Source organism: Phalangium opilio, unplaced genomic scaffold (genome assembly GCF_054372755.1).
Source record: "Phalangium opilio isolate 3A_F unplaced genomic scaffold, DU_Popi_V2 ptg000055l_1, whole genome shotgun sequence".
Lineage (NCBI taxonomy): Eukaryota > Metazoa > Arthropoda > Arachnida > Opiliones > Phalangiidae > Phalangium > Phalangium opilio.
Window position 1 is genome coordinate 1,977,653 of NW_028324174.1, and position 144,179 is coordinate 2,121,831.

The window sequence follows — 144,179 nt, forward strand, 5'->3', positions numbered from 1 at the left end:
CACACACAAGCACCCACAAGTACCTACAAACACCCACAAATACCTACAAACACCCACAAATACCTACAAACACCCAAAAGTACCTACAAGCACCCACAAATACCTACAAACACCCAGAAGTACCTACAATCACCCACAAGTACCTACAATCACCCACAAGTACCTATAAGTACCCACATATACCTACAAGCACCCACAAGTACCTACAAGCACCCACAAGTACCTACAAGTACCCACAAATACCCACAAGCACCCACAAGTACCTACAAGCACTCACAAGCACCCACAAGTACCCACAAGTACCCACAAGTACCTACAAGCATCCACAAGTACCCACAAGCACCCACAAGTAACCACCAGCACCCACAAGAACCTACAAGCACCCACAAGTACCTACAAGCACCCACAAATACCTACAAACACCCAGAAGTACCTACAAGCACCCAGAAGTACCTACAAGCACCCACAAGTACCTACAAGCACCCACAAGTACCCACAAGCACCCACAAGAACCTACAAGCACCCACAAGTACCTACAAGCACCCACAAATACCTACAAACACCCAGAAGTACCTACAAGCACCCACAAGTACCTACAAGCACCCACAAGTACCTACAAACACCCACAAGAACCTACAAACACTCACAAGTACCTACAAGCACCCACAAGTACCTACAAACACCCACAAATACCTACAAGCACCCACAAGTACCTACAAGTACCCACAAATACCCACAAGCACCCACAAGTACCTACAAGCACTCACAAGCACCCACAAGTACCCACAAGTACCTACAAGCATCCACAAGTACCCACAAGCACCCACAAGTACCCACCAGCACCCACAAGAACCTACAAGCACCCACAAGTACCTACAAGCACCCACAAATACCTACAAACACCCAGAAGTACCTACAAGCACCCAGAAGTACCTACAAGCACCCACAAGTACCTACAAGCACCCACAAGTACCCACAAGCACCCACAAGAACCTACAAGCACCCACAAGTACCTACAAGCATCCACAAATACCTACAAACACCCAGAAGTACCTACAAGCACCCACAAGTACCTACATCTGAAACGCGCCTGCAATGATCCTGCAAGAATCTGAAATGCACCTGCAATTATCCTACAAAGTATCTGAAATGCACCTGCAATGATCCTGCGAAGTATCTGAAATGCACCTGCAATGATCCTGCGAAGTATCTGAAACGCATCTGATATTATTCCACAAAGTATCTAAATCGCACCTGCAATGATCCTACAAAGAATCTGAAACGCGGCTGCAATGACCCTGCAAAGTATCTGAAACGCGCCTGCAATGATCCTACAAAGTATCTGAAACGCGCCTGCAATTATCCTACAAAGTATCTGAAACGCATCTGCAATTATCCTGCGAAGTATCTGAAACGCGGCTGCAATGATCCTACAAAGTTTCTGAAACGCACCTGCAATTATCCTACAAAGTATCCGAAATACGCCTGCAATGATCCTAAAAAGTATCTGAAACGCGCCTGCAATGATCCTGAAAAGTATATGAAAAGCGCCTGCAATTTTCCTACAAAGTATATGAAAAGCGCCTGCAATTATCCTACAAAGTATATGAAATGCTCCTGCAATTATCCTAAAAATATCTGAAAAGTACCTGCAATTATCCTACAAAGTATCTGAAACGCGCCTGTAATTATCCTACAAAGTATCTGAAATTCGGCTGCAATGATCCTACAAAGCATCTGAAACGCGCCAATAATGATCCTGAAAAGTATCTGAAATGCGACTGCAATTTGCCTACAAAGTATATGAAAAGCGCCTGCAATTATCCTAAAAAGTACCTGAAACGCGCCTGCAATGATCCTGAAAAGTACCTGAAACACGCCTGCAATTATCCTAAAAAGTATCTGAAACGCGCCTCCAATGATCCTGAAAAGTACCAGAAACACACCTGCAATTTGCCTACAAAGTATATGAAAAGCGCCTGCAATTATCCTACAAAGTATATGAAAAGCTCCTGCAATTATCCTAAAAATATCTGAAAAGTACCTGCAATTATCCTACAAAGTATCTGAAACGCGCCTGTAATTATCCTACAAAGTATCCGAAATTCGGCTGCAATGATCCTACAAAGCATCTGAAACGCGCCAATAATGATCCTGAAAAGTATCTGAAACGCGACTGCAATTTGCCTACAAAGTATATGAAAAGCGCCTGCAATTATCCTAAAAAGTACCTGAAACGCGCCTGCAATGATCCTGAAAATTACCTGAAACACGCCTGCAATTATCCTAAAAAGTATCTGAAACGCGCCTCCAATGATCCTGAAAAGTACCAGAAACACACCTGCAATTTGCCTACAAAGTATATGAAAAGCGCCTGCAATTATCCTACAAAGTATATGAAAAGCTCCTGCAATTATCCTAAAAATATCTGAAAAGTACCTGCAATTATCCTACAAAGTATCTGAAACGCGCCTGTAATTATCCTACAAAGTATCTGAAATTCGGCTGCAATGATCCTACAAAGCATCTGAAACGCGTTAATAATGATCCTGAAAAGTAACTGAAACGCGACTGCAATTTGCCTACAAAGTATATGAAAAGCGCCTGCAATTATCCTAAAAAGTACCTGAAACGCGCCTGCAATGATCATGAAAAGTACCTGAAACACGCCTGCAATTATCCTAAAAAGTATCTGAAACGCGCCTCCAATGATCCTGAAAAGTACCAGAAACACACCTGCAATTTGCCTACAAAGTATATGAAAAGCGCCTGCAATTATCCTAAAAAGTATCTGAAACGCGCCTGCAATGATCCTGAAAAGTACCAGAAACACACCTGCAATTTTCCTACAAAGTATATGAAGCACGCCTGCAATTTTCCTACAAAGTATATGAAACGCTCCTGAAAAGTATCTGAAATGCGCCTGCAATTATCCTAAAAATTATCTGAAAATCACCTGCAATTATCCTACAAAGTATCTGAAACGCGCCTGTAATTATCCTACAAAGTATCTGAAACGCGCCTGCAATTATCCTACAAAGTATCTGAAACGCGCCTGTAATTATCCTACAAAGTATCTGAAACGCGCCTGCAATTATCCTACAAAGTATCTGAAACGCGCCTGCAATTATCCTACAAAGTATCTGAAACGCGCCTGCAATTATCCTAAAAAGTATCTGAAAAGCACCTGCAATTATCGTACAAATTAAAGTATCTGTAACGCGCCTGTAATGGTCCTTAAAAGTGTCTGAAACGCGGCTGCAATGATCCCGCAAAGTATTTGAAACGCGGCTGCAATTACCCTACAAAGTATCTGAAACGCAGCTGCAATGACCCTGCAAAGTATCTGAAACGCGCCTGCAATTATCCTACAAAGTATCTGAAACGCATCTGCAATTATCCTACAAAGAATATGAAACGCACCTACAATGATCCTGCGAAGTATCTGAAACACACCTGCAATTATCCGACAAAGAATCGGAAATGCACCTGCTATTATCCTACAAAGTATCTGAAACGCGCCTGCAATGATCCAAAAAAGTATCTGAAACGCGCCTGCAATTTTCCTACAAAGTATATGAAACGCGCCTGCAATTATCCTAAAAAGTATCCGAAACCCGCCTGCCATTATCCTACAAACTTAGCAATTTCTGACTGTAACATGCATACAATATATCTGGAAGGTACAGTACCTGTAATGAGCCTACAAACATCCTGATTTCTTACGGTAGTTACTATTTCCCTTCTGTTTTCTAGCTGTAAGGTAGCTATTTTATGACTCTTGAGTAGCTAAATTTTGTATACTGCTGTACTGAGTTTTCCAACGGAAGATATTTTTCTGCAAAACGTCTAAAATGTTCTGCATTGCTCTCTGAAATGCATCTTAATTTTGTCTGAAGTTGAACCTTTTTCAGGTTTATTCCAGTATTTTTCCAGAATATTCCAGTTTATTTGCAATATATTGCAGATTCTAAAAAATCTAAATAACAGCAAAATGCAGCCGTAAATTTTTGTACGGGATGTCTCACAATGATTACGACCGTGTTAAAAATTTCCTAGCAGCGTGTATAGTTCCTTCGAGCATTTTCGAAGATTTTTGTAACTTGGTTCGTGACAAAAACTTCACGCGTAAACTACAATTATATAATTTATTCTACATTTGCTTAAATAACGACGCGTACATTCGCGAATTAATTGGAATTGATTGTGTTCATTAAAAGTTTTAGACTAAAATTCGATTCTTAATAATAATAAGCCTAGAATAACCTAGCATAAGCCTATGTTTTTCAGGATCTACCATAGCATAAGCCTAGCATAAGCCTATCCCTACAGGTACCAGCCACTTGACGTCATCAAAAATTAGCTGTGACGTCATACCACTACACTAAAAATAAATTCAAATTTCCCGCCAACACCATCACGTGACGTCATCAATTCCCCCCCCCAATCTCATCCCCCCTCCAACACTTTCACGTGACGTGTTGGGGGGAAGGAAGGGGGGTAAAACCTGTTCTATACCGTCATCCTTACTCTCTAATCCAGATGGATAAAACCGGACTGGATACCAGCGTGCCAACCCTGGTATTTGTTTTTATGCTAGGAGGCCCTACTTTGGATTTCTTGCTTTTCGATTTCCCGAATTTCAGATGTGCAACCCTAGATTTAGCTGTGACCAGTGCAGTCTCTATTTTATTTTCCTCAGTTATAAACCTAACATATATTGCGGTGGCGTAAGCCTTTGGGGAAGCGTCACAAAAGCAATGCAATTCTATATTTTTAACTTTGCCAGTTGCTTGACAAAAGTAATAGCGGTTTATTTTTATTTCATGCAGAGAGAGTAATTCTAGAACCCAGGCCTTAAGATTTTCATCCCACCCTACGTTGGACTCCCAAACTTTTTGCAAGAGCATCTTAGCGCGTATAGTGAACGCAGCCAAAAGGCCGATAGGATCAAAAATTTGCGAAACCAAGCTCAAGGCGTGGCGTTTTGTTTGCTTTAGGTCACCTGCCGCTTTTATTAAGTTTGTCAAGTCGTAAGAAAAAGTGTCAGACTTTGGATCCCATTTCTTACCGAGCACTTTTGACTCGCTATCACTTGATTGGGTTTCAAATTTTTCCGCTTCGTTGTGTTTTGAGTAATCCTCCCATAACTTTCTTAAATTCTCAGAGTTTGTATTCTATTTACGGAACTCCATGCCTGCTATTTTGAATGTGTTTGCCGCGCCCAGCGAGAGGTCAAAAGCCCCTTTTACGGTACCCTCCCCAGTTGTGAGATCATCGACGTACAAGTCGTTGTTCAATTTTTCTGCTACTAACTGGTTAACCTGACTATTAGTTTGCAAGTGGTGCTTTATTGTGCACGCTAAAAGGAAGGGGGAGCTTGTCACCCTAAAGGGTACTCTAGTCATTCTAAGTGTAACGTGTTCGCTTGGCTCTATAACCCCGTTCTTCTCTTTCACCCACATGAATCTTACAGCGTCTTTGTCATTTTTGTTTAAGGAAACTTGCAAATATGCTTGCTTAATATCCGCGACAATCGCAATTTCATTTTTTCGAAATCTCAGTAGTAAGAGAAGAAGATCGGGATTGAGGTTTGGCCCGGGTGCTAGACAATCGTTTAACGAAGGGCAGTTTGTAGCATGGGAGGATCCATCTAGTACCACTCTTAGTTTGGTGGTAGAGACGTTTTCTCTGGGGCATGTGAAAGGTTCCAGGTTTCTTTAACTCTTTTTCTTTTTCTGGGACAATTTCTACAATATTGTTTTCTAATTGGTCGTTTATGACGTTTTTGTATTCCCTATAGTACACGGGATCTTTCTGAAATTTTCTTATCAGCCCCATTAATCTTTTTCGGGCAACGTTTTTGTTGTCATGGAGCCGTTCTTTATCCACCTTCCATTTTTGAACTCTATATCTTTCAGAAAAGTTTCTACAGTGGCGTCATCCAAATTTTCTGTGACTTCCTTACTTTTTATGCCTATTCCTTCTAGTTCCCAGAAATGTTGTACTGTCGCGTTTAATTCTTTTATCCCAGCGAACATTACTACCCCCGAAGTCACTTCGTTTTTTCCTAATTTCGTGGGTCCCTGCAATGCCCATCCAAACGTGGTTTCCATAGCGACCAAAGAGGGACTTAATCTTTCTAGGTTGGTGGTACAAATTGTCCAATACAAATCCCCTATATCAAAATGTCTATTTCTGAATTTTCATTTTTCCATCCCGTAGAATCATATGGAGACCTTTGCTTTTCATGGCTCTAATCAGCTCTTCGCTGTTAATTGTTGTAACCGAATTACATAAAGGGGATCTCGGTTAATATCACCTCTGATTTCTTGGTGTTGCATTTTTGATTTTCTAAAATAACCTTGACCCTACGGCATTTTTTCTCTACGAGCTTTTGATTTCCAAAACTCATCCACCACGGGTAACTCCAATTTTCTGGACAAGCTTTCATTTATGAAACTTTGTTGACTACCCCCATCAAGGAGGATTCTAGCTAAACCTTCATTTTTGTTGGACGGATTTTTTGTTATGGCCAATGCAGTTTGCAATAATACTACATTTCTCCCGTCATTAATTTGAGCAACATTAGTTAGGGTTTCCACTCCAATTTCCAATTTAAATGGAAACGAAAAAAATCGGTGGGTTCAAGAACACTCATAATTCAAACACCAGAGTTGCGAGGCACAGAGATAGGAGGGTGCTTTCGATAACCCGTGAAATGATTTATTGGTTATTGAACAGGCCCAAGAATATTTTTTTTAAATTTATTTTGAAGCTGTAATATTACTCCATGGTCGAAAATTTGGTATATTCACGTTTTGTGTTCACTTCCTGGCAAATGATGAAAATCGCGTGACGTGTCTTGACGTCATTGTAGGAAAACAAGCGAGCACTGTACTTTTGATTGATTTGTCAATATAAAAACAATTTTAAGAATTTTTTTAAATTTATGATTAAAGTGTTGGTGACATAATTTTTGTCACCCACAAACTAAAAATGCGATACAGATCCATGAAAAATCTAGTTTATTATGATATGTTTACTTTTTTAATTGGTTTCGTAGCAATTTATAAAATTGCAATCAAAGTATACTGTTTGGAAAACACCTAGTTAAAATTTTGTTTCGTTTGATGACGTAGTAAAGAGAAATTTTCTCTCTAGATATCGCTCACGTGACGCCTGTTACACTCTAAGAAATAACGGAGTAGTGATGGAGTAAAGGCTTCGTTTTATTCCCGAAATGGTGTAAAATTCAAGTTCGAATGGTGTATATTTACTTTTCACACCTTTCAGATTCCCTAGATGGTGTTACAGAGGAGTAAATGTAATTTTATTCCTTTTTAGGATCTTTTAAAAGGGAATACGAATGAAGTAAATGCTCCATTTTATTCCAGAAATGGTGTAAAATGAAAGTCAGAATGGTGTATAATTTTGTTTCACACCATTTAGATTCCCTTAATGGTGTTACATAGGAGTAAATGCAATTTTATTCCTTTTTTTGGATCTTTAAAAAGGGAATGCGAATGGAGTAAATGCTTCATTTTATTCCCGAAATGGTGTAAAATGAAAGTCAGAATGGTGTATAATTTTGTTTCACACCATTTAGATTCCCTTAATGGTGTTACATAGGAGTAAATGAAATTTTATTCATTTTTAGTATGTAAGGTTAGGCAGGCTAGTTGGTGGTATCGATGTCTTTCCATTGTTCTTAGATCAACCTCAGACTCTGATAGTTTTTTGCCAATGTCTTCACTGTCAATCATGCAAAAACGGCAAATTCTACCAGAGTTAAAACAAGTATTGAAGCCAGCTAGTTTGTGCAAACCTAAATTATCGCCAGAAAAAATACTCGCGAATCCCCGGATATAGCTTTCTTGTCTTTTGGCATAAATTCCTTCTGTAGCTAATTTATCTAAATCAAAAATAAAGGGCGAAATACTTCGTGCCATCCGTATCGATCCACATCGACTGATTTAGCAAGAAATACCAGATGAATATCGCTTAATTTTGTCCGATATTGATTTTTGCGATTTAGAAGGGAAAAATAGCAACCAATCACCTTTTGCTTCCCCCTTTTGGACCCCAGGGGATTAACAGCTTCAAACTCATCTTCGTATAGTTGAAGTTGAACTGTTTCAGAATCTAAGTCATTATTCAAAATGATCTCAGTTGACATTTCACCTTGTTTTAAATGGGCAATTAATTCATTAGGGATACTGTTGGTGTTAATATGTCGTCGTATTTCATCACTTTGTTCATAGATGTTCTCCAATACTTTCAAAATAGGAATATAATGAAAATGACTAGGTTTAGCATTTTCTAGGCTCTCCGTGAATGTATACTGCAATGGTTGGACCATTTTTAATTCAGACGTGCAATACGATGATATTTTGTAGCTTGAATTAACGCTTAAAAAGGTGTCTCGAACATCTTTGTTTGATTTTAATAAATCATTTTCCGAGAGCTCAATATTGTTCGCACGCAGCACACTTTTATTTTTGAACTTTGCATCTCTAACAAATTATTATATAAATCGAAGAGATCATTAGTCAAATTCTCAATTACACTTCTCGGGAGCAAATGTTTTTCCCTGTACTTCAGTAGAAGTTTCACTATCCTTTCTCTTAACTCTAGGGGCTTCAAATTAAATTCAGGTTCATCATTCCTATCTTCTACTGATTGTTCTTGAATGTCCGTCTCCTCATAAAGCCAGTCATTTTGATCAGTAACAGATAAATCTGATTCGGCCGTTTCATCAATAACATTTCTATGGTGTCGATAAACGTGTTTTCGGTAACTTTCGGCGTTTTTGAAGCATTTACCACAATTATTTACACCACAAGTCACAGAAAAATTTGGTTCATGTTCATGTTTGCTTTTAAGATGAGAAATAACGAGGGTAAATTTTTTGGCAAAGAACACGCATTTCGCGCACTTATACAGCCTAACACAATTCATAATTAATCCAAAAATATTAAAGTTAGTTCATAATTTTAACCAAAAACTTGAGTCCGTCTCTAATAAAAAATAGCTCTGGGAAGTTTAGAGGACCGATTCATGTCTAAAGAATGCAAAAGTGCTCTTGTCCTTAACCATCTTCGGCGCTGCGTTTTCTAACATTAAAATATAGGATACTTCGCGTTCACTGACCACTGTAGAAGGGAAGGATATTAAGATATGTGTCTAATCTTTCAGAAATATTGAAATTAAAATTAGTGGTATTGGTCTAAAGTGCAAACGCAAATGATTTTCTGTAAATTTTCGGTTAATGATTTTTCAACTTGGTATGCCTGTCCGACTCCTCGAAAAATATCTTAGGAGTTTTCGCTACCAAGCCTAGCACGTTGTTGGGAAGGCGTACCTTCTACCTGTCAATGTCACTGTTGAGCGGTACGCACAACTAAAAGAGAAAGTCTTCGCGCCAAAATGTTACGCTCGTTATTGCAACACTATACAGACCGGCTCTTATGGGGGGGGGGCTTAACCCCAAAATTCCTAGAACCCCTGGCCTTCGACGAACCCAGTCTTTCTTTTCTTTGCTAGAACTATTTTACTTTCTCAGTGACAGTGAAACGGTGTCGTACGGTAAATACTGTTTTCAAAGCGTATTAGGGAAAAATCGTCGGAATACGGTTTTCGCGTTTACAACGGTACATGTTTTGTGCGAATATGAGCTCAAATATTACATGTTCAATATGCTGTGGCGAGAGTAAAAGAAAGCTGAAAATAACGGGCAATAACCCAACGTTATTAAATTTAAAAGAGGCTTTGCTATTGGACTCTTCCTTCTCGCATATTAGAGATGAACATTTTATATTTCAGGTAAGGTTTCAAAAATATCGATTATTTCACATATTAACTCAAAATTTAACATCATCATTTTACATTTTTAATTGCATGCTTATTTACTGATATGTTACATAAGTTTGTCAGTGGTTACTGAGAGCTTGTCATGAAGTGACGTAAGTGAAACGCCGTAGATTCTCTTAAAGCGACCCTTGGTGAGGCGCTGTCAAAGGCTTAGTACAGACTAAATAGTAAGATGGGGTGCAACGTTAGCCGAATGTAGTCAATTCTCGCGTCGTTCTCAAACTATCTCTCAGTAAGTTTCAAGCATTACGAAGTATAGGTAGCGTCATACTAATGGAAATTATCTGATGTACTTATGATGTATATATATTTGGGGACCTGGTATAAACCGGAATAGAGAGCTGCATTTCAATTTCAAATGTTTCCATTTCTATAGCACTTGTTTATATTTTTTTACCTATTCTCCCCATATATTTCATCATTTCCCCATCCGTTACCGATCAGTGGTTTCCAAATACCAATCATTCCCTTTTCTTAATTAAGAAACGTTGTTCCATTTTCAACGATTACTGAAATCAACAATAGAATTAAACCACTATCAAAATTAAATATTATAAATGAAATGTGTAATTATTTCTATCCAGAAAGGGGTAAAAATTAAAAATTACCAGATTCTGGACATTTCTGGAAACTGGGGAAAGCCGATGCGTTAAGCCTCGTTTTCAATCAAGCAAAAAGTTTACGCTTTTTGCTTACGATTGAGGTGGCAAAAAAGGGTTATTTTCAATCAGCGCGCTACCGCATGAGAAAAAAACAAACTGCAAAACTACTAACCGTTTTCAAACTGGTCGCGCAAAGCTTTTAAAGCGTGCGGTTACCGATATCACGTGATAGCGGGCGGGTACCAAAGCATTTTCACCCCTAAAACTATAAACAAATATGGCGGTCACCTCGAAAAGACGGCGTATGCTAAGCCTCGGTCTTTATCTCTAACCAATTTTTAACAGCGCCACCTTTTTTAGCCGCCTATCTTTCTATCCGTAGCATTTCTTTATTATTTATTTTTTTTGCCATTTTCAATAATAGCATAATTGTTAAAAGTTATTCAATGTAAAATATAAAACTAAAAATCTCAGAGTCGAACGGTCAAAACAAACTCAGAGGCATGAAAAATGGAGAATTTCTATCGGACACTAAACTGTGACGTCATCCTCCATCGCGCTTGAAAGCAAAAAGTTAACGCAAATATCTACGGAGGATAGATATCTGCTTGAACAAACATTCAAGCAAAAGCGGCGCCTATCAAGCTTAAAGCTTCAGCCCAAGCGCGATTGAAAACGGCTAAATATTTTGCTTTTGCGTTTCGCTGTGATTTTTCAAGCAAAAGCTTGCGTTTTTGATCAAAAAAGCTTGATTGAAAACGGGCCTTTATGTTAGAAAAATATAACCCTTGAGCGTCTTGGTTTGGCCCAAAATTACCACTGCAATACTTGTTTTTGAACGGGAATAGTAGTAAAAACAAGGACGCTCAACAACTTTAGAAAACCGGCCTGCAGCCTGGACTGAAGGACCCCTAGTAGCTCTCTGTCCCCAAGTAGCATGACCATGAGTCACTACCCAAAATATATTTTCTGAGAATTTGGCACGAAAACTTACAGTAGACTGATTGACAGCTATAATAGCCGTGAATCTCGTGTGCTAAAGTAAGAGGTATGGGCTATAGAACTGCTAGCTACCTAGGCAAGAACGAAATATGTGAGATGAATAGTATTGGCACCGATGTTATCTTGCCATATAGAGTCAAGTACATTCAAAGGCAGAGAGCTGCCATTACTCTATGGTAAAGCCCATCAAAAATCTTTTTGGAATTTTAGGATCTTCCATAGAAAATAGGTTATATCCGTTTACTAACCATTTCTAAACTAATGTGTATATCAATTTAACCACTTCCATTCCATATTAGTTTTTACTCCGTGTGGTTACGTAACAACCAACGGAGTAATGCGCTCTTACCCAGTTGGATAGTTTGTTAGTATAATGCATGCGAAAAGGCAGTGCACGAGACTCCGTGGATATTGAAATCGTTTGAAATCGTAAAGCGGACCGGTAAAAGTAACAGCTTTGATTGATAGTTCATAAATCGTGGCACGAGGACGGTTTTGAAGTTCAGTATAAAGCTCGGGTTCTAAATGGAATTATGAAACATGACTTATAAGAGTTTGTAGAAGTAAAGGATCATTTTTAAGCTCGTTATAGAAAAAAATAATTTCGCATTTTTTATAGATCCGTATGAGTATATATTGTCCCTGTCTTCCATCGGTCGTACTACAGTGGCAGTTCGCGTTTACAGACATATATAGACAGCCTTCCCTCTGGAAGACCATTCGTGACGGCGGGGTTACTATACAAATTACATAGACATCGGGAACATCTTCAATAGACCAGAAAGTTCATGGATTTGGTTTTTGTGCAAACGAAATTCTGAAATTAGTTACTGTAAGGGTTTATTTCTGGTTGTGTTGATTTTCTACGATTTACGGAAAGAGGAAAAATGTATGCTAAACTATAAATGGCACCTTATAGTGTCGTGGTCACTGTATTTCGCGTGTATTGAATTGGGCAGAGAATTCTCAAGTTTATGTGGCACTCTTTGTAAATTTATAGTGTATACGATCCACTTTATAGACTAAGCCTTAGATCGTTGTTGGGTGATGTACAACCTTAGCACATTGGAAACCACAAGGAGTAGTGCAAAACTATTTTGCCCTTGTTTCCATCCATTCCCGATCCGAATATATTAGTAGGGAAACCATCCATTCTCGTTCTGGATGGTTACCACGGTAAATGATATTTACCGGTTCCATGCAGCTCTCTAGCCCGGAGGCATATAATGCTGTTAAGACGAGTATGCAGAAGCAGTTAACATCCTGAACTATAGAATCAGATTGGTTTATATCACAACTGAATTCTACAGGGCCGGTAGGCCCTTGTAGATATGACTTGATACTCTTTTGTAACGTTAAAGCAAAATTCACATGCTTTTACCAATTTTCCTATGGAGATTAACATGGGGTTTTTCGTGATATTTAACCACCTCTAACTGAAAAACTAGAGCGAAGTTACTTTTCGGAATACTCTTAATTTAACAATTAAGTATTCAGGGTGTGCGATCGGCTAGTCTAATCAGAAACAATTAAGTCTAAGTATGTTAATTTTAGTTAATTACAGAAGTACTTGTTTCGACCATCGTGATTGGACATAATAATAATGCTAGAGCTCTTCGAAAACTCAAAATATCCAAGTATCTATGGTGTAGTGGTTATCACGTCCGCTTTACACTCGGAAGGTCCCAGGTTCGAGCCCTGGTAGGTACATGACTTGACTATCGTTATTGGACACAATAATAAGCTAGATCTCTTCGAAAACTCAGAATAACCAAGTATTCATAGTGTAGTGGTTATCACGTCCGCTTTACATGCGGAAGGTCCCGGGTTCGAGCCCTGGTAGATACATGTTTTGACCATCGTGATTGGACATAATAATAAGCTAGATCTCTTAGGAATCTCAGTATTACCAGGTATGTGTAGTGTAGTGGTTATCTCGTCCGCCAAACACGCGGAAGGTGCAGCGTTCGGGCCCTGCTAGATGCATGTTTTGACCATCGTAATTGGACATAATAATAAGCGGTAAAGAAAACATAATTACTCAAAATTTAATTACATTAAGACTGAAGCGACAGATATTATATAAAAACGTCTTGGTTTGGACCAAGGCCGAAAAAACAAACGATATGTGTGAGGTTTATCAATTGACTGAAGTTCAGATATTGAAATTTTTTCTAGTTATTTTTATACACTCAATCCTTAATCAATATTTAATTCAATCAACTGATTTTACTGTTAATCGACCTAGTCCCTCTAAATTAATTGAAAAAAATACATATCTACGCTTTTTCAAGAACAATTACATTTTCCGAAAACGTTTTATCATGAAATTAATTATTTTGAAGGGTTTCGTGTCGATGCTCACTAACTTGTGAGCATCTTGACCGACATAGTTTTAATTGTTGCTGGCTTGACAAATTTTCAAGTTTGCACCAAAAGAAGTTTAAATCTGTTTTAAGTTGTTGATAAGACTGTCGTTTAGAGTGAATGTCGTCTACTTAAAACAAAGCAACAAAGTTTATCCTGTGTGGTAAAGGGTAAAGATCACATAAACAGAAATACTTCTCAGACTTGTTATATTCATTTCCCGCGGAAATAATATGGTTAAACACATCATTCATTACTAGTTATGCCAAGAAGGTCACATTTAACTCCGACACCCCCTCCCTTCCTCTATTTTCAAAATATATGGCATTTTATAATCACCAGTGGTTTCAGTGTATGGGTCATCTGAGCCGTCGCAACACACTCAGCCAATATTACCATAGACTGAGTTATGACCAAGAAATTCTTAAGTACGGAAAAGGAAGTTCCAGTGCAACTTTACCATCAAAGAGGCGACAATAGAAATGTAGCATTTCGATATACGAAATTAAATGTATAAATTCGCGCAACACCCTTGTTTGGCATCCACGATCAAATATTTACATTTTCCATTCGAGTTATGCCAAAGTTCGCTTGCTTTTTTTAGACATCCAGTAGAACATTTCAAATATTCAATACTGTATCCTCAACATGATAAATTAATTTCACGATAAAATGTTTTCGGAAAATGTAATTGTTCTTGAAAAAGCGTAGATATGTAATTTTTTCAATTAATTTAGAGGGACTAGGTCGATTAACAGTAAAATCAGTTGATTGAATTTAATATTGATTTAGGATTGAGTGTATAAAAATAACTAGAAAAAATTTCAATATCTGATACTTCAGTCAATTGATAAACCTCACACATATCGTTTGTTTTTTCGGCCTTGGTCCAAACCAAGACGTTTTTATATATTTATTTAAGGCTTACGACGCTGAATTCGATCAAGATGTGGACTTGACTAATCTGTCAAAAATCGAAGATAAAATGATTGTTAAAGTCATTCCAAAAATAAACACGGTTTGAATTTTTGAGAAGATTAATCCCAGAGTCGAGTTTAAGAGCTAACTATTTTATAGACGCCATCAGAAGACAGCCCTTCAGCTGCTAAAAAATATAGATCTGAAAATGATATTGATATTATGGTAAGAAGCCACTCTTCTTTTCAAAAGATATGCTCTCAGAAACTGGGAACTGATGGGCTTTTCCATTCAGTGATTCACTTTGGACATTTAGGAACAATATATCATATTTTATTATCGCGGTTTAAAAATTTAATACCTTTAGGAAATTACACGTTATGTTGAGGATATCCACTCAGCTATCCGTGAGGACTGCGCAGATTAGTTATGGGATATTCACGAAAACGAATTATACTATATATGTAATAGAACAACACTCGACTATTATACTTTAACATTGAGAATACTCGAGGGGCTACCCATTAGTGAAATCATGCAGCTTTACTAATTAATGAAAATGAAACTAATTCTTAAGTACAAACTACAAAGGGAGTCACTCCTTGGAAAATACGAACCTTTAGAGCCCTATCTCTACTTCTATAAGGTTTTTAAAAGGGGTACAGCCTTAAATTGTATGGTCCATCAAATTCCCTGAAGTTCCGACAGCGTCATAAAATGGATTATTAAAGGTCATGGATTTCTTATAGGATGAAACAGAAATGTCAGAAGTTACGGCTCTTCCTTTTACCGAAAAACAGGAGACAGGGTAAATCTTATCTCTAAATAATTTTGATTAATTAAACAGCTTTCGCAAGGCTTTTAAACTTCGATGTGGTGAAGAGCAATTATATTAATTACATAATGATGGTTTCACGAAAATTTAAAGAGAATGAAAAGATTGTTTTACTTGACAGTGTTGTGATGCATACTGAAATGTTCAACCTAGAGAACATTAATACTGTAAGCAGAACAAAATTTACGTTAGAATACAAGCTCCCCGCCATCCCTATGGTCTTAGTTCAGAAAGAGAAATATGTTTCCGCGACGGAAAAGGAGAAGCGACGTACTAATAGGGAAATTGTGTATATCCTTTACCATGATTTCATTAACAAGTATAACTCAGTGTAAGTACAAGACAGATAATATGGTTACAACGAAGTTGAAACGAGTATGTTTTATGTCTAGCTATCCACCATCTCACACTCACGTGGCAGCGAAGCTTGTTGATGAATTTTCATACTTAGGAAACGTGGTAAGGAGCTGACATAAAATTTAAAGTTTGAAACTTGGGTAATATGTTGTAAACTATTGAGTTGCACCAGAAATGTTTGAAACAATTCGAATGGAGGCATAATTGTAGTATTCTTTTAAAAATAAATCTTGGGTTAATCAATCTTCCAAGTAGTGGGGATGAACAATGAAAGACGGCACAAAATCTATTATGCCCATGTGGGCTTCAATTGCAATGGATATAGTGTAGTAGAAACTTAACTTTACCTTGTACATAGGTTCCGTAGCACTTGAACCCCCATTGGCCATCAAATGTATTTTTTTATTGCTCAAAAACAAACTGGTGCATGTAATGTAAACTAGAATCCTTACAATGTATTTAAAGGGAAAATGAAATGGTTAGACAACCATTTTTAATCGATTTATAGTGATAAATTACCTCAAATATTGTTGACAAAGTTACCTAATAATTTCTTTATTATGCTTAAACACTTTTGTAGACCTGATCGACTCTGGCTTTTAAATTACAATATTTAATTAATTAGTATTATAATTATTTCATCGTAAGGGTACCTAGACTGCATTAATAAGAAAGAAATTCAAAAATAGTAGAAAAATTATGCATGGAAATAAGAGTGTTCAAAAAGCCAAGGCACTTTACGGAAGAACGAGGGAGCAAATAGAATTGCAAAAATCTCAGCTTGAGAAAGATAAGAAAGCCAGAGAACAAGATGCAAAGAAGGGAGACACTAGCGAATCTGGTGATAAAACTCCTGATCCGTTTCTTCAAGATGAGCATGAAGATACTACTAATAACGAAGTGGAACTGGAAAATATCACCCAGAAGAGTCCGTCAAAGGAGATTGATGTAATCGAAGAGGAAATATCTGCTAGTACTTCAACTAGTGATAAGTTCCAGATAGTAAACAAGATATGCCCCAAGGCATATTAACGCTGTTTGCAGTGTGATATTGTCTTTAACAAAACCCCAAATTAGGGATACCAATAAGCAAGGCGTGGAAAAGTATAGGAAAAATATCGATAGCTTAACATCAATCGTAGTGGCTCAGACGTTGAGTCTCCGCATCCCACACCGTAGACCTCAGTTCGAAACCCGATACCTCCGAGAGACCGCATTTTCTCGTCGAAAATATGATCGAGTTTAGTTAGATGTCGCTAGTGCGGTAGATAATGAAATTCCGGCAAGATCTGCCGCGTAATTTAAATCTCACCAAAAACATCTCTGTAAAAATATGCCAAGTTGTTTGGCCGTAAAAAGAAGTGAGATCTAAAATTCGGCCAAGTTATTATCTCCAGGTGAACCAAAATTTTATTCGACTTAAAACTTCTCAAGAATGTTTTTCTGACTTGGCCATTTGCATATCAAGGATTCGTTTAATTCCAGATATGGATCGAAATTAAAATATTTAATCAAATTGGTTAAATATTCTTGATAAGCCTTTGTGGTTAAACTTGTAATTTCCGTTATTAACCTTCACGGGTGCAAAGAAGAAGGATGCAAGTTTGGAATGCTAATGGCCAAGTCAGAAAAACATTCTTGAGAAGTTTTAAGTCGAATAAAATTTTGGTTCACCTGGAGATAATAACTTGGCCGAATTTTAGATCTCAATTTTTTTTACGGCCAAACAACTTGGCATATTTTTACAGATATTAAAAGGGTGTGACCCAAAATCCCCCCAGACTAAATCCCCCCGGACAAAATGTTTTTGGTGAGATTTCACTCCTTTTTGTACGTGCATGTTCTTGTAGATTTATAGAAGTAGGATTATGAAGTGAAATAAACATTTGTACTTTTAGATTTTTATTTGTTCTATCCAAGAGTTTTACTTGGCTTTGCCTTTTTCAACTTTTTGCATTCAACTTTCTTTTTTTTTCTCAGGCTGTGATAATTGTTAACCGTATTTCTATTCGAAGAACACAATATTGTGGCAAGTAACACTTTTAATCAACAGAATAGATTTAAGAAAAACTAAATGAATCAAAACACGCTTAGAACCATTTCAGACGAAATGAAAAGGAAATGAGTAAAAACTTTAATTACTAAAACATTATGTAAAAAACATAAATTTTGCAATAATACGAAAGAATCATATTAGTAAAAAATATTAATATTAAAAGACGAAAAAATTAAATTATAATGTCCTATTACGAGGGGATATACATTATAAAACCCCCATTTCAGGGGCTAATAGGGGAAAATTCCCGCTTTTGGGACTTTTTCCTTTCTTTGTATGCTAAGTCCTACTTGTATGCCAAATTTTATCATTCCCGCAACACCGGAAGTGCCCTAGAGGTTAAGATGATGACTCTAATTTTAAACCCCCATTTCAGGGGCTAACAGGGGGAAACTCCCGCTTTTGGGACTTTTCCCTTTGCTTGTATGCTTAGTGGTACAAGTATGCCAAATTTCATCATTCTAGCACCACCGGAAATGCCCTAGAGGTTTAGATGATGACTCTAATTTTAAACCCCCATTTCAGGGGCTAAAAGGGGGAAACTCCCGCTTTTGGGACTTTTCCCTTTGCTTGTATGCTTAGTGGTACAAGTATGCCAAATTTCATCATTCTAGCACCACCGGAAATGCCCTAGAGGTTTTGATGATGTGTCAGTCAGTCAGTCAGTCAGTCAGTCTCATAATGTGTCATTTTCACATAGGATTATCACAGAAACCAAATGAGTTAGAAAGCTGGAAGTTGGAGGACTTCCTAGGATTAACACTGTGCCCTTGAGGTGCAAATATGAGTGGTGTACTATTCCCCAGTACCGAGTTAAGAGGGGGTCAAAATGAGGCTGAAATGTTTCGGGTAAAGGATTGCTGGTAGTGCACGACAACTTGGCGGGTGTACTGCCGTGCACCCAGATTTACGAAAATGAACGCGAACGCGAAACAGCCAGCCTGCCTGCCTGCCAGCAAGCCAGCCTGCTTCCAGGGGTCGCCGTATAAAGCTGTTGCTATGGGCAAACAGCTTAAAAAAACCAGAGGCCAGACGTGTAACCCGTTTTAAGGTATTGTTCAGCAATGTTATTACTGGGGGCTCAAGGAAAATGTTGAAAATTAAATCGGCATTTCAAAAACTCGTTTAATGCCAACAATTGAACCATGGCGTAATTAGATCATCCGTCCGTTTAACGCGTATTTAAGGAAAAAACAATAACGACCCATTATGATGTAATGGTACTTTTTGTGAACACCTTTTTTGCTCTTTCTTTGATTAGAATTTTCTTCATACCAATGATAAGTTTTCATTAATTCATAAAAGAAAGAATAGTAAGGGTAATGCGAAGTCACTCATCTCCCATTCTTGCCATCATTTGACTGTCGATTCTTCTAAGTCAAAGAATGTAGCAAAAATCAGAATTAGTTATGATTTATTATGTCACGATGAGTAAAAACATTCTCCTTTATATTTTATCATTACGTAATTGAAGTGAAAAGTAATTGAAAATCACTGTAATTAAAGTATTTTTTGAATGCAGGTAAATACATCATTTGAGGATGAAAAGAGCCTAGAGCAGCATAAAAAGCACATGAAAGAAAAACTTTACAAAAGAATTATTGACTCCAACTAATTAATTCAAAAATGGCAAGAACATTCGAAGATCGTGCCTCAAAACTGCAACGGGGTATTCCGGTCATGGACATTATAGAAGAGTATCGTGCCTTATGCGACGTTAAACAAGTAATCGCACGTCATCATTAGGAATTAATTTATATCCCAAAGTTTAGACCCCTACCCTGAGAAATTTATTTTTGTGCTCATACTGGTTTAGATTTCAAAAATACAATTTGCGAATTTTCAGTTTTTTTCTGGAACTTCAACGAATTAAAAACATTGATGTTCGCAAAGAACTCCTTGAGTAGCACCAAAAGTATGGAGAGATGATTTGGAGGCTGGCACCAACTTCAACGAAAGAGTTTAAAAACACTATCAAAAACCAAATTAGCGAAGAAAGTGACTTAAGCGAGAAAAAACGTAAGCAACATTAAAATATTTTCAAAGATGAAAAAATTAACTCATGTTCAATTTATTTAGAAAAAAGAATAAGTGGATCACTTTTACTGATTCCAAGCTTGTATAATGAAAAGTACAACCGCACGTTTTTGAAGGCGGAAAATTCCGACGAAATTGACGTCGACCCAGTATTGGTATACGAAAACTCAATTTTAGGTAGTGAGACGTACGAGTTGCACGTTGATAGAGTAAAAGTACTGGTGGCAAACGAGTTGTCATCAGCAATTTTAGCGTGGTTTTCCTCTTTCTGTATATTTAATTTGAAGTATTTGGACGGTCTTTTGAAAACCTCAACTGTGTATGAATACTTGATGCTTAATGTTACCAAGCCAAGAACAAACGCAGTTAAGACAATTTTGTCAAAATTTACCATGAAGTAAAATTTCAATAAAGAAAACGATTTATTAAGCGGATGCTAGAAGTTTCACGAGAAACATTATTTACAGTAACTTATCACATAGTCTCAAAAATGATAGTAGTCTTGGGCCCTGTATATGCTACAGTCTAATTTTTATCCCCCTGTTTTTCATGCCTTTTGAATTCAAATTTTAGCGGGAAACTGGAAGAAAACTATACCTGCTCCAATGAAACCACAATCTAGTACAGGTATGATTCATAACCAAGGGTATTAGTTCACCTATATCGTGAAATGCGTCTCATCGATCTGTGGATAGCATTACACCGTATGGGGAGTAAATTAACTCAAGATGGGAAATAAATTAACTCCGCATGGGGAGCACAGCGACTCCGCTCGGGGAATAATGCGACTCCGCTCGGGGAATAATGCGACTCCGCTCGGGGAATAATGCGACTCCGCTCGGGGAATACTGCGACTCCGATTGGGGAATACTACGACTCCGATTGGGGAATACTACGACTCCGATTGGGGAATACAACGACTCCGATTCAGGAATACTGCGACTCCGCTTGGGGAATAGTGCGACTCCGTTTGGGGAATACTGCGAATCCGATTGGGGAATACTGCGACTCCGATTGGGGAATACTACGACTCCGATTCAGGAATACTGCGACTCCGCTTGAGGAATAGTGCGATTCCGATTGGGGAATACTACGACTCCGATTAGGGAATACTACGACTCCGATTCAGGAATACTGCGACTCCGCTTGGGGAATAGTGCGACTCCGCTTGGGGAATAGTGCGACTCCGTTTGGGGAATACTGCGATTCCGATTGGGGAATACTACGACTCCGATTGGGGAATACTACGACTCCGATTGGGGAATACTACGACTCCGCTTCGGGAATACTGCGACTCCGCTTGGGGAATAGTGCGACTCCGATTGGGGAATACAGAGACTCCGATTGGGCAATACAGAGACTCCGATTGGGCAATACAGATACTCCGATTGGTGAATACAGAGACTCCGCTTGGGGAATACAGAGACTCCGGTTGTTTGGGGAATACTGAGACTCCGCTTGGGGAATACAGAGACTCCGGTTGGGGAATACAGAGACTCCGCTTGTTGAATACAGAGACTCCGATTGGAGAATACAGAGACTCTGCTTGGGGAATACAGAGACTCCGATTGGAGAATACAGAGACTCCGCTTGGGGAATACAGTAACTATACTTAAGGGAGTACTGCTATACCAGAAATGGAGTAAAATAATACCGTAAGGAGAATAGTACAACACCGCATCTGGAGTAATATAACTTCGCATGGAGAGTAATAACATGCCCTAAAACGAATAATCGGTTTAGAACATTTATGTGATATATATTTGTTCCTTAAATGATTTAAAATGGGGTGTTTTTACTTATTTAAAGTGTTATTCCAACCACTTAAATGGAGTAAATGGAGAACGCCTAGCTAGGACATGAGAAAATTCAATATGGCCATGACTCCATTTTGGGAATAATTTTATTTCTCATGGGGAGTAAATACACTACGCTCGTTGTGTTAAATCTGGGACAAACTGAAACTCCATGAATGGAGTACTTCCATTCCCCTATAGTTTTAAGAGTGTAGTGTCTCCGCGCGCGCCGCGTTAAGCTTATTTTATTCAGATTCGCGCGGCCTTAGTACCGTGACCGTCAGTGGCTGAGCGATATAGTCTTATTAAATTTTGAACTAAAATGTCAGCATGGAAGAAGAAGCAAGGAATAGAATTGAGAATCGAAGTTCTACCCACAGTTTGATGCCAACTCGTGAATGGGGCGGGTAAAAATATGGGGGTCGCAGCGAGGTAAAATTGACACGTGACTACAAACTAGCTTCATAGCACCATGATGCGGCCATCTAGATAACTAAAATATTTGTGTTAAGCCTTTTCGGTTGCGCGCTTGCCACACAACCATGCCAGAACCAAGGCTTTAACTGTTTTTACTCTAATTAAGCTATAAAGTTTATAAAATGGGAAGGTATTGTGTTTATAAATCCTGCAAAAGCTATGATAACTCAAATAAATCGCTAGGTGACGGAATAAAATACTATCCTGTACCAAAACCTTTCAAAAACCTCGAACAGTGTTTGCTTTGGATTACAGCTATAAATAGAGTAGATATAACAACACACTATGATGTTAAAGCACATCACTATGTGTGCTCGAAACATTTTGTTGGCGGGAAAGGGCCAACGGCAGAACATCCAAATCCCATGAAGGAAACTGAGCACGTAATATTTTATCCTAGCCCATATTTCAATTATTTATCAGAGATTTAATACACACTATATTACATAATAGATTGAACAACCCCAGGTATTTGGCTCACCACCGAACCCAAATGAAGTTACAACAGAACTACAAGCTTGCATATCACCATTCATTGTCAAGGAACATATTGTAAGACCGCAAAATACAGCCTCATCTAATGAAGTTTCTATCCAACTACAGTCTTCCGTATCACCACCCATCTATAATGGAATTATTGAAAAATCATCATTCAACATAAATGAAGATACTGAACCGGCTACAGCTACACCATTCATCGTTAATGAAAATATTAAAAGTACCGAGGCTAAAACTGATGTAGTTAACTACAGAACAACAGGCTCCAGTGCCACCAACCTTTAATGGAATTAGTAACACGCTCCGGGTTATAGCTTCAACTTCTGTCGTGACTGAAGAACTTCAAGATTTCAAATCACCATTCATCATAAACGAAAGTTCTGAAACTTTTAATACATCCCAAGCTTGTGCTGCAGTAGCCGTTACAAATGAGCATACCACAACCCATGCCACAACGTTATTACACCCTCTAAAAAAGTTGGTCAAAGAATTTTTAGAATATTGGCTCAATCATTTAGATCCATTCGAGTGGGTTGTCGAAATAATGAAACAATCTAAATCCCATGGGCTGGTTTTAAAATGTTTAAGATTTAAAAAAAGTGGAGATAATAATTTATATATCGAAATATCCCAGAGTCTACAACCAAGAATTTTTTTTTGTAATACAATAATTTCTCTGGATCATGAAATATTTTCTTCAAGTTCTGTGGATTTCAACAACCCCATTTTGTCTCTTAATAGTTTGATAAACATTTTCTTTGAGATTGAAAAATGGAAAACGTGCAATGGCATTCTTGGAGAATTATATTTACATTTTAAAGACAAATATTTAAAGTCTTCATACGTATGTTTCACCAGTCAATCGATTCGGTCGGTACAATGCCTAAAATTATTTGTTCGAAAATACACAAGGCTCTGCCATTTTTGCCAAACAAAGAAGAAAATCTTACAAAACAGAAAACGACGAGAGAAAATAGGTGTGCAAAAACAAATGAACATACTATACATGACTGAAGAACAGGCCAAAGAAAAAATTGTAGTCGTAAATAAAAAAATAAAGCCCTAATGAAAACGATTGAAATATTAAAATTAAAAATTAAACAGAGCTTCAAAAATAACGGAATTTTCATGACAGAAGAAGAAAGTACTGTGTTTGAAGATATAATTTTAAAAAATCCCTTTGAGAGTAATTCAGTGTTTAAAAAACTACTGATGCGGGAACAATTAAAATTAATTAAAACGAAAAAAACAAGGCCGAGGAAATGGCATCCAGCCATTATTCAGTGGTGTCTCTCGATTTAAGCTCGATCTTCTAGCACTTATGAGGCCATGCGCCAAGCTTTGGTATTGCCTACACAAAGAACTTTATATAACTACTCGATTGATTTAAACTCTAAAAGTGGATTTACCGATGACGTTCTCTTGGAAATGAGAAAGAAAATTGACATTGAAAACGTAGAAGAGCACCAGAAATACTTTAGTTTAATAATTGATGAAATTCAAATTAAACAAGATTTGGTGTTTCGACATAATACAGGGGAGCTAATTGGAGTCACGAATCTAAATGAATTTAGAAGTAAAATATTTGAAATGGAAAAACAAATTGACGGCTCAGCTGATGGCCAACCATGTACTTCAGCTGATGGTCAGAGGAATAACATCAAATTTTAAGTACCCATACGCCTTTTTTCCTTGTGGAAATTTAAATGCAGATGATCTTTACTCCATAATTTGGGAAGCAGTGGAGAATTTACAAGGCGCGGGATTTAAAATTCTCGCATTGGTTTGTGACAAAGCCGCTTCAAATGAGAAATTGATTAAAATTTGTACGTCAGTGGATCAAAAACTAAACAATCACGCAACTGGATACCGTACAACAAATCCTTTCAGTAACAACGAGCCTCTATTTTTTGTCTCTGATGTATGCCACAATGTTAAGACAGCGAAAAATGGCCTAAACAATAGTGGAAAACTGAAGAAACAAAAAGATGGCTCCTTTAGACCAATTAGATATTTACAAAAAAATGGGAAATTTATTTTATGGAAACATATAAGTGACACCTACAAAATTGATTCGACTTCGCTCCTACGTTTAGCACCAAAGCTCACGTACAATCACATTTTCCCAAATGCATACAGTTGTATGAAAGTCAAGCCCGCTACCCAAATTCTAAGCTCTACCACAGCCAATGCAGTAGAGGAATTGGTGGGAGATGTAGCGTCTGAGACAGTAAAATTTCTGCGATATTTTGACCAGTTTTTTGATATCCTAAATGTTTCAAATACATTATCTTTCCATACAAAGAGGAAACCAGCTTTAGCACCGTTTAAGAGTTTAAATGATTGGAGGTTTGAGGTATATGAGAAAAATTATTCAAATATATAAATGGTGTTTGATTTAAATCTTAATATTATTAATTTCAGTGGCTCGTAACTGATTTCCTGGGCTATTTAGACGAATGGGAGCGAGAGGTAGATGAAATGGTTGTTGAAGAAGGTGTTGATAAGTCTAAAATGCTTCTGAGCAGAGAGACGCTAGAGGGCATAAGAATTACTGGTAAGAATATTTCAATATAACTAGTTAACATTGAATAACCTTTATATAATTTCCTCATTTAAGTATACTCTACTATTGAAATTGTCAAGTTTTTGCTCAAGAAAGGAGCTCCATTTGTTTTAACTGCGAAATTAAACCAAGATTTGCTCGAGAACTATTTTAGTAGGCAAAGAGGGTCTTGTGGCTCCGGTGAAAACCCGACCGTTCTTCAATATGGACAGTCAACAAAGAGGATAAAACTGATGAAGTCTTTAATGACAAAAACTAAAAATGGAAATTGTACAAAAGAAAAGCGAGTTAAAAGGAGAATAACTGTTCGTAATCAGTTAATTTCATCTTAAAATAAACATTTTTTAATTTTCTTTGGAATTTTTTGGTTTATTTTGAGTTAGAACTTTTAGTTCTTTTCTAATTCCACTACTAATTAAGCCGTTTTTCTTGGCAATTTGGAATTCATTTTTAATCTGTCTGGTTAGCCCCTTTAAATGACAATTAATTATTATGTTAAAACACTTCAGTTTGGCACTTTGAGAATTTTCATCTTCGGTTCCCCATAAATTGTCCCAAATTTCATTTAAAGAATAATTTTTTTTGAAGATCCCCGATAATCAAAGATTTCCTTAGTTCATTAGTTTTTAAATTGATGTCAGGATTTGCAAATGGCATAATAATATCACATGCTTTCTTAAAAAAGGAAAATGCTTCATTTGTCAGGAAAAGGGATCCACCCCTGTCTTGTTTCATTGTCCATTTGTGAAACTCTTTCTTGGCTTGGCTTTTATTTACAAGGCAGTTTGCCGAGAAAGTTGGGCACTCATAAAATCCAAATAATTTGTTTAAAGCGTAGCCAGCTATTTGATGGATGGATATCAACCGTTTCTTCGGATCCTCTTCTGGACTAAACTTGCTTGCCTTTTGTGAACCAATACTAGGTTTTTTTGTTTCTGCTTCCAAGTAGTTCGATTGAATTTCATTGAAGAGGCGCTGACAGAACACTGTTGTAACAACGTTTTGGTCATTTTGATTGAGTTCCTTAAACGTTGCTAAGGGTGTGAATGATTTGCTTATTTCTTGTTTAAACTCTTTGTTAAGTAAGAGTTCGTGTCTATTTTTATTAAAATCTTTCTTATCTAAAAGTCCAATTTCATCAGAAAAAACTGATAATTGGTCAATTGCATCTTCTGATATATCAGTAATTTTAAATTTCTTTATTTCTTCCAAAGTATCCTGTAATTTTGAAAAGTAACAAAATTAACGCCCAAACACTGTTATAATTTAATTATGTTAGACAAAACATAACCAACATGCCTGAAACTTAGAACAACCAGACCATAACTTGTTGATGTCCACAGATATGTTCCTTCAACTATATACTTACAATAACCAATTTCGGTCTTCCGATGTATGTTACCTTATGCAAGTTAGATGCATTAGCAAGTATTTCTCGTAAATTTGCTTTTAAAAATTGTTTATTAAAACCAATACCTAAAAAGTAAATCAATATATTAAGAAAAATAAGGCAAGGCTTAAGAATAGATTTTACCTGTTTCAATAGCACGCCGCTTTGCCTTTGAAATTTTTGTTTTATTTTGTTTTTATAATAATTATGATCTTTTCAAATTAAATCCATAACGTAAGTTGATAACTTAAAGTAAAACTTTCGAAGATTTGGACAATTATCACGCAATCAGCTGTTCATGACGTAATTATGAAAATGGATTTCTTTTCCTAAGGAAAGAGGGCGCCATACAGTTCTTTTGCCATGCTGCGTCACAAATATTTTACCACGGTACCCCTTTTTTTCACCCCCACCTGGGTATGGCCGACTTCTCGCATGGGGTGTGAATCGCACACCTCATTTCTATTCCTTCTACTTCTTCTTCCATGATGTCAGACTCGGAAAACGATGAATATTTTTCATTGTCATCAGATTCTTATTCTGAAGACGGGCTTAATCTAAGCTTTGACTCGATGCCAGAAGAAGTTTTAAGGGAAAGGAGGCTTGCTGCAGCAGTAAATAACGAGAGAATTGAGAGACTTTTTAATAATGACTGGTACGTACGATAACACTTGATTTTCATAATTACGAGGATAGGTGAAAAGTGATTCAGGCTAGAATGATTCATACCTTTTACACAAGGAGATCGGACTACTTATGTAATTAGTATTAATCCTCATAGCCTGAAAACTATGTATGTAATTAGTATTAATCCTCATAGCCTGAAAACTATGTATTTTTGTAGGTGTATTTGTGGCTTTTGCCAAGTAATGGCTACCGCCGAAGAATGAACTTGCTGCAGGGAATATGAGCAAGTGGACAGAGGGTAGCTGTATTACACAGCGCCGTTTATTTGAGAGACGATGTCTCGATGTGGAAGAACTTAGGCAGTGGTATTTGGAATTTTGAAACCGGAGGCCTGGAAGAATCACTGAACCTCGACAAGGAGTAATTCACAGGTCAGATTTTAATTTCGATTACCTTACAGTAAGACTAAATGAGTATGATGGACTCACCAATTCTTACCAAGTGGTTTACGTTACCCAATTCCTAGTTGCGTCTTATTAAAAATTCGGGAAACATTTCCATCCGATGCTTATTGTGGATTTGTACGATTACAATTATAACTAATTTTAAAACCTCAATTATCCTCTTGTTAAGTCGATCTTGCGAAATAATTGCTAAACGTCTAATGGAAAAACATTTTAGTGCTACATGACTTGGATAAGGGGATGGACTGGGTGTCAAAATATGACCTCACCAACAATAATTTGAAGTGCGAAATGTTGTATCTAGAGAAATTCGTATTCCCCATACACAGTTAATGGTGTCTAGCTTCATTCCACTCGCTGTATTCGGATCATTGGAGTTTTTATTGATGACAGACTAGCTTTTTACAACCACACTACAAAATCTTCCAACCGTGTAAACTAAACTCCTATTATAATTCTTTAACACTGCTAAATATTGACTTTACGTCGGTAATATGGCGCCCTACTATATTGTTTGGCACACAATCGCTCCACCAACACCAGGTTGGCAGTTATGTCTTTGGACATCTGTCACAAAGTGAACAACTTAGTTCCCGCTAGTGATTTCTAGGATCACTGCTGTGTCAGTTGGACGAGGGGGTTTTATATTTTGTACTTATCAGTTGTCTTTTTTTTCTTGATAATTTCACACACGGTAGGCTATGAAGTAGTCTTTTTAAACTAAGTAGTCCTAGACCTCAAATAAGAAATAAATAAATTGACTTTTGTTTAAAAATTTTTAGTTTTGCCATTGTCATAAACAAAGAACTATTTTTCTTCCTCAAAACGCCGTCGTTTACTGTAAGATTCGATAGCAAAATCTTTATCGGGATGTTCATGTTTGTGGCACAAGGTTTGTGGTTGTGGGCCTAACACGTTCGCAGTCCGATCCGTTCCTGTATCGTAGGTTTCGGCTCCGCTATACTCAATCACTTGAGCCATTAATCTTTCTACATAATCTAAAAATTCTTACGTTAATGCATTAAGCTACTAAGCAGCCACAAGCTTAGCTTACTGTAAGTTGATGCAGCCATAATAGGTCTAACTGAAAATTCACCGGCTTTCGCCTTGGGAATATAAATATTCTACCTACGAATACCGTCTTTAGTAGTGGCTTGTAGCTTCGAAGAATTTTCATTATAGTGAAGGGCCGCCAAAATTAACCTGAACAAAACCTTTTCAATTAAGCTCTTATTAAAACCTAGTAGCTCTCATTATTTACCGCGCTTCCATTCCATGAAACGAATAATGCGTATGCATAGGAGCAAAATGAATCACTACAGCGTGATAGGCTTCAACAGATGATGTCTGGCAAACTGTTGACATTTGTTTTTCATCTTCCTGCAGAGACTTCACAATTTTTTGCAAAATAAGGAAAGGTTTTTTCCCTGGAAAATACGGGATATTAGCTAAGCGGTTTTCAAATGTAACGGGCGTAAGTAAAACTAAGACTATAGTTATCTTCAAAGATCATAGAAATAGTTCTTAGTAAATATGTCACGCACTGCATAAACTCTGCCTTAATTGTTGTGTTTCATCGAAATAACAAACCTAATTCCAACTAATATTTGGGTCTTTTCTCGTCTAACTCTCCGTGGGCGCACTCATTGTAAGGCATTCCATGATCCTTATGTTGGTTAGTGACATGACGTAACACAGATAACCATTTAGCTTTCATGAGTTCACCATCTCCACCACTGGAATTGGCCAACCAATACATATGATTTTGTATACTTCTACTCCAAAACTTAACATCTCGCATGTATGTTTTGGTCCCGCAAGCTTGAGCAATCTTAGATTTCAGGGCTAAAAGAAAGTTTTCACTTACTCGATTGAAAATTTGAGAATTAAACTAATTCTTACATTTCACTAAGTGCCAGCAGTCAAATAAATGCGTTATTCTAGGATAATTTTCATTGAGATAGCGCCTTACTTGCTTGTGTCTATCCGTAACTAAATACGCCACAGTCATACCTTTATCAAATAAATAACTTAGCCCCTTTTTTAGTCCTTCGAGTTCCATCGCTACACTGTTAGCTACTCTATAGGAAAAAAACAAGAATCATTATATATATAATTCTTCAGGTGTTGTCCAACAGGCGTGGCAATTGATTACCTGAATCAAAACCAAGTGAATTATTTTTTTTAATGGAACTCTCTAAGAAACAGTAGCTGCCATATTTAGCAGAAAATCCGGGACTGTCACATCTTCCATCCCCACCCAAGCAAAGAGGTTTCCCCTGCAAGGACTCAAGAAGACATCTTTGTTCGCTCTCCCAGACCTACAAGAAAATTTCTACCATTTTTAATCCTTTAAGCATTTATATAAGAAAGGTCACTTACAGTTTTTATAGCTCGCAAAAGGTAGGCTTTTTGAATTCGATAATAAGTTCTCTTATCAAACATTTGAATCCCTATCATTTGTAACATCCTAATGGCTTTAGTTGGGTTCACCCCAGAAAATAAAATAGCTGCGGCAGTAAGAATATTCCCAGCAGGTTTGCGGGATATTTCTGGTTGGCTTTGCTATTTCACTTTGTGATTGTTGCAACATGTAACCTGTACTATAACCATTGAGCCTTTTGTAGACATGACTGTAGTACATTTAGAGAGGCATATTGCGCAAAACGTGAAAAGTTGTAATAATGCGCTTTCAAACACCACAAATTTGCGATCTTTAAAGAGATCTTCCCCTTCTTTGAACTGACGTGAACTACACAAATGGTAAAATTCCATCAAGAACTTTTTTCGCCAGGCACTCGTTTCAAATAACTATAAACTCATACAGATTGACTTCATCTCTAGATAATTGGGAAGGAGTGGGATTTCCTCCTCTTCCTCTTCGTAGATAATTCAAATCTTCAGTTTGCGTAAATGCCTCTTTAGTGTTTGTGACAACGCAGTTTTAGTACACGTATATAAAATTATTAATCTTTTATGGATTGTTTAAAGTGAAGAGTTTGAGAAATTAATAAGAATAAAATTTGTTGAACCTTTAACCGATCAAAATACAACTGTAGTTAAGAGATGCTAAAAATGAGTGTTATAATTGACCTTCTATTTAAAAGTGTATGTTTGATGTCAAAAGATGTTAAAAAAAGAGTATAAAAAGAAAGTGAATGTATTAATAGGGCAAGAGCGAAATCAGGAAGAGCAAGGAGGCAGAGAAAAATCAGAGAGCTCTTTAAGAAAAAGAATGATTGAAATTGTAAAATGAACAGTTAATTTTTGAAATAAATGTTGTTACTTGATAAAGAAAGAGTTGGATTTATCTTACAGGTCCATACCAGAGTCCTAGTAATTAAGTTAGAGTTAAAATAGGGAAGTTTAAATTAAAGTAAAATTACTAAAGTATAGAGAGAGAGGAAACAGAGTTACTTCATAGTGCCGAAACCCGTGATCTGTGGATAAATGCAGAGAAGTTTAAACTACATCAAACAACAACAAGGCAGAGAATAATGAACCTGACAGAAACGTATTCAAGAGAGAAGTCTACAGGGAGATGACAGAAAAGATAATCACGGATGTTATGAACAATATAAATAGTGAGGAGATAAATGAGAGAGCATTACAAGATAAGTTACGAGAACTTAAGAATTGTAAAAAGACTTTGCGCGATGTAGACATGGAGATTGAATTCACTATACCATTGGCTCAATTAAGAGAAGAACTTTTACAAGTTGCCTAATATCAAAATAAAATAGAGAAAGTTATATGTATTGCTGAAGAAACCTTGGAAGTGATGTCTAAACCAGAGGAAAGGACCAACAACACAACACCAATAACTCAACAGAGCACTGCATCAGGTACAACAGTCCAGCATGCAAACATTAAGCTTCCAGAATTCAAAATCGCACAATATTATGGAGAATCAGAAAAATGGATGGAATTCTGGGGCCTATACGAAACAGCAGTCCACAATAAACCTTTATCTAAGGTAGCCAAATTTTCATACTTAAAAACCTTTTTAGGAGGTAAGGCAGCTAGTGCTATAAAAAATTTACCTCCAAGCGAAAACAATTATGAATGAAATGAATGAATGAAATTGTAGTTTAATGTGCATAAAAAAAGTTGCAAAACAACTCGCGAGATTATACACAGAGATTTAAATTATAAAAAATGTACATACACAAATTATACAAAATTACATAGATATATACACAAATTTAGACAGTATTATCCGAATTTATACAAAATGTACAAAGCCACGACATTAGTTGATTCTTGGAGAAACTTATACGGTTAGTATTGTTAAATGTGTTATTTAGTAATTGTGTAACGAATTTTGCGCTTGGCGTCTTGTAGGTTGTCAGAAAAAATGTCAATTATTTTAGCGAATTTATTGCATGTAATTTGCATGCGGACTATGAGATTTAAACTGGTACGACTGAGATAGAAGGTGTTTGGGGAACGTAAATTTTTACGGGTTGAAAACTTAAGGGCCATTAAAAGATCAGAGAGAGGAATTTTGTTATTGAACAATTTAAAGATAAAAGTAAAATCATTCATACGAATAAAATCGTCAATTTTTAGAATATCAAGAATGGTTAACAATAAGGTATATTTATAGGTAGATCGGGGTATAAAGAATCTGTGGCAAAACTCAAGCTATTAATAAATTAAAAGATAGGTTTGGAAAATTTGAAGTTGTAAAAGACGCCCACATGAATAGACTTCTAAATTTGCCAATAGTCACTGACTCCCGAGATTTAGAAGGGTTGTGAAATTTTTAAGATTACTGTGAAATAGAAATTAGAAGTTTAGAATCGCTAGGTGTAAAATCTGAATCATTTGTAAGCGCTAAAAGTCCCATAATATTGCAAAGAATTCCACGAGTATTCACAATTGAATTCAACAAAACCATTGGAAAAGTTGGAAATTATCACATCACTGAATTATTGAGCTTCATAATAGAGAAAGAACCTTCGAACAACTTAAACCCCAAGATAAAGTTAGCATCAAGCAGAATTACCAAAGGTCCTCAAACAGAGATAGCAGGGAAAGAGTCTTCAACAAAGATATTAGAGAGAGAGACGATAATAAAAATAAAAACCAGAGAAACAGGGGTCCCCAATCTACTACTTCTGCGTTGGGAGCAATTAACACACTTCAATATATTTTCTGCGAAAAAACTGACCACACACTAGATAGTTGCGACAAAAGCTTACCATTACAAGAGAAGAGAAATATTTTAGCAAAAAAGAGGTGTTTTCGGTGCTTAAAACGTAATCACAACTCACGATTATGCAAGAGCGAAGTAACTTGTACTGATTGCGGAAGACGACATCACACGGCTATGTGTGAAAATGTAAATAAAGAGACAGGTAGCACCAACACCCGCACAAAATAGATAGAGAATGAAGATAGCAAATATACACCCCAAGATACAGTAACAGCCACAACCTTAAACAACTTAGATGAGAAACAAACTTTTCTTCAAATCGCTAAAACGATCGGCGAAGGAAAAAGAAAAGAAAGAGTGATACGCTGCATTCTTGACGGTGGAAGTGATAATACATATGTAAGAGTAGACATGTCCAAATCGTTGGGCCTAAAAATAATTAGCCAAGAACATTTAAACGTTGGTGCATTTCTTCATGATCCCGTAAGCACTAGAGTCAATAAAGTGGAATTGAAATTAAAAAGCCTTATCGGAAACAAGTCCATCTTGATAGAAGCATTAGAAGTGCCTCGTATTTGCCCAACCGTTAAGCACAAGTCCCCAATGAAAAGATTAAGAGAAAACTGAAAAGCAAAAATATAAAGCTATCCGAAGACTTCACATCTGAAGATCCACTCATCGAAGAATTGACGGTGCTTATAGAGGCAGATTATTATTGAGCAATTATGACAGGCAAACTAGAGCGTTTAACGCCATCACTAATGGCAATGGAGAGCATGTTTGGAAGGGTTATTCACGGTCCAACAACAGAGATAACAACTGAAGAGATAATACCTTAAGAAACAAGTTGGGAAACCAAAATAAACCTCTCCGAGCCGAGACGAATTTACTTTCCAAACACAGGTCCGCAAGCCAATGAGACAAACCGGAAATACATAGTTCTAATCGGCGAGATATTGCCATGATCATTTAGTTTAAAGCGTTTTAATAATTTCCTGCGTATCCACAATAATTCTAATGAGGACCTAATATCTATCACTTAAATGTGTATTTAACTTTCGGCTCAATCTGAACCGTTAAGACCTCCTATAAGAGGACATGAAACAAGTTCAATTATGGTTAAGATCTAGGTTATCTTATCTCATAGACCCAGTCGTTTCAACACGTATGGAGAGATGAAGTATTAACATCCTTATTATTTAATGAAGCTAAAAGTTACGTTTACACTATATATAAATGTAGTAAAGATGAATTAAAAAGTAAACACCAAATTTTAAATGTTAATATCAAAAGATGTTCTTGGAATATTGAGATGAAACAGAGCTTTATAGCTACACAACTACTAAAAGAATCGTAATGCCGAAAAATATTTAAGTATTTCCTTTTAATATTCTGCAAAAAGAAAATGTTATCGTTTTGTAAGAGATCTTTTCACCCTACTCGCTTTATATTAACTTTGATATGCGTGTAGTGTTTCGATTCAGATGCAATCTTCATTACTCGTTCTATGTAAACTCTCACTTGTGTCACTTCAAAGAAATAAGTTTATCTTAAATAATTAATTAAATATAAATGCTATTAATTATTTTAATCGCCAGTAAATAACTTTAAAAATAGTTAAATCGTTTAAAATAAAGTTGTTCCTATTTTCTTTCGAAACTTTGCTAATATTGACGTTTAAAGTGAAGGGTACCCCTCTTGCCCGCTTTCTTCAAATTTTGGGGTATATATACGATTCGTTTCCATTATAATAATAGATAAAAACGCATTCGCGTGAACCGATGGTGGAAGCCCTGCCATTGGGAGGCTAGACGTTTCTCGTAACCCTAGCCGATCGCCGCGTATATCTTGAAACCAAACGATGACGAAGGAAAAGAAGCCAGAATGGACTGACTGGCGTCCATGTGGAATGGGCAAAGACCTGAAGATGGTGGTGCTTAGCAGCTGGTGTCAATGTGGGATTGACGAAGAACAGAAGATGGTGGTGCATAGAAGCTGGTGTCAATGTGGAATTGACGAAGAACAGAAGATGGTGGTGCATAGAAGCTGGTGTCAATGTGGAATTGACGAAGAACAGAAGATGGTGGTGCATAGAAGCTGGTGTCAATGTGGAATTGACGAAGAACAGAAGATGGTGGTGCATAGAAGCTGGTGTCAAGGTGAAATTGACGAAGAACAGAAGATGGTTGTGCTTGGAAGCTAGCAAGTACAGACTAGTGTCCATGTCGAGTGGACAAAAACCAAAGCTGGTGGTGTTGGAACTCAAGTTGAATAGCCAGAGGAGACAAACCCAAATTTCCGTGAACTGTCAATGCAGTCCGGAAATTGGGAACACGTTTGCTCCGATACGCAAACTGCGAACGCGGTCACGTGGGGTCTGACAGACAGACACACCGACATACATGTCCTACATTGCTTATGAGGACCGAGTTTAAAAAGTCACTTACGGGGACATTTAGAAAACGCAATATCTCCTCCGCTTTTATCGTAAAATCGAAAATATATTTCACTTTTATGACTTGTTTCAAATTGCATCTTAAAATGAATTCCAAATATTTTTAAAGGAAACTTTTAGATAATTTTCTTTACATTCTCTATGGGGACCAAAATCTATGACGTATTTCCGGTTAACTTTGTCCCCGTAAGAATAGCAATACACTAATATTCTCTAAGCTTGAGTTATGGGTAACAAAATGTCTAAATTCAAATGGAAACGGAATTTAACACGTTAATACGATAAGCATAAGGCGTAGTCAAGCAGCTTATATCTTAAGAACTTTACTAATTCAAATTTACAAATCAAAAATTAGACACAAAATGGGGTAAATTAAAAATTTCAAGTAAAAGGTTTTTTTTTAAATAATTTTATACACGAAAACCTTCGAAGTTAACTTTTATTCATCTATATGAAAGATAATAAAAAATTGATGGGAATGGGGTCCCCATAGCGGATGTATTAATTCAAGCTTAAACACAAAATTTTATTTATTACAAATTTCTATTTAACAGAAAGACATCAAAAACACGAAGATATTTCTACTTCGTTATACGATATCTAGTTAAATCGCATTATTTTCACTAAAAGCAAAAAACATGAAAAACCGTTGGCTCAAATGTCCCCGTAAAGGGTTTAAAAATCCAAAATTAGACACAAAATGGAGTAAATTTTAAATTTCAAGTAAAAGTTTTTTTTGGAATAATAAAATACACGACAACCTTCGAAGTTAACTTAACTTTTATTCATCCATATGATAGATAATAAAACAACGTTGGGAATGGGGTCCCCACAGCGGATGTAGTAATTCAAATTTAAACACAAAATGTTATTTATTACAAATTTCAATTTAACAGAAAGACATCAAAAACACGAAGATATTTCTACTTCGTTATACGATATCTAAATAAATCGCATTATTTTCACTAGAAGCAAAAAACATGAAAAACCGTTGGCTCAAAGGTTTCATGTCATAGCCCACTCGATCACGCGCATCACGACGCAAGCTGCTGCCGCTATAAAAGCAAGCTCGTGGGCTATGCTCATGCTTATGCTTAAGGTCCGTTGGAATAAATAATATAAAAGTAAGGAATGGAAACTTTTCCTGATCCCTGCCTTCCGCAGTATAACAAAAACACCCGAAGACCCAAAAGGATTCAATAATTAAGGATTTTTGGAAACTTCCTTCCAGTAAACTGTGGTTGCTACATTCCTACTGCCTTGTTAGCGCCACGTTTTCTTACTGGAAGTTGTTATCCAAACCAAACCCTGACCTACCGACTCCATTCCTTTCTTTTAACTTCTTTGGTTGGAAACTACGTACTACCAGAAGGGGATAATAGGAGAAGGATGACACTCTGTAACCTCTTAATGCTTTAGGTTATGTAACGTCATTCTTCAGAGGCTCACCCTTTTAGTTTGCTTTCCCGCTCATCAAACTACAAATAGGCATCGCACCGTAAGGTGAATTCTATAGTTGTTTGGCACTAAATCCCCAGCAATCATCCCACAAACCTCGTCTTGACATGGGACAAAAATGCACAAGCGCGTCTTACCAAATATTTAAACGCTGATAAAGTAATGATGAGGGAACTATTTATCGTGTATGTGATACGGTTTAGTAACCTTGCTCTAAATGTTCCGATGTTGGGAAGAGTGACGTTACACTTACCCCGCTTTGTGGTACACTTCTCTCGAAGAGAAGTATTATATACTTCTGGTACTACATACACATCGTGGGAAATATTTCAGAACACAGTTATGCCGTTTTCCATTATAGATATAGGCTACGTTCAGTAACTGCTAGCGTACGCAGCGCTGCGCGCATCGGAGACCGATTTTTTTACTGTACGGTTTTTCGCACTTTCGGTTTCTACGTCACGCTACGCATCGATGTGACACCGATCGTAGCGGCTGGAAGAGCAGGTTTTTTCGATGCGAATCGGATTTATGACGTCATTAATTGAAGTTCAACACGACGAGAAATCCAGTCCAAAGCCACTAGCGAAACGATAACACATTTTTCTTTTATAGATCTTTTCAAATGAACTGGAATTAAGGTTATTTCCGATTTATCATCGTTAGATAGTTCATTTAATAACAAAAATAACAGTTTTCTCCTCAATCCAAAATCTCTAGCAGACGCCATCATGGAAAGTATCATCAAACGCAACAGAGAGAGAAAAAAAACGTTCAGTGACGTCTGACGTCACTCTGACGTAGCGTTCGGAAAAAAACACATCGGTAGCGGTAACGGCTTTTTCCGATTTCCAGTTACTGAACGTAGCCATACTAAAAACATAAAGCTCCAGATTCACAGTGCTGGAATTTGCTTAACGAAAAAATGCGGGACAAATAGCAGACACCCACTATTTTATGGTGAAGATCAGTATATATTATAATAAGTTTCAGATAATTTAATGACAATCGAAAACTGCATAAAGCCAATGCTACGGTACTTAACGAATATAGACCGATATCAAAAGGGGCGTCAAAGGGGCCGCAGTCCTCAGTAGAATGATGGAGAGATAGATCCGGTGAGAAAGGGGGTAATACGTCATCGGAAAGGGGTACACTCTGTCTGCTTAAACCCCCTTTTTAAATCGGTCTGTGGAAGATAAGTTTAAAACGTCGCGCTTGCGCAGAGAGAAACATAAACGAACTTCAGTCTCAACTCAGAAGGTCGGGACGGGGGGCGGAAGGGCTATAAACTCGTCTCGTTTGCTCACCGTAACGCGCGCCAGAGAAAAAATTAATTGTGGAAGCTAAAAATTGGGAGTTTTCTCAAGCAAAGAGAAATATCAATCCAGCTTGAATCCCTTTTCACTCCCGCATTCATATTTAGAATTTTTTTATAGCCAAAAATATAATTTTTGTGTATATTATATAACATAGCATAATGGATTGATATTCGAATCCAGAATCAAATTTGTACAGAACTATTTTTAAATGAAAGGTTTTTTATGCATTTCCACAATAAAATAGGTTAGAGCACAGGGATTTTCTATTTATGCTGAATCCGAAATCGTAATTTTAATCACTTTGAAGCTTAACATTACGAGGTGGATATTTTTTTGCGAGTTAGACGTTTTTTTTGTAAAATTTCGAATCATAGTGAATGCTTGAACTACGCAATTAAAACCAAATTTCTCGTATTGATTAAACTTATATTCAAATTGTAATACAGTAATAATTTCTAAATTCTGCGCCTTTGTGGGTTTGAAAAAGTGTCGCCAAGGATTGTCTATATGTACAGTTTTTTTAAGGACTACGAAGAAAAACTCGTTTTTGTATAATATATTTCAATATTTATAGTCTAATACACTCTAAAGAATGACAAAGGTTAGAAGGATATATTTACGAAAGGCATCGTTAATTAAACTTAAAATAGGGTTTTTAATAACTTCCTCTTATATTAAATTATTCAAAGAGCCCATTTCAATGCTAATGTTTTACTTCCTTAAGAAAGTGCAAAGTGTTCCAATGGTTTGTTTTTCATAATTTTTTATTTAGGATGTAGCTAGATATTATTTATTGCACTTAAAAAATCATAAATTTGATAAATACCTGTTTAATTGATATTTAGAGTAAATTCTATTTTGTGTTTCTTTGATTTATTACATCTACAATATTTTAATTCCAACAATTTTTGACATATCTTGACTTACACTTTTTGCATCTCCTTAATTTATTAGAATTAAAAATAAATCCAAATTTTCATACCCGAGATGGGCATTGTTCGTCTTTTTTTTTTAATGAATTTTAAAAACCTTCCGCAACTAAAGGCAAAAAAATTGATTAGATTTTTTGATATAAACCTGTTTAATAAAATCCCATATTTTGTCCAATTGTGACTATTTACACCTGTTTTACAGACCCTTCTTCCAATAGATTTTTATATTTTTGCTTTAGATAAAAATTGGATTTTTTTCGATGGTATCGAATAACACATTAAAAGAGCCTCGAATATCAAAACTTGCAGAGGTTATCGGTAATAGTTAGTATAGGACGCTGTAGGTTAGCTGTGGCGAAGGGGCTAGCCATCACCGCTCTATGCGTTGTAAAGGGATCCACCTGTAAATAAGCCACAGGCTTAGTGTGGAAATCCCTTCGTAGACAAAGCTTAGATTACTATTATTATTATCTACCTCTTTTATTAAAATGCATAATACATCTGATTTTTCTTTAACTTTAAACTTTTATTTATGTTTTCAAACGGTTTTTCATTATTTACTTACTGATGAATATTAGTAGTCAGGGCCGGATTAAGGGGGGGCAAGGGGGCACTGGCCCCCGGGCGCAAGGCTTGTTGGGAGCGCATTGAGTTTAACTATTCCCCCTTAGGGACATTTGCTGTTCCGTTTATACCGACTTAAGGGGGCGCACACTATCTCGGCCTCGGGTGCAAAATTGCTTAATCCGGCCCTTTTAGTAGTCTTTGTAAGTAAATAAAATCAATTTTCGATATATCGCTGTTGAATTGTAATTTTAATATCACCCATTTTACACTATTTTTCAGGCGAATAGTAAACTTCGTAAGGTGTCGTATCTAAAATTTCTAATATATACTTTTTTAATTGAAAAGTATAATTTGCACCATTTTGTGTCTAATTTTGGATTTTCACATCCTTTGTGGGGACCCTTGAACCAACGGTTTTTCATGTTTTTCGCTTTAGTTGGAAATAATACCATTCCTTAAATTTTCGTATAACGCAGTAGCAATAGCTTTGTATTTTTGATCTCTACCTGTTTAATTGAAATTTGTGATAAATAAAATTGGAGTTTAAATTTGACTTACTACATCCGCTGTGGGAACCCTTTTTAAAACGGTTCTTTATTATTTTCCTTGTGGATGAATAATAGTAAACTTCGTAAGGTATGGTGTCTAAAAGTTTTGATATATACCTTTTTAGTTGAATATTATAATTAATAATAATAATAATAATAATAATAAAGCTTTTATTTCGTGCAAATAAACAGTACAGCGTAAGTGTGACCTTCAAGTATTTGCACGCGGGGACAATCGGTATAATGATACGTCGTTTGTGTGGTTTTAAATTATTAGGGGGTTTAAAAGTTAAAACTATGCTCATTTTGGTTCATGTTAAGTAAGGTCTATTTTTTTCACATTTAACTTCTTATCATTGAAAATGTCTACATTGTTTCCATGAATATTAAAATTTCTCATTATCCGGCTCATGGGGTATATTGTAGACAATTGTGGTTTGAAAATTTGGTAATTTTTAATTCTTGTCTTCTGATTGGGGATATTTAGATTGATTTGACTTAAGAGTTCTTTACAGTCAATAGCGTTGTGAATTAATTTTTTTAGAAAAAGTATGTCTAGTTTTATTAAGGTGTCCCTTATTGAGTCCATTTTTAATGTCTTGATAACTGTTTCGTACTTAAACGGGGTTTTGATGCTAAAGTATTGATGGTAAAATTTAGCGAATTTCTTCTGGATACGCTCGAGCTTAGATATCTGGTATTGGCTACAGCTACTGTATACTAGGGCACCGAATAAGAGCTTCGGTTTCACTAAAGTTGAGTACAATCTTTTAAAACATGTGGGTGAGTTTATATCCTTAGCGATTTTGAGTGCTAAACAGAGAGTTCTTGAACAGCTTTTTGAGGTGTTTTCAACTTGGCTTATGAAATGTAATCGCTCATCAAACAAGACTCCTAAGTCGCGTATGTTCTTTTCTCTCTTAAGTGTTTTTCCGTTCAGTTTGTAGGGATAAGTAATTTTATTTTTCTTGCGGGTGTAAGACACTACATACGTTTTATCCTCGTTTATAGGTATATTATTTATGGTAGACCATTTCTGAAGGTTCATTAGGTCAGTGTTTAGTTTTCCGCAGTGTTCTACGTTGCGAATGCAATTACATAATTTGTTATCGTCGGCAAACATGTAAATTCTGGAGTCCTGGATCTGCAAGGGTATATCGGAGGTGTATATGTTGAATAGTAACGGACCTAGGGAAGAACCTTGAGGAACGCCACAAGTAACTCCATAGCTTGTTTTCGATAGTTCTCCGTTGATTTTTAATGTGTTTTTCCTGTCCCTTAAGTAGCTTTCAATCCAGGCCAATAGTTTTCCCGTTAGGCCGTAAAAATTAAGTTTTTGAAGTAGAACACGGTGGGATACTCTATCAAACGCTTTTGATAGGTCTACATATAGGATGTCCACCTGTCCTCTATCATCTATTTCGGGAGCCATATATTCAAAAGTACTTAGGAGATTAGTTTCAACAGATCGACCCCTGACAAAGCCATGCTGATTTTCGGGTAAGTTAACCTTGAACCAGTTGTACAGTTTATTACTCATTAACATGTCAAATATCATTGGTAAGCTGTTCAAAAGGGAGATTGGTCTGTAGTTACTCGGATCGGCTTCCAAACCTTTTTTAAATATTGGGGAAACCAGAGCTTCTTTCCACATACTTGGGAATTGCCCAAGTTCTAGTGATAGGTTGAAAATATGCACTAATATTGGTGAGAGTAGGTCGCCGCAGCCTTTTACTACGAAGTTTGGAATTCCATCTATTCCAGATGATAGCTTGGGTTTGAGTTTCTTAATTGTATCTTTTACTTCCTGTTCTGATATTATATATTGATAAAATTCACATTGGATTTTGTTTTTTGGTGTGAAGGGTAGAAGTATAGAGTCATCATTCGATATATTCGAGAAAACCTTTTTGAATTCATTTGCAATTTCATCGTTATTTGTAAGGAGTTTATCTCCATTTTTAATCATGATTCTTTTCTTTTTTGACTTGGATTTACTGTTTATATACCGCCAAAATGTTTTTGGGTCGTTTTTAACACTATTACAAATTTCATTTGAGTATGTTCGTTGATCGCGTTGTAGAAGTTTTTTAACCGTTTTGCGAGCTATAATGTATTTTAAGTTATCATTTTCATTACCGATTCTCTTATTTTTTCTGTGATAGTAACGCTTATTTTTTAATGCCTTGATGAGCTCACGGGAATACCAGTGTGGATATTTATTTTTTGTAACATTTCTGGGTTTATATGGATTACTACGGGGGATAGAGATTTCCATTGCTTCTTGAATATTTTTAGTTGTATAGTTTATGCAAAATTCTACGTCCCTAGATGAGTATACTGGACACCAGTTGATGTCTTTGATTGTTTTATACAGTTTCTGATAATCTCCCTTGATGAATATAAATCTACTAGATACACACTCTACATATTGAATTTTTTGGCTCGTGCAGAATTCTAACGTAAAAACTGGGTGATATTTATCAATAGGTACTAACGGGATTTCATTGTGGTATTCTATTGTACATTTGTCGCTGTTAACTAAACAGAGGTCTAGGATATTTCCACTGCTATTTCTTTTATAATTTAGTTGCTTGAGATTGTTTAGGTGGGAGAGCTCAAAGATATGTTCCGCCTTATGTTTTGCATAATAACTACATTCGTTAAGGTTCCAGTTGTCCCAATTGACGCCGGGGAGATTGAAATCCCCCAAAAGAATTATATCCCCTTTAAAGCTAAGTAATTGATTTTTAATATTATCGTTAAATTCTTCGTAATCTGATATTGAGGAATCCGGGGGGAAGTAAGTACAACCTAATAGTAAATTTTCTCGATTGTTTAGGCGCACTTCAACAAAAACAGATTCATGTTGGTGTTCTAAGTCTGATCGCCTTATGGTTTTAAAGGTGTCTTTAATGGCTATTAGGGTTCCTCCACCAAGACTTCGTTTAATTCGGTCGGTACGGAAAACATTATAATTCCTAGGGAAGTAGTCAGAGCTACTATAAGAGTGGTTTAACCAGGTTTCGGTTAGGCACAGAACATCAAAATTTGTTTCTATTACGTTATTTAAAAATATAGTGGCCTTGCTACGTAGACCCCGGGTGTTTTGGTAATATATAATTGGGTTTCTAGTCATCATCGTGTTGTGCCTTACCTCCCAAATTCTCTTCCCTAATGGTAGTCATTTGTAAAGTGGTTTTAAATTTCTGGTTTTCATAAAGAGGACCGCGAAAGTCTGTTATTAGTGAATTTTCTGGAAAATTTTGGGGATCGCGTAATTTTTTAAATTCTTCTTCGCTTGCTGTGACGTAGAAGGAAGAATACTTCCCTTTAATTCGGGGGTTGAGTTGTATACACTGCACTGTTTCTAACTCTGTTTCAAATTTAATTGAGTCCCTAAGTTGTTCTGCGGTGGTATCAACGGGCAGTCTTGAGATAAACAATTTACACCATTTTGTGTCTAATTTTGGATTTTAAGCCCTTTACGGGGACCTCTGACCCAACAGTTTTTCATGTTTTTTGCTTTAGGTGAAAATAATGCGATTTTTCGAGATATCGTATAACGAAGTTGAAATAGCTTCGTATTTTTGATATCTTCCCGTTTAATTGATATTTGTGATAAATAAAATTTTCTGTTTTAATTTGACTTACTACATCCGCTATGAGGATCTTTTTTAACGCTTTTTCATTATTTTTCTTTTGGTTGAATAATAGTAAACTTGGTTAGGTGTCGTAACTAAGATTTTTGATATATAATGCATTATATATAAGGGCAGTGCGAGCCTTGATTTTTTGGTTTTCGAGCTACATGTTCAAAATATGGTTTCGGGCTTTTATCGCGCCTTAAATTTCTATGGCGAGCCTTAACGACTTTCAATTTTAGCTCTTAATTTTCAATGCTACTGTTTTATACATTCAATTACTTTCCTTAGGAAAGAACACTTTTAAGTCGTAAATATAACAGATAGACTTTTTAGACTATAAATACACTTTAATCCTATTATCACTTACTAATAGTACTTACGTGAACTGACAATCGCATTGATAATTCAATTGAATCGTATTTTTCTATACCCAAAACGGGCCAAAAGTAAAAGTAAAAATAAAACTCCAATTATTTTATATTTTTTTCTATGCACAAAAGTGGAAGTAATATTTACACCAGTCAAATGTGGGCTTGCTAAAAGGATACGAGCCTTACCAAAAAAAACCAGAATAATTTTCTTCTTCGCTGCGCTTGGGCTATCAGGCAGTAATTGTGCAGCAATGAATCCAATATATAAAAAAAACTGCAACTCGGTAACCAGCTGGCTCAAATATAGCAGAATCGGGGTCAGCGCTGCCTCTGCTACAGAAATGTACCGATTTTAAACTATATCTCGTTAATTTTCCGTCTTTAAACCATATTCTGTTAATGTTCTAATAATAGAGGTAAAGTTTAAATATTCTAGAATGAGAATGAAAAATTTACTATTCTGATATCAGAATTAAAGTTTAAACGTTCAAACAGCACCTATGATAGCTTTCTATTAAGGTGTAACACCCCTAAGCTCTTTCTACTGCCAGTTCACTTAAGGAGAATAATCCTTACTATAAACCCAGTGCCCGGTTAAGATGGGATGAATGAATGTAATGAAAACTTGACTGTTCTGTAGGATTCTTAGGGCACTGCAGTATTCCATGTAACAATGAATTACATTAAGTAATACACGTTGGTACAAGTGCACTTAAACATGCAATAAACCAAAGCGGCTGAAGACCACTGACATGTATCTCCACCCAAACTGCAGTCTACTTACAGCCCTTTTGCAACTCACTTACAGCTAATCACTGAAGCCCCATTGGAAGCACCGTTATAGTTATTCTATCCCTTTCAGGGCCCTCATGCAAACGAAAAGACGCAAGATCACATAGAAGTGTCTTTATAGTGATAAGCTTTAATTTAAAAACTTTACGTAATTTAACCTATTTTTGCCCCTATTCCGATCATTTTAATTGGCTGACAGATATTACGTGCAGAAATTTAGCACAGCTTCATAAAGTCTGTTTTTAAGATACAGCATCTTATTTTAAGGGCTGCTTACAGATGTATTTGATGTTATATTCCAGTCGATGAGATTTGCAAACTCCTTCCTACTAAGCCTGAGTGCATCTTTATTAAGGCATATCACATGGGCTACCATTACAGTTTGATTTCAGTCATGTTGTAGTATCATCAATTTGACTTATTTGCAAAGCTTTTCCAACCATCTAACAGAGATAACTTGAAAATGGTCCAAAGAAACATTCAATTTACAGAATTTTAACACCTGCAGCAATATGGCTATTTTTGCAGCTAGATTTAAGTCAGTTAAGCTGGACTAGCAGCTGTAGTGCAGCTCTTAATCAACTTTAGCAGAAAAATGCAGATCGATTTTTAGCTAAATAATTTGCGGGATGAGTCTGCTGTCAAATGTTCAGAGAAGGGCTTGACAACTACCACCTTTTCTGGGAAGAGAACTAGGACAGAGGACTCTGATCCCTCGCCTAGCTCACAAGCGGCGGCGCCAAAGAAGACTAAGTCTTACTGCGACGTCGCCAGCATTGTCAAGATGGCCATCGTTAAAGATGGCTATCCTACTAATGCGGTCACGGATGCGGACGTTGTTCCCATCCAGGCCGCTATACTCGACGCACTGGAAGCTCCTTGGGAAGCTCGCTGCCGCGTCCCCTAAATTTCCACATCATGGCTGGGGCCATGATCTATTCATGTGGAGATTCTGCGACCGGTGAATGGCTCGTGAAGGTGCTGCACCAGAATGAGCGTGCCATAGGGGGAACACGGCTTTCAGTGATGAAAGCCTGTAAACTCCCGAAGCCGTTCAAGGTGTCCTTCCGTACCAAGGACCGTCGCACCACTGATCCGGCGGCTCTTCTCCGGCGACTAAAGGCCTACAACGGAAGGTTTCTGACCGACTGTTGGCGGTGCCTGAAGTCGTTCGATGAGAAGAGCACCAGACGCTGGATATTCCTAATTGATGGCTCCTCCATGGAGGCCATCAAGGAGGCCGGCTTTGAGGGTCTCACTGGTGTTGACGTCGGGACTTTCAAGGTCCTGAACGCACCACAGGACCCTCTTCAGAAGGTCTCTGAAGCTTCTGATGATGAAGGCAATACCGCAGCCAGCGTGAGTGGGGAGCTGGCAGCAAATATTGCTGGAATTAACTTAGAGCCATCCTTTCCAGATGGCTCGGACATAGACCTCGGGACAGAGTCCGACTTTTTGAAGGACTCTGATACCGAGAGGACTTCCGCTCCTGACACTTGGATGGAGATGGAGGCCGGGGCTGCTGCTGGCGGTGGCGAAGGAGATACCGGTCCTGGATCGGGACTCCAAGCTGCTGCCAAGTAGCGGCTAAGTCCGTCTCTCTTTCTGTGGCATGAGCATTAAGGTGATCCAGATCAACCTGCATCACTGCAAAGCAGCCTCGGCAGTCCTTTGTCGGAGGTTTGCCTTAGAGGGCCTGGATGTGGCCCTCATTCAGGAACCTTGGATCCATAATGGTAAAATCCTTGGTTTAAAGAATGTAGGTAACATTACTTATGATTTTACCTCACTCAACCACAGGGCGTGTGTTCTGACAAGGAAGGGTCTCGATACCCTTCCGCTTCCGAACTACCTCACTAGGGATACTGCTGCTACTAGGGCGGACTGGGGAATTGCCAATAAGATAGTTACATACTCCAGACTTAAGTGGGCTGTCAACTCGTTTCAGCCCTATAAGTCCCCTGGCCCAGATGGCGTCTTTCCTGCCCTCCTTCAGGAAGGTATAGACGCCATTGGCCCCTATCTGTGCAGGATATTCAGGGCCTGCATTGCTCTGGCGCATATTCCGGATATCTGGAAGCGCTCGAAGGTTATCTTTATTCCCAAACCTGGGAAGGAGAGCTATCTTGAGGCCAAGGCATTTAGACCCATCTGTCTTACCTCTTTCTTCCTAAAGATTTTAGAGAAATTGGTGGACAGGTATTTGCGGGATGGAATTCTCTCTCATACTCCCCTGTCCACTGCTCAGTTTGCCTATCAGAAAGGCAAATCTACGGAGACGGCGCTCCATGGCATTTTGAACTGCCTTGATAGGGCCATCGAGTTCAAGGAGATGTCTTTAGCCATCTTCCTTGATATTGAGGGAGCCTTTGATAGGGTCTCTAGTGAAGTTATTCTTCGCGCTGCGGAGCAGTTTGGTATTGACGACACTCTGTGTCGTTGGATACACTCCATGCTCACGAATCGCAGGATGACGGCGTCTCTTCTCGGGGAATCCCTGGAGATCTTCACCGACCGTGGCTGTCCACAGGGAGGGGTTCTGTCCCCTCTTCTTTGGTGCCTGGTGGTGGATGAGCTGCTGGGTCGACTCGGGGAGGGGGGGTGTCACTGCTTTGGCTATGCGGATGACATAGCAGTGATTGTTAGGGGAAGTTCCCTGCAACGATCGCTGCACTGATGAAAACTGCCTTGCATGTTGTTGAGGAATGGTGTAGGGATGTTAACCTCACCGTCAATCCCAACAAGACTGTCCTTATACCGTTTACTCGGAAGAGGACCAATGACCTCTTCAATGATATTTCCTTCCACCGAGGTCAAATACCTTGGCGTGACCTTTGATGCCAAGCTTACTTGGAAATCCCATCTTGACCTTAGCATCAAGAAAGCCAAAATTCTATTCTGGCGTATAAGAAGTTCAGTCAGCAAATCCTGGGGCTTAAGCCCCAGTGCCGTGAACTGGATTTATACTAGAATCATCAGGCCAGTGGTCTCCTATGGAGCTCTTGTCTGGTGGTCCAGGGTTCGCCTTAAAGCAGCCCAAGATGAACTACGCAAGCTTCAAAGGCTGGCGTGCATCGGCATCACGGGGTCCATGAGGACTACCCCCACAGCCTCTCTGGAGATCCTTCTGAATATGCTTCCTCTCCACCTCTTTATTGAGGAGGAAGCTATTATGGGAGCCTGTAGGCTCAACAACCACGGCTGGTGGAAGCCCAAGCACTGGGACTTAAGTCACACCAAGCTCTTCAGTGAGTACAGCAGTCTCGAGCCATCACTTGCGATGGTCTCAGACAAGTCTGTTGTATCATATCATTTTGACGAGCCCTTCAGCGTGCACTTTCCTAGTCGCACTGATTGGGAGACCAACCCAGTCCTTGGTACTGGGGGGGAGACCGTCTGGTTCATAGACGGCTCGAAGACGGACTCTGGAGCTGGTGCCGGGGTCTACTGCTTGACCAAGAAGTTTGGTTTTTACGAGAGTCTCGGCAACTTTGCCAGTGTTTTCCAAGCGGAAATAATGGCCATTTGTTTATGTGCGGATTTCTGCATCAAGAAAAATTACCTCGGACGGACGATTCAGATTTATTCGGATAGTCAGGCCGCCCTCATGGTACTGAATCAGTGCCTTGTTGACTCAAGACTGGTCCTCAGTTGTCTGGATTTGCTGTGTTCTCTGGCTGCCCGCAACAAGGTTCAATTGCTGTGGGTGCCAGGACACTGCGGATATCTGGGCAATGAAAGGGCTGATATGTATGCCAAAAGGGGGGCTGAGGCGAAGTTCTTCGGACCTGAGCCTGCGGTTCCCATCCCCCATGGCATCATTCCTCATAGGATTCACTGCCGGATGTCTGCACTTCAACTGCAGCTCTGGCTTGACATGGATGGGCAGAGACAAGAAAAGGAGTTTGTCCCGGGTCCTTCTATCACTAGGGCAAAGGAACTGCTTGCCCTCACCAAAAGCAAAATTAGGCTGGTCACCAGTCTCCTCACTGGACACTGCCGGCTGAATAGACACCTGCACTTATTGGGCATCGTTGATGACCCACTCTGTAGGTTCTGCCGGGAGGTAGAAGAAACCTCCTCCCATATCCTCTGCAGCTGCGACTACCTCGCGGCCATGAGGTTTGAGCATTTTGACATGCATACTATGGAACCTCACCAGTTTTCTACTGTCTCGGCCAATCGGATTCTCCGATTCATCGAGGCAACAGGACTCTTCGCAGTCTAATCAGCTCGGGGCGCACAATATACCCTTGGTATCGGTGCTCGACGCGGCGACGCGTCACCCCTTTCAACAATACAACAATACAACAATACAAGTGAGCTTGTTATTTCAAGCAAAATCTTTAAAAGTGGTGTCGATCCACTGTCATGGCAATCGTTGAAAAGGTCATTTTGTGCGTCAACGTGACTATCAGTCTCGTTGCTGGTAATTATAGAGCGAGCGTGCAACCAAACGTATATTTCACAAAGGATCTCATTTCCCAGTTTTAATTGGATACAACACTTTTCTAGATTCATAATATTAGAAACACATTTAAATTCGGATTTTCAAACTAGGCGATGAATAAGGGCAACTACACCACGAATATAGATTTCAAAAGCTGCTTTTTCCACTGACAAGCAACGTAAAACTACATTTCGCCAAGAGCTTCAACTCAATATTCGTTGTACTTAAGGATTTATATGAATTCTCCGTTTGCGAAGTTTTCGAAACCGATTTATGTTTTGAACTATATTCTCATGCCGTTTAATTACAACGTTAATTAAACTATATCGACTGTTTATGTTTCAAATAAACCGTTTCCAGACAAGGAATCAGAAACTCTTCGCCAGCATTCGTTTTCGGCGAACTCCCCTATTAGTACAGTTTAAAGGAAAAAGATTTTGCAGTATCTGAGACCATCTTACTTATGGGCAGGCATACTAAAAGCGACTTAGTTAGAAATTCCGGCTCGTCAAATTATACTGATTCATGTTTAAACAATCCGCCGAAGCAATATTATAAATGATATAATAATTCTACCTCAAGTTCTCTAACACTGTTTACTTCACCATTAGCACTAGCAATGACAGCTTAGAATAAATCTCTATTGGAATATTATATAAACTTAAAGAATGTGTAGCGTTCCGCGGACACAGCCTTGTTGAATTCCACGAAACCATTTCTAAAAACCTTCCCATGTTGTTAAAGATGTGACTTTGTTTAAAGAAGAAACAAACAAGTAAACAACTTACTGAAATATATATAAGGTTAAGTTTAAATTTATGCACGTAAAATTCTATGATTTTTGTTTTCTTAGTAACGATTTTTCGACTTCTTTCTCGGACAAAAATGAAGGGTTTTGATTATAACGTAACAATTATGAATTTTGAAGATACAGTAAGTTCAGATTACAAACATTTCAAACTCAAATTGAATCTTGCTAAACGCAACTGAAAAAATGAAATATCAAAAAAGTATTTTCTATTGATAACTTTCTATTTATTAAAATGTCCCGATAAATTCGATAATTCAAAAAATGAAGCTTCAATATACCTATTTATTTCAAATTGCAATTTTGTCATATTGCCGAAAATATTAATTTTATTCAATAACGCTCAGAATATTTGGGTATCCAACTGCTACTATAATAAAAAGCTATCGGAAAAACAGTATGTTATTTTCCAAAACCTGAACTGTAAATGGGTGGTAATTTACTCGAATTTAAAGTTTACAATAATTTAACATTTTTAACCATTTACCATCATAAATAGATAAATACGTTCGACCTGCGCGCCTCACTTTTAGCGTGACGTTACACTCTTTTTAAATAGCGGCTGCAATTTTGAGATAATAATAATAGAATAGAATAGAATATAAGTTTATTGTGCATTTCAGGTATGGTAAGGTTGAGCTTAGGTTCAATCGCGTAGTTAGGTTAGTTTTCCTGTAACCAATGGGAGCAGAGATAAACCAAACATGAAAATTGCCGAAACATACACTATCGCCCGTATTATTAGCTCCAACGGGTTTTTCAACTAGTACTTAAATATTCCAATGTCATTTCTAGGATCCAGGGTTGCTACCCTACGATTCATTTGACAAAATGATGTATTACATTTTCGAAAACAACAAACGTCTCAAGTATATACATACTAGCGAATATAAGGTAAATAATGATACTCGCACATGCCTAATACCATAAGCATATCAAACCTCCCGTAAGCGTGAATCAGAGGGAAATTAGCCATAGGCATTGTCTTGGCAAAACTCGTGACACGGGTCTTTCTGGTGGCACAATAAGGAAACATTTTTCAAATCGCGCAAGGGATGCTACCGGGAGCTTGGACATAAATACAAGGATTAGTATATATCTTATTCTTACCTATTATATGCTCTACCTAAATTAATACTTGTAATAATAACAAACAATTTAAACCTTGGGTTTTGATGTTCGCGTCTTTGGTAATGATCAGGGAGGGGGAGGCGTGCAAAGTTAATGTTTATTTTAATTTTATTTATTCATCTATTTATTCGGATGGGAGAGTACACTGAATTTTTTTAACTGTTAAAGTGGCGAATACAAAACTTGCGGTAACTTACTCTTTCATCTTTGGTTATTATAATATTAATTTTAAACCATATGTATTGTGTAAACTAATCACTATTAGTTTTTCTATTTTGAACAAAAATTCGAGATAATTTACGCTTAATAAACTTAAAATAACAACTGAGGTAATTGGCGGCGGTAATCGTAGTATAGAAGCAGACGACTGCTGAAATTTCCGAGTTAAAAGGTAGTAGGGGGATACGGGGAAGGAGAGAATTGCTTCGATTCCCCTCGAGGTGGCGCAGGACCTCAAATCTCTCTCTGGCGCTATTGTACAATGGTGATTACCCGTGGTCGTATTGTGAATTCATGCTTACTGGTGGTATGATATGCTTATGCTAATACCTAGAGTGAAGGTTAAGAAATATGGATTTAAAATATTTTAATAGAAAATATCTAAAATCTCTTACATTATTAATATCGAAAATTAATTTTAGAACATATTTTCAGAAAGTAATGGTGATACTTCAGCCAGTAATTTATGACAAACCACCATACAACAAGTGGCTATTTGTAAAAAGAATACCAACTGTAGAATTCTTGCATTCTTGTCATAGATTTATCTCGGCAAAAAACACCACGTATAACACGGGTTCAACAGGAACTTTCAACGACATAAACGCTTTCTCTCAAGGAGTAAGAAACGTTTACTAAACTCCACATTCTTTACTTCTTAGCATTGCACTTTGGTAATTCGGTTTAAAATGATCCATAGCTTCATTTGGAAATTAACTATCGTAGAGATGATTTTCGAACTTTTTTTCTTACCAGGTTTGGATCGGGTTGGTTTGCTCGTTCGCTCTCTTAGCTCTTGTTGAGATCATTCAACGGAGAATAAATGGAATTCGAAACTCAGTCGTAACTTTCGTTTTTAAGAAAGTGTTTTTGTACTACGGAGCTACATTAGGAAAAGGTAAACGTCTCCTTTAATGGCTGCTTTTCACTTGACCGCAATAACGCTCGGCAGCTGACCGAAAGCGCCGGAGTGAAGTTGGATACCGCCAATGTCGGCCGGAAGGCTATTCGGAAATAACTCCCTCTTTTGTGGTGAAGGAGCATTACAATATCCTGCCAAAAGTTCTAAACTAAACACTACGCAATTTCATGACTCCGTGTACAAACTCCTAATTCAAGGGATTGCGAAATCGTATTCAACGCGCGACATTCCCTGGGTCAGGTGACCAACGATTAGTTAGTTGCTGGCGTCTACGCCGCGGTAGACCGAGAAATGAAAATTACCCTACAAGACCGAAATTCCGTTGTCAAGTTGTCTTACGCCGACGATGACATTTTATCGTCCTGAATTTTCGTCCTAATTTCGCCAAGTGAAAACCAGCCCTTAGACTCCGATTGAAACGTGGAGAATATTTCAATGAACACTTCAATGCATGGTCACACGCATCCTAACCACACAGTGTCTCACTGCCTTTCTCTCTTAGACTTTTCTAGCGTAACATTTGTGTAAGGATCGTTGGTTCTGTTGTGAAAGGACTTTAATTTGTTCCCCTAGGATTTGACATTCCCGCGTCTCAGGCAGTTCGAATCAGCGTTGGGCTTTTTCTCTTGATAACTGTGATTCTCATCAACTTGTTCAGCAGTTTCTTGAAAGCCAATTACTCCACTCAAAAAATTGAAAACGTCAACACAGTGGCGGATTTCATGAGAGTTCCAAACGTTATGGGGGGTCCTGATCGAAGAGGATCGGCCAGCACCTTCTTTGTCGAACGGTAACGTCTATTTAATTTACTTAAACCAAAGTTATGGTATCGAAAAGATATTTTTATGCAACTTTGGTAACTGTAAACAAAGGTAAACACAATATTTTTTTCTTTCATGTTATACTTTCTGGAAATATTGCGCATCACTCAGTAGCCAAATACATTTTAAATGATCCAAAAAATGCTTAAATTAAGACATTTCAAAGACAATCACTCCACTTCTATTAATAAAAAACACCTCTAACCTCGGAGCTTACCGTAACGTTTGTTTCAGAACAACACTGACATAATCACTCTCTGCGAGTTTGTTGATAAAAATGTACCACGACAATATGAATTCAATCTTCTCAAGGATCCATATGTGGGGTTTTGGGATCTGGAAATCATAATGCGTTCAATGAAGAATGAAGGCCCAATGTTTAAAAACCGGCTTCACCTTGGCTCGGCAGAGTACTTATGCGAACCGAAAGTGTTTATGACGTTTCCCTCTCTACCACCAGAAGCCCTCAAGATCATCAACAGAAGGTTAGTTCCATGAAACTATGCCTTAAATCATGATTCTGTCCAATAAAACTATAAATTATCTTCAACAGGCTGCGCTCTTTCGTGGAAACAAGTCAAGAAACTCCCTGGCGTCGCTCTGCTGAAAGACACTTCGGTCGAAAAGAACAAGGACCTGAAAATGAAGTTCAGGTAATTACCTGGAAAGAAATTCGAATGGCCTTTGCAATCTGGGCAGTCATGCTTACAGTCGCTTCTGTCGTGGCCGCAATCGAGCTACTGACAATGATCCCTTGTCAATCGCAGAGAACCCGCGGAAAAATATTTCCAATGTAATTTTTTGAGGAATATAAGATTTGGTCGTTTGGCACATGTTAGTTGAAACATAAACAGTTGGCAATATAACAAGCTATTTTTATTGGAATACGTTTTAAAGAGCATTTTTTGTACCCCAAACTATGTTTTTAATTTACAAAAAAAAATAATCTTGGAAGTAACCAATGAACGTAAAATAAAAACGTTCGATCTAGTTGATGTTTACTTTTGATCATTGGAAATATGTTCACAGCGTAACTAAGTAGTACATCCAGTTATATATTTCAATGACCCCTATTTGACTAAACAAATGATGTTTAAAATGTTTCATGAAAGCAAATTCAATGAGCACATATTAGACTCAATCAGAAATATTTGTTTCGTAAAAAAGATTTACTTTGAACTCAATATAAAATAATTTACATGTAACATAGATGTATTTTGGCTGTTTATAATAATATCGTGAAAAAAGATTCAATGAGCACGTTAGACTAAATGAAAAATATTTTTGTCGCAACCAAGATGTATTTTGGGAAAATTAATCGCAGTAAGCATGTATTTAACTCAATGGAAAATAATTTACATGTAACAAAGATATATTTAGCCTTTTTATATATATATCAATAAGCACCTATTGGAATTAAATATTAATATTTCTAACGTAACAAGGATATATTTTGAAGAAATATGTTTCATTGAGTACCTACTAATGATAAACACTATGTATAATCGTTAATAATTTCATTATTCACCAGCTTGGATCCAAATGTTTACTGATTAAAATGAAACTTGATGAATTTGGAGGAAAGTTTCAATGATTAAATTCTGGATTTAATCTAAATATTTACATTGTAACTAAGATAAATTTTACAGTATTAATTACAATTACCACGTATTACACGCAATGAAAAACCATTTCAATGTATCAAAAATGTATAAAATAATTTTCATGTAACATGGCTGTTTTTATATCAATGAACACCTATTGGAACCAAAGATTAATATTGATAATGTAACAAGGATATATTTTGGACTAATATACTAATATATTTAATTTAAACACAATCAAGAATTTGCAATATATTTCAATATGCACCTAATTGGAACCAAATGTTAAATGATTAAAATGAAATTTGATGAATTTTGAGGAAAGTTTCTATGATTAAATGTTGGATCCAAATAAAATATTTACATTATAACTAAGACATATTTTACGGTATTAATAACCATTAGCACCTATTACCCAATGAAAAACAATTTCAATTTATCTAAAATGTATTTAAAAAAAATAAATTGTGTTACTTGTCAAAAAGAATTTCAGCATAACTTTAACCATGAGAAAATAATATATAGCTCCCTATAAGTATGAAACTCTCCATTTAAGCCATGTAAACAGCATTTTCTTCCATTGAAATTTGTAGAAAGTTTCTAATGCCACCTATTAAGAGTTTTTGGCGTTAAAAAGATGAAATATTTGTTTAGAAAATTTTCAAATTTTATATTGTAATTAAATAGTTAAAGGTCTAGAAGTTATTATTATGATAATTATAACTGATTAAGTAGATGTCATTATCATAATAAATTAATAGATGGCGCGAGATTTTGACGAACGAGGCTAGCGCCTACACTGGTACGAAGCAATGTGTATCTTGAGTCTCTACGGGCGCGGCGATATTTCCCTGGCCCATCGTGCCTTACGCGGACACCTTAGGTGGCGGCGGTGGTTTCGCCCTTCTTTTACTCGTAGTACCGAAACTTCTCTCACGGGGCATAAAAGCGTATGCGCGCCAAATTTGGGAGCAAATGCTGTAGTATGAAAATGTTCTACGTTTCATACTTATAGGGAGCTATATATTATTTTCTTATGTTAACACGTATTACGCACAGTGAAAAACAATATCAATGTATCTAAAATGTATTTAAAGACAATAAATTATGTTCCTTGTGAAAAAAAAATTCAGTATAACTAAAGCGCGTTTCGGAGGAACAGGTTTGAATGAGCACCTATAATTTAAATTAAATTTAAAAGGGAATTTATTTCAATAGACCCAAAAGAAAAATGTCTATCGGTAATGAATCACGAGCCTCGTTTTGATCTTATTTAGAGGGAGCACCTAACCCTACAATTTTAAGTTTACAGGGACATCCATACTCTATCCCGACATGGAACCAATTAAGATATATTTTGCCCCAGGGGGTACGAGTCATATATGAAGATCAATTGAATCTTATGACACCAAAAATAAAATTTTGGTATCTTTTGTTATCCTATAAAAATTAAGCGACCATGACTTCATGTGAATTTCAGCAGTCAGTTCGGTTTAATTTTCGTACCATAATTAGTTAGATGTCAAAAATTACCAAAAATAAACATGATCAAATAAAGCGTTAGCATCAGTATCATTTATGAATTTAATATTTATTTAAATATGAAGGAAAACGTTCGGTAAGTTACGTTAGTAATTCGATACAATTTCTCAATCTAAATAGATTAAAATATTGTTGTCAGGTCACTATATTGCACTTTTAATAGCGGTGATATATAAGCCCAGTTGTTTGATTGCAATATAAAAATGGAAGTATATCGACCATTTGGATATCTTAAATAAACAGTTTAATTGCAAGGAATGACCTTATAATAATTTGAAGGAAAAAAATTAGTTCAGCGTATGGATCAGCATCATTTTTTAATTTAATATTTACGTTAATAATTTCAAACCATTTCTCAATCTAAATAGATAAAAATATTGTTCTCTGGTCGCTATATGGCACCATTAAGTGAGCTTGTTGGCTCTCGAAGTTGGGGACGCAAGCTGGATGGCGCGCTTTCTTCCCCCCCTTGCTTTGCTGCTCCGTCATTCTTTTCGCCTGCGCGGCCGCCAGCTTGGGTCCTCAACAGTGCGTTGTATCACAACTCCTCGGTGGTGAGAGCTGGCTAACCACTGCGTTTTGTGGGCTGAGTTGATACGCGCCCTTCCCAAGCCATCGTGCTGAGGGCTGTGTGGTACCGGGGAAGTTAAACTACAGTATCTCGAACGATCCCCTCGGGGTACCAGGCGAAACCCCGTTGTAATTAGCCTTCCACCCGGGATGAGGACTACCGGGTGGTGACCTCTTACTTGCCTCATTACTCGTGGGACCTTTATGGAAACTACAATTAAAACTAAAACTAAAAACAAACCTGGGCATGGAGCCGGCTCTGCCGGCACCCAGCCTTCTCTCAGGGAAGGAGGCAACTCCCAACCTGCTTCTGGGCGAGCTGCTGCCTCCGGCAGCACCCACCCTCAATCGGCGGAAAGCCAAAAATCGCTTCCTGCCCCTCCACTGGGTTCTACCAAGTTGAGTGAGGTTAATAGGAGGAGAAAGGCCAACCGCCGAAGAAAACAAGCCTTACAAGGTGGCCAGAACTCTGCACTGGGTGCAAGAGATACGGGCCGTGATGGGACTCCTGTACCTTCGGGTGCTGGGAGTAACGTCTCGGGTACGGACTCTACGCCTGGTGCAAGAGAAGCTACCACCTTTTCTGGGAAGAGAACTAGGACAGAGGACTCTGATCCCTCGCCTAGCTCACAAGCGGCGGCGCCAAAGAAGACTAAGTCTTACTGCGACGTCGCCAGCATTGTCAAGATGGCCATCGTTAAAGATGGCTATCCTACTAATGCGGTCACGGATGCGGACGTTGTTCCCATCCAGGCCGCTATACTCGACGCACTGGAAGCTCCTTGGGAAGCTCGCTGCCGCGTCCCCTAAATTTCCACATCATGGCTGGGGCCATGATCTATTCATGTGGAGATTCTGCGACCGGTGAATGGCTCGTGAAGGTGCTGCACCAGAATGAGCGTGCCATAGGGGGAACACGGCTTTCAGTGATGAAAGCCTGTGAACTCCCGAAGCCGTTCAAGGTGTCCTTCCGTACCAAGGACCGTCGCACCACTGATCCGGCGGCTCTTCTCCGGCGACTAAAGGCCTACAACGGAAGGTTTCTGACCGACTGTTGGCGGTGCCTGAAGTCGTTCGATGAGAAGAGCACCAGACGCTGGATATTCCTAATTGATGGCTCCTCCATGGAGGCCATCAAGGAGGCCGGCTTTGAGGGTCTCACTGGTGTTGACGTCGGGACTTTCAAGGTCCTGAACGCACCACAGGACCCTCTTCAGAAGGTCTCTGAAGCTTCTGATGATGAAGGCAATACCGCAGCCAGCGTGAGTGGGGAGCTGGCAGCAAATATTGCTGGAATTAACTTAGAGCCATCCTTTCCAGATGGCTCGGACATAGACCTCGGGACAGAGTCCGACTTTTTGAAGGACTCTGATACCGAGAGGACTTCCGCTCCTGACACTTGGATGGAGATGGAGGCCGGGGCTGCTGCTGGCGGTGGCGAAGGAGATACCGGTCCTGGATCGGGACTCCAAGCTGCTGCCAAGTAGCGGCTAAGTCCGTCTCTCTTTCTGTGGCATGAGCATTAAGGTGATCCAGATCAACCTGCATCACTGCAAAGCAGCCTCGGCAGTCCTTTGTCGGAGGTTTGCCTTAGAGGGCCTGGATGTGGCCCTCATTCAGGAACCTTGGATCCATAATGGTAAAATCCTTGGTTTAAAGAATGTAGGTAACATTACTTATGATTTTACCTCACTCAACCACAGGGCGTGTGTTCTGACAAGGAAGGGTCTCGATACCCTTCCGCTTCCGAACTACCTCACTAGGGCTACTGCTGTGATTAGGGTATTGCCCTCCTCTTTTGGAGAGGCAACTGGCCTTGTCATAGCGTCTGCTTACTTTGCACATGATGCCACGGACTCCCCACCACAGGAGGTTGCCGCTCTTGTCGACCACTGTGAGCAGCAGGGGGACAGGCTCATTCTAGGCTGTGATGCCAATGCTCATCATGTCACGTGGGGCAGCAGCGACTGCAACAAACGTGGTGATGACCTGCTTGAATATCTGGTCGGTACGAACCTGCATATTCTCAACAGGCACAATGTACCAACCTTCGTTACCTCTAACAGAAAGGAGGTCATTGATGTCACCCTTGCCACAGATAATATCAGTCTGTCGGTATCTAACTGGCATGTGTCTGATGAACCATCTCTCTCAGACCATAGGCACATCTGCTTCTCGGTCGCAGTCAAGTCAACTTCGGTTAAGACGGAACTGCGCAACCCTCGTCGGACCGATTGGTCCGGCTACAGGGAGGAACTTTGCCTCCTACTCAGAGGTAATGCTCCTAAACTTACCTCGGTGCTGGAATTTGATTTGGCTGTTGATCTCATGCAACAGGCCATTATCAATTCCTACCACCATAACTGTCCAGCGAAGCCTGCCAGCCGGCCAAGGCTCGTTCCTTGGTGGAATTCGGAACTTGGCAGGCTCCGCAAGCTCACTCGTAAACTCTTTAATAGAGCCAAGAGGACTGGGGACTGGACTAATTATAGACAGACCCTTAACAAGTACAATAAAGCCATCCGGAAGGCTAAGAGGAACTCCTGGAGGGACTTTTGCGGTAGTATTTCCGATGCCCCCGCTACTGCCAAGATCATGAAGATCCTGGCTCATGATAACACTCACCAGCTCAGCACCATTAAGGTGGCAGAAGGTGAGTTTACCAAGTCAGGGACTGATACCCTAAAGTATATGCTTAAGGTACACTTTCCGGACTCCAAGGTTTTTGTCCCCACATGCACCGATGCTCTCCCCGTGTACTTTCGGAGAGCACACAGGGCGGACTGGGGAATTGCCAATAAGATAGTTACATACTCCAGACTTAAGTGGGCTGTCAACTCGTTTCAGCCCTATAAGTCCCCTGGCCCAGATGGCGTCTTTCCTGCCCTCCTTCAGGAAGGTATAGACGCCATTGGCCCCTATCTGTGCAGGATATTCAGGGCCTGCATTGCTCTGGCGCATATTCCGGATATCTGGAAGCGCTCGAAGGTTATCTTTATTCCCAAACCTGGGAAGGCGAGCTATCTTGAGGCCAAGGCATTTAGACCCATCTGTCTTACCTCTTTCTTCCTAAAGATTTTAGAGAAATTGGTGGACAGGTATTTGCGGGATGGAATTCTCTCCCATACTCCCCTGTCCACTGCTCAGTTTGCCTATCAGAAAGGCAAATCTACGGAGACGGCGCTCCATGGCATTTTGAACTGCCTTGATAGGGCCATCGAGTTCAAGGAGATGTCTTTAGCCATCTTCCTTGATATTGAGGGAGCCTTTGATAGGGTCTCTAGTGAAGTTATTCTTCGCGCTGCGGAGCAGTTTGGTATTGACGACACTCTGTGTCGTTGGATACACTCCATGCTCACGAATCGCAGGATGACGGCGTCTCTTCTCGGGGAATCCCTGGAGATCTCCACCGACCGTGGCTGTCCACAGTTAGGGGTTCTGTCCCCTCTTCTTTGGTGCCTGGTGGTGGATGAGCTGCTGGGTCGACTCGGGGAGGGGGGGTGTCACTGCTTTGGCTATGCGGATGACATAGCAGTGATTGTTAGGGGAAGTTCCCTGCAACGATCGCTGCACTGATGAAAACTGCCTTGCATGTTGTTGAGGAATGGTGTAGGGATGTTAACCTCACCGTCAATCCCAACAAGACTGTCCTTATACCGTTTACTCGGAAGAGGACCAATGACCTCTTCAATGATATTTCCTTCCACCGAGGTCAAATACCTTGGCGTGACCTTTGATGCCAAGCTTACTTGGAAATCCCATCTTGACCTTAGCATCAAGAAAGCCAAAATTCTATTCTGGCGTATAAGAAGTTCAGTCAGCAAATCCTGGGGCTTAAGCCCCAGTGCCGTGAACTGGATTTATACTAGAATCATCAGGCCAGTGGTCTCCTATGGAGCTCTTGTCTGGTGGTCCAGGGTTCGCCTTAAAACAGCCCAAGATGAACTACGCAAGCTTCAAAGGCTGGCGTGCATCGGCATCACGGGGTCCATGAGGACTACCCCCACAGCCTCTCTGGAGATCCTTCTGAATATGCTTCCTCTCCACCTCTTTATTGAGGAGGAAGCTATTATGGGAGCCTGTAGGCTCAACAACCACGGCTGGTGGAAGCCCAAGCACTGGGACTTAAGTCACACCAAGCTCTTCAGTGAGTACAGCAGTCTCGAGCCATCACTTGCGATGGTCTCAGACAAGTCTGTTGTATCATATCATTTTGACGAGCCCTTCAGCGTGCACTTTCCTAGTCGCACTGATTGGGAGACCAACCCAGTCCTTGGTACTGGGGGGGAGACCGTCTGGTTCACAGACGGCTCGAAGACGGACTCTGGAGCTGGTGCCGGGGTCTACTGCTTGACCAAGAAGTTTGGTTTTTACGAGAGCCTCGGCAACTTTGCCAGTGTTTTCCAAGCGGAAATAATGGCCATTTGTTTATGTGCGGATTTCTGCATCAAGAAAAATTACCGCGGACGGACGATTCAGATTTATTCGGATAGTCAGGCCGCCCTCATGGTACTGAATCAGTGCCTTGTTGACTCAAGACTGGTCCTCAGTTGTCTGGATTTGCTGTGTTCTCTGGCTGCCCGCAACAAGGTTCAATTGCTGTGGGTGCCAGGACACTGCGGATATCTGGGCAATGAAAGGGCTGATATGTATGCCAAAAGGGGGGCTGAGGCGAAGTTCTTCGGACCTGAGCCTGCGGTTCCCATCCCCCATGGCATCATTCCTCATAGGATTCACTGCCGGATGTCTGCACTTCAACTGCAGCTCTGGCTTGACATGGATGGGCAGAGACAAGAAAAGGAGTTTGTCCCGGGTCCTTCTATCACTAGGGCAAAGGAACTGCTTGCCCTCACCAAAAGCAAAATTAGGCTGGTCACCAGTCTCCTCACTGGACACTGCCGGCTGAATAGACACCTGCACTTATTGGGCATCGTTGATGACCCACTCTGTAGGTTCTGCCGGGAGGTAGAAGAAACCTCCTCCCATATCCTCTGCAGCTGCGACTACCTCGCGGCCATGAGGTTTGAGCATTTTGACATGCATACTATGGAACCTCACCAGTTCTCTACTGTCTCGGCCAATCGGATTCTCCGATTCATCGAGGCAACAGGACTCTTCGCAGTCTAATCAGCTCGGGGCGCACAATATACCCTTGGTATCGGTGCTCGACGCGGCGACGCGTCACCCCTTTCAACAATACAACAATACAACAATACAAGTGAGCTTGTTATTTCAAGCAAAATCTTTAAAAGTGGTGTCGATCCACTGTCATGGCAATCGTTGAAAAGGTCATTTTGTGCGTCAACGTGACTATCAGTCTCGTTGCTGGTAATTATAGAGCGAGCGTGCAACCAAACGTATATTTCACAAAGGATCTCATTTCCCAGTTTTAATTGGATACAACACTTTTCTAGATTCATAATATTAGAAACACATTTAAATTCGGATTTTCAAACTAGGCGATGAATAAGGGCAACTACACCACGAATATAGATTTCAAAAGCTGCTTTTTCCACTGACAAGCAACGTAAAACTACATTTCGCCAAGAGCTTCAACTCAATATTCGTTGTACTTAAGGATTTATATGAATTCTCCGTTTGCGAAGTTTTCGAAACCGATTTATGTTTTGAACTATATTCTCATGCCGTTTAATTACAACGTTAATTAAACTATATCGACTGTTTATGTTTCAAATAAACCGTTTCCAGACAAGGAATCAGAAACTCTTCGCCAGCATTCGTTTTCGGCGAACTCCCCTATTAGTACAGTTTAAAGGAAAAAGATTTTGCAGTATCTGAGACCATCTTACTTATGGGCAGGCATACTAAAAGCGACTTAGTTAGAAATTCCGGCTCGTCAAATTATACTGATTCATGTTTAAACAATCCGCCGAAGCAATATTATAAATGATATAATAATTCTACCTCAAGTTCTCTAACACTGTTTACTTCACCATTAGCACTAGCAATGACAGCTTAGAATAAATCTCTATTGGAATATTATATAAACTTAAAGAATGTGTAGCGTTCCGCGGACACAGCCTTGTTGAATTCCACGAAACCATTTCTAAAAACCTTCCCATGTTGTTAAAGATGTGACTTTGTTTAAAGAAGAAACAAACAAGTAAACAACTTACTGAAATATATATAAGGTTAAGTTTAAATTTATGCACGTAAAATTCTATGATTTTTGTTTTCTTAGTAACGATTTTTCGACTTCTTTCTCGGACAAAAATGAAGGGTTTTGATTATAACGTAACAATTATGAATTTTGAAGATACAGTAAGTTCAGATTACAAACATTTCAAACTCAAATTGAATCTTGCTAAACGCAACTGAAAAAATGAAATATCAAAAAAGTATTTTCTATTGATAACTTTCTATTTATTAAAATGTCCCGATAAATTCGATAATTCAAAAAATGAAGCTTCAATATACCTATTTATTTCAAATTGCAATTTTGTCATATTGCCGAAAATATTAATTTTATTCAATAACGCTCAGAATATTTGGGTATCCAACTGCTACTATAATAAAAAGCTATCGGAAAAACAGTATGTTATTTTCCAAAACCTGAACTGTAAATGGGTGGTAATTTACTCGAATTTAAAGTTTACAATAATTTAACATTTTTAACCATTTACCATCATAAATAGATAAATACGTTCGACCTGCGCGCCTCACTTTTAGCGTGACGTTACACTCTTTTTAAATAGCGGCTGCAATTTTGAGATAATAATAATAGAATAGAATAGAATATAAGTTTATTGTGCATTTCAGGTATGGTAAGGTTGAGCTTAGGTTCAATCGCGTAGTTAGGTTAGTTTTCCTGTAACCAATGGGAGCAGAGATAAACCAAACATGAAAATTGCCGAAACATACACTATCGCCCGTATTATTAGCTCCAACGGGTTTTTCAACTAGTACTTAAATATTCCAATGTCATTTCTAGGATCCAGGGTTGCTACCCTACGATTCATTTGACAAAATGATGTATTACATTTTCGAAAACAACAAACGTCTCAAGTATATACATACTAGCGAATATAAGGTAAATAATGATACTCGCACATGCCTAATACCATAAGCATATCAAACCTCCCGTAAGCGTGAATCAGAGGGAAATTAGCCATAGGCATTGTCTTGGCAAAACTCGTGACACGGGTCTTTCTGGTGGCACAATAAGGAAACATTTTTCAAATCGCGCAAGGGATGCTACCGGGAGCTTGGACATAAATACAAGGATTAGTATATATCTTATTCTTACCTATTATATGCTCTACCTAAATTAATACTTGTAATAATAACAAACAATTTAAACCTTGGGTTTTGATGTTCGCGTCTTTGGTAATGATCAGGGAGGGGGAGGCGTGCAAAGTTAATGTTTATTTTAATTTTATTTATTCATCTATTTATTCGGATGGGAGAGTACACTGAATTTTTTTAACTGTTAAAGTGGCGAATACAAAACTTGCGGTAACTTACTCTTTCATCTTTGGTTATTATAATATTAATTTTAAACCATATGTATTGTGTAAACTAATCACTATTAGTTTTTCTATTTTGAACAAAAATTCGAGATAATTTACGCTTAATAAACTTAAAATAACAACTGAGGTAATTGGCGGCGGTAATCGTAGTATAGAAGCAGACGACTGCTGAAATTTCCGAGTTAAAAGGTAGTAGGGGGATACGGGGAAGGAGAGAATTGCTTCGATTCCCCTCGAGGTGGCGCAGGACCTCAAATCTCTCTCTGGCGCTATTGTACAATGGTGATTACCCGTGGTCGTATTGTGAATTCATGCTTACTGGTGGTATGATATGCTTATGCTAATACCTAGAGTGAAGGTTAAGAAATATGGATTTAAAATATTTTAATAGAAAATATCTAAAATCTCTTACATTATTAATATCGAAAATTAATTTTAGAACATATTTTCAGAAAGTAATGGTGATACTTCAGCCAGTAATTTATGACAAACCACCATACAACAAGTGGCTATTTGTAAAAAGAATACCAACTGTAGAATTCTTGCATTCTTGTCATAGATTTATCTCGGCAAAAAACACCACGTATAACACGGGTTCAACAGGAACTTTCAACGACATAAACGCTTTCTCTCAAGGAGTAAGAAACGTTTACTAAACTCCACATTCTTTACTTCTTAGCATTGCACTTTGGTAATTCGGTTTAAAATGATCCATAGCTTCATTTGGAAATTAACTATCGTAGAGATGATTTTCGAACTTTTTTTCTTACCAGGTTTGGATCGGGTTGGTTTGCTCGTTCGCTCTCTTAGCTCTTGTTGAGATCATTCAACGGAGAATAAATGGAATTCGAAACTCAGTCGTAACTTTCGTTTTTAAGAAAGTGTTTTTGTACTACGGAGCTACATTAGGAAAAGGTAAACGTCTCCTTTAATGGCTGCTTTTCACTTGACCGCAATAACGCTCGGCAGCTGACCGAAAGCGCCGGAGTGAAGTTGGATACCGCCAATGTCGGCCGGAAGGCTATTCGGAAATAACTCCCTCTTTTGTGGTGAAGGAGCATTACAATATCCTGCCAAAAGTTCTAAACTAAACACTACGCAATTTCATGACTCCGTGTACAAACTCCTAATTCAAGGGATTGCGAAATCGTATTCAACGCGCGACATTCCCTGGGTCAGGTGACCAACGATTAGTTAGTTGCTGGCGTCTACGCCGCGGTAGACCGAGAAATGAAAATTACCCTACAAGACCGAAATTCCGTTGTCAAGTTGTCTTACGCCGACGATGACATTTTATCGTCCTGAATTTTCGTCCTAATTTCGCCAAGTGAAAACCAGCCCTTAGACTCCGATTGAAACGTGGAGAATATTTCAATGAACACTTCAATGCATGGTCACACGCATCCTAACCACACAGTGTCTCACTGCCTTTCTCTCTTAAGGTACGTCCGCACTAGGCGTAAATTTTCGCTCGCCACGCTACGTACGCTACGCTCGCCACGCGCGCCGAGAAAAACGACTGTCCGCACTTGGCAAATTTTCGCGCCAACCGCGCTGGGCGAACGAGGCGTAGAGAGAAAAAATGTTCGCCAAGCTGAACTTTTTACGTCGGTCTCGCCGGCGTTGGTGGCGTACATCCAATCAGCGAGCGTCTCTGGCTCACGTGCGAATGTCGTCTGCTTGAAAAAATATATACGGTGTTTATTGTGAATATTCTATCGTCGTGAACATGTCGTTAATTACTCTCGAGATTAATGACGAAAATTTAATAAATGAAGTACACTCGAGACCGGAACTGTGGAACATCTCTTTACAAAGCTACAGAATGGCAAAATTGAAGGAAGCTTCGTGGAAAAAAATTGCTGAACGATTAGGTTGCTCTTGTAAGTAAAGTGTACAGTACCTAATGTGTTTCTTATGTATTTATTGTTACTAACTTGTGTGACTAGTGAATGATGCTAAAAGTCGTTGGAAATCTATTCGGGATAAGTATACAAGAGAAAAAAAAGCGGACAAGAAAATCAAAACAAGCGGATCTGGGAGGTCAAACAAGAAATCATGGGAATTCATGGAAACATTATCGTTTTTAAACGACACTTTACAGCACAGACCGTAAATAAATATTGAATTTTAATAGTATCCAAGGCATGACCTACCCATGTAGCCTTTTAAGCAACCATTAGCATAAACAATAGGGACACAGCTATCTGGACTCGTAAACTTATGGAATCTACTGATTTTAAACGACAAATTCTTATAGCACCACAAGTAATATGGGACAAGGCATTCCAAACAATACTCAGGAACAAGAGGCGACAACAACAGAACAAAACCAAGAAATTACCGTAACAACTGAGGCTGGTGATTTTGTAATTAATGCCGAGGATCTGTTATCAGCGTCTACATCAAATCCGTCAGATAGTAATCCCGAAGTTAATGATTCAACAACTTCACGAGAAGAGGGTCCAATTAATGTGGGCGAGGATACTTCGAAACCAGAGGATAAAAGACAACCAAAGTCAAATGGAATTCCTTTTAATAATAAAAAAAGAGGAAGAAAAGATGGAACAGAAGCTGCTCTTCTGGAAATGATGAAGAACAACAATGAAATCATAAAAAATGGTTCATGTTGTAGCCAAAAAGAAACACGAGATTCTGATGAACATTTTTTATTGAGTTTGCTAGACGACTTTAAAAGTTTGCCACCACAAAAAAAGCGTTTCGCTAAAATCCGTTTTATAACGATTTTAGATGAGTTAAACAATGAAGCCGGGCCAGTCAGTACTACCGATGCTTGTGATAATAATTAAAATAATAATAAATGCATATATGAATTCATTGGTTATATCTGTCTTGCCATTCAACCTTGCCATCAGTCATGAAAAACGTTTTCAAGTCATCCCTTGTTGCCGATGCATTTCTTTTGTAGGTATTCGTTCCTTGGTGATTGAGTTGAGGCAAAACATTTCCTGGGTCAGTTCGCCAACGTCCACCATGCAACTTTCCTTCTGAATCCACAAAATCACCAAAATCTTTCGGACAATAAAGTCGTTCATCCAGGTTTCCATCTTTGATCATTAAAAAATTATGAAGGGAAACACAAGCTTTCACCACGTCTTCAGCATTTGCAGGCATGAGAGGGATGCTGTTACGAAGCACCCTGAATCGTGCGCATAAAATTCCAAAAGCATTCTCTATACACCTTCTAGCCCGGGATAGCCTATAGTTAAATATACATTTATCCTCCGGAAGGTTTCTTCCTGAGTACGGTCGCATGAGGTTGGGCTTCAACGGAAATGCTTCATCGCCGACAAAGGTAAAAGGGAATTCTATTTGGCTGTTATCCACTTTCCGCGGCGGAGGAAAATACTCTGGCTTTTCAATTGCCATACCTAGCTCTGATGATCCAAAAACTCCACCGTCACTTATTCTACCAAAATTCCCAATGTCAACGAAAGTGAACACATAATTAGCATCACAAGCTGCCATTAGAACGATACTGTGGTGCCCTTTGTAGTTAAAGTATTTCGAACCACTGTTTGGGGGTGCGACAAGATTTATATGTTTCCCATCGATGGCTCCTACGCAGTTAGGAAAATTCCATTGGGTATAAAAATCATCTGCAATGGTAGCCATGCTTGACTTTGTTAAGGGTCGCATGTAGAGAGGCAATAACGCATTCCAAATAGCTTTGCACGTTTCGGGGATGATTTCAGCGACAGTAGATTTTCCTAATCGAAATGCTAGTGACAAAGATCTATAGCTGTTGCCTGTTGCAAGGTATCTAAAAACAAGCAATGATGCAAATTCTATCTAATAAATATTACTTTCATTACCTTACCTCAGGGTTAAGTACAGTCGCTCAGCTGGCGAAATGCACTCGCGAAATTGGGTAGATTGTTTGTTTAATTCTGATGAAACGAGATTCAACAAATAGTCAAATTGGGTTGGTGTATGTCGACAGTATTCAACATAAAGATTATCCCCGTATCTTAGGAAACAGTAACGCATTTTGGGAATAAGGTTTTTAAAATCACCATCAATTTCCCTATCCTGAAAAACTTCTCTGATCCATATTCTACGTTTATTTACGTTTTGTTTTCGCTTCCGAATTAAAAGCAGTGAAATTATTAAATTATTTGCGTGAGCTAATCGCTTTGCTTTGCTACAAACAGGCGCCATTTTAATATAGGAGGCAGACGACATTCGCACGTGAGCCAGAGACGCTCGCTGATTGGATGTACGCCACCAACGCCGGCGAGACCGACGTAAAAAGTTCAGCTTGGCGAACATTTTTTCTCTCTACGCCTCGTTCGCCCAGCGCGGTTGGCGCGAAAATTTGCCAAGTGCGGACAGTGGTTTTTCTCGGCGCGCGTGGCGAGCGTAGCGTACGTAGCGTGGCGAGCGAAAATTTACGCCTAGTGCGGACGTACCTTTAGACCCAAGGTTTCGCGACCAAGGGGGTGCACTTTTTTCACAGCCTAACTTTACAGCACTAGCAAAGGCTGAAAAGGTATAGTATCTCATTTCTCGTAGTGTAAGGTTAACTTGGCCTTTTTGTATAGGTTTCAAATAAAATATTTTTAAACCACGCGCTAGCTCACGCGCCAGGACGCGCTGCATCTCGCGCTTAATTTCAATATTTTGATTCTCTAATTAAGTTCACGTGATTTTTTTAAAACTTTTTGGGCCTATTTTTTGCCTTTCTGAGCCTAAGGTTAAATGATTACAAAGAAATAGTTGGAGAATTTTTATAATTTTCACATGGTTTCAACGAATTTTAAGCATGGTGTGTTTTTATACAGTGTATTGTATTATCCGACCATTCCAATTTCCAAATGTAAGTTACGATTTAGTGAAATACTATATAATTAGTCTTAAAAAATGGGACAATTGAGTTTGACTATTCCAGAACTAATCTACTCCCAAATAACGTTTGTCCCCAAAAAGGAACAGATATTATACAAAAACGAGTTTTGCTTCGCAGTCCTTAAAAAACTGCATTTATACACAATCCTTGTCGAGAATTTTTTCAAACCCACAAAGGGCCAGAAACTAGAAATTATTATACTGTATGTATTGCAATTTGAAATGAAGTTTAATCGATATGAGAAATTTGGTTTTAATTGCGTAGTTCAAACATTTGTTATGATTAGAAATTTTACAACAAAAACGGATATAAATGCGGCGTTTCGGAACAAAGACCTAAATCAAGGATGATTATGACTCGAGTTCGAATTGAAGTTTAAAACTTATACAAGATGTAACAACACAAATCAGAATGAGGGAACTCATTTTAGGAGTAGTAAAGCGACATTTTAATCGAAATAAGTGTTCTTTTCTCTTCCACCCTGAAAAATTAAAATGCTAAAAGCTCATTTTGTATTTTTTCGCCTTAACTATTTGACAGGGATAAGTTTTTACGGAAACAGATTCTATATAATTTCATACGTGAAAATCTTAGCCCCCTTTATCTCGAAACGCCGCATTTATACCCGTGTTTGTTGTAAAATTTCTAATCATAACAAGTGTTTGAACTACGCAATTAAAACCAAATTTCTCATATCGATTAAACTTCATTTCAAATTACAATACATACAGTATAATAATTTCTAGTTTCTGGCCCTTTGTGGGTTTGGAAAAGTGTCGCGGATTGTGTATAAATGCAGTTTTTTAAGGACTGCGAAGCAAAACTCGTTTTTGTATAATTTATAAATATTCACTAACAATATTGCCCTAGGTTGTGCCTTCAAACGTCATTTCTAGTTACTTACTTTTTACAACTATCTGCATACTTAAATTTGTTTCTATGTCAAGAAACACATATTTAATCTAAGCTAGTTTAGAAAGGAGGGTAGTAAAGAAGCTTTTGTTTAGACGTTACTTTTTCATAGGGCTATACGTCAAATTAGGAATTAAAGGTAGCAAGCTAATTATCTGCATTAATATAACGAAAGTTCAGATCATTCACTATCTCTACTCTCGACGTGTCCTTGAAAGATATTATTTAAGCTCACGGCCGATGGCAATTAAAGAAAGGGATTTTAACATTATTTCTAGTTCACAATGCTTAATAGTCTTAGGCTTCACACACTTTACTTTGAAAATTGAAATTTTTTAAAACTTTAAAAAAAATAACATGTTATAAAATTGGTGTGCAACAGTTTTTAGAACTTTTTTTTAGAAACATGGAAACCAATGACTGGGGTACGTAAATATATAATTTTACAGTTTAAAATTCTACATTTTTAGATTCAATTAAATTGTTCAGTTTATTTAAATTTTATTAGACTACTTCAGATATTATAGATCAAGTTTGCATTGATCAAATCGGGTGTCGGCAATATTCCGGTCAGACAAAATCTCCGCAACAATGGTCATAAGAAAAAATCGAGGGGCCGGTCACTCAGTGCAATCGGTGTTCACGTCAGTACCTTTGACAGTATTAAAGTGATTATGAGAAATCTTTAAAAGCCCTGCCCTTGACAGTGCTAAAATTATCACACGTAATCTATAATCGGTGTACAGTGAGTCTGACAGTGATTAGCCCCTCGCAAAAAATCCCCACTTGCACATATTTTCCACCCAAATTGTAAAAAAGTTGGGAAAACCAAAATTTTACCTCTCCGTGTCGAGATGATTATATAAACATAAGTATCCAATGAAAACGTCGACCTTTTTGCCCTCATCCTTTCCCGCGCTTTGCGCTTCCGCATTTCATCCTTACTCTCAACATTATCTTTCTCCATTTTACATACAAAAATCGAACACTCACTAAAAGAAGCGGCAAAAACCTGCTGGCTACTTACAACCAGTTAATATGAATTAATATCCAACTTCCAAATACAAATATTTTCTGGTAGATAAATTAACAACCTACAAGCAAAGAAAAATTCTCAAGAATGGCTCCCGCAAATTTAATAGGTCTATTTTCAACTAGGTGGGCGTATCTGATTAGATTTAAAATATATATTTTTAAATTTTTGGTCTGGCTGTTATCTACACCTAGATAGTTTTCAGTGAAACAAACAAGGAGCATAAACACAATAGTGGAAGATTTAGTCTTATTTAAAACATGTAAAACAATTATCATCTCTGCAAATAGCTTACACATGTCTTTTTTACCAATGCCTAACCGTTTGGATTTTTCTAAAGCAATCTCAGCACCAAAAAATATTTTTTGATACAAAATAAATGTTTTATATTCTTATTAAGAATAAAACAAGAGGATAAAAAAGGTGTGTACTCTCGTAATTTTTTAAGCTTTTATCATGATTACTCTATACAACTGTAACAAGGAGTATAAACCCATTAGTGGAAGCAGTATGTTTTTTTCGAAACAATCTCGCTTATGTTTATCCTCTCTAGACTTCGCTAAAAACGTATTACTCCTACGTAAAATATTACTAGACAGGCAAGGATTCAAACCATTAAAGAAGGAGCGCAATATTATCCATACAGAGAAAAGAAATTATTATGTTTGTTAGAGGAGCTTCCCAATTTGGTTGTTGTTGTGAAAAGTATATCGCAATGCACGGGCCTTGATAGATATAGGAGGGAATGAATGAAATATATCACAATGCACGGGCCTTGATAGATATAGGAGGCAATGAAGGAAATATATCTCATGCACGGGCCTTGGTAGATATAGGAGGCGATGATAATCTCTCTCAATAATTAACATTAATAATAGTTAAATCGTTTAATATTAAGTTATACCTATTATCATCTCAAACTTTGCTAATATTGACGTTTAAAGTGAAGGGTACCCCTCTTGCCCGCTTTCTTCAAACTTTGGGGTATATATACGATTCGTTTCCATTATAATAGTAAGGAAAAAGCGCAATTGCGAAAACCTTTGGTGGCCGATCCCACCTTAGGGAGGCTAGACGTTTCTCGTAACCCTAGCTGATCGCCGCGTATATCCTAAAACCAAACGATGATAATGGAGTAGAAGCCAATGATACAGATTGGTGTCTATGTGGAATAGACGGAAGACCAGTGAGTGGTGGTGTTAGAAGCCAATGATACAGATTGGTGTCTATGTGGAATAGACGGAAGACCAGTGGATGGTGGTGTTAGAAGCCAGTAAGAACAGACTGGTGTCCGTGTGAGATGGACAAAGACCAGAAGATGGTGGTGTGAGAACTCAAGTAGAGGAGCCATTTCCGTGACTGTGAAAGTAGTTCGGAAATGGCGAACACGTTTGCTCCGATACGCAAACTGCGAACGCGGTCACGTGGGTGTAACAACGGACAGACAGACAGACAGACACGTCCGTTACAGAACCTCTCCTGGACTACGTCACACGGAGAGGTAACAACGGACAGACAGACAGACAGACACGTCCGTTACAGAACCTCTCCTGGACTACGTCACACGGAGAGGTAACAAAACCACCCGAAACTAACAACGGAGAAAATCCCTCCACAGCTTTGGCTCAGTTTTTTAGGAGAGGACAGCTAAGGTTAGGTCTGGTTGGGTTTTATTTGGATATTCTCTGAGGAATTTATTTGAGTTGATTTTCTCTTAGAATATGCCAGAACCATGTAGTATACGCGAATCATTAACAGAGTGGAGTTGATGGTGTTTTCACTATTTTCTTGGCCTTTTCTAAGAGTGTAAAGGATTTTATCGGGATTTTTCTCATAGATGTCTATGAGGGGGGACTAAGGGAAGATATGCGACTACCGATGATTATGATCGTGTTCAAACTGTGATTAACCCGACTTAATGATTTTTCAATCAGGATAATGTGGTCATTGTTATACTTTAAGCATCCTCTTCGTCATTGTTCAGTCGAGACAACGGTATATTAAAATTTTTCAACATTGTTTATGCACGTTGTATATTACATTGTATATTTTACGGAGTAGACCTGTACACATTTTTCCCACAAATCAAGTACACACTTTCCATTATTTATAGGAAAAATTATGGATTACGAACGTCATAGAAGTAAGTTATATTACATTCACTTATATTTTGGGCAAATACAAGGTGGCCAATAACGGGTTACGTTTCTTCGATAAATACAAATTAAGGCGTAAGACAAAATAATACGAGCAGAAATATCACTTTTATCATGAGTTAATAATATGTAAGCTCCCTATAAGTTACTCAGGCTCCATAGGCGTAATGTATCCAGCGATTTCTTCTCATTTCGCCCGCGCGGGAAAAAAATCCGAACGTTGCGCTCTCCCTTGTGGAAAAAATTATCCCGCGCGTACGCCTCCTCGACCTTTAGTCGTCGGCTGATTTTTCCATAAAGGGAGTGTTTTAGTCGTGAATGTTTATGTTTTAAGAATTTAACATTAAATCATGGAGTTTGTGTCAGTACCGAGACAAAAAAAATGCAGGAACTCAGTGCAATTTGCCGATATTGATAAAGAATGCTAAATATAAGAGTTGTTATTGTGACTTGAAACCAATTATACAACTGAGCTAAATCCGATCCATTGATCTCTTAACCGAGCGAAATATTCGGTTGCTTAAATAGCTCCGATATCATTGGCTAGCTTCCACGACACGCGCTTCCGGGGAAAAACCCGAAAGAAGAGTAAATAAGATTTTCGTTCACGTGGCGGCCGCAGAGTGTCGCATATAATTGGGAAGCCGGCGGCGCGGGAGAAAACGTTGGAGTATAAAAATGAATTGCCTGAGTAACTTATAGGGAGCTAACATATTATTAACTCATGCTTTTATTTCACATAATTTCCTACTTTTTATGCCTGGCGAAAATAAATGACGGATACAATAGTTTATTTCTCACTTGAGGCCCTTACTAATAGTAGAGACCCTATTTATCTGGAAAATGTATAACACAAAATTCAATTACACAATAACGGACTACTACAATAAATTTAGAAGTAATGAAACTCTTCTGTGTGAAGAAATTTTCAAATATTCCATCTACATATTTAATATATTCAAATGAATATCATAATAGAAGCATTCAAATCATTATCATAATATAACCTATGTTTAAATTTATACTTTATTTGTAACTATATACAATCAAAAGTTTGTTAGATCGATGTAGGTCAAGACACTCAAGATGGAGAAACGTTTATTGGTATCCTAAATGAAAACTTGATACACAATTTTTAAATATAACCTTTATTTTTAGAAGAACGTTCAAGATCGAGATCGGGGATGGACCACACTCGTGAAACTAAAAGTAAACCGATAGTACCAAGCTATAAATAACCAAATGTCTTGAACCAAATTGGTGTTGGAGATATAGTTAAAAGTGCTTTTAAGCTACGAAATATCTCCTTAATATAACGTGTTTCAATTAATAGAATTGATGCGCTGTCGAGTAGTTCCAAAACTTGGCCACGGAATGGCCATTTGTGGCGATGGCCTGATGTGCCAAGTTGGTAAAGTTTTTAGATAAGAAATTTATTAAAGGTGAAAACCAATTCTCCATACATCCAATAAGTATAAATTTTCTCTGAGAGAATTTTTTATTGTAATAGGCAATCAAATTAAAATGTACAATAGTACATGTTCTGTGAAAAGCACGTTAAAAAAGTTTGTTCAAAACATTAAAAATATTGAAGAGGATAGGAAATAGTGATATACATCATTTGGTAAGCGTTTAAAGTAAATATAATAGTCCTATATTGTAACCAAGAAGTTTAGGAACCCTGTCCATTTTAAATTTATTTCCGTGTAACACAACCAAGTTCAAAAACGAAAATACTAACTCTCCGAGTCCAGATGATTGCCTCCAAAGGCTAACCTAAGATTGTATGCACCATGACTGGGAAAGTGTATACTTTAAAAGTACTGGTTATTATATTAATGAATTGTTTCACCTTCACAATCATATGAAAAAAGGATCACAGGCTACGATATACCAAGTTTTCAGTGCCGGGTTACTGACTAGCCACTAAAGGCATTAGCTTAAGGGCCCCGGGACCCATGGAGCCCCGAGAGTCCAGCTTTTGCCCCCAAAACGCCTAGGGCCTAGGGCTTAGGGCTCTAAGGGTGTTATCTGGCACCGCGAGCCTTCAGCCTATGGTCACCAGGGTTGAGAAAAGCGTCAGCGAACAAAATTTAAATGATATGGGCACTGCCATAATTTAAAATGGGATAAGCAAGAGCAGAAGCCCATTAAATTAGCCCAGGAAGTGAACAATTACAATGGCTGGTATAGCGTACGTCTCTGCTGGGATAAAAACTCCTTCTAGCTCCATGGATAGGGGGTTAAATTTTTCCCCCTTTCCTAACACAGTTAGAAATCTCGAGCTCCTCTCTAGAAAGTCTTTCTTGACGTGGGCGGGGTGTGACCAAAGAGAATTTATAATAGGGAGTGGAAGCTCTTGCCCTTGACAGTGCTAAATACAAATGTAGCTCAAACAAGTAGGCTGCGACGCTAAAACTGGCCAGGTAAATTTCCGGTCACATGACTCTGCTTTAATTTTAAAGTTTGCCCTCAATCACTATTGGTTGTACAATTACCCAATAAGGGTTCGAGATTTCGAGTGCGACTGGTGCCATTTAGAGTTATTTTAAGTCGGACGTTTCACTTTCCCTAAAAAGGTAGTGTCCATCTCCTCTAGAGACCCTCCCGCAACATTCTAGAACCACCCTAGAGGGCGTGGCCACAAAAATTATACCGGAAATATACCTGGCCAGTTTTGTTGATGAAGTGATTTTTGAGCTACATAATATTCCTCAGTTTCCACTCCCTATTATAAATTCTCTCTGGTGTGACTTCTTCAGCCCATGAACGCTGCATCTCTAAAGGGTAGATTGTTTGCTTTATAAAAAATTGAAAAAAGAACGGCCACGGTTGTTAAAGGGAGGGTGAAGTAGAAAATCAAGTGGTTTTTTTTAATCGATTCTTCTACTAAGTATAAAAAGGCAGGGGGTTACGCGATTGGTCGGACGTCGTTATTTAAAATTATCTTTTAAATCTGAACCTAATTTGAATTTTGAAATCATTCGGAGCTAGTATTTCCAGAATGTTTGACTATGCAGACTGGTCTTGTAAATAGTAGGGGAATCGATAGAAAAACCACTTGATTTTCTACTTCACCCTCCCTTTAAATAGTTTTTTTTCCAATAGGTTTATGAAGAGTCATAAAAAACTGAATGACCTCTACTGTTCCAAAATTCACACCCCCATCCCTTCTCCTATTTTTAAGCGAGCTCGGTTTAACAGTGGAAGGGGGCGTTTTCGGCCAATAGTTTTTTCTCTCTCGATAGGGCTAATTTTGGCGTACGAGTCGCACCTAAGCCGGAGATCTGAGAAAAATTATCGCGAGGTGGCGAAGGTGTCGCCCTTCTTCAGTATTGCTACACAAGAGAGGGGAGTCCCAAACCCCGCTTTTGGTTACTTCCTAGGCTAATTTAATGGACTTCTGGCAAGAGTAATGTATGAGTTGACAGAGAACATTTAAGGCACGCATTAGCAGGTGGCGATAATAGAAGCGTGCACAATTTTTTTTAAATTGGTTTCGCTTCAAACTGGCAGTGAAGAGGGCCGTTCAAATTTAGACATATCAGTTCCATGAATTACCGAGGAGAGGTAAAAATCAAAACCGTTACATTTGGCCTATCACTAAAGACATACATCATCTTCAATGGAACCATGGTCAACGGAGCGTTCGACAAAACTAACATTACAAGTACGATCAGGATTGCTAGCTCAATTTCATAAATTAGTTAAATACAATAATAGTTTTACAGTGAAACTATTTACCTTCCTCTATAACTTTCAAAGCATCCGTATCGAAAAGAAAAGTATTAATTTGGCGAAAATGCAAAATAGTATGAAAACTACTTTTAGATGTACATCTATTATATTTCCAAGTGAGACGAGGGTAGCAATGGCAATGTAGGTGTTTCGCTCGTGTTTTTGCCATACGACTGTAGGGGGGGGCAGTGATCGGAGCGGCGCCGAAAACTAATACTCTTGAAACCTAATTAAAAATACTTCAGTTTTTAAAACTATCTAACTAACTATATATATATATATATATTTATTTGAAAACGTAATTTTAGCTTCTATCCGATTTAAAAAAAATGAAAGCTTTTCATTAGTAGTCAAAAGATTGACTCTATCGCTTTACGGCCATATTAATTTCCCGTTAACCTTCACATCTGGTCCCTTGTTTTTTGTGTCAGAAATATATTTTAAGTTTGTGTTGTAACGGCCATATCGCAAACGCGAAATGGCGTTACCCCTGGTAGGCCGTTGCTCCTCATAACGTTAAAATTAGCGAGCTTGGGGTGGCAGCGGAACGAGCATACGCTTGTAAAACTATCAGGGGGGTCTAAGAAAGTTCTATTGCACCGCGCAACTGTCATCGTCGGAGTCCCGACAGAGACTTAACCCCTTGACCAAAAGTCAAGGGGGAAGGAACTCTTAGACCCGACTCGAGACCCTGTGTCTGTAAAAGGAGGGGCTGGGGACCAGGAGGTGATCTTTTGGCTGCTCACCGAAGAGAGAGCTCTTCCATTTTTATTTTGTTAAAATGTATACTTTAGTTTTTAAGTTAAAAAGATGACTGGGTGAGTGAGAATAAATTATTGTATTGAAAAACAGTGCTGTATTACTCTTAAGGTAAGCCTACCAGTTTTGTGGGGCTTACAAACTGGCGCCCAACGTGGGGCTTTGAGATAATAGAGTAATACATGTACTTAGTTTAATTTTTCTTTAAGTTTAAATCGAAAGAGTGCTTGGGTTGCGAGCCGATTTAGTTGATTGATAGTTAGTTAGTAGAGTTAAGTAAAATTAGATAAAGCGATTTCGCTATTATTTAGTTATGCCGGAAACTAGATCCGGGGGTTCCTCTAATAATGACGAAGGAGCAGTGTCCGGAGACCCGGCGCTGCAAATGAGTCAAATTATTAGTGATGCCCTGCGTCAAGCCTTCCAAGGTTTTGGCTCAGGTAGTGGGCAGCTAGCGTTGGAAATCCAACACAAACTCCCCAGGTAAGGTTGCGAGTAGACGCAGATGAGAAATCTCCGATGGAGGCTCTTCTGCGATATCAATCAGCGACCGGCTATAGTGATAAGGATATCCTTTTTCACGTGATCCCTTTGTCTTTACAAGGGCCGGCCGATCGCTGGTTTAAATTTGTGGGGGGTTCAGCCGCTTTCAAAAACCTTTCGGAATTCCGAGAGTGTTTTAGAAAAGAGTATCAGGCAACTGATTACTCTAGGCACATTCAAATTGAGTTGGATAACCGAACTCAAGGACAAAATGAACCGTTGACTCAGTACATCCATTGTTTATCGGAGTATTCTCACCGATTAGAAACACCGGAATCGGAGTCGGTACAAATTCAGCGCGTCCTACGGCAGTGTCATCCGACATACCGTAGAATGCTAAGGGGGAAAGCTTTCGCTACCCTAACTGAATTGGCTGAGGAGGCTAAGATTCTTCAATCTGATCTCCTAGCCGAGGAAATGTACAGACCCGCACCGTCAATGGCGGAATCCTTAGAACCTGGTTTGGCATATGAGGCAAGCGCTACGATTGAGCAATCGCATCAATCGGTTAGTAAAGCCGTCAGTATGCCGGTTTCTGCGGATGCAAATGCATTTGCGGGAAACCAGGTGGGAGTAGGATTGGCAGCCTTAGATCCGTACTCTTACTTTAGAGTACAGAGACAGGCGTTGAGCGGAGTAAACATTCGCTCAGCTAAAAGGGCAGATGCTACTTTTAATGTGGATTCCAATGGCGGAAATCCAGACCAAAGGAAAGGTAACCGTAGTATTGGGCGCTGTTACAAGTGCAAGCAACACGGCCATTTCAAAAGGGATTGTACTAATCCGGGAAATGGGCAAACGAGACAACTAAGATAATCGGAAAACGAATTATTCTTGGGAGGGGCCTCGTTATAAAATTGAAACCAAAATAACGAGGGCCAAAAACCAGGCAAGAAATTCGAAAACTCGAATTTTCGCGCCATCGGTTAATCATCGTCTACATTCACAGTTCTTTATACAAAATGTTCTGTAGACTGCAGGTACAAATAATGAGCGTTATAAGTTCATCTGATGCCGGTAGGACAATGGTGTGAATGGGTCTTCGACTTTCGCGATCGCGAACCAATCCCCGCTGGTCGGGATTAAATCGTTTCGTAGCTATTGTTGGACTTGAAGATAAGCTCGCAAAAAATGTAGTTTTGCGGCGTCGGTTGTTGGATGAAGCTTAGCGAGATCAAATGAGGACTTGACAGTAAGTGTGGCAACGGTTCCAATATACGTGTACTATCAACATAGTTGAAGCGTGTCGTGTCCATTATCACCCTAAAAAGCGACAAGAAATCTCTCTACGGTAGCAGCTATGGCTTTCTTAGATGCAATATGGTCATTAAAAAATCGCAACGAATTTGTAAGATGTTGTTTATCTGTCATTACTTTAAACCACGCCTTATCATAACCACAACCAGTTACAGCACGTAAATGAAAGAAGTGTTCTTTAAAATTTTTTATCTCAAAGGACTTGTCGTGGCGGAGGGTGCCTGAGTTCAGTGTTAGGGTTAGGGAGTTCCTTGGGTTCGCCCTTGGTTCGGACCGTTACTTGCCCCGTTCCGTGAAGGTTTTGCTGGGCCGCTTCGTCCCCGCCCAGGTGTTGCCTTGGCTCGCCCCCGCTATTGGCAACCCTCTAGGGGTCGCGGGTGCACTATTTGTTTGGACCGTATGGCACTGTTGTGCTTGGAGGGAACTCTTCCGTCCACTCGAGCCTTCTGCTTCCTTAATCCTTCCCTGTCACCGACCACCTCCTGACTGGGCTTGCCCCTGATGGTGTCCAGCTTCTGTCTTCTGCTCAAATGGCGTTTGTCGGGCCCGCTGGCTGATACCGTGTGCCATAACGGCGGTTCCGCAATTTCAATTTGGAATATGATGGGGAGGGGCGCTGATAAGGCCCATAGCTAGGTCTAGCGCCTAATCCAGGCCTCTGACATGCAGTTATTATGAAATAATCTTCAGGGTGACGATGAATATGAATGAAATGTTAGACATTTGTCTAAAATATTATCTTAAACAACACTAAAATGTACAAACCCCATATTGAATTATATTCTCTAATCAACATGTTGAGAATATTAGCTTTGAATAACTTTTCTTTCTTTCTGATTTTAGGGCAATAATATTCGTATGGCCATTTTTAAAAATGGCGTCGATAATTTCAACTTCGAGATGGCCATTTTTTGTTGTTTATTACGCTAATGAAAATCATCTATTCAAAATAGGAATTTCGAAAAGATTTATATATTTGAAATATATTTAGTATTTCTAGCAGTCATTTTCGAAGATGGCGCCTAAACTATCAGTAGCACGTCTTTAATATTCAAGTATGATGTTTAGACGGTCTTCACCAAATTATTACCAATTTTCATAATTTTTTAACCATATTCTGTCTCTAAATGACATTGATGGCGGCCAAATTATCAGATTAATGGCTTCAATATTTTACTATGAGGTTCACACAGCTCTGATTATAATGCCTATCAATTTTCATAATTTTCCAACAACATGGTGAAATATACTGTACCTTGCATTCACGGCGGTCATTTTCCAATATGGCGACCAAACTATTAAACACAGAGCTCTAAAATTTTGCCATGATGTTCATGTGGTTCCAATCATAATGTGTACCAATTTTCATAATTTTTGAAGAAGAACGTGGAATACATTGTAACTGGCATTCCCGGCGGCCATTTTCCAAGATGGCGGCGAAAGCTCGCGCTCTACAGCAGGGGACTTTTAGTATATTTTTTGTTGGGTCAAAAACAACACATGTACCAACTTTCATCTTTATGTTCAAATGTTCTAGGTCAAACCCTAAAAGTCCTGGGCTATATTAGCAAAGAGTAAAACCTAGTATCAAACCAGTGTCCCTTAAAAAAACTTGAAGGTACCATTTTTTCTGGAATTACTATATAGAACAAAATACTTGTGTAAATAATGTTGAAAAATATTTTGAGCTTAATGAAAATTTGGTGGGAAAAACTAAGATAAGAACTTTTTCAAATGATCAATGTTTTATGATCATGTCTTCAAAAGTGACAATTTTAATATCTGTACTTCAGGCTATTTATTTTGTACACTTATCTTTTACACTTTCCCGTCTTTGTCTACAATGACAGTTTTTATTAATTATTAACTTGTGATTGCAGACTTCACATTTGAAGCAAAGACCTGATCTCGGAACGTTCAACGGGGTCCTCATCTAATAGCTAACCCACCTGTTAATGTTTTGGTCCTGAATTTTATCCTTCAGAAATATGAACTAGGCCTACTCATTTTTTTTTTCAAAATGTTAACTTCGTTAATTTAAAGGGATAGTGACAGAACATTAAACAGAAAGCTTAAATAAAATGAGGAATTTGTGGAATGGAAATTGCGTATAAAATCGCGAATGAAATTTAAATGAAAGTACTTTAAATTAAGACAGTATATTTTGTTTGATGAAGTGTTAAAAAAATTAAGCAACACAAGTAGTTTCGCGTCTGGAAAGAAGCGTCGACGTTTCATTTTTGGAAAAATAATTTTAATGTGTAATTAAAGTAGCTTAATTAAACTATAATCTTGTTAAACCGCATGAATGGTTACTGGCGTAGATTAATGGACAGTAACACGGTGACAAACGTGTAGATTCTTTACGTTAATATTTAAATATATTACGAATCGGTAATATTCAAGCACGCCTCGTGCTGCCATCTTTAAAAAGAAAAGTCCAACTTGTAATTATAGAAAATTCATTTGCCTCATAACTAGAGTTCGAAAATTACAGTAATTTTGAAAAATGGAAAATTACGCCGTAAGTTACCGCGTAAATTACCATTCTTGGTAATTTACGAAAAATTCAAAAATTAATTATATTGATCGTTTAAAAGCTAAACAATGAAAAAATCAATTGAACACAGCTATACTTTTGATAGAATAGTATTTTACATTATTTAATCACCGAGTTTTGATGTTTGCAGCTCAAAAAACTTTTGAATAGCAATATCCACTTTCTTCTTTTTACCCATTTTGCGAATATGGAGCTTTTACACCCTTTTGCAAGAGAAATAAATGAGAATTTGGTGGTAAATTACCACGGTAATGACAAGGGTAATTACCGTTTTCGTAATTTACCTGAGAAAATCGTAAATTACAGTTACCCAAATTATATCCTGTTTTCCATTCATTTCCTCTTCCCTTTAAATAGGGCGATTTGTTATGTTTCATTTTATTTAAAATAAGATCTATGTTTCTAAAAGAGAGTGCTTATACACTTTCTTGACAACTTTGACAAGAAAAACGCGACAGACGTGAACATCAAAAGGCAACAGCCATTATTTAAAGAGAGTACCAAGCAAATCGATGAACAATTCTTCAACTTCAATAATGGCTTGTAAGAATGGTTGGGTTCAACTTACCAATCTAACATGTGAATTTGTGACATCAGAATTCTGGTGAAATAATTAAGAGTTGATTTAAAGTTGTGATAGCCTGACTTCTCTTTTTTCCTCTCTGTGACGATGACGTCACGGAGAGGTATTACACTGGACGGGTGTGTGTCTGTCTGTCACCACTTTCGCAGTTGGCAAATCGGAGCTAACGTGTTCGCAGAAAGAAATTTTTGGCTTCTACTCCTTTCGTTAGGATTAACAAGTTGGGAAAATAAATTAAACCTCTCCGAGTCGAGACGTTTTTCTTAAATAATTGATTAAATATAATTAATTTTAATTATTTTTATTGCCAGTAATTTACCTAAATATTAGTTAAGACGTTTTAAGAAACGTGTTTCCTAAAATCATTTCAAATATAGTTATTTTTGACGTTTGAATTCAAGCGTATGCCTCTTTAACAACTTTTGTAAAAGGGTATATAAGGCGATTGGTTCACAGTAAATGAGAAGAAAATCCGCAGCCATTGTGCGGCTCGACGTTTCTGGTACCCTAACCGCTCGCCTCGTAAATCTTAGATAGACAAGAGTTATAATTCAAATTGGCTTACTGCGAAACACATTGGTTTTATCAAGGACGTTTATCAAAACGTGACAGCGCCATCTGTGAGCCTCTAGCGGAACCAATTACAACGTTTACTCGCTTATTTGCAATCAGAAACATAGTTATGATTTTTATTTCATCTATTTATTATATTAAAAAGGACTAGAGTTTTTACCTCTCCGTGTGACGTAGTCCAGGAGAGGTTCTGTAACGGCCGTGTGTGTCTGTCTGTCTGTCCGTTGTTACACCCACGTGACCGCGTTCGCAGTTTGCGTATCGGAGCAAACGTGTTCGCCATTTCCGAACTGCTTTCACAGTCACGGAAATGGCTCCTCTACTTGAGTTCTCACACCACCATCTTCTGGTCTTTGTCCATTCCACACGGACACCAAACTGTACATACTGGCTTCTAATCACCACCATCTTCTGGTCTTCGTCCATTCGATCTGGACACCAGTCTGTACATACTGGCTTCCAATCACCACCATCTTCTGTTCTTTGTCAATCCCACATTGACACCAGTCTGCACTTACACTGGCTTCTAACACCACCATCCACTGGTCTTCCGTCTATTCCACATAGACACCAATCTGTATCATTGGCTTCTACTCCATTATCATCGTTTGCTTTTAGGATATACGCGGCGATCAGCTAGGGTTACGAGAAACGTCTAGCCACCAAAGGTTTTCGCAATTGCGCTTTTTCCTTACTATTATAATGGAAACGAATCGTATATATACCCCAAAATTTGAAGAAAGCGGGCAAGAGGGGAACCCTTCACTTTAAACGTCAATATTAGCAAAGTTTGAGATGATAATAGGTATAACTTTATTTTAAACGATTTAACTATTATAAATGTTAATTATAGAAGATTAAAATAATTAAAAATAATTATATTTATTTAAATAATAAAGATAAACCTCTCGTGCAAAGAGAGATTATCATTGCCTCCTATATCTACCAAGGCCTGTGCATGCGATATATTTCCTTCATTGCCTCCTATATCTATCAAGGCCCGTGCATTGTGATATATTTCATTCATTGCCTCCTATATCTATCAAGGCCCGTGCATTGCGATATATTTTTCAAAACAACAACAAAAATGGGAAGCTCCTCTCAGAAACATAATAATTTCTTTTCTCTGTATATGAAATGAAAATATGGATAATATTGCTCTTCTTCTTTAATGGTATGAATCCTTGCCTGTCTATTAACATTTTACGTAGGAGTAATACGTTTTTAGCGAAGTCTAGAGAGATTGTTTCGGAAAAAAAATTACTGCTTCCACTAATGGGTTTATACTCCTTGTTACTGTTGTATAGAGTAATCATGATAAAAGCTTAAAAAATTACGAGAGGACAGACCTTTTTTATCCTCTTGTTTTATTCTTAATAAGAATATAAAACATTTATTTTGTATCAAAAAATATTTTTTGGTGCTAAGATTGCTTTAAAAAAATCCAAACGGTTAGGCATTGGTAAAAAAGACAAATGATATTTTTCAAATCTAATGAGATAACGCCCACCTATTTGAAAATTGCCCTTTTTTATCCGCGGGAGCCATTCTTAATGAGAATTTCGATGCTAGTAGGTTGTCAATTAAACTAACGGTATATTATTGTTGTTGGAAATTGGATATTAAGTCATATTAAGTGGTTGTAAAGAGCCAGCAGGTTTTTGCCGCTTCTTTTTGTGAGTATTTGATTTTTGTATGTAAAATGGAGGAAGATAATTTTGAAAGTAAGGATGAAATGCGGAAGCGCAAAGCGCGGGAAAGGATGAGGGCAAAAAGGTCGACGTGTTTATTGGATACTTAAGTTCAGAGCTGTGCTAATTAGCTGACAACTAATTGAATTAGAATTAGCAATTAGGGAAATATTTTTGAACTAATTAATTAGCCAATTAGCAATAAGGGAAATATTTTTGAACTAATTAATTAGCGAATTAGCAATTAGGGAAATATTTATGAACTAATTAAATAGCCAATTAGCAATTAGACATAGAAACTAATTCAATTCACTTAGAAATTAGACATTTATCTATCAAACTAATTAATTAGAATTACTATTTTCTAATTAAGGTAAAAAAGAAACCATAAGTAAACATAAAAGTTTAAAAGTGCCCATGGATTTAGTACTTTGGTAATGGAAAGTTTAATCTTTCAATGCCATTGAAAAAAGGGTACCGAAGCCAAGAATTTTTCTCGAAAAATGAGACAAGCCTTGAGCCTTCCGTCATGTTAAAATTTGTCTCATTTCTTCATTTTCTTGCCACAATTCCTATAATGGACTCCTGAGAAGTAAATACATGCGCACTGCTATAAATTCGAGTAGGAAAAACAGTCAAAATTTCGAAACGGCGCAGTTGCGAATTACGAAATATTCTACTAGTACTAGTATTCTCTCATATTTGAGGAGCTGAAAAATTTAGAGGAGCACTAAGGCTTCCTCATTGATATAATAAGGCTTTTTCTTATTCAAATAGATGAATCATGAGTTAATTCCTCGATTTTTTTACAACAAATTGGCGTAAAAGATTAATTGAAAATCCAATTGGCTAATTAGTTAATCCTAAATCTAATTAAATTTTAATTAGATAATTACCTTTCCGATTCATACTAATTAATTAGAATTACTTCTCAATTAGCACTAAGGTAATTAAAATTCAATTACCATTTTCAATTAGTAAATGTTGCTAATTAATTAGAAATTCAATTAGCTAACTAATTAATTAGCACAGCTCTGCTTAAGTTTATATAATCTTCTCGACACGGAGAGGTAATATTTTGGTTTTCCCAACTTGTCCATAATATAAAGTGAATATGTGGAAGTACGTTTCGTAATTATGATACCTTTAGTAGTTTTGTAGCTTGAAAGCTCTGTTTCATTTTGATATTCCAAGGACATTTTTTAATATTATTATTTGAACTGGCTGTTTATATATTACTTAAGCTATACTTCATCTGTATATTTTTAATATTATAATTATTATTATTTTCATTTCTAAAATATTTTACATTTTATTTAAGTCTGGTTGTTTTTGTTTGGAATTGCGTCGTCCGCTTAAGATATACTTGCGCGCGGACGACCTTTCAATGGTAATGTTGTGAGCAGTTATTCAGTTTTTTGTTTTTTTTTCTCTCTGAGAGCTATTTTTTAAATCATATTTTTTGTCCAATTTTTAATGGCTATTTTAAACTTTTTATAATTATTTATACATTTGATAGGTGGGTCCAATTTATTGTAATACTTAATGGCTATATACGAGGCGTGACTTTGACCTAGTGACGTTAACATTTTGGGAAGTGCTAGGTTACCAAGATTCACAGATCGGGTGTTTTTCTCATGACATATTATAGCTTCTTGGAACCTTTTACTAAACCCGTCTAATAAGATTAAATATACATAAATTTGTTCGACCGACATGACGTTAAGTTCTTTATATAGGAATTTACTTGGAGAATCATAAGGTTTATGGAGGCAAATACGCAATATTCTATTAACCAGTACAACTAATGGTCGTATAACTGTTTGGGAAGCATTACCCCATGCTATTATTCCACACTATTTAATTCAAATCGAACTTTGTTTTGCCCCAACGTTGCCTTTGCGTACACTATATTCCACGATTGGCCCACAAAAATTAGTACCGTGTCATCAGCAAAAGATATTTGCCAACCTGTCAAATCGGAGTCGCAAAAATGGTTTATGTATAATGTATACAAGAAACAGGATGGGGGCCAAGTATGGTACCTTGGGGTACGCCATACTTTACCACTTGGGCGTCACTGTTGGTATTTCCAATTCGAACCATTTGTTGCCTATCGGCCAGATAACTTTCAAACAGTTCGAGTGTGGTACCCCTTTACGCCGTAATTCTTTAGTTTCTGCAATAATATTACGTGCGAAATCGAATCAAATGCCTTGGCCAGATCTAGGAATACTGCCAGGACTTTTTACCTTTATCTAAGGAATTTATAGTATTCTTTGTAAAGTGATGTATCGCATCATTTGTGCTCAGATTCTTCTGAAAACCAAATTGATTTTTTGAGATAATACTATTTTTTTCCAGATATCCAACCAAACGAGTCTTTAGACAGCTCTCAAAAATTTTTGAGAGCTGACTAAGAACTGAGATTGGTCGATAGTTAGTAACGTTTAGTCTGCTGCCCGATTTCGGTATTGGGGTTACAATCGCGGTTTTAAAGCTGTTTGGGCACATTCCGCTAGTGATACTAAGATTGATTATATATTAATCAAAAATGTCTTGATTAGAATCAAGACTTAAAAAAGTATCGATAAGACTGAGGTTATCACTTGACTTAAGGTTCAGATATTAATTTTTCTTTTTAATTGAAACTTAAAGGCATGCTTAAGAAAAAACAACGTTCCATTACCGTTTTTCGTTGGAATAACTTATTTTACAGGTAATCAATTTCAAAAATTTACTTATCTCGGGTTTTCGGGCACAATTCCATTCCCCCAAAACATTTTATCATTACATTAATTACTTTTGAGAGAGTACGTGTATGACTTTGAGTTTTAAAAGGTTCCCCCATTTGTGCCCGGCATGCTTCGCAGTGGAACAGTTGAAAACAATGGCGGAAAATTAAGTAGGGACTGTTAGATTTTTACTCGTGGTTATGCAAAATGATGTAATGTCTAGTGTACTTCAGTCAACAGTCATACTGTTCATTCTCATAGCTCAGGACATGATTAATGCTACTCACCTATTTCTCTCTCTAGTTTCTTACAATGGTTAGAGACTATTCAGTGCCGCTGGTCGCACATGATGATATTTCAACTACAGTTTACATCAATTCTCCGTGGTCGCACTATTTGCGGGTTAAGCACTAATTTGTTCTGGACATGTCTCGAACGGGTGCTTGTTGTAACTTTTTAAAGCAGTGTTGCCAATGTGTGGGTAATCTCTCACATCGTGGGAAATTTAGGTTTGGTGTAGGCTCTGTGGGGAAAAGGTAATATTTTTCCCAAATCGAACAAATGTCGGAATTTTCCTGTTAAAGGGTTAATAGTGCAGACTGTGCAGTTAAAATTAGTGTATTTTCCAAAATTTTGTCCGGTTTAATAATTTCAAGCGACATTTTGAAATAAATTCGGTGATTTTAAGTTTGGCACTGAAAAATAAAGAAAGCATATTTTGAGAATTTTTAAGTTTTATAGCATTTTGGAGCATTTGTACATATTGTCAAAGCCATGCGGAGTGATATTCCATATTAAGCTTAGTAGGATAAAATAGTCCAGATAAATATGACTGTAAAAAAGGGGGTGCGGGAAAAGAGTGAAATTTTAAAATCCACTTTCTAACATTGGCAACACTGATTTGAAAGTTTTGGTCATGGCTAAACAGACCGCTCATTCAGTTTTCTATGGTTTTAAAGCTTATTTTGACACGTTATCTCTCAAAAGTAATTAATGTAATGATAAAATGTTTTGGGGGATTGGAATTGTGGTCGAAAAGCCGAGATAAGTAAATTTTTGAAATTGATTACCTGTAAAATAAGTTATTCCAACGGAAAACGGTAATGGAACGTTGTTTTTTCTTAAGCATGCCTTTAAGTTTCAATTAAAAAGAAAAATTAATATCTGAACCTTAAGTCAAGTGATAACCTCAGTCTTATCGATACTTTTTTAAGTCTTGATTCTAATCAAGACATTTTTGATTAATATCTGCAACTTCAGTCTTAATTGTTTATTAATTTGTTTTAATGTTGAAACCGGGGTTGATTTTAGCCATTATTTCATCGCGTATTCCCTCATACCATAGAATCGGCATTATTATTTAATTTCCGATTCCCTCATACCATAGAATCGGCATTATTAATTAATTCCCGATGGCGGTTGACCAGAAATATACCAGATGTTCCAACGCAGATCATTCTTAAAGACTGTTTTAAGGCCATTGTTCCAACAACATTTAAATACTTTCATGTTCAACATGAATGACTTTAAAATATGTCTTATTCTGGCAGTTGGTGAAATAAGCAATTTGTGGTAAACGTGACTATAAATAAACCAACTACCTATAATTTGGGAAAGGTAGCAATATTTTGGTGGAAAAACATCCAATTTAGTAATATCGTTCTAAATGGGGCAATTTGATAATAATTTGAAAGCAATAACAGGCGCAAGTTAAGTAAAACATCGCTACTTTGGTACTGTTAGAGATTTTATTTTTTGTGTATTTTTGAAAAAGCTGGCATAAGCTACTTTAAGGTCCGCCCTCGTATTGACTTCTAGTTGGTTTCTGACTTTGGTATTGAAAAATTGTAGGGTAGAATATTAGGCACCGTGTTAGGGCAGGCAATGGAACTGTTTAGCTTTAGCATTAAGCATTGGAAATAAATATTTATTTATACTTATGAAATGAATGGTGAAATAACGTGTTGTCAGCTATTTAGGTCTTGAGTACAGTAATTTAATAACTATAAAAATTATGGTCAATAATTTTATTCAAGAAAAGAGTTCTTTAATGAATAATTATAACATTATCTGGAATTTTGAAGTTAACTTTTGTTTAATAATTCCTCGTGAATCATTAAAGAATTAAATAACATTGCGAATATTTAGTTTTTTGAGTATTTTAAAAGCTTTAAACACGTATTATGATGTTCTGTTAATGCACAAAAGATTTATTTTATGTACACTTTTGGTTTGGTATAGCTGCATTTATTTACAGCATTTAATTTGGGCTTAAATTCCCATAATTAATTTGTTATTATAAATTGTATTATAAAATTTTTTTTAATAATATTTTTTGTTTTCCATGTTTAAGCTAATAGTTGCGTATTTTATAAAGTTTTATTCCTAGCTTCCGAAGGAAAATTTAATTTTTGTCTCCAGAATGGTTTTTAAAATAATTAGTGATTTGTTCTCGTAAAATTTTCAATTCAGTGGTAAATGTAAGTTTCACAATGTAATCATTGAAGAGATTAATGAAATTTTCAAAGACAATCATACTTAAAAGTCCAACATTAATGTTGAATGCCTATAATAATTTTGATAATCACTCAAGTGAAAGATTCCATTTTTAATAAGTGTTTATATACATTTAATCCTAGGACTTTCAAATTGGGAATTTATTATAGCCTAGTTGCCAGAAAAACAGTAATTTTTCTGTCTCCTATAAAGGAGGGAGGGGTGTCTTTGTTAAATCACCTTTAACATTTTTAAAGATGCTTTTTAAAAGCGTACTGATATGTTGATGTAAAATATGAGTTGTTCAGATGCCCTTTAGTTGTTAGTGATAATTCTACTTCATTTCACAAACATTTTTCGTATTCATTATTATTGCATGATAGCGTTAGTGGTTAATGAGTGAGTGTCATTAATTGACATCTTTAATTACCGATTTCATCGAGCTTCTTTTGTTTGTCAATCGTTCTTTGCGATGTTTAAATTACGAAGTTTCAATGCAAATTGAATTGCGATGTTTTTAATTATGAAGTTTCAATGCAAATTGAATTGCGATGGTTTTAATTATGAAGTTTCAATGCAAATTGAATTGCGATGGTTTTAATTATGAAGTTTCAATGCAAATTGAATTGCGATGGTTTGAATTACGAAGTTTGAATGCAAATTGAATTGATAGTCCACGGTGATGAAAGATTAACGAGGGAAGTAATTGAGGTTTAATCGGGTGGTGAAGGAAGGGGGATTTGGGGTGTTTCACCACCCTCGGACACGGGGTAGTCAGTTCCTGTAGGGTAGGCATTCTGACAAGTCCCTTATTCCCTCAAAACTTTGTCGCCCAGAAGCTAGGCTTACAGAAGTGAGCTAAACTTCCGACAGTACATATACAGCCGTTATTAGGCAACCCTTGTTTGAAGAAGTTATTTTGGGAATCCTTTTACGAGCTTCTATTTTGTTTGTGGACCAATTGCCAAGTCGTAAAGGAGTTATGTAGCGAAGTTGAAGCATTGGGATATATTTTTTGGAATTGGTATAGTTGAAGCCAACACAAAGGTTGTTCCTTTGTACATCTTTGTTGTTCTTAATCCAAAGTCACTTTCACTCTTTGAACGTGCCAATCCAAAGCGTCTGAATATCAGTAGAGAAATTGAATATGGATATTTCTTGATATGTCGTCTCTGTCGTAGGTCTTGTTGGTTTTTTTTTTCAAAATGATAGTTCGGGAAGTTCTATTGGTCATCGTATTTTTAACTGTACATTTTATATTACTCGTGTTGGCTATGATGAAATATCTTTCTGTTGGCGCATGTTGATACGATTGGAAATTACTGATTTGTCGAAAGAATGTTGTACTTGGTTATATTAGTTGTGTAAATGGCGGGGGGGGGGGGGTTGAAGTAAAACTTTACCATTTACTGGCTATTATATGTGCATTTAAATATAATATTTTAGGCTATGTTTTTAAAATTTTGTCACGCAACTATTAGCTTAAACTTAAAGAACACTGCGGTTTTATAATCATTATTTTGTGCATGGGTTACCAAAAAGACAATGAAATGGTTATTAAACATAAAATTTTTTTTTTTTAATTTTCCAGAAAATTTTTGCAAATTCTACCCTGTTGATTTATAGGAAACGTCATCTATCACGTAGATAAATTACCCTAGCTGTTTAGAAACACTAAGAGAATATGCAAAACTTCCTGGGATATTTTGATTGAAAAAAAATAGTTTAGTTATTTTTTATATATGGGGGCAATGTCTATATTTTTTTAGTGACGACAATAGTGAAAAGTTCTATTACACTTTAAAATCAATTTCTACACAAAGTGTAGTGTTAGTTAATCAGACAATTAAATTAGATCATATATTTCTTAGCCAAAGTACTATTACTGGTATATTATTCAAAATTATGCAAAGAAAAGGATATAATAAAAGATATTATTTAAATATAAAATTTAAGCTATTTGGGTGTTCTAGTTGTAATTACTTAAAATTAGTTTAGATTTTTTTAACTTTTTAAAATGAGTAAATGTATAAATTTAAAGAGTGTCTTAACGTTAAAATATGTAGAGCGTTGGTAATGAAGTTGTGAAACTGATATTTAGTGAACCCTTTGAAAAAATTAATTGGAATTGATATTGGTTTAAAATTTGGATACTAGTGTCTAAATTTCAGTTCAACAAGTCTGTTCAGTTTTAAGTAGCATTTTTACGAGCTTATTAAGAAATTAAATTTCATTGCAACGCTTTACTAACAGGGGTTACGCTTTTATTTTTTTTACCTCTTGGAAATTCTATAATTAAAGCAAGATTCGTGGTTTTTTTTCTCTCGTAGCAATAGCTAGGCCCTACAACCCTCCCTCCGCTCCCTTTTGCCAAGACAACTCCGAAATGAACCTTGAACCAACGTAAAACCTTAAACTTTCTTGAGGGCCGATAATTTTACCTAGTCATGAATTACCCTAAGGTAATACGAAACTATTCGTACATCTATGGCAGGATGTATCGTAAAGATATCCAATATGACGGTTCACACAGAACACTTTGGAATCACAAAGATATCCAATTAAGTGGTTCACACAGAACACTTTGGAATCACAAAGATATCCAAGAGAGTGATACTCACAGAACACTTTGGAATCACAAAGATATCCAATAGAGTGATTCACACAGAACACTTTGGAATCACAAAGATATCCAATAGAGTGATTCACACAGAACACTTTGGAATCACAAAGATATTCAATAGAGTGATTCACACAGAACATCTTGGAATCACAAAGATTTCCAATAGAGTGATTCACACAGAACACTTTGGAATCACAAAGATATCCAATAGAGTGATTCACACAGAACACTTTGGAATCACAAAGATATCCAATAGAGTGATTCACACAGAACACTTTGGAATCACAAAGATATCCAATAGAGTGATTCACACAGAACACTTTGGAATCACAAAGATATCCAATAGAGTGATTCACACAGAACACTTTGGAATCACAAAGATATCCAATAGAGTGATTCACACAGAACACCTTGCAATCACAAAGATATTCAATAGAGTGATTCACAAAGAACACTTTGTACCTGCAAAAGATTCAAAATAAATGGGTACACGCTTCACACCCAGAACTGTAAATCCAAAGTACACTCAGATTTAGATGATGTACTACAAAACTTAAAAAAATTACGTTTTAATTTCGAGGCAAACGATAATCTTTCTTAAAAAAGTAACATTTTTTATCCTGTATAGCTTTTTCTTCTGTATAACACTGGCCCAACAACCCTCCCTCCGCTCCTTTTTCACAGCTATTGCCAAGACAACTCCGAAATGAACCTTGAACCAACGTAAACCTTAAACTTTCTCGAGGGCCGATAATTTAACCTAGTCTTGAATTACTCTTAAGGTAATATGAAACTATTGGTACATCTCTGGCAGGACGTGAAACCATCTGATACATAACATAAATTTTAGGGTTTACTACGGGTTCATTTTTTTTAGGAATCCGGGCGCTTAACATTCCCTTTAAAATGTCTATACTCTTTCCAAAAGCAGAACAGTGACGTCAGTCAAGTTACTGACGAATCTCTCTCTTTTTCTAATCATTTTATCGCTGACCTCGTACCAGCCGTTGTCTTTTCTCACAAAGTTCACATAATGTCCCTCGGCTAACGATTCACCTTTATGAATAATCACCCCTTTAGTTTTAAAAAGCATCTTGTTCATTGTGACTTTTTGATTTTCGAAACTTGATATTTTGGTCGAAATCTTAATTGGTCGACCATCTTTGTAATCTCCACGTAGAAGACACAGAAATACGTACTTTCCGCTGGATATCAATACATCACGCTCTTGTATTGTAGGATTATCACAAAATACGCATCGCATTTCTGTTAATCTCATCCTATTTTCTAAAGATTTCCAATCAATTTTATCTCGGTTTTCTAGTGGAAGATTGAAAATGTTGCTTTGAACAATATTTTCCGAATTTTGTTCAACTTGACATTTGGGGCATTTGGTAACGTTTCGAGACTTTGACCAAAAAAGATCTTTTAGAGCCGTAGAGTAATCGGCTTCCATTTCTTGGCTTAGTGTCGTCAAGAGAACCATCAAAAATTCACTAGCGTCTTGTTGCTCATTTAGCGAAAAGTGATTACCAACAGCTATTCTCAGTTCCAAGCCTTTACGGCTAAAATAGGCCGTGAGCTAGGTGCAGTCTACGGTACCAATAGGTGGTACCAGACGAAACTTTAAGGGCTGATAAATGAGGCTTAGGGACGGCTGATAACACTTGATGGACGTCTCAAATCCGTAACATTTAAAAATGGCGGCCATTTAAAGATGGCGGCCACGTGAGAACACAAAACGGCTTGTATCTCTTGTTCTAATCATCGTAGGCGCTCGTTCTATACATCAAATTAAAGCTCAAAATGCGCTTGACATTTCATCTTAGTACAAAAAATATGCTTGGACTCGAAATAGTTTTCAAGTCGTAAAATTTTGATTTTCGAGTCTCGAGTCGAGTACTCGACTCGAGACTCGATCGAGTACTCGCCTTCATTCGAGTACTCGCACAGGCCTCCTATTTGGTTTAGCTAGGTTAGTAATATTTTATAAATCACTTAACAGAGTTACGCCTTTTCCAAAATGTTGATGTTTTTCTTCATTGACTTCTCATATAATATGCTTTTTCCAAAAAATTATACTGTTAGGTTAGGTTTGGTCAGAAGTTGATGACTGGGAAGTATTGGACACTAAGGCATTATATAGTATCCATCCCTGCAAGTCAAAATTGCCTATGGAAATAGTAAAAGAGGGTCGAAAGTATCCTTCCCACTAGGAAAAGTATCTAATCTACTGAAAAAAATTCCACGCCGAAAGGCTGTGGCACTCAAACTGTGGGGCGTGTTCAAAACTTCTTCAGCGCCAATCGTTGAAAAGCCGTCTGGCTAGAACTCTATGAAAATCCAATACAATCCGTGGGCCTAGGACCCCACACTAGTTTGACCGGAATTTCTAGCAGTCTATTAAAACAGCTGTTTTTGTCACCGTTTCTGATTCGTTACCTCAAACCACAGGACACACCTTAAAGTTCCGTTTCTTGCCTGCTGCTGGCGCGCAAATCAGCCTACCAATTCAAAATGAAGGAAATACCGTAGGTGGCGCGGTGATCGGACCTAATAAGAAGTTGGCTAACAGAGATGGTTCCGGATATGGTTAGAGTCCAATACTTCTGGTTTGGTTAGGAGGGCGTCTCTTCCTCTTTGGAGCGGTTATACACTTCAATTATATTAAAACGGCTAAAAGTATTGTCATGATGAATATAACATAAAACGCCACTATTTGGTTAAGTTAGGTTAGTAATATTTTATAAATCACTTGACAAAGTTACGCCTTTTACAAAATATTGATGTTTATCTTCATTGACTTCTCAAATAATATGCCTTTCCCAAAAAATTTCTGTTAAGTTAGGTTTGGTTAGGAGGTCGTCTCTTCCTTTTTTGAGAGGTTATACACTTCAAGTATATTAAAACGGCTGGCATAAAGTATTTTCATGATGAATATAACATAAAAAAATAAATAAATACAAGCAATTGGTTTTATTATGTCATATTTTGCTGATTTATTACTATTAGGTTCTTACAATAAATAATAATAATAATAATAATAATAATAATAATTAAATAATTTTTTAGAAAATGTTTGGATTTAGTGTTCATTTTACGTAGGCCTTAAATTGTTTTAAGCTAATTTAATTTTTGCTAGCAAAGATAAAATCTTTGAGTTCCCGGGATTTTTACCTCTCCGAGTGACGTATGTCAGGGAGAGGTTCTGTAACGATCGTGTGTGTCTGTGTGTGTGCGTATAGGAGCAAACGTGTTCCCAATTTCCGAACTGCATTGACAGTTCACAGAAATTAGGAAAATTGTTTGTCTCCGCTGGCTATTCTAATCCACATGGACACTAGTCTGTACTTGCTGGCTTCCAAGCACCACCATCTTCTGTTCTTCGTCAATTTCAACTTGACACCAGATTCTATGCGCCACCATCTTCTGTTCTTCGTCAATTCCACATTGACACCAGCTTCTATGCACCACCATCTTCAGGTCTTTGTCCATTCCACATGGACGCTGGTCAGTACATTCTGGCTTCTTTTCCTTCGTCATCATTTGGTTTCAAGATATACGCGGCGATCGGCTAGGGTTACGAGAAACGTCTAGCCTCCCAAAAAACATGATATTAAAAGATGGCCATTTAATCGGTTCGGCATCTCAGAAATGTTGCTTATTTTACATGTTTCCGTTGATGTTTGGGGCATTAGTACCAGAAAACAATGCGCACTGGAAGCTATATTTAAACTTGAGAGAAATTGTTACCATCGTTGTTGCCCCAGTTATACATAAATCATGGTTATCCTATGCTGCCGATTTAATAGAGAATTTTTACCAAAAACTTAAACAACTGGCCCCAGAAAAATTTACTCCCAAAGTTCATTATATGATTCACCATCCTAGATTAATTTACTTGTTCGAACCCATTCGCAGACTTTCGTGCATAAGTTTTGAAGCAAAACACCAGAACATAGAAAGGATGGCGGAGAGAGGAAGCAATTTTACGAACATTTCTAAAACACTAGCTTTTCGTCATCAGTACGCTCAATGTTATGATTTTAGTTTAGGGATAGGCTTAGATAACGATAATCAAGAGAAAAACCTCCAAGTTATTTTGCTTAAGAATCTGCGGTATGAGTTGAAAGGAAAAATTAAAGATTTAAACTATATTACTTTAAACGACGGGACAGAAACGGTTTGGAAAGCCAAGGAAATAAAAATTAAATCGGTATGTTATAAGCCTGGTACGTTTATAACAATAGATTTAGTGCATGGCGAAAATATTCCTGTATTTCTTAAAGTTTCGCACCTTTTAAAAATATCAATGAATGGTTTATTTGTGGCAAAATATTTTTGGCCAGAGAATTCTCATCTCATTTGCACTCCTCTATTGTCAGTGATTCTAAAAAGTGGGGTGTTATTCATCCTGGGCAGGAAATAGATTACTCAGCTTACAATGCTTACAGCATAGATTCAAAACTATATGTAACTTTAAGATATAGTCTCTGCAAATAGCATTTTGGAGCTTAGGAATATATAAAATACAAATTTAAAACCTTTTTCATGTGTTAAATTAAAACATATTTTATACGAATATTGTTAAAGAATAATTACCAATATTGTTAGAGAATAATTACGAATATTGTTTAAGAATAGTTACGATTATTTTCAAAGAATAATTTTAAACTAAAAATAGTTATTATATTTGACAAGTATGAAATCTAAATATCATAAAACCACCCGAGTAGGCGTCACGTAGCTACTGTGTCACATACCATCAAAGGACCAAAGAAGTAAATCTTCAAAGCCCCTTCACAATAGAAAACCTCTCTGTGAATATCAAGAAAGCTTAAAAAGATTTTACTGCTATACAAGTATTATCTGCCAAATGGAACAAATACGTTGATATTGATAGCGATGAGGAAGAAAGCCTGCCAGATGTTACAGAATTAAATATTATTGGTACGGTTGAGAAAACCGCTTCTCTAGAAGTTGGTGATTTGCCAGCAATAAGGTAATAAATTAAAGTTCATGCACTTAAGGTTTGAAAATAATTATACTCATTATTCCTAATTTCGACGAATTTCTCTACCATAGTGGGAATTCTGAATCAAGTGATTATGATTTAGAAAGTCGGATTTCAACTACCACCGCCTCCTATATTAAATCCAAGCCCGTGCACGGTGAAATTTTTAGGAGGGACTTTATGTTGTATAGGAATGCCATTTTATCCCAATAGGTGGCAGGATTATCCGAGATTCGAAATAATGGTTGTGTTCGCACAATACATTTTCTTCGACTAGTTGGACAACCTTGACTAAAGTGATATAAGTATTTGATTATATTTCTCATATCATGATTAATTTGAAATAATTCAAGATTAAATTCAGTACATAGTAGGGGAAAATCTTGAAATTGAATAGGAAAAATTGGAATTTGAGATGCAAATTAAGGGAGGAAGAAGGATTAAAATATTAAAATCATATGAATTATAGGAAAGTGATTAGGGAAATTTTAGGATTATTGATTAGTAAATTATAGGATTATTGATTAGTAAATTATAGGATTATTGATTAGTAAATTGTAGGATTATTGATTAGTAAATTATAGGATTATTGATTAGTAAATTATAGGATTATTGATTAGTAAATTGTAGGATTATTGATTAGTAAATTATAGGATTATTGATTAGTAAATTATAGGACTATTGATTAGGGAAATTTTAGGATTATTGATTAGTAAATTATAGGATTATCGATTAGTAAATTATAGGATTATTGATTAGTTAATTATAGGATTATTGATTAGTAAATTATAGGATTTTTGATTAGTAAATTATAGGATTTTTGATTAGTAAATTGACGGAAGGGGTCAACTCCGGCGGACACGGGTTAGTCGGCACCTATAGGATAGGATCACCGACATGTGTCGTATTCCCTCAAACTTTGCCGCCCAGAAGCTTGGCTTAAAGGAGTGCGCCACACTCCCGGCTAAAATAGTGACTTTTTTCCTTTCCAAATTTTGCATCCCCATCTTCCACGACGGTTAAGACTAAACAGTGACTTCTCTCCTGCCATAGACGATCCTTAGCTATGCCTAAATCCTCACGAATTTCTATATTGAACTTTACCACGGCCTTGTTAACTAATTCTTTCCATTTTTCTCACTTAAAAAAACTTTTAAGTTAGGTAATTTACGCATAATGAATACTTTGGTTTGGAAATATGCCTAACTAAAAAATTCAATTTTCAGTGATCTGGCGAGGAAAATACCGCTCCCACCCCACCCCTAGATACACTTCTGTCGAGATTAGAATATTCAAGGCGAGGGCTCTTAGTTTCGACTCCTTCTCTTTATATCCTCTTTGGTGTATAGCAGCTTACAGCAGAAAAAAACCGACTTCAGTGGATTAAAAAACCTATTCATCAGGTTAAAAAACTACTTCGGCGGGTGTATAAGTAAACTGCAATCCCTAATTGCTTCAGTTCACGACCCGGGTCTCTTTCGTCTTATCAGTATGAATAATAGTTCGGCAAGCACTGTCGAGAGGTCGGCGGCGGCGGCGGCGGCACCGGCCTTTAGGTATAAGTACCCAGCAGAAATAATTATAAAAAATTTCGACTTTACCATCGTCAATATTGAAGTCAAAAGATGGTTCAAGCCCAATGGAAAAGTAAGTGAATACTTGATAGTAAATAAACCTCCCCAGAATCTCTCCAGCGTGGTTTCCGTAGATATATAATTTCAATTCTCTGATTCTCATATCTATATATTTTGTTCTTTAAACAGGTACTTCAAATCAAGAGAAAGCGGGACGTACCCGTATGCAGGGTATTTCTAATACTCAGGCAAAAAGCTGTGGTCACCGTGGGCCACCTAAATAATCAAAGAATCCCAGGCCAAGAGGGGAAACCTACCATGTTTTCCCTTCGTTGAAACCTCTATTTAATTTTACAGTTACTTGCGTTATTAGTTTTATGTTTTTTAATTTTCATTAATTTTGGACCTAAAATTTTCGTTTCAAAAAGTTTTATTAAAGAATTTACATAACTTGAATTGGAACAACCACTCTTTGTTACTGAAGATAATGTTTTATAATTTAAAATAACAATTCAAATAAAACGATTACGAAAAACAGAAATCTTCTATTCCTATTTACTGTTGAAAAATCTACTTTTATCAAAGTTAACCCTATGGGCACCTGTACCATAGTACATACATATTAGCTCCTAACTTAAAACCCTGGCTGAAACTGCGGATAAAAATTTAACTAGTCTCTAATAGAGTTTAGTCACCCGAAATGCAAATATCGATCGCTTTATTAAATCCACTTTCGCGTGCCAGTGTAAGATTTCGCCTATAGCGTTAGCCTTTTAGCTCCCTCCCTCGCATTTTGTACGTCTTTTTCATACATACACGCCTATTTCTGGGGGACTGTTCAGTCCACATCGTATTATTACTACCACAATTTACCAGGTTTCGGGACGCCGATTTCCTATACATACGTTCAACCGTTTGTCCGCGATATATAGGGTAATACGGGAATCGAAAAGGTGTTCGGTATAAAAGCCGTATAATTAAGCTTTGACTGCATTAATATGGTCTTCGCGAATAACTAGCGATAGAAAGGGGGGTGTTAACGATTTTAGGCTATATTCCCATAATTATGAAATGCCATTAAAACATCTAACACCTCCACTGCATACATTTTTTAAAAGCGCTTTGGGTTTCAAAAAGAATATATATATAGGCCTATATATTTTTGGCTTATAGAAAAAAAGAAATTTTTATTCAAATTACTAAACGGTTCTCTTAAATATAATTATTTTCATTTTGCTATGTCACGTCGACAAGCTATTATGGGGTTAAAAATAGAGGTCATGGTGTAAAGGTGTATCATTTTTTTACCTTTACGGTACACCAGGTTTTGTAGACCATTTCATACAGGTAACTTATAACTATTATCTAGTAGTAATGGAACAGCTGATTGTTAGATAATGATTTACAACCCCAATATGAACCTAAACCCGGGTACATTTCTAAGAAAAATTATATAATTTAAGATTGAAACAAGCTACGCTTGTGTGTAACAGTACTGTAATATTACCATAAAACTAATGAAAGGTCTATAGAGTTTTTTTGTCCGGGGGCCCACTGCATAGATTATACCCTCAAACTGCTTATCAGTTTCTTTTTACATAAATATATATTAACGGCATATTACATTATTCACACATACAAACTTATAGCTGGAAAACTTAATCGTTGCCATACCTCTCTCAGCTCTCAATATAACAAATTTGAATATAGATAAGTTTGAAATTATATTTTCTCGGATAGTTTCGACCCATAAAGGCTAAGCTAGACTGTATATATAGGGAAATAATTGGAAACTAGCTACCGCATTTAAACTGGGAACTCACTCGCGTATCGTAATCGCGTGAATCGTGCAAAGTAGTTTATGTATTCTGGCTATGTATTTACTTCCCAATTGTCAGATAAGACGATTATTTTGTCGCACGATCGGAATTGTTAATTTCATGGCGGTGGCCAGAGCTCGCCCCCGACTTATATTTATTATTATTATAAAACATAAAGAAACAGCTTCTTTCTCGATTATTTTCCCCTCTCTCACTCAAAAAGGAAAAAGAAAAAGAGCGTGATTATCATTTAAAAAGCATTAATCTGAAGAGAGAAATCAGTTCATTCATTCAATATTGGGTGATTTTTACTGATTTAAGAACATCACGACTCGTCTAAGTACGGCCTCTATATCTCTTCTTAAAAGATTTAAGTAATAATGACTCGAAATAAAGTTAATGATATTTCGAAGGTAACATAGTCATTATTAGATCAAAACGCGTGCTAAGTGAGCGTTTGAACAAAATTCAAAAAATATTTAAATAAATATTAAATTATCTGGCACACAAACGCCTAAATTCCCACGAATTTCTATATCGAATTTGTTATAATTCTTTCCATTTACCGCAGTTAGGAGATTAACGAATATTGAATACTTTGGTTTGGAAATATGTCTAACTAAAAACTTAAATTTGCAGTTAACTGGCGAGAAAAATACCACTCCCACCCCACCCTACCCCTAGATACGCCACTGCCGAAAAGCGGAGATTAAAATATTCAAGGCGAGGGCTCTTAGTTTCGACTCCTTCTCTTTATATCTCTTAAATGGTGTTTAGCAGCTTACAGCAGAAAAAAAAACCCGACTTCATCAGGTGTAAAAAACTACTTCGGCGGGAGTATAAGTAAGGTGCAATCCATATTTGCTACAGTTCACGACCTGTATCTAAACGCTTTCTTCATCAACATCAGAAGACCTCTCGACAGTGCCGGGTTATCGCCGTTGTGGGCCCAAGGAGACTTGGTGGGGACTCTGCCGTGCCTAACCAAGGACAAAATCCGGGCCCTCAGGGCCACCCCGAGTCATGGGGACCAAGGCACGTGTCTATAGTGGCCAGTCGATAATCCGGCACTGTTCCTCCGCCAAGAATGCGGCTAAGCACGTCGTCTGAAGATGCTGAACCACCAAGCGCGTAAGTTAAAAGGACCTTTAATGACAGATTGTAATTGGAAAATGGATCCTGCTTTTTAGTTTGAAACTATGTTCCACATTAGGCTTACAGTCTCAACTACCCACTGTATAAAATTTAATATTTTTGAAGATACCACCGCAATGCTGGACTGTTTTCGCGAGTCCCGAGGAAGTTCGGCGGCGGCACCGGAAGTCAGGGCGGCGGCGGCACCCGGAGTAGAAGCGGAAGCTTACGAAGGAACAGCATCCGGCGGAGGAATGGTTCATAAAACCCGAGAGAACTTAAGAAAGCGTTCTTTATCAAGACCCAGGTCGTGATCTGAAGAAAATAAAGATGGTTTAAACCCTTCGGCCCAGTCAGTTAATACTTGTATGTTAATAAACCTGCCCTAATATCTCAGGACATCTTTACCGTAGCTTTATAAACTCAATCCTCTAATATCTTTTTTTAAACAGGTATTTAAAGTTAGAAGAAGGTCGAGATGTCGCAAATGTTGGGTATTTCCGCAAATCAAAGGAAAAGCAATTTCTTCCGTTGACCATCTAATAAATCTGGCTACGAAGGGAGAACTATCGCATTTTCCCACTTGCAATGTCGCGACTATTCTTTCCAATTCAAGGTTGTGATAAGTTGACTCATTCACGATACGGATGTTTTCTTAGTACTTCAGTTTATTAGTTAATAAAAACATTACAGCAAAATTACTCTAACTGCGCGTCAATTGTTTTGATTTAAAATTAAGTTACTCCGCCGAGATCTCTAAGATAACTGCCTTTTTTACAAAATGGAATGGGTTTTTATACAAACAGAGTCATTTTTTACCAGAATAATCTTTTAGATATCAAAGTTCAAACACGGCTTGTTTTCTAAGTTAACAGTTAAGGTTTTTAAGTTCAATTTAGTTCAGTTTTAGCTTGGAGGCGATCGATTAGAAGTGGCAACATTCTCCCCACCATGGACTCCGTTCATCCGTCAGTAACTTCGAATCGATGAAGCATTTGGACTGCTCGCCTTATTGTGGATCCTCCTGGAAGCTTGACGGCGACTGCTTGGACCTTTCCATCTCGACCAGGGAAGACTTCTTGAATTCGTCCCATCCGCCAACTTTGACGAGGAAGTTTTGGATACGCCAGGAGTACTATATCGTCCTTCTTAAATTCAACCACGTCATGGACTGGCTTGCTTGCGTGAGCGGTCTTAAAATCCAGGAGGTAGGCTTTGCTCCAACGGTTCCAGAACTGGTCAAGAATCCTCTGTCTATAGCGAAGTCGTCTGGTTAACTGACTTCTACCGGCTGTGGGTGGCATATCCGCAAAATTGGCACTTGGAAGACAGCTCAGTCGTTTGCCGATGAGGAAGTGAGAAGGGATTAAGGGGGAGGGTTCCCCTAAATCAGTGTAGATGTAAGTCATCGGTCTGGAATTCAAAACTGCTTCTATCTCCCTAGTAGCACTGCTAAAGTACCCCAGTAGCACAAGCCTTCCGCATAACAGTCGGTTAAAGGTCGAATAGTCGGTTTACGCTCCAGGCAGCTGTACTATGCTTATTTCGATACTTTTCCGACTCATGAAGCCGACTACTTCTTTAGTTGGCAATGCCGACATCTATCTGACAGTTGGAACAGAGATGGTTTAAAGTAGGCTTGCCTACCGTCTAGAAAATTTCAACTTATTTTTGGCCAATTGATTACCGACTCTCTCGCGCTAGTCGGTATTGTGACGTTTAAGAAGAGTAAAATTAAAAGCAAAGTTATGCTTAGGCCGTTTAGTAACCGACATTTATCCGACAGTTGGAACTGAGATGGTTTAAAGTAGGTTTGCCTACCGTCTAAAGAATTCCAACACATTTTTTGCCAATTGATTACCAACTCCCTCGCGCTAGTCGTTATTGTGACGTTTAAGACGAGTAAAATTAAAAGCAAAGCTATTCTTAGGCCGTTTAGTAACCGACATTTATCCGGCTGTTGGAACTGTGGTGGTTTGAAGTAGGCTTGCTTACCGTCCTAAACATGTAACCCACTTTTTCCAATTGATTACCAACTCCTTCCCGCTAGTCGGTATGGTCACGTTATAAAAGAGTAAAATGAAAAACTGTTGTAAATTAGAGATAATACCGGTTGTTTTTTATCTATATCCAGATTATATTTTCTATACTTGTGTTTTTTATGCATCGCGGTCATTCTTGTATTCTTTATTTTTTTATCGCGATGCCTTAACTATATAACCGGATAACATTCCGATAACGTTTGTCAGTTCTTAGTCAGTTCTCAAAGTCAGTTCACAGTTGATCAGTTCTCAAATAGCAGTTGTATTCCCGGAAATAATGTTTTACTTAGTTTAATAAAGAGTTCATAACCAGTTAATCCCAGAGTCGTTCTTGCGTCAAACAACAACAGGTTATGGGCCCAGCACGCTTCCACTGCGCAAAGGTTTAGAAGTCATAAGAAGTTCAACGCCGGGAAGATTATCCTTTAAGGTGCGGAGTCAAACGGAGAATGGCCGGAAATCACCTGGGACGAATCGAGACGTTAACTAAGGATAATTATGATACCTGGAAAATGCAAGTGGAAGCCCTGCTTCAAAAGAACGACCTCTGGGAGTACGTAGATGGAACTTCAACGAGGCCAACTCCGGTGCGGGGAACGGAAGGAAACGCCCAGGCGGTCGCTACCTGGGACAGTAATGATCGGAAGGCAAGAGCGGACCTAATCTTGTCGATCAGTCCGTCGGAGTTGAAGCAAGTAAAGAATTGCACGACCTCACGGGAAGTATGGCAGAAGCTCGAATCCATCTACCAGTCCAGTGGACCTGCCCGGAAAGCCACGCTGCTGAAGAAACTGACCCTCAAGAAAATGAAGGAGGGAGAAGATGTCCGGGATCACGTCCGAGAATTCTTCGACGCAGTAGACAAGTTGGCTGACATGGGAGTAGCTGTAAACAACGACCTACTGGCCATTATGTTGTTATACAGTCTACCAGAATCGTACGAGAATTTCCGGTGCGCAATAGAGTCCAGGGATACGTTACCTGATCCGGAAGCCTTGAAAATAAAGATCCTGGAGGAATCGGACGCCAAGCAATCTAGGGAAGACGAACCCGTGCAGAATGCGATGATGGGCAGTAACCACTTTTCCCGGAAAACTGCAGAAAGGGGTAGAGGAAGAAGCTTACGTGGACGAGGAAGCACGACCTTTAAGTACAAGTGTCATGGATGCAGGAAACCCGGCCACAAGGTAGCCGATTGCCCCGACAGAGACAATGGTTCAGAAAGAAAAACCAGAAAGAAGGAAAACGCCCATCATGTACTGGCAGAAAATTTGGCCGAGAAAGAATTCGCATTGCACCTGAAAGCTGATCACGATTCCTGGTGCCTGGACAGCGGAACCACCTCACATATGAGTTCCAACAGAGATCGCTTCAACGTTTACGAAGAGACCACGAAATCTTTAAACCTGGCCACCGCAGAGTCAACGAAGATACGAGGTGTTGGCGAAGTAAAAGTACCCGCAACGAATGGCAGTGACAATCGAATTCTTCGCCTGGAACGAGCCCTTCATGTCCCGGATTTAAGAACAAATCTCCTATCCATTGCCAAGATGACAGACAAAGGACATGAGGTCACATTCAAGAAGTCGCAGGCCTGGATTAAAACGGCAACCGGGGAAGTGATTGCAGTTGCTGACAGAGATGGAGACCTTTATTTCCTGAGAAAAGCTGAAGAAACGGTCCATGCAGTGCAAGCGGAAATAAAGCCTAGAAGCAACCTGGAGAAGTGGCATTTCCTACTCGGTCACTTGAACGAGAGAAGTTTAAATTAAATGGCCCGGAAGAATTTGGCTACGGGACTCACCATTGAAAAATATGGGAGTCTGGGAATCTGCCAAATCTGTATCAAAGGAAAGCAATCGAAGGAGCCGTTCCCGAAACCTGAAGATAGCCGCACCTCGCATGTCCTGGAAATAGTACACTCTGACGTATGCGGCCCGATGAGAGTAACGTCGATGAGTGGAGCCAAGTACATCGTCGTTTTCACTGATGATTATTCCCGGTGGAGTGAAGTCAGCTTTTTAAAACACAAGAGCGAAGTGTTGAAAGCCTTCAAAGAATTCAAGCAACGAGCTGAAGTGGAAACCGGGAGAAAAATCAAGACCTTGCAGTCCGACAACGGAACCGAATACTGCAACAATGAATTCGACAGATTCCTGAAAGACTCTGGGATAAAAAGAAGACTCACCGTACCATACACCCCGGAACAGAATGGCATTGCCGAAAGAAAGAACAGAACACTCCTAGATATGGCCCGATGTATGATGATACAAGCGCAACTTCCACCATCATTCTGGGCAGAAGCGATGGCCACGGCTAACTACATTCGAAACCGTTGTCTTTCCCGGAGCATAAATGGAGAAGTACCATTTACCAGATGGACCGGAAAGAAGCCATCCCTGCAACATTTGAAGATTTTCGGCGACAAAGCTTTGCTGTTGGACGAAAATAAAAGGAAGAGGAAGTTTGCAGCCAGGAGAAAAGAATAAGTTTTCATCGGCTATTCTCAAGTCTCGAAGGCCTATCGACTATGGGTTCCGTCCGAGAAGCAAATCTACCGAAGTCGCAATGTCAAGTTCCTGGGAGAATTCAATAAACAAGGCGGATATGATGATTTCGTCACTCCAGAAGTAAACCTGAAATACGGATGCAAAGCTAAAGGCGAAATCGAAATCCCGGCCACTACACACGCTGTAAAACCGCCAGGAAGAGAAGAATTCAAAGAAGTCAAAAAGGAGTTCAAAGATGAAATCCCGGAAGAATCTAATGCCCAGGAAAACGAGGACGTCTTCGAAAAACCCTCAGAAACCCTCGTTCTGAAGAAAGGTCCTGGCAGACCGAAGAAAATAAGAACTGGAGTACCCGGACGACCGAAGAAAAGGTTCAACATGATTCCGAGCGTCTCAGAAGAGTCTACTGAAGAGGCTACTGACGAGCAAGAAACCCTGTCCGATGAGTCAGCAAGCCTAGCCATCTTATCAGAACCTTTGTCCATGAAGCAAGCCCTGGCTTCTCCGTACGCAAACGATTGGAGGAAAGCAGTAACGGAAGAGTTCGTTTCGCTTATCAAGTGCGAAACCTGGGACATCGTTGACTGTCCGGAAAACCAGAAGGTCCTTGGAAATCGTTTAGTCTTCCGAACGAAGTACTTACCCAGCGGAGAAGTAGAGAAAAGGAAAGCCAGGCTCGTAGCGAAAGGTTTTGCCCAGAGACCAGGGATCGACTACCAAGAGACGTTCGCACCCGTCATTAGATCCAGCTCGATAAGACTGCTTATGGCCCTTGCTATGGAAATCGGTTTGGAAGTCCACCAGATGAATGTCGTCACGGCCTATCTTAATGGCGAACTCGAGGAGGAAATATATATGGTCGTCCCGGAAGGATTAACAGAATCTCTCGAAGAAATCGTCAAGTCAACCCGGTTCGACAAGTCAATAATTGCTTGAGCAAAGGTATGGACCTTGGACCTGGAAGAAGAGGGACATATAGCCTTGCGGTATCTACCAACAGAGGAAATGCCAGCTGACATCTGTACGAAGAGCCTGTTCCGTCCGAAGCATCTCCTCTGCGTCAAAGCCCTTGGACTGGAAATAATTAAATGACCACCCCCTGGATAGAAGATTGAAACCACCGATATTAAGAGGGACTGTTGTAAATTAGAGATAATACCGGTTGTTTTTTATCTATATCCAGATTATATTTTCTATACTTGTGTTTTTTATGCATCGCGGTCATTCTTGTATTCTTTATTTTTTTATCGCGATGCCTTAACTATATAACTGGATAACATTCCGATAACGTTTGTCAGTTCTTAGTCAGTTCTCAAAGTCAGTTCACAGTTGATCAGTTCTCAAATAGCAGTTGTATTCCCGGAAATAATGTTTTACTTAATTTAATAAAGAGTTCATAACCAGTTAATCCCAGAGTCGTTCTTGCGTCAAACAACAACAAAAACGAAGTTGTTGTATAGGCCTTCTTTTTCCGTGGGACGGTTTTTTTGACTTTTACTATTCCGCAGTTTATGTATAGCCGTTGCTTTTTTACCTAGCTTCTCATCTGCTGGGAACCACACCCCTATAAAGTGAAACCAAAACTTAAACGTTTATGTATACCTTCAGTTTCTTTGTTTGAATATAAAAGAAGCAAGTGTTTTGGGGCGCTTAGAAATCAAAAACCTTATATATTAAAGATTTTTGGTTGTGAAAATAATACTGAATTCCAAAATAGATCTCAATTTGTTTTAGTTACAGAATTTTTTTGCGGTTTCAAACTTTTTAAGAGAAAAATGTGTGAAATAATACCCTTTAGAATTGTATGTTTTTCTTTTTCATTAAAAAAAATCTGTAAGTGTATATCAGGGTTGCCACAGTACCTGGATATCCTGGAAAGTCAGGGAATTTAAAAATGGGCCAAAAGGTCAGGGAAAAGTCGGGAAATTTTAAAAATTTTAGCAAATTCTGGGAACTTGATTTTAGTGGGTAAAAGTATTTATTGAAAGAGTAATGAAAGTTTCTCCTTATCCTCTGTTAACACAGAAAACTCCATGAGCAATGCTTAAAAATGTCTAGAATGGTTTTTATAAATAAATGCCTTCAAAAAAGCTCTTAAGACTGTTATTTATAGTTAAAATGATTCTTATTCATTTTGGTGCAACAAATACATTGGAAAACTTAATGTAGAGAGTTATATAATTAAAAGCACTTAAAACGTGCTGTAAAAATTTACCCTACCGCCCTAAAAGGTCTGGGAAAATCTGAGAAAAAGTTCAGGGAAAACCTGGAAAAGTCCGGGAATTTTGTTCTGAAAATTCCGTAGCAACCCTGTATATTTTTCATTAAGATTTTTGTAATTTAAGAGATAGTAACTGGCCACATCGAAGATATTAACAATGAATATTAATAAATGCTTTAATTGATGTAAATCTTATACTCGCCCTGAAAAATTTTACTTTTGGTTAAAACCAATTAGCTAGGCAGCTAATATTTCCATTCGACTAGTCGTGTAATATCGAATACATTGTTTAATATTTGAAATTGTTATAATTGATGCTCAACCTGTATGTTACTTGAAATATTCAAAGTACAAATTCTAAAGTGATTTTCATTGAAAATGTATTAAAGAAATTTCAATACTTGGTATCAGTATCCTTTACTATAAGCGAATGAAGCCTCGAGTTAAGGCTTGATAGTCGCAAAACCGTCGAGCCTCGAGTTAAAGTTTGATCGTCGCAAAAGCGTCGGACCTCTTGCTGACAGGCGGTTAAGTCGACTCTCAAACGTGTTGGATGAGGGTCCTATTTCATTCGTGTCGTAACAGTCGGTAAACCAGTGGGCCGTCGTCCCAACGGGCGGACATTTCGATTCTCAAACCCTTACTCTACCAGCCCTTTACCGACGATTTACCGTTCTTATACTAAAAAGCCGCGAAATCGTCGGATTGAGCGCGGCTTTAGGTAGGCATAATGACGCCGACCTATAGTCGGCCAACAGTCGTTTTATAGTCGCCTCATAACAGTCTGAAAACCGGCGGGCCGTCGTCCCGCCGGGCGGACATTTCGACTCTCAAACCCTTACTCTACCAGCCCTTTACCGACGATTTACCGTTCCTATACTAAAAAGCCGCGAAATCGTCGGATTGAGCGCGGATTTAGGTAGGCATAATGACGCCGACATATAGTCGGCCAACAGTCGTTTTATAGTAGCCTCAAAACAGTAGGAAAACCGGCGGGCCATCGTCCCTCCAGGCGGACATTTCGACTTTCAAACCATTACTCTCCCGACTTATTAGTGACTTTTTACCAACTCGTCGGTAACACACAAAGCCGACCATGTAGGCCCTACGTCGGCAGTGCTACTGGGGTAGGGCCTACATGGTCGGCTTTGTGTGTTACCGACGAGTTGGTAAAAAGTCACTAATAAGTCGGGAGAGTAATGGTTTGAAAGTCGAAGTGTCCGCCTGGAGGGACGACGGCCCGCCGGTTTTCCTACTGTTTTGAGGCTACTATAAAACGACTGTTGGCCGACTATATGTCGGCGTCATTATGCCTACCTAAAGCCGCACTCAATCCGACGATTTCGCGGCTTTTTACTATAGGAACGGTAAATCGTCGGTAAAGGGCTGGTAGAGTAAATTTTAATTCCCTGACTTTTCCAGGATTTCCAGGTACTGTGGAAACCCTGATATACACTTACAGGTTTTTTTTAAGGAAAAAGAAAAACATACAATTCTAAAGGGTATTATTTTACACATTTTTCTCTTAAAATATTTGAAACCGCAAAAAAATTTGTAACTAAAACAAATTGAGATCTATTTTGAAATTCAGTATTATTTTCACAACCAAAAATCTTTAATATATAATGTTTTTGAACTCCAAGCGCCCCAAAGCACTTGCTTCTTTTATATTCAAACAAAGAAACTGAAGGTATACATAAACGTTTAAGTTTTGGTTTCACTTTATAGGGGTGTGGTTCCCAGCAGATGAGAAGCTAGGTAAAAAAGCTAAGGCTTATGCATAAAACTGGCCCTAAGAGGTAGATAAATCCATAATTCAATAACAAAATTCAAACCTTACGTGACAAACGAAGACGTTTCTAGTTTATATAGTGTGACAAAGAACCTTAGCGATGAAATTAAAAGTTAGCAAGCCTATAACTAATCATTTTCGACCACAAAAATCTCGTTTAAACATTCAAACGACCCAGCCGCGTCAGAGATACTGGAAAGGCTGACTTGCTTTCGCACTAGCAGCGTCCTCTTCGATGATGGCGTTACCTTAGTTACGCCAATAGAACAGAGGCGTGTCACCTGACCCGAGAAATTACAGGAGGGAAAATTCAAACTAGAAAATCAGATGTGTTTTCTTGCTTTGCAGTTTTTTGTAACGTTGTGTTTCTAGTGTTGCCAAAAATATAGTATTATTAATTTCTACTTGTGGGTCGAAATATAGTATAAGTTAAATGTATAACAAAAAAATTTTTGGTGGCATATGCGGAATAGTAAAAGTCAAAAAAACCGTTCCACGGAAAAAGAAGGCCTTCGTTTTTCATTTTACTCTTTTTAAACGTGACAATACCGACTAGCGGGAAGGAGTTGGTAATCAATTGGCAAAAATGGGTTACATGTTTAGGACGGTAGGCAAGCCTACTTCAAACCACCACAGTTCCAACTGTCGGATAAATGTCGGTTACTAAACGGCCAAAGAATAACTTTGCTTTTAAATTTACTCTTCTTAAACGTCACAATACCGACTAGCGCGAGGGAGTTGGTAATCAATTGGCAAGAAATGTGTTGGAAATTTCTAGACGGTAGGCAAGCCTACTTTAAACCATCTCTGTTCCAACTGTGAGATAGATGTCGGCATTGCCAACTAAAAGAAGTAGTCGGCTTCATGAGTCGGAAAAGTATCGGAATAAGCATGGTACAGCTGACTGGACCGTAAACCGACTATTCGACCTTTAACCGACTGTTATGCGGTAGGCTTGTGCTACTGGGGCTCCGCCAGGCTGCTTGTTAGCTCTTCATAAGTTAAACTGCTTCGTCCGAGGGTCTTCTTGATGCATTCCTTCACTGACTGTACTATCCTCTCCCAAAAGCCTCCCCACCAAGCCCTCAACAATATATTTCCAATGTATGCATTGTTGTCCCAGGAAGTTCCGGAAATCGTCTTCGTTTATCCTTCCGTAAAGAGTTTTTAACTCTTTCTCAGCTCTCTTGAATGTTTTCGCATTGTCCGAGTATACCGTAGTGACGAGTCCTCTTCGGGCAATGAAACGTCGAAAGGATAATATAAATTTCTCAGTGCTCAAATCCGTTACTGCCTCCAAATGCACTGCTCTGGTGACTGCGCATGTATAGAGCGCGATGTACGCCTTCTCTGGTTCTTCTCCGTTGTTTATGAATAGAGGGCCGGCAAAGTCAACTCCTGTGGTGGCAAATGGAGGTGTTTCTATTATTTGATCGACTGGTAATGGTGCTGTTATCTGAACTTTAAACGTCAATATTAGCAAAGTTTCGAAAGATAATAGGAACAACTTTATTTTAAACGATTTAACTATTTTCAAAGTTATTTACCGGCGATTAAAATAATTAATATCATTTATATTTAATTAATTATTTAAGATAAAGTTATTTCTATGTAATGACACAAGAGAGAGTTTATATAGAACGAGTAATGAATATTCCATCCGAATCGAAACACTACACGCATATCAAAATTAATATAAAGCGAGTAGGATGATAAGATCTCTTATAAAACGATAACATTTCCTTTTTGCAGAATATTAAATGGAAATATTTTAAATATTTTTCGGCATTACGATTTTTCAAGTAGTTGTGTAGCTATAAAGCTCTGTTTCATCTTAATATTCCAAGAACATCTTTTGATATTAACATTTCAAATTTGGTGTTTACTTTTTAATTCAGCTTTACTACATTTATATATAGTGTAGATAATATGGATGTTAATTCTTCATCTATCCACAAGTGTTGAAACGATTGGGTTTGGGAAATAAGATTTAAACTAGAAATGACCTTGTTTCCCCTCCTCTAGAGGTGTTAACGGTTCAGAGTGAGCCTAACGTTAAATACACCCTTCAGTGATACATTTTAGGTCCTCATTGGAATTATTGAGGATACAAAGGAAATTGTTTAACGCTTAAGCCTTTGCTAAAAACCTAGGCTATATTTCGCCAATTTGAACTATGTATTTCCGTTTTTTTTCAATGACTGGTGGACCTGTGTTTAGAAAGTAAATTCGTCTCGGCTCGGAGAGGTTTATTTTGGTTTCCCAACTTGTTTACAAAATGGAATGGGTTTTTTTACAAACATAAAGTCATTTTTTACCAGAATAATCTATTAGATATCAAAGTTCAAACACGGCTTGTTTTCTAAGTTAACAGTTAAGGTTTTAAGTTCAGTTCAATCTAGTTCAGTTTTAGCTTGGAGGTGATCGATTAGAAGTGGCGACAGAGGGTTCTTGCAAAATGAAGATAAATAATTGTAATAACGAGGATATATTGTATTGTCGATCTCCAATTGGCAAACGTCCTCCATTCACGCCTTTCAGTTAGTAAGAACCCCTCAAGTGTTTGTCATAAAAAGGCCTTCCAAATTCAGCAAGGTCGCCCCATTGTTAGTCTCGATGCTAGGTTTTCAGTTTGTAAGAAACCTTTTCGTTCCAGGCCATCATAACATTAAACATGGGCACACAATAGCAATGAGGTGAACCTAGATTACCACTTACAGTTGACCTTAGGTACTCTTCGATCTTTTCGGGATGTTTCTTTTATAAGTGATATTTCAAGTTACCAGTAGCTATAATGGAATTCTTCCCTTCCGAATAAGAGCCACTAAACACGTAATCAATATTTATTGGAGAACCTTCATGTAGTAACAGTAAGGACAGAGTAATATTTCCGACTATTCCCTTTAATGTTGGGCGTGTTCGGGTTTAGTTAGAATGACACCGACTTAAATAACCAAAGAAATCAATACTTACTTCTCACAATATTTGCATTTGGCAACGCGTTTTGTTTTACCATCTGATGTTTCGAGAAGAATATTAAAATGCTGCCACACGTCACTGCGGGTACGAGGATTCAGGCCTGATGCATTAGCAGAGCTTGGAGTTTCTAATTGTGGTATATGAGGCTCTAAGGTAGGAGCTTCGGTCATGATCAAGTGCGGCGAAAGCGACGTAAAACTATGTATTTAATCGTTCCGTTGTATTACGGAATGACTATTCCCATGAATAATTACAATTTTAATACTTTTTTAACGTTGGATTGAAAATAGGTTTTAGTCGCGCACACCCCAGGTTAGTAGGCGTATAATTATGAATATGTCTTCACGATTCTAACAAGATCGTCATACTATCTATAGAGACCTAAAAACAATTATTTATAAAAAAGAAGTTAACGATTTATCAACAACATATTATATTTTAATGATCATGTTTATTTCTTTGGCGATATAAATTGTCGAGCCCTGGGATACCACAACTCGTAAAATCAGAAGGGAATAAGAGAGAAGGGACACACTTAAATCTCCATAATGCTTTACACTTGTAACAACAGTCTTACTAACATCAAATCAACTACCCTTCACTGATTGGCTATCTAACTTCTGTCTTAGCTGTGACGTCAGATAAGGTGACGTCTCGGTTGACGTATAAAAAGTAGTTTGTTTACAACTTTACATTGAAGGAGATAAAATGGCCGAATTTCATGTTGATAAACGAAATCAAGCTGTGCAATTAATTTATATGCACGGGAATTGAGAACATACCAAAATCAGATAATTTGAAGGTAATAAATAGATGAAAACAAATTATTCTGAATTAATATTAAAAAATAAAAATTAGTTTCAATAAAATACAAACTTGAGGTTATAATTACACAAGAACGAAACATCGACAGCCCTTAGCCTTTGGAGAATGAAAATCTAGCAGACAAATAGGCCGCCTGATACCGCGGACTCGGAGAACTTCAAGAACTATATTTGCAGTAAATTGGTTAAAAGCTGTGTAATTGCGCAAAGTTTTCGCGGTTTTCTTGAGGTTGGTCGGACTCCCGTTACCAAAAGCGCATAGATAACCAGAAAGTGAAGAACGAGAAGCCTAAACCGCAACGTGAAAAATGAGTTCCCCCATAGTCAATTCAAGATTTCCGTCCCCCTTACAGAGCGACGGGAAGAGTTGGTCTTATGCCGCGGCGGAGAGTTACTTTCGCGTAGTTTTACACAAGGTACATGCGTAAGTTGGCTCGAAAATATAGTTCACTTATTTCTTTATTTTCATGTCGTCTGCTATAGTTTAATTCCAAGGCTTAATATAATCTAGTCATTTAGGTAGTCGGGAATCGGCACATTTGTCAAAATGTCAGATTTGAATTTAGCAAACATTTTAGAAAGCTACGAAAAGGATGACTTTTTCTTGATTGATAAAGACGGAAAACTTAAAGGTGCAATAGAATGCATGAAAAACAATATCAAAATTCAACTTAACGAAACTTGAAAATTCCACGACGATTGAACCGAAAGAGCGCTAAAGAACAACCGTTAAGCCTAGTTAAGCAGCCGATTTCTCAATAGTATTCCCCACTATCCCCAGGAGCCGCTACCATCGCGAACTACTTTCCGCTTGTCACGTGACATTAACGATGACCTAATATATCTCTGATTCGATTGGTAGTTGAAAACGAGGCTCACCAACCACCCATTTGTGTCCCCCCTTTCTTCTCATTTTACACGAATACCGTTGCTAAAGGCTGGAAAGGTTTAATGTTCTTCACTTTCTGATCTATGCGCTTTTGCCGTTACCATAGCAGGCTCTAATATCTCCCTTCTCTCTTATTCCCTTCTGGTAAAATGTATCCAATGTTATTGTTTATCAAGATCAGGCGAATGCACATGTACCGCTATTTCAATGTTTCTAGATAATTGTTTATAAACAATTTGTAGGCTAGTATAAACGCATTTACACGTTCCTATCTGTTGTTGTATATATAAATATGCCACAAATCAATATAGCAATAGCTAATATTATAGAAAGTCCGACCCCTACCAGGCATACGGTTAAAGTTTATGAGCCAAGGAATACTCTTATTTAAATTCGCTCCGTTTGAAAGTGTTTCAAAAATGAGCAAATTTCAAAGTTAGTAATTTGTTGAAAATATTGACTCAAAAATAACACCCAAAGTTATGAAAAAGCTAATGCATCCAAATGATTTTATAGGGAAATATGAGTAAGCGCCCAAGATCACCCTTATTTAATTTACAAAAACATTGCAATGATACACTGTCCATTAAAATCAGAATTGATAGAGAGACACGAAAGCCGTTTCATTAGTAAAAGTACTGCCTGTTTAGAAGATACTATGAATGTGTAAGACTGATATTAAATTGCATCAATCTGAATAAAATAAATTTACATTAAAACGTTTTAGTGTTTTATTTTTAATTTTCAAAATACCCAAATCCGGGAAATATTATATATAGTGAACTGAAAATCGTTTCAATTGTATCAGTTTGTTTGAGATGCACAAAGTGAGTCTACAATTTGCCGCACTTAAATACTTCCTTTAACTTTATATAGGTGGCAGCAATATCGTAAGAGAAAAATAATTTCCCGCCAAAACATTTAAATAAATAAAACGAGGTGAATAGCCGCTAGGAGGCAGCACTTCTTAGGACCTTTTTTTCGTGTATTACCGGAAAGCATCAGGGGCAGGAGAGTTGACCCGCGCTTTCCTTTAACAGGAGCTGGCAAAATGCATTAAATACAATTTATTGGTACAAAACATTCGTCTTCTTTCGACGGCCATGATACTTCGCAGTTAATTTGGTCACATTTCATAAATCTTAGAAGAAGGTCAAGTTCTTCTCTGATGGCTTGTTGAACCAGGGCCACATACCACTCTTTATCTATGTGTTTTAACATCATCTTTCGTCACTTAGATAAATATTATTCCATTTTTAAAAATGTACTGGAGTTATGATTTGATTTTCAACTGTGCTTTGAAGAGCAGCTCTAGTAACCAAGCGGTTTACTTAACCGCCAATACCATCACATGGACTTTTTCCATGCGATGTGCAAAAAAGTTCCTCTCCACAGTTAGGCCAAAATCCAGTTGGTGGAAACAGATTTATCAGGCTCCTATACTTTTGTACTGTGGTGTGGCTCCGTCGCTAAAACAATTTACATATCGCAACTCGGGAAAGTGGTGTTCAATACCGATATAATGAATTTTATGTAGCAGTGGACAGTGGCGGCTGCATGATCCATTTCATCAGACACAATGCAGAAACTAAATGGCTTGATGGTACTTTGGATTTTGCAAAAGACCACAAAGGGGTGTATATGGTGCATTGTGATGTTTTCCAATGAAAACCCTGAGCGGCATCCTGAACGTTAAACGAAAATGTTTCCTCAAAGTCCAGCAATATTACCGCCTCATTTTCCCTTAGCGAGTCTTTTAAATCTCTCAAATAATTGGCTTGAGCCTTGGCTACGAGGTGGTGCTGAACTACTTTATCCATTATATTTGCTAATAAAATCAGACACATTTTCATGAATATCTAAAAGCTTTGTTTGTCCTTTTTTGTGGGCCCATTATTTATATGTGATATAGTCATCTTCATGGATTTCTTTTTCTTCGAACAATGATGTGAGAAAGATGATAAAGTTCTCTTTCATAGGACAATTTACACACCGATGAAGTATACAAGAACGATTTTTGGTAGAACAAACTACTTTCAGGATCAGAGATTTGTAATCCATTTTCGTCGGCATGGCTATTAACATGAGCTTTAAGCCTTCGTGAATTTTGCATACACAAACATTGTGCATTCCTTTTGACATTACTTGAATACAATGAGAGGTCGTGAAGAACAAAATTTTGTTAATCCAATCGTCATTTCGGGAATTTCTTCTTTGAAATGTAAGAAAACTTCCTTGAGGTTCGATAAAATCAGCCTTTACTGTTTGTGTACTTTTTCTTCGTCAATTCGGACACATACAAAATCTTTTTTTAGCTGGACACATTCGGGAAACATCATTCGACTCATAAAAAGTTTTTACAGCGTTAATGGTTTCTATCTCGAGCGCTATTTCCTTTGGTAAAATTGCTGCTTGAGACTTAACTTTCTTGCTAAATAAAGTGTTACATGAAACTCTTCACATATCTTCTTTATTGTCCATGATGTTGCGAGAGGCGTCAGGAGTTTACATTTTTCTTTTCTCGGGGATATGGCAACTTTTTTCTTGAGTTCAGCAACGAGTTCAGTTTCAAAATCAAAACTGGATGAACAACAACTTAGGTCACTAGTCTACCAACAATGCTTTAGAAACGTTCGCTTTTAGTTCATCGGTTGCTTGAGACAGTTTTCGTGTCCCGTACGCTATACGTTCTTGACGTCAAATACTGTGCAGATTGAATTTTAATATATTTTGTGGTGATTAATTATTAATGTAATTGGGGGGGGGGGCATTAAACGTGGTTTGTGGGATTTTGGATGGGTTATATTGTCCTTGGAGATTTTAGGTCGCAATCACCTTGATGTTTTTTGGATAAGGCTTAAACAGTTTAATTATAGTCGATGATATCATAAGAGTTCATAAGATATGTTCCATAATTTTGTCACTGGTTAGTGAGAGCTTGTCATACATTCTCATAAAGTGACGCCTGATGAGCCTCTGTCAAAGGCTTAGCACAGAGTAAATAAGAAGATTGACTGAAAAACCGAGTGTTGTCAATTCTTGCGTCATTCTCGAACTAGCTCTCCTTAAGTCTCTAGCAGTAGCATTACGAGGTACAGGTAGTGTCATTCTTATGGAACATATCTAATAAACTAATGATAATATTGACGTACAATTTATGACCACGCTATTGTTTTTGAAAGGTTTATGATAAAGATTTTGAAGAATATATGAATCTACAACCGAATAGCATTTTGGAAAATAAAAGCAAAGTAACGGTAATTTTAAAGGTAAAAAAAAATAGAAAACCGCCTGAATTATTATGTATTTAAATGACATGGAATGTGCATGTAAATCTGAAATCGTTTAAAATTAGAGAAAAAGATATGATCCGGATTCAGAATTACACCCAGAAAAAATACCAAAAATGTCTGCAAATGACACCGCGCACATTTTATCTTTATCCGAAGACACTGTATGTATAGCTCAACTCTCAAGTCGTTCCGTTTCCGTTGGTGCAGTTAGTATGCTGGCTTATCTTTTACTCACCAATTTTCCATCCCCAAAGGAAGGAATCAATTAAGCCGCGTTCACACTTTCAAGTTTCAAACTGTTTTCAACACATATGGAAAGGTCAAAATGCAAAATGTAGCTGTTTATTTATTATGGAGATCTTTCATGGGAAAATAATATTTTTATTTTGAAAAAGTATTTGACATACGCGAAAACGTTCAAAACAGTTAAATGTGAACAATGTGAAGAAATTGTCATCTTTGAAAATATCTAAATACGTCTCTAATCGACCCCCAATTCTTCCAAAAATCCGGTGATGTGTACCTTTAGAGGCGCAATAAAGATTGTGATATGGAGTATTTAAAAGATGGCTATAAAGGTTTCGAACAAACCGGAAAGTACTTGTGAAAAAACCCCATTAGAAAGATCTACTACAAACTACGCAATCCTGAAAATACACCAATATATTTAAATTTTAAGAAAGAAGTGACAGAAGGTATTGATTCTGAGATAAAAAATATCATTATACATTATATATGAGATAATGAAGTTTACTCCGAAAACCAGGGTTGGAAGTTGATATTTATCGGATAAATATCACGGATATTTTTGATTTTTTTCGAAATTTTCCTGTAAATTATTTATTTAGATAACAAACCGAAATCAGCGTAAAACGTAACATATAGACGAACATATCATTAATATCATCTGATATTTTCATTAATATCATGATATTTTCGATATTTTAATTACTGTCTGTGACGAATGCTTTAAGATGTTTCTAGGTCTTGCTTCATCAGGTCTGAATTATTCTAGTTTGTTAGTTTTAGTTTTGTTATTGCATGCCATACCACATGCCACGAATTAAGGATCCCGCTTGGGTTAGATTTTTCTGCATTAAAAAGCCAAATAACACGAGAAACTGGGCCAAACATAAGAAATATGGTATGGAAATGCAAGGAAACTCTAACCCCCTGAGGGTACGTCTGCAAATTTGTGATCAAGAAGCTGAAGCCACTGCATCAATTTCAAGTACCATCGTTGAAACTGAGAGTGAACCCAAGTCGGCTGTTTCACTTTTAAAGTTGAAAACGGCTGTCGATTCTGCAGTAATCTCAATTTCCATCCAGTACAAAGAAGAAATTGACGAACAAATTTCTAGATTTTTTTACGCTACAAATACACCACTTAATCGCATTGAACGCATCGAACTCAACAAAATGTGCCAAAATCTAAGACCAGGTTACATTCCCTCATCAAGGAAGGTAATGGGAAGTCGATTACTCGATAAAGTTTATAAGAAAGTATTAACAGATACGCAGAAAGAATTTGAAGGTGGCGCAGTAACAATGGCATTATTCATAAGACCCCACTGTTTAAGTGACATTGTCAATTGAATAAATTAACGTTATTGTTGTCAGACACTAAATCATAAAACGGTTATGTCAATAATAACAGTCGGTCATTTCGGTTGATAATAAATATCAGGAAAATATCGAAAATATCCGATAATTATCAAAATATCTGATATTTTGATATTTATGAAAATATCATGATATTTTCCAACCCTGCCTAAAACTATATGAAGATTCATAGGCCGAGCGATAAACTCACTCCTAAGATCCGTCGACTACTGCTTTCAAACATGGAATCCTTATCCATAACAAATTGTGAAATTGACAGTATTACAAAATGAAACGCTCGGAGATATACATTTTTTTAGAAATAGCCAAAAATCACGATTTAGCGGAATTTATTTGTTTATTACAAGTTGCACCCTTTGATATAGTACTATTAAGCAACGCTGGTGCAATAGCTTTCGCAAAAGAAATATTGATAAAGCAGGATTCGCTTACTGATATCGCTTTTGTGAGAAAAATGTGAATTTCTCAAATTTTTTCGTAACAATATTAATTGCAAAGAACATAGCTTTTGAGAAACATCCAGTGCTATCTGTTCTTTATGATTCATTACTATAAAAAAGATGTGGTTTACGAATCATTTCTCAAAATTGCATAGGATAAACTTAAAAAAGTCGTGGAGTGGGGAATATATTTTTACCCGGAGAATCGAATTTAAGAAGTGGCCTCAAATAATAAAACATTTAACGTTGAGGAGAAGAGTTTACTCCGATGATATTCTAGTTGAATTGCTATGTTAAAGAAAGATCAGAAGCGACACAAGTTAACGCACAATTTGATTAGCACAATCTTGCAAAAATGGTTTAAGATCAAAATTTGATCTCTATTAATGCAAAATCGAATAAGTTTATAATTAGGCAACCAAACAAAACGTGAATTGTCATACACGCTAGCCTATGATGAAAAAGGAAACTTATCATGCACTTGTAAGTCCGGGCCATCAATTTGTTTTCATATTTTGTCTCTTCTTATGCTCTTGAAACAAAGAATTCTGGATTGTAAAAAACTTGAACCGATTGTAAAAAACTTGAACCTATTGACACGAAAATCGTGAAACAAAATTCATGGTGGCTAGAAAGCATCTTAATGCAGCTATTAAAAAAGTTGAACGACAAAGAACGGAAGAAATTGATCGTAAGCTGCGTGGAAAAGCCCCCAGGAAAACAAAAACCCGATGTTCATGACAAGTTTGAAACAATGCCTATGCCAGACTATGATAATGAGAAAGGTACGTTTTTGAACAGGTCTATATATCGCTTACACTCTACTTTGAAATTTGAAATACAGATCCTATATAAAACGATGTGAGAAAGTTTGAATTATGCATTGTATTAGACGATAGAGATCTCGAGAAAAGTGTATGCACATATCAGCAGAAGCATGAAACGGGCGTGATTTTAAAATGACTCTTTCCAACATTAGAATTATTTAGAGAAAGACTACTAAACCAAAATCCCATTCGCTATAAATAGTTAACTCTATCACGCTTAACTATTTGCCAAGGCGCGATTTTGGACTTTTGTCCCACGTCAAGACGAGGTTTGTGGGTTCGTTGCTGGAGATTTAGTAACTAGCAGTTGTAGAATTCACCCCGCAGCGCGATTCCCATCTGAAGTTTGATGAGCGGGTGAGCAAACAAATAGGGTGATGTTGGGAAGAACCATGTTACAAAACTAAAATTTTTAGAGGATACAGAGTGTCATACCGATATCAATTATCTACATTAATATTGTCCATACACAAAGATTATAACACTGGTGTTTTCTTCTGAAATTAAAATTTATCCATATTGATAAATTTCTGAATAATTCTAAAATAATTCCGTGCTCAACTAAAATTGGCGCGACGCGCGCTGAGCTCAAATACTGGGAATCTGGGACGGAACGAAGCACACTCCCCCTTCTCCTTCCCACTACCAAAACCTGATTTGCTGAAGGTTTTTTTCGCCGAGCGTTCAGCGAAAAAATAGAACAGACGATTTGGAGCTCTTCGGGCGATTGTGAGGTCGAAGAGAAGAAAATTCTTTCATTTTATTTGAAGGTATCCAATCGCGTGGCGAAAATTGCATTTTTTCGCCAAGTGAGAATCAGGCTTTAGGCAGCGGTAGCGGTTTCGCCTCCCCGCCCTTTAATCGTAGCACCAAGTGCAAGCGAGCCAAACCAGGAAGAAAATGCAGTAATATGAAAATGTACTACGTTTTATACTTATAGGGAGCTATTTATAATAATAATAATAATAATGTTTATTGTGTTATAAAACGGTACATTCGTGCCAACTAGTTATAACATATTCGTCAGTCTAGTCGTTAATTTAATTTAAAATTAGGTGGTGACTTATTTTAAAAAATTTAAGCAATAGTAGAATAAATTATTTTTAAGGGAGGAAATTCCCTATTTTAATTTTAATTTCTTTATGTTAATGTCAATTCTTTAAGAAGAAGGGTTTTTTTATTAAAAATGTCAATATACTTTCCATAGGTATGCTAATTGTGAACTATTCTTGATATGGGTGATATGTCGTGTGGTTGCCGCTGAAATAAACTTCTTTCTCTACTTTTGTGGGTTGTGGTATTGAAGTTTAGGCTAGATAATATTGAGGGGCATTTGAGTTTTTAAGTTATTATCTTGTGTAATAAGATGATGTCTGATTTTATAAATGTTTCTGCGATTGAATCCATATTAAGTTCCTTCAATATTAGTTCCTAGTTAAAGGATGCATCCTTGATAAATTGTGTATGATAATGTTCGATATATTTCCTTTGAACTGCTTCTATGGACTTTATGTTGGTTTTAACATTGTCATTATAGGTAGGTATTACTATATTATGGGTTTTATGAATTTTAAATAAAAGTTTCGGGAAGTAATAAGTTTCTGAAATTCCAGCATTACCATGAAAGGTTCCTTTTCTTAGAAATCAAAGAGTTTGTATACAGTACATACGTAATGTATGTTTTTTAACTCGAATTAAGGTCCTTTTTTTAGCTCAAAGAGGTTCACTATGTATGTTAAACCCTATTTAAATCCATATGTAGAGCCTAGTTTCATAACTGTGTAGAAACTGGTTGACGAGCAACGTACGAATCGAGTTCCTACAATAGTTGATCCCCCTTTCATCTATCACAAAATAAGGTTTTCTTCCAGAGAAAGGTAGGACCATTATTCTTGGGCTGAAATCTTAAGAATTTGAGAAAATAATTTTAGGACTTTCATGCTTTCAACGGGATACAATATAGTTATGCCATAATGCAAATTAAAAGAAACATTCCAAGGCGGAAAGCTCGTGAAACAAGTACAAACATGCAAAGAGTTTTCTCGATCTGGATTCGTGGGTGCTCGCGTTTTGCAAGGAGCAATTCTCACAAGATAAATTATACGCGCAAAAAGAATACTGCGAGTTGGTTGTGTCCATTACTGTACATTTCTACAGGCTCCTAGGGTACGAGTCCCCCCCCCAAATTTAGAGGTAGCCTCGAGCCCCTGCTAAAATTTGTCATACGAAATACCGAAATCATGAAGATAGTGACTTCCTAAAATAGGTTTTACCCAAAACCATGGATGCAGTATTTTTGAAAAGTGCCTGGTACCCCTGCTGACACGTGCCCTAGTTGTTATACGTAAAACCAAAAATGGATTTATGTAAGAACAACGTTGAACGTAGCAAATTCCCTACCCATCCTCGACTACTTTGTACGTTTTGATGGGGGTGGCTTATAATTTCAGAACTCGCCTTCGCCATCTCTCGGCCTTATTCTCTTATATTTTGGGTTTTAAATGTAGATACTGCATTAGGCAAGGAAATAATAATAATAAGTCATTAATGTACTACAATTATAATTTTAGTACAAAGAAAGAAAAACCAGACACTTAAAAAAGTATTTAAAGAAACATCAATTATATATATATTCGTAACTTTAAATCTTAATTCCAATATCGCATTGTAGTCCAATTTGCTTTTATACCACTGGCAAAATTTCCAAGAAAAATTATTTAACCACGAAAATAGAGATAAGAAAGGAATTTTCGACCACTTGAAGCCGCTATATACAAAATTTGTATGGAGTCAAAATATAAGCAGACAAAATTTCTTAATAAAGTACGCGAGGATGGTACCAGAGGCTGAAGCTATGATCCGACGTTCTTAGTACATAAATCCGTTTTTGGGAAAACCAGAGACCAAAAAAGTGATTTTGGTGTGATAATGGCATCACTGCGGCGGTAGAAGCTGTTTTTTTTAAATGTGAAAATTCTCCTGGAAAATCCAACAAGAGTTTTTCATTCTTAAACTATCCGAAAGATAAATTTAGGTGATTAAAGTTAGATTGTTATCAAAAATTATACGGAACAGATTTTACCTAAGCCTTGATTACAGGTGTAAGGAATGGTTTTTTAAATCAGAAAGAGATGATTTGAAGCGGAAGGAAGAGCATGTTTTTCAGACAAAAAGTGCCCACTTTAGAAAGAACCAATTCTTAACATTAAAGCCAAGGTATCGTATAGACCTAGATTAGTTTGGAACGCTATTCCAGATAGATTTCATGCTCGAAAAGTAAGTTTAGAGTCTTAAAATCCTCTGGATTTTATCGAATTTTGAAATCAAACAAAATCCGACAACCCCCATTAAAATGCATCGAAATCAAATGAAATCCAAGGAAATGCGAAGAAATCAAATTGTATTTTGAAATCTTGCAACTTTTTTTAAAACGTGCGACCCCTCGGGTCCGGTATCTTCCCATTGCGCAGCATTCCATTAGACCGAATCCCGCCAATGTTTTTAATGAATTTAGCCCAACGGCGGGTTAGGAATCTACAATTGAAACGACTCTATTTGTCGCAAACAGCAAACCCAAAAATGCTATTTAGTTTAATTTCTATTAATGCCGTTTTATAGTGAAAGCGTTTTAAATATATTTTTACTGAATTGGAAACGCCACTATTTGGTTAAAGAGTTAGTGCCATAATTTTCGTCATCCACAAACTTAAAATACGAAAAAAATCTTTGAAAAATCTAGTTTATTAGGATATGTTTACTTTTGCATTTGGTTTCGTAGAAATTTATAAAATTGCAATCAAAGTATTGTTCAGTTTGGAAAAGGCCTAATTAAAATTTTGTTTCCCTTAATGACGTAGTAAGGAGAAATTTTCTCTCTTAATGTCACTCACGTGACGCCTGTTAGTGTCTCAGCGCCGCGTTAAGCCTATTTTATTCAGATTAGTAGACTCGGCTTTTCCGCAAGATGCCGTGAGTGACGTAGCAAGGAGAAAAACCCGTCAAATATCTTCTCCTCAAATTTGCTTTTGCCCCCAAATTTCAAGTTTTCGAAGTGTTTTTGAGTTTCCCCTCATATTTAAATATTTATTAAGCATATTTTTGGAATCAGAAACTGGTTTTCGGAACTTGGCGTGGATGAAAGTATCATATAACGCTACTAACGGGAGCTCGTGCCAATGGTCAAGTTTTCACCCTTACAATAACAGTACCATTCTGTAATCGAATTAGCATGTAGATCTTTGGGGAGCAAAGCTTGATGGGTTGTTTAACGTAAAATTCACAGCAAACTTGAACAAGGATTAGATCTCTTTCTACTTCGACGTTGAACCAACCAGACGTCTCTACGGTCAAAACAACGTAAGACTCTGCATGTCTTGCTTTGAAGTCTCTCATATAACGACGCTTTTCACGTCCATTTCGCACTGAACTGGGAAGTTAGACAAATCAATGTCCTCTAGCTTTTGCCATTGTGATAACTTACAAAGAATTCCTCTTTCAATTACTGGTTTCAAAAGGCGCTCGATATGTTCTGTTGCAAACATTTTATCCATCGCATCTCCTAAGTTGTCATTGTGATGCAGCTCCGAATGATAGGCGTTGACGACAGCGGTGGCAATGTGCAATAGTTTTGAGACGCATGGTATATGTGGACGTAGGTATGATGTTGAAGATTCTTTGAAAATGTTCATTACATACTTTAGGTATGTTTCTTTTCTTGAGCGATTAAAGTCAGAGGTGCTTAGTCTCGTTTTTCTTTCATTAAAAAATTATCCAGGCCAAGTTCCGAAAAGAAGTTAGTGTAAAGTCACAAATCCACGGTCTGCCAGATTTCGTCACTGAATATGAAAATGACCTAAGAGTTCTTTGGGTTTTAATAGCGAATGTGGTCAAATAATATCAATAATAATAACCAGTCGTGGTCATCTGAACCGGAACCCTTGGTATGAAAACGTGTTGTAATTTGGAGGACCGTGCAATCTTTTGACCTTCGAATTCGATTTTACGTTCATGCCGTCAATTTTTAAATAGTAAAAATAATCTAGGCTTTGTCTATGAAGGGATTTCCACACTAAGCCTGTGGCTTGTTTACAGGTGGGCCCCTTTACATCGCCCCTATTCCCCTATGCCACAGCCAACATACAGCGCCCTATACTATCTATTACCGTTAAAGGTAGCGTCAGCGACGTTTATTACCGATCTAGAACGCTAGATGGCGGTCGCGTACGGGGCGGTGGCCTAAATTAGAACAAGGGCCATACCCTACGAGTGGATGAATTGCGTCACGAGGGTTACAAAGGCTGCGTTCAGTAACCGGCATCAAAAACATCGATGACTAAAAGATGACATCGATGTCTTATTGAACGGGTTTTCACGTCTTTGGGCCTGACGTCATGATGCTCATCTGATGCCCATCCGAAAAATCAGCTGTGAGAGGAGGTTTTTTTGATGAGCATCGGATTCATGACGTAAATTTCGTCATTTTGCGCCTCGATAAAAAAATGGGGTGAACTACATCCCATTCTCCACCAATTTTAAATAATGAAGAATTGACAAATATTATCCGTATGGATAATAATACTAAAAGAAATATATTATTTCGGTAAAAAAATGGATTCTGACAGAATTTTTGATTTAATTGATAAATTGAAGTACAATATCTTTGTAAATAGTTCGGATTTATTATTTAAGCCTCTGCCATAACGTTATCATAACATCGTCGCCATTAAGAAAAGCATCGATTACACAAAATTGTGCCGTTCAACAACTGCAACGTCATCATGACGTCAAAAGAACACCGATTTCATTTTCCCAAACATCGATGTTTTTCCTGATGAGTGTTACTGAACGCAGCCAAAGACTTTTTCTTCCCTGAATCTGGGCTCGACGTGAAATTCAAATCATGCTCTATTGGAGTGTGTAGATCGGCAGTCCATTTTTCGTAAATGCTTCGTGTTTTTCTCTCTCTTGAGTACGGTAAATTTAAAATAAAAACGTTCAGTTGTGACTAGGAGTTTGAATTCTGTAAACGATATTAGTTTGAGCGATTTTTTTCTGCGGAATTTGCGCTGCGTTTCAGTGTTTGTTGGATTGTGAAATCAAATTTAGTGTGGGTCTTTTTTTTCTGTGGAATTTGCGCTGTGTTTCAGTGTTTGTTCGCGAAATAATTTATTAAAAATGGCCAAAAAAGGTAATAACTAAATGTTTGGTGTTCTTTGAATTATGCTAGACCTACTGAACGCTTTCTGTTTTGCTTATCAGAAAGTACACATATCATTAAATTTTCTTCAAGTGTGTTTGAACGATGGGTAGTCGAAAGGAGTAGAATGGGTATGGGAAGTCAAAATTATAAATTGGTATCATTCCTTCTTGACCAATTACGGTGAGTTTTTCTTATACTTCGTTACTGGCCAATTCTCTACCTCGTTATTTTTAGTTCAAAATTTAAATTATGTGAAAAAATTTGTACGATGATGTTTGGGAGTGGTAGGTGTATATTAAAAAATTTGATAAGAAAATTTAACGTTATCAAAGGTGTCATATTGGCATATTTGTTGAAGTTCACGCAAGCTGCGTGAACGGGGCCTTAAAAGAGGGTAAATTTGAACACAGATGTGTATTGTAAACGCAAGAGAAACTCCCGTTACTCGGACCCCGATACACAAAAGACCGATGCTTAACCCTCTTGAACGTCCTAGCTCGCGGCCATCTTTCTTGTTTACATGTGCTCGTCTAGGTTTGGAGGGAGGGTCAAAATTCATACCCCCTTTTTATGGACAAATAAGGTCTAGCTTTTTTTAGTGGAGGGAAAGAACTGGGGGAAGCTACGAGTCTACTACGATTTGAAAGATGATTTATCTTTCCAACAATCCGAAAGAGTGAGATTTGAGGGGTATTTTCAAGGGGCTAGCCACTTGTGAAACTAATTGTACACTCCACATAACTCATTTTGAAATAAAATTTAATTACCTTGAAATTATTTGATGTATTTGAATTCAATTCAATTTAAAAATAGCGCTTCTTAAGCTGCTTTAAGGAAAAGGTCAGATAACGACGACATTTTCTTTAAGGCTTTTTATTGTAAGTTATTGCAGTTAATAAATGCAAAACTCGTGGCAAAATTATTAAAATAATAAATATAATACTCGTGCTACAATAAGTGTGTAAATAAGTCTATTCACTTTCTGATAAAAACAGCTCAAAATACGACTCGTCCGATTCTGTTCGAAAAGGTTTCATACAAAGCTATCTCCGAGAACTTCCAAAGCATGACTCTGCTTCTTTTTCGTCTTCTAACGTGTTGTCTTCAATTTGGATAAGACTTAGTCTAGTATTATCGTTTCATCCTAGAAAAAAAGTGGTTAATTATTAAATCCCAAATTTAGCCTCATGCTAAAGACAAATAGAAATAACAGAAAGTAATTAGGAAATGGAGGGGTTAATGAAAGCCTTCGACGTAGGTGAAAAGCCATAGATTCAGGTAGAGCGACGACTGGTGAGGCGCTGTCAAAGGTGGCTTAGTAATGCAGACAAAATATAGGAAGATGGAAGTCCTGCGAAATTAACCACCGAGTGTAGTCAATAATACTCCCTCGCGTCGTTCTCCCTCGAACTAGCTCTCACTTGCAAGTCTGTCTCTAGCATTAAGGAGTATAGGAAGCGTCATACTTGGACGATATCTTACAAACTTATGACAGTATTCAAAGGAGATCCCCCCAGCATACCGCGAGTGACTGTTAATATTTATCCAGTTGGTTCAAAGGCAAGTTGAATTCCCTCATTCCTGTTATTTGGATTTGTTTTTGATTTTACATGGGAGGGCGTGGACCTTACTTGATAATCAGCTTTTTGTTGATTCGCTGGGCCGGTTCCGCTTTCTTCGGTTCAACTTTCTCGGCGCTGACCACCTACAAACTTGTATTATTAGTTCAATTCTGTTTCCTTCGCAAGCTGATCTTACGTTTACTTTCGCAACATCCTTGGGTTTTGCACGGCTAGGACTGATGCCAAAGTCTTGGAAATTTTGATCTAAATGATCTAGAATGGTATATAAATTAAATAATTTGCTACTAAAAACAACAGTATATTGGAAGGTACGACCTTTTACAGATTTGGACATCAGAATTAGCTCTCGTTCAATTATGAATTTAAAAATAGCGCTTCTTAAGCTTTAGAAAAAGGTCAGATAATGTAGCATTATACCTTAAAAGAAAGTTTTTTTCCCTAAATACGCAAGGAAAAATAAAAAATTAAATGATCTCTTATTCCGAATTTATTAGCATTTAAATAGTTTTAAAAACGAGGACTACCTTGGCGTCTGCTAAACCGATCCTCTCTTACCCTTAGACCTCTCTCAGACAGCGTGAATTCGACCAATATCTCGTAGCGGAAAGAGGTTCGATTTAGCTTACGCCACTAAACCAATGGCGGCGGTTGGCGCGGTAGTCCTCGTCGTGTTTAAGACTAATTAAATGCTAATAATAATTTGTAATAAGAGATTATATTTTTCGATTTATATTTAGAAAAAGCCCGTTGTTTTACGGTGTAGCGTTATCAGACCTTATCTAATCTTAATGTCAGATGATGGATTACTTACCAGACTTTCCTCGGGCAACTTTCTTCCTATTCAGGCACGCGTAGGGGTTTCTGTAGGTGCCTGTCCTCTTGCTCTCCGCCTCGACACGTCGCGATTCTTCACCGATTCGTTCCTGAGCCTCTTTTACCTGCAACGAGTGATCAAGATCTCGCAGCGTTAGGCTTTGGATGAAATTTCCTTTTTTTATTGAAATTAGCGGCGGCTGACCAAATTTTACCACCAATATCCCCTGGGAGCACCGTCTTTACCCTCACAGCCCCGCACTTTATCATGATCATTATGATCCCCACCCGGCCGAATTGCGCGCGCGCTTTCATAATAGCAAACTTGAAATCCCCGACGAGACTAAGGCGCGGATAAACCCCGAGTATATTCCAATGATAAACCAAATTAAGCAGCCCTGACTTGGAACACTTTTCTTAAAACCGTCATAACTGAAGTTCGAAATCTTGAAACGAATATTTTTAGGCCTCATTTTGAAAATTGAAAATAGCTCTATCCGTAAAACAACGTCCCAAGACGTTATCATAAAACACAGAAGATACGAGTATAATTAGACAACTTCTCGTATTTAGCGTCATTTACTTTTCCCTCGGGAAATAAGCACTCGGGAACCATATACGTAAAAACAACATAGGCTTACGAAAACGAATCCATTGAAAACTTCGGTTGTTTCTCTTCAAATTAAACACTTTAGGCCTAATAATTATCGAGGAGTAATCTCAAATAGAAAATAAGTTTCAAAATGGACACACCCCGAAATACGGAAATTTACTCTATCCCTATACGTCCATAACTAATGCGTTAGTGACTTATTGACTAAAGGACAAAAAAAACTTTAGAAAATGTTTTGATTCATGACGTATCTAATAATAACGTTGGTTCAGTAGGCTTAGATTAAAACGCGAGATATGATACGGGTATTAGTAATATTCAGATTTAGCCATAAATGTCATACCAAATTTAGCTGATTTAGCGTGTCTGGCCTAGTGATATTCCAAAGATCACGCGCCATCACTCGCTTGATTTAAAATGAAGATTCGACAACTTTTTCGCCACAAAAACATAGCAGTGCCTAAGTTACTTCAATTAGTTTTAAGCGGATGACACTCGGTGCCAGCTTTAAAATACACGTAGAGGAATAAAAAAAAGGGGAAAGCCTTGGTTGCTAGATCGTCGTAGCATCGCCAACAAATTATATTTTGCCCATTATTAGCGACAAAAAGTCCAAGTTTGGGAAGGGGGCGTTCCAAACTAGGCCTGAAATCGACCTTTTTAAACCACTAAAAGCCATTTTGCTGAACAAAAAGCGTCCTAGCAGTCTAGAAATGGGTGCAATCGATCGGCAATTGTTGAAACTTAACGTATTGGTCAGGATGCTCGTTCGCTTGCGCGCCGCGCGTAACTTATTCGGTACTGACTTTCCAAACACTACGAGAAGGTCTTCCGGGATTGGGCTACCCGTTTTTAGCCCCAGTTTGCTTATTTCAATACTCAAAGTAACGATACGCTGAAGAAGAAAGAAATAGGCCTCTCACACATACTGAAATAATTTCCCTTCATTGCCTTTACGCGTTGTCAAGGAAAAACATTGAAAGAACCAAGAAAGCAACCAGGTGGGTGTGTCCCTACAAAGTCTTAAAAATAATAAAATAAGCACGCTTGCCCTTTGTTGAATATCACAGTCGTCCACGTGATCGGGACTCGACTCTTCTTCCATATTCCCCTGGAACATTAGGTCATGGTCACTAATGTTGTAGACGAGTTTTTTCAATGTCAGCAGAAACTCGACGTGCTGATTCAAATCGGGTACGTGTCGTTCGTCGATTCACGGCATGGACTTTTTCCAATGGTTTTTGAGTTTGTGACATTTTCGGGTCGTCGAAACAAACAAATCTTTAAGATCACTTGACGTGAAATATCTGAAAACAACGACATCTATTAATGAACTTTTAAGACAGCTTCGACCTAATGAACTTGATTGCGAGTACCGTAGCTACATTACGTAACGCGCTTAATAAAAAAAAATTCAAATAATAACAGAAGTAAGATATGGAAATAGAAGTACTGAGTTAACCAAATGATTCGCTTGGCGAAAGTGAATACTCTTCATAACACACCAACAGTTGGCCCTCTGGTAGCGGTTTCTGAATTTACCCTCCAAAACGTGAGACGCTCTCGGATGGCGGTAGACGGCCGAACTAGATTCAAGCACCCGCTTCGTCAGTGTTCCGCGCCTTTAGGTTGAGGGGAACGGGGGTAGGAAAATTTTTTGGAACTCGACCAATTTTTTCCTCTCTGGTTTAGGCGCGATGAAAGCGGTATAAAATCCTCAAATTTGTTCACTAGTGCCAGGATCTATTACCAATGCTTGAGCTCTTTACTTCAAGTCCCTAATCCTAGTTCTGGTAATAACTATAATTTCCACCGAGCAGCCGTTATTCCCCAACCAATACGCTATAAGAATCATTTTTAATATTATAGTCTGATCCGAGAGATTAATTAAAGTAGAAAAGTCCACGGGTAACGAGTTCGATAACGTAGAATGGCCCCCTTTCAACGGTAAATACCACCAGACGTAAATGAGAAATGAGTTACACTCATCGTCTCTAACGATAATTGGTGTTTAAATCGTCCCTTAAAGATGGCATCAGGACTAGCGCTAAACCGACGGTTACTCAATTACCGAGGCACGATTGGTAACTTACTCAGAACTGCTTGCGATTGAAACATTGCCGCCTCTACTCTTTAAAGAATAGAGGCGACAATGGAGGAGCTTCGGCCGCAAAGCCCTCTGGCGGACGCCGTAACACTAGAGGGATCCCCTTGAAGATTGACGCCTTTGCTATCAAAGTTCCAAAATGGTTACCAAGAGCCAAAATTAGCCAAGTACCGAGACACGATTGATAACTTACTCAGAACTGATTGCGGTGGAATCATTGCCGCCTCTACTCTTGAAAGAATAGAAGCGGCAAAACGATGTTGTTCGTCACGCTAAATAAGTGAATATGTGCTGGAGAATGAGCGAGAGGGGCGCTCCGTGACGTGACGGCTTGTACCAGGCTGATAATCCATGTCTAAAATGAAAGCTTTCGTTACTCGATTAAAGGAATAGCGACATGATTTAAAAATTGATATCTCAAATCTAAAGAAAACCCTATACTTTTTTTTAGAGTTTAAACTCTGATTCCCAAAATATGCTTGATAAATATTTAAATATGACGGAAAACACAGAAAAACACTTCGAAAACTTGAAATTTTGCGGAGAAGATTTTTGGCGGGTTTCTCTCCTTGATACATCACTCACGGCATCTCGCGGAAAAACCAAGCGCAAGCGCTCGAGTCTACTAATGCCGCGCGAATCTGAATAAAATAGGCTTAACAGGCGTCACGTTAGAAAATTTCTCCTTACAACCCACAGAATTTGAACTAGGCCTTTTCCAAACTGTACAATACTTTGATTGCAATTTTATAAAAAGCTACGTAACCACATAAAAAAGTAAACATATCATAATAAACTAGATTTTTCAAGCATTTCTTTCGCATTTTAAGTTTGTGGATGACGAAAATTACGGCCCTAACATTTTAAGTTACCTTCATTTGCCTCGACTGAATCATGTTAGAATTTCGGCAGCTTTGTTATAATTGTCATTTAGCGGGCTATTTCTACGGTATCAAGTTTGCCGAAATCAGGATAATTCAGAGCTGCGCTAATTAATTAGTTAACCAATTAAAATTCTAATTAATCGGCATCATTTACTAATTGAAAATGGTAATTGAATTACGTTAGTGCTAATTGAGATGTAATTCTTATTAGTTAGCTAATTAAAATTCTAAATAATTAGCATCATTTACTAATTGGAAAAGGTAACTGATAAACAAATGCCTAATTTCTAATTGAATTCAATTAGTTTCTATATTTAATTGCTAATTGGCTAATTAATTAGTTCATAAATATATCTCTAATTGTTAATTCTAATTCAATTAGTTGTCAGCCAATTACCACAGCTCTGTAATAAATACAAATGAAACCTTAGGAATTCCGTATTTTATCAACTAATAATGGGCTAAATAACTTTACCTAAATCATGATTTAAACCATTTCAATTAAATGCAAAAATGACCCTAATTACGATTATAAAATATTGTTGCAAAGAAAGGTTTCGCTTACCACTTCGGAGTACGTTGGGGAAAGAATGAATTCTGAATTTCCATAATGCTTCAAATTGTAGGAAACAACCGCCCGAGGGGCAAAGTGGAGAAAAGAGGTGAGATGAAGTTTAAACGAAATCCTCCCAGCGTTTCGGTAGGGTCGACGTGTCACCTGGCCTTTCTGATGTCTTTAATTTTGGCCTATTTCGACTCCATCTCTCCTCTTTCCTCTCTGGTGTAATTTTTTGGCCTATAGATAGATTTCACACATGGAGGATTCATAATATTGGTATGGTCCCATTTCTCCCAATTCTGTGTTTCCCAAAATACATTTTTATCCCAAACTTTCCGATTCCCAGTTCTCCCAATCTTATATTTCCCAATCGGAATTTTTATCCCAAACTATTAAATTCTCATTTCTCCCAATCGAATGGTTTCGTCTAATATTTTATGCTACAAAGGGTTGCTTTCAAAACGACTTTGATTATTTTTAATGCGAATAGGTTAGGATAGGTTAGGTTAGGTTAGGTTAGGTTAGGTTAGGTTAGGTTAGGTTAGGTTAGGTTAGGTTAGGTTAGGTTAGGTTAGGTTAGGTTAGGTTAGGTTAGGTTAGGTTAGATTAGGTTTGGTTAGGTTAGGTAAGGTTAGGCTAGGTTAGGCTAGGTTTGGTTAGGTCAGGTTAGGTTAAATAATTTTCCTACCAATTAATGTGAAGTGTTATTCTAAATGTATTATATTTTTCTGCTAGATCCACGAGAAAGTTCGTGTTTTATAAATCATTTAACTATGGGACGCCTTTTCCAAAATATTAATGTTTAACTTCATTGACTTCTCAAATAATATGCTTTTTCCAAAACATTACTGTTATGTTAGGTTAGGTTTGGGTTGGTTAGGTTAGTAATATTTTTTAAATCATTTATCTATGGTACGCCTTTTCCAAAATATTGATGCTTAGCTTCATTGACTTCTCAAATAATATGCCTTTTCCAAAACATTACTGTTATGTTATGTTAGGTTAGGTTTGGTTAATAATATTTTATAAATCATTTAGCTATGGTACGCCTTTTCTAAAATATTGATGTATAGCTTCATTGACATCTCAAATAATATGCCTTTCCAAAACATTGCTGTTATGATAGGTTAGGTTTGGGTTGGTTAAGTTAGGTTAGTAATACTTTATAAATCATTTAACAATGTTACGCCTTTTCCAAAATATTGACCTTTAGCTTCATTGACTTCTCAAATAATATGTCTTTTCCAAAACATTACTGTTATGTTATGTTAGGTTAGGTTTGGTTTGGTTAGGAGGACGTCTCTTCCTCTTTGGAGCGGTTATACACTTAAGTAAGTGTATCCCTTATGAAATGAAAAATATACAAATAAAACCATCAAATTCTACTCTATTTGAGTCTTTTTGGGTATGCAATATTGGGTTAATTGGAATAGGAGAACTGGGAATTGGGTGTTTTAAATTGGGTGAAACGGGGGTAACCTGTTCGACCACCAAACAGAAAATACAAGATTCAGAAGGAAAGGATAAAACAACTAAAAAGGGAACTGGATGTGGGGAGAAAAACTCCATTTGAATATCTCGAAATCATAAAATGGAAATTCAAACTAAACTGAAGATGTAAAACATATCATAGTTAATAAAACAAAAAAATTCTCTTTGAATTTATTAACATATGTTTTATGCTGAATTGGGAGAAAAGAAATTGGGGGAAAAGACATAGTGTTGGGTCAAATGGGATTGGGAGATATGGTTTGGGTTAAATGGGAGTAAATCATAATATTTACACCAGGAGGCCGGGCTATCTGGCGGACAAAAACCCGTCTGCTTTTCAAAACAGCAATGAACACAATAAAACAGCATAAAAACACAATAAGAAGCTTTTTTAGAATAGGTTAGTAATAACCATAAGTTCGACACTATAAGCATAAGGTAATAACCATAAGTTCGACACTACAAGCATAAGGTAGTAACCATAAGTTCGACACTATAGGTATAAGGTAATAACCATAAGTTCGACACTATAAGCATAAGTTAATAACCATAAGTTCGACAATATAAGCATAAGGTAATAACCACAAGTTCGACATTATAAGCAAAAGGTAATAACCATAAGTTCGACACTAACAGCATAAAGAAATAACCATAACTCTAGTAGAACCAGAGTTATGAGCCTTCAAAGTTGAGTGTATTGTTAATACTATGGAGGGTGTGTTTATGTATATTTTGCTTAATTACTGAGCCCCTCTTTGACGCAAATTTCCCTGAATTGTACTAAAAATTCGAAATTTCCATGAGGTTTTTGTCAACTATTTATTTCCCTGATTTTTCCCTGTTTTAGAGTCGCGAACGTTAACAAGTTGGGAAACCAAAATAAACATCTCCGAACTGAGACGAATTCACTTTTTTAACACAATTCCACCAGCCAATGAGAAAAACCGGAAATACATAGTTCAAATTGGCGAGATATTGCCAAGGTCATTTGCAAAGGTTAAAGCGTTTAACAATTCCCTGTGTAACCTCATTAATTCTAATGAGGACCTAATATCTATCACTTAAATATGTGTTTAACTTTCGGCTCACTCTGAACCGTTAAGACCTCCTATAAGAGGACACGAAACAAGGTCAATTCTGGTTTAAATCTAGGGTATCTTATTTCATAGACGCAATCTTTTCAACACTTATGGAAATATGAAGTATTGAAATCCATATTGTCTAATGAAGATGAAAGTTACGTTTACACTATACATAAATGTAGTAAAGCTGAATTAAAAAGTAAACACCAAATTTGAAATGTTAATATCAAATTATGTTCTTGGAATATTGAGATTAAACAGAGCTTTATATCTACACAACTAATAGAATCGTAATGCCGAAAAATATTTAAAATATTTCCTTCTAATATTCTGCAAAAAGAAAATGTTATAGTTTTGTAAGAGATCTTTTCATCCTACTCACTTTATATTAACTTTGAGATGCGTGTAGTGTTTCGATTCAGATGCAATCTTCATCACTCGTTTTAAATAAACTCTCACAGTCTCACTTGGTCATTCCAAAGAAAAAAGATTATCTTAAATAATTAAATAAAGTAAGCCACGCTACTGGGCGGCAAAGTTTGAGGGAATAAGACACATGTCGGCGATCCTACCCTATAGGTGCCGACTGCCCCGTGTCCGCCGGAGGTGACTTGACCCCCACACCCCATCCGTCACCTCCCAAGTAAACCTCATTTCCTTCCCCTGCTTACACTCCTACTGAAACCTGAATAATCACATCCTTGCCGCGGTCCTTAGACCCTATTCGCATTGAAACCTCAAAAAAAAAAAAAAAAAAAATAATTAAATAAATATAGCTGATATTAATTATTTTTTATCGTCAGTATTTTACGTTAATTATAGTTAAGTCGGTTTAGGAAACTTAATTCCTAAAATAATTTTAAACATAGCTATCTTTAACGGAACACCTATATCAGAACTTTTGTAAATTTTGGGTATATAGGGCGATTGATTCACACTTAGTGATAAGAAAATACGCAATTGCTTGAACCTTTGTTGGAAGCCCTGCCATTGGGAGGCTAGACGTTTCTCGTAACCCTAGCCGCTCGCCGCGTACATCTTAAGCCTGAAGACGACGATGGAGTAGAAGCCGATGTTACAGATTGGTGTCTTTGTGGTATAGACGAAAGAGCAGTAGATGGTGGTGTGAGAAGCCAATGTTACAGATTGGTGTCTATGTGGTATAGACGAAAGACCAGTACATGGTGGTGTTAGAAGCCAATGTTGCAGATTGGTGTCTATGTGGTATAGACGAAAGACCAGTAGATGGTAGTGTTAGAAGCCAATGTTGCAGATTGGTGTCTATGTGGTATAGACGAAAGACCAGTAGATGATGGTTGTTAGACGCCAATGAGGATAGGGTATTCATTAACTACACAAATCCTCTAGGCTACTCATGAACTACGCCAATCCTCCAGGTTACTCATAAAATTTACCATATTTTTAAATGGATTAATACCAAACTTATATGACCGTCAATTTCAATAATGTTACTTACCATTTTTTTTCAAATCTTGAAGTCAGATGTGGGTTCTTTAGTCTAGGATCCCAAGCCTTGTGTGGGTCTCTTAGTCAAGGATCCTAAGCCTTAAGTGGGTCTCTAAGTCAAGGATCCCAAGCCTTAAGTGGGTCTCTAAGTCAAGGATCCCAAGCCTTAAGTGGGTCTCTTAAGGTGCATTCGCAAAGGTGCTGAAAGCGGAAAGATAAAGCTGAAGCTGAAAAAAAAACTGAGCGTTTGATTTCGGAAAAAAAGCTTCATCTTTAAAACCAGTTTAAGCTTCGCGCTCGACCTTTCGCAAAGAGGCAGATGTTTTTACTTCCAACCGCTAGGGGAATTAAGAAATAAAATGGCGGCTTGGAATCGTAACCTTTTGTTGCTCTTGTTATTGAAGAAAAAACTATTACTTTTGAAGAGAAAACGAAGAGCCCAAAACGTGCTTAAAAAAAAGGTTCACTGGTGGGTTCACCCAATATGGGAAAATAGGAAAAGAGTAGGAGATTATCACAAATTGGTACGTTTCAAAGTTAAGCCTTTGTTATTAGTAGAGCATTTCAGTAGTTGTTTATGCATGTATATAGTGATTTAATAATAGGTTCTTTTTACAGTTAAAAGCAATGAGGTTACATGACCCCGCCTATTTTAAAAACTACTACCGTATGGCACCAGAACAGTTTGACAAACTGTTGAATTTATTAAAAACTTTCTTGAAAAAGTACCCTGTTTCAAGAGAGCCGATTTCTCCAGCTCAAAGATTGGCACTAACATTAAGGTAAGCACAGTTAATTAGTTAACTTTAGTAATTTAATTATATTCATAATTAATTAATTATTTGAAATGTGTGGATATCTGGCTACTGGAAATAGTCTGGTATCTATTGTATACGCTTTTAAAACCGAATTTCCACGACACACTATATAGTGAAAGAAACGTGCCAAGCTTTATGGGATGTTTTAGGACCCATTTATTTACCCGTAATTCTATAGTTCAAACTATTTATAGTTTCCTCTATACACAATTAATATCACTTATCAGATGCCTACTGAAAGAAACATGGGCTGATGCTGCGGTAAAATACTATGGAATATTGCAATACCCAAATTGCATTGGTGCTGTAGACGGAAAGCACATTTTAATTCAGCAACCCAAAAACACGGGATCCACGTATTATAATTATAAAGTAAGAGCACTCGAATTTAAAATAATGTTAGTTTAACTTTTTATAGTAAATTTTCTTAACCATTTCTAGAGAACAAACTCTATCAACCTAATGGCGGTAGTTTATGCTGATTATAAATTTCTTGCCGTTGATATTGGTGCTTATGGTTCAAGCTTGGATGGGTGGGGGGTGTTTAAAGCTTCAGAAATTGGAAATGCCTTAGATAAAAAAATAAATTAAATGTGCCAGGACCAGCGCTTCTGCCAGGTACAACAATACTAGCACTCCATGTCATGGTTGGTGATGACGCATTCCAATTGCGCTCTAATTTTTTAAAACCGTACAACCACGAAGCCCTGGATAATCAAAAACGAGTTTTTAACTATCGGCTCAGTCTAGCAAGGTAACTTTCTTAAATAACCTTTTTAAATCTCTAGACTAAATATGTATAAATGTAATGATTTTTCTCAAAGGAGGTGTAGTGAAAACGCCTTCGGAATATTGGGAGCTAGGTGGCGAATTTTTAGGAGACCAATAATTCTAGCACCAAACAATGTTGATCTGGTCACCAAAGGCGCGGTGGTACTACATAATTATCTAATGACAGAAGAAGCGGTTGTGGATGGACCAAAAAAAGTTTACTGCCCCCCTGGTTATGTGGAAAATGAATTGTGGAGAAATGAACAAGCTAATGCCTTTGCAAATGTACGGTCAACTCGAGCAAGGAACTTTTTAAAAGACGCTGCAGCCGTTCGCGATCAGTTTGCCGAATATTTCTTTTCAGAAAATGGACAGGTTGAATGGCAATGGAATATACCAGGCGTAACCAAACCAGATTCACTCAAAACACTTCGTTAAAATTTCGTAAATAAATTAATAATTGTATTGTGGTTCTGTGAATATATAATTACGCGAATTTTTATTAAATACTACTATTTACAATGTATCATGTTATTATTATTCATCGTCTGAGAGAAAGGAAAAGGCAGTTTGAATAAGTTTCAGTTCAAATTGGTTTCGCTTTTCTGCTTTAACTCTCCTGGCAATGTCCGCAATGTACTTCCCAAATCTATCAAACGCGTCCTCTTGTACATTATTGGAAGTACTTTCTGCGACTTTCAACATAACTCTAAAATTATAGTTCCAAAACAGCCATGTTATTTCATATCGACTTTGGCTTCCCTGACAATGATTACTTGTCAATTTGAGCTATTTGCTCATCAATATCGTCATCTTCAAGGTGTCTTTTCTTTGCTTTGCGCTTGCCGCACACCGGTGGTCGAAAATGAGAATGGGGCAAAGTTTGCGGTTTCAAAATTGATGCTTGTGATGTAGAGGGACATGGGTTTTCTAAATCAATTTGAGGTGGAACCTCAATTTCTTCCCCTTGTTCAGTTTCAAGCATCCCACCTGCAGCAAGGTCTGAAAGAATCTGAAACACATAAGCAGTTTATGAAGTTCAGAGTGGTGAGAATTCTTAGGACTCACTCTGAGTCATTTTTTTGGGCATCCAATTGCAACGGAATCGACGTCCGTTAACAAGGCGTTCAGTCAATCCTTATAAAGGAGGACCGTAGTCACAACGCTAAGTGTTAAAATCATGTTATCCAGGTTCTTTCTTGGATGTGCCGCTTTCGGAGGTCCTTGGATGGAGACTAAATTTTATCCTTATTTCAAATTAGAAGACATAGCGATAGATCAAAAACTCTTTGAACTTTTATTAACATAACTTAAACATAAATCATAAAAGACGATTCTGAACCACGCGGTTCAGCAACGGTGACGACTACATTCTGTCCGTGAATGCGACAGCGAATGTGTTCTAACAATAAAAAATTTCTCTTTTATTCCTTCCCAGTGGGATGCTAACTCCTTTCCGCAAAAGGCGGAAGGGTGGCAACCGGAAAGAACTAGATGTGTGGGGTCGCGGTAGTTACAAGACGGCAGTGGACTGAGCATAAGCCAAAGGTTTAAAATTTTAATCTTTCGTCCACTGTCGTCTGCAACGGTTTCTGGGCGAAACCGCTGCACAATTCATCTTGTTTTACCTCAAGTTCTATGTTGCTTGAAAAACTAAATAATAGCAACAAATGTTAAACTTTTATAATATGCAAAAAATACAATAGGATTTTTCCTAGAAACCGGTCGATAACAGCAAAACTACCCAAAAGCGTAAATATTGTCCCCCCCTTTGTTTTTTTACTTATGGGTGTGATTTACATACTCTCTTTTTGCAAGTATATCCTTCAAGAACATTTGTTTGAAGTATGGCCACTTCGCTTTTTCAAAATCTTTAGCAGGATCATATCCTGATCCAGATTTTTTAACATTAATTAATGTTAAAGTGTTGCGAAACTGGTCTCGCAAATACTTCCACTCTTTTTTTGCAAGAATTTCTATGAAAAATGTCATCATAGTCAAACATTATGGTTGCATTAAAAATTACTTCCCTTTTAGCAAGTAGAAAAGTCTATGTTTCTACCTGCTGATATTTAAAGGAATTGCACTTATTGACTATATATAGTACTTACTTGAAAAGCCAGTCACTTGGGAAACATGATCCCAAGCTGCATCTACAGCAATATTCTAGGAGAGCGATAGCTCTCTTAGATAAGACTTCATACCGACTTTAATGTATAAGGATGGTTATTTGATTGGTTATAACTTTTTTTGTATCGTATTTACTGCTTTGAAAAAAATCCACAGAACTACAATTCGGACCCTCAATATGTGGTTAAAATTTCAAGAATATCCACCCATTAGTTTATTGTATAAAAATTAAAGTTGCTAAGGGTGGTTTTCATTTCCATAAAATTAATCAGCCCTTTTGGTGAAAAAGTTAAATTTTCCCATAGAAATAACATAGAGTTTTTTTCAAATTTAGCCATTTTGTGGCCACCCTTTTGAGCGTTCAGTGTGAAAATCTGTCGAACTATGCACCAGATGACTACGCAATTATAACACAACCCGAGGCTTTGTGTCGAAAACTTTCTGTACGATCATTACTTTAATCATCCGGTGAACGTCCAACCACCATTGCTTACCAAATGAAGCGCGTCGAAGCCGAGCCAGTTAGCACTTGGGACAAAAACTTGGAATACATGATCTTTGTTCATTTGTTCTCTCGGGGTCGCTTTGGCAAGCACGATGATAGACCATTTGGGAAAATAACGGAAACCGAGTATCGTTTATCCCGTCTTTTGAACAAAAGTCCAATTTTTAGACGAGATAACGCCTATTTGTTCCATTCTTATCAAGAATGCGAAATGAAAGCGATTTCTAGCTGTTTGAACTACGTTCTTCGTGTTAAAAAACCCTTGCCAATTGGGGTTGAAAATTTGCTCAATCGAGTTGAATCTGGCGATAAAGAACTTGAGAGTAATTTAGCTACTTTCTTGGGTCATATTCGAGGAACGAAGGACTACTGGTATAAAGTTCTTAGAAACGTTTTAGCGATGATTCGGGAATTTGGTCCTCCCACCTGGCTTCTAACTTTCAATCCGGCCGAGTACGATGATATGGAACTGCACGATCACTTGAGAAAAGTGAATTCAGACGTTCCAGGAGTAGAGTCGATGACGGTGGCTGAATTGTTGAATTTCGAGCCCCTTAGCGTCAATTTGCACTTTCAAAACAAAGTGCGGTCGCTGTTAAACAACTTTGTCTTGTGTAAGCAAAATCCAGTTCTTGGCATGATAGAACATCATTTTTGGCGGGTTGAATACCAATCTCGTGGTTTACCTCACTACCATATGCTTTTGTGGGCCAACGACGCTCCAAAGATTGGAACTTCATCGACCGAGACTATTTTGGATTACGTGCAAAAACACGTCACGTGTTCGTTGCCTAGAGCATAGGTAAGTCCGGAACTGCAACGGCTGGTAAAAAAATTCGAAACTCACAAATGCACCTCCAGTTGTTATAAGGTGAAAAATTCTAAAAAAGGATTGAAAGTGTGTCGTTACGGTTTCCCTCGAAACGTAACAAACATTGCTACTATGAATTCTTTTAGATCAGTTACTCGTC

At 37.6% G+C, this 144,179-nt stretch overlaps 5 protein-coding genes, 3 long non-coding RNA genes and 1 other non-coding gene across 10 annotated transcripts; all 9 read left to right on the forward strand.

Moving 5' to 3' along the window:
- Positions 1-9,486: 9,486 nt before the first annotated feature.
- On the forward strand, positions 9,487-14,947 carry LOC149668604 (uncharacterized). The gene is made up of 2 exons (XR_016367897.1): positions 9,487-9,825; positions 14,767-14,947. It is a non-coding gene; the product is annotated as an uncharacterized LOC149668604 (long non-coding RNA).
- TRNAV-UAC (transfer RNA valine (anticodon UAC)) lies at positions 13,115-13,187 on the forward strand. Its single transcript has one exon. It is a non-coding gene; the product is annotated as a tRNA-Val (tRNA).
- Positions 14,948-15,949: 1,002 nt separating the features above from the next.
- LOC149668606 (uncharacterized) lies at positions 15,950-19,729 on the forward strand. The gene is made up of 2 exons (XM_089840832.1): positions 15,950-16,902; positions 19,533-19,729. The coding sequence occupies exons 1-2, from the start codon at positions 16,654-16,656 to the stop codon at positions 19,623-19,625; spliced, it is 342 nt and encodes a 113-aa protein (XP_089696958.1). The 5' UTR covers positions 15,950-16,653; the 3' UTR covers positions 19,626-19,729.
- A 134-nt stretch (positions 19,730-19,863) lies between these two features.
- On the forward strand, positions 19,864-20,761 carry LOC149668607 (uncharacterized). The gene is made up of 2 exons (XM_089840833.1): positions 19,864-20,029; positions 20,090-20,761. Exons 1-2 carry the CDS (start codon positions 19,936-19,938, stop codon positions 20,446-20,448), a joined length of 453 nt encoding a protein of 150 aa, XP_089696959.1. The 5' UTR covers positions 19,864-19,935; the 3' UTR covers positions 20,449-20,761.
- A 526-nt stretch (positions 20,762-21,287) lies between these two features.
- LOC149668608 (uncharacterized) lies at positions 21,288-25,909 on the forward strand. The gene is made up of 7 exons (XM_089840791.1): positions 21,288-22,703; positions 22,774-23,086; positions 23,133-23,346; positions 24,219-24,463; positions 24,531-25,174; positions 25,243-25,375; positions 25,439-25,909. The coding sequence occupies exons 1-7, from the start codon at positions 22,443-22,445 to the stop codon at positions 25,714-25,716; spliced, it is 2,088 nt and encodes a 695-aa protein (XP_089696917.1). The 5' UTR covers positions 21,288-22,442; the 3' UTR covers positions 25,717-25,909.
- A 5,031-nt stretch (positions 25,910-30,940) lies between these two features.
- LOC149668609 (uncharacterized) lies at positions 30,941-53,442 on the forward strand. Its single transcript, XM_089840792.1, has 6 exons — positions 30,941-31,841; positions 51,172-51,270; positions 52,162-52,347; positions 52,389-52,400; positions 52,483-52,624; positions 53,222-53,442. Exons 1-6 carry the CDS (start codon positions 31,647-31,649, stop codon positions 53,440-53,442), a joined length of 855 nt encoding a protein of 284 aa, XP_089696918.1. The 5' UTR covers positions 30,941-31,646.
- LOC149668610 (uncharacterized) lies at positions 37,500-39,247 on the forward strand. Its single transcript, XR_016367898.1, has 2 exons — positions 37,500-37,580; positions 37,663-39,247. It is a non-coding gene; the product is annotated as an uncharacterized LOC149668610 (long non-coding RNA).
- On the forward strand, positions 53,437-55,333 carry LOC149668611 (uncharacterized). Its single transcript, XM_089840834.1, has 2 exons — positions 53,437-53,954; positions 54,023-55,333. Exons 1-2 carry the CDS (start codon positions 53,818-53,820, stop codon positions 54,264-54,266), a joined length of 381 nt encoding a protein of 126 aa, XP_089696960.1. The 5' UTR covers positions 53,437-53,817; the 3' UTR covers positions 54,267-55,333.
- Positions 55,334-59,098: 3,765 nt separating this feature from the next.
- On the forward strand, positions 59,099-59,668 carry LOC149668612 (uncharacterized). Of its 2 annotated transcripts, none has more exons than XR_016367899.1 (3): positions 59,099-59,189; positions 59,252-59,460; positions 59,645-59,668. It is a non-coding gene; the product is annotated as an uncharacterized LOC149668612 (long non-coding RNA). The 2 variants fall into 2 exon arrangements; XR_016367900.1 differs by lacking the exon at positions 59,645-59,668 and adding an exon at positions 59,523-59,617.
- The last annotated feature ends 84,511 nt before the right edge of the window (positions 59,669-144,179 follow it).

Bases quoted from the DNA above. Each gene is read 5' to 3' on its own strand.
- LOC149668611 (XM_089840834.1), top strand. From the start codon at position 53,818: ATGCGTTCAATGAAGAATGAAGGCCCAATGTTTAAAAACCGGCTTCAC. The intron at 53,955-54,022 runs GTTAGTTCCATG...TATCTTCAACAG, and splicing joins CTCAAGATCATCAACAGAAG to GCTGCGCTCTTTCGTGGAAA.
- LOC149668606 (XM_089840832.1), top strand. From the start codon at position 16,654: ATGCATGGAAATAAGAGTGTTCAAAAAGCCAAGGCACTTTACGGAAGA. The intron at 16,903-19,532 runs GTAATCGAAGAG...TTTTGAATGCAG, and splicing joins GTCCGTCAAAGGAGATTGAT to GTAAATACATCATTTGAGGA.
- LOC149668607 (XM_089840833.1), top strand. From the start codon at position 19,936: ATGATTTGGAGGCTGGCACCAACTTCAACGAAAGAGTTTAAAAACACT. The intron at 20,030-20,089 runs GTAAGCAACATT...CAATTTATTTAG, and splicing joins TGACTTAAGCGAGAAAAAAC to AAAAAAGAATAAGTGGATCA.
- LOC149668608 (XM_089840791.1), top strand. From the start codon at position 22,443: ATGGGAAGGTATTGTGTTTATAAATCCTGCAAAAGCTATGATAACTCA. The intron at 22,704-22,773 runs GTAATATTTTAT...ATTACATAATAG, and splicing joins CCATGAAGGAAACTGAGCAC to ATTGAACAACCCCAGGTATT. The intron at 23,347-24,218 runs GTGGGTTGTCGA...AAACTCTAAAAG, and splicing joins AATCATTTAGATCCATTCGA to TGGATTTACCGATGACGTTC.
- LOC149668609 (XM_089840792.1), top strand. From the start codon at position 31,647: ATGTCTAAACCAGAGGAAAGGACCAACAACACAACACCAATAACTCAA. The intron at 51,271-52,161 runs GTAAATAATGAT...ACATATTTTCAG, and splicing joins TACATACTAGCGAATATAAG to AAAGTAATGGTGATACTTCA. The intron at 52,625-53,221 runs GTAAACGTCTCC...TTGTTCCCCTAG, and splicing joins CGGAGCTACATTAGGAAAAG to GATTTGACATTCCCGCGTCT.